This window comes from Haematobia irritans, chromosome 3 (assembly GCF_050003625.1).
Source record: "Haematobia irritans isolate KBUSLIRL chromosome 3, ASM5000362v1, whole genome shotgun sequence".
Lineage (NCBI taxonomy): Eukaryota > Metazoa > Arthropoda > Insecta > Diptera > Muscidae > Haematobia > Haematobia irritans.
Genome location: NC_134399.1, coordinates 232,323,344 through 232,467,522, shown reverse-complemented (window position 1 = coordinate 232,467,522; position 144,179 = coordinate 232,323,344). Strand labels below are relative to the sequence as shown.

General features: G+C 33.0%; 1 protein-coding gene across 2 annotated transcripts; it reads right to left on the bottom strand.

Annotated features, from left to right (window-relative positions):
* Nucleotides 1-22,794: 22,794 nt before the first annotated feature.
* LOC142228175 (uncharacterized) lies at nt 22,795-95,717 on the bottom strand. 2 transcript variants are annotated; one of them, XM_075298521.1, is made up of 5 exons: nt 94,889-95,717; nt 73,912-73,959; nt 27,827-28,102; nt 27,007-27,610; nt 22,795-25,638 (listed from the first exon to the last, which is right to left on the bottom strand). In XM_075298521.1, coding segments are annotated over exons 1-5 (1,212 nt in total). In that variant the 5' UTR covers nt 95,171-95,717; the 3' UTR covers nt 22,795-25,636. The 2 variants fall into 2 exon arrangements, with proteins under 2 accessions (XP_075154636.1, XP_075154635.1); XM_075298520.1 differs by having other exon boundaries at nt 22,795-27,610.
* Nucleotides 95,718-144,179: the final 48,462 nt, after the last annotated feature.

Below are 144,179 nucleotides of genomic sequence, written 5' to 3'. Positions count from 1 at the left end.
CATATGCACTAACTTATAATACACTGTTCCACAGAGTGGCGCAGGGTATAAATATGGGAAACATTTAAATCTGAAGCAATTTTAAGGGAACTTCGCAAAAGTTTATTTATGATTTATCGCTCGATATATATGAATTAGAAGTTTAGAAAAATTAGTGTCATTTTTACAACTTTTCGACTAAGCAGTGGTGATTTTACAAGGAAAATGTTGCTATTTTTACCATTTTTGTCGAAATCAGAAAAACATATATATGGGAGCTATATCTAAATCTGAACCGATTTCAACCAAATTTGGCACGCAATTCTAATTCTACTCCCTGTGCAAAATTTCAACTAAATCGGAGCAAAAGATTGGCCACTGTGGTCATATGAGTGTAAATCGGGCGAATTCTATATATGGGAGCTATATCTAAATCTGAACCGATTTTAACCAAATTTGGCACGTACAGCTACAATGCCAATTCTACTCCCTGTGCAAAATTTCAACTAAATCGGAGCAAATAATTGGCCTCTGTGGTCATATGAGTGGAAATCGGACGAACGATATATATGGGAGCTATATCTAAATCTGAACCGATTTCAATAAAATTTGGCACACCTGACTACACTACTAATTGTACTCCTAGTGCAAAATTTCAACCAAATTGGGGTAAAACTCGGGTATCTGGGACCGTATTAGTCCATATCGGGCGAAAGATATATATGGGAGCTATATCTAATTCTGAACCGATTTCAATAAAATTTGGCACACTTGACTATAATACTAATTGTTCTTATTGTGCAAAATTTTAATCAAATTAGGGTAAAACTCTGGCTTCTGGGGCCATATAAGTCCATATCGGGTGAAATATATATATGGGAGCTATATCTAAATCTGAACCGATTTCTTCCAAAATCAATAGGGTTCTATTCTGAGCCAAAACACATATTTGTGGCAAATTTGAAGTCGATTGGACTAAAACTGCGACCTAGACTTTGATTACAAAAATGTGTTCACGGACAGACGGACATGGCTATATCGACTCAGGAGCCCACCCTGAGCATTTTTGCCAAAGGCACCATGTGTCTATCTCGTTTCCTTCTGGGTGTTGCAAACATATGCACTAACTTATAATACCTTGTTCCACAGTGTGGCGCAGGGTATAAAAAGGAATATATATGGGATCGACTTTCATAAAAGTCAAAGGATATCCACAACAGAATATTCTGCTAGAATAGAATAGTGAATCAGAATTGTTAAATTCTTAAAGAAAAATTGGCTTGCATTATATTATGTCTGTTAAAGTTCAAGATATATTGATCTATCGTAGGCATAATGAGGGACCGTTAACCAATTCATTTTATGCTCACACGGACTATTATGTCTTCTATTTTTTGATAGGCATTTTTACTTCCAGAAATTCAAAATCACAATGCGGTTGAGCTCAGATATATTGATATGATACACAAGTCAGATATTATAGGTTTAGAATAGCGTAGGAGGCAGTTAAATATGCCACTCATATTTATTACACTACTTCGGTCACTGCATGAGCAGTGCTGAGAAGTTGAGTAAGCCAGAGTCATATACGTTATAATACATAGATGATCCACTATTCTCTTTAAAAAATGTGTCAGTTCCAAAAATTAATTTTCTGACATTTCGTTTTGAGTTTTTCGTAAAGAGTCAGTCCCAAACATTAATTTTCGTGCATTTGCTTTTGTGTTGTTCGTAAAGAGCAATGCTGCTCAAAATTAAATTTCGTATTTTCACGGTTTTGGTCACAATTTTTGGTTCAAATATGAACTTTTAATATATTAATTTTTTTATAAATCCTCTGGTGCATCATAAACGTTCTAATTTTGTGTAAAATTGGCAAACTACAAAAAGGAAAACGAAAGAGGATGTAAACGTGCTCTTATTTTTCTCATTTATTCTTAATCTTCGAAACTGTCAAACATAGTTTGACACCCATGACTCATCTATACGTTATAATGTCTATGGCCAGAGTGATGGTTACACTAGTTTACAAAGTAAAATTTTTTTCATGTACATTTGATGAGATGTGACTTTTCTTATGTATTTTGATCTGCTGAATTCGAAAAAAAAATAAAAAAAAAAATATGGAACAGTTTTTGAGATATCCCTTAATTTTTAATTTTTCGGATATACGACCATGTAGAGAATCAATTTTTTTCAATGGTTTGTACTTTTTCGGCGGAAAGGGTCACTGTATAAAATGTTTTTTTTTTTTTTTTTTTTTTTTGGAAATTTGCCTTTTTGCATCGATATTTTTATCACAGATCCATTTATACACGATTATTCATCATCTCAATACATTTCATTTAATTGTCAAAAACAATATAATCTGACATTTCTAACTCGATGTATAATTTATTTTGTGAAAAAAGAGTGTAAACTAGTGTTATTGGACAATCTTAGGAGATCTTGTGACGTAAACACTTAATATCAGAAGCAGACGACGACAATAATATCAGAGGCATAAATTGACTTAAGTATTATCAAGGAAAATTATTTTAATTCCTTCTATTTAAGTAAAATGCCCTATACAGGTCGGAGCATGGCGTAATGTTGTAATTAGGGGGTTTTTCCCGAGATCCCGTTGCGGGGAATTCCCGGGATTTTGCCATATTATTGTTCCCGGGATTTTGCGGAAATTCCCGGTTTTTATTCGTCATCTCAATACCTTTCATTTAATTGCCAACAACAATATAATCTGACATTTCTAACTCGAGATATAATTTATTTAGTGAAAAAAGAGCGAAAAACTAAAAATAACGGGATATCTCAAAAACGTTTTCATATTGTTTTTTTTTCGAATTCAGCAGACTAAAATAGATAAGAAAAGTCGCCTCTCATCAAAAGTACATTTTCAGTGTAAACTAGTGTTTCTGGACAATCTTAGGAGATCTTGTGACGTAAACACTCAATATCAGAAGCAGACAACGACAATAATATCAGAGGCATAAATTGACTTAAGTATTATCAAGGAAAATTATTTTAATTCCTTCTTTTTAAAAAAATACAGGTCGGAGCATGACGTAATGTTGTAATTAGGGTTTTTCCCCGGATCCCGTTGCCGGGAATTCCCGGGATTTTGGCATATTATTTCTCCCGCTTTCCCGGGAATTATGTGCGAGAATTCCCTTTTTTCCACAGTATTTTATATGAAACATTACCAACTATACCATAAAAAATGATTTTAGTACCATTGGAATAATTTAGACATGGTAGAGACGATTAACAAAAAAGAAACTATGGAGTAAAATAGTTTAAGTAAAAGCTTTCAATTTCTTTTGAAATTGTATTTTACTATATCAATATGTCACTATGCAATAATTTGTCCGACATACTTAGAGGTGGGTTCTAGTCCACATTGTAATGAGCTCTGGCTGATTTAAGATTTCAAATGAAATAGATGCTTGGGTTTCTACTATGTTTTACTTTTTAAAATGTCTAAAATTAATATCATATCAAAGGAAGTTTTTCTTTGAGCGGGATCCCGGGAAATTTGAAAAAAATTCCCGCTTCCCAGAAATGGAAAAAGTCCGGGAAAAAGAAAACCCTAGTTGTAATAAAAATCGCACAGTGTTGCAAAAGATGAAAGATTTCGGGGAAAGCACTTAGTTTTTAATCAATTCTACATTAATCTTCCAAATGAACGACAAAAAAAAAATTTGGTTGTGAAAATTGTCATTTTTTTGTGAGGATAGATGGAGGGCCGATATGGTTGTTTGTATTACAAAATACACGAAAACACGTTTGGAAAACGGGTATCACAATTTTTTCTTTTGTTGCAGCGTTTTGAACTCCTTCGAAAAATTCAAATTTTTATCATGATTATTTAAGTTAAATTAATTAAAAAATCTTACTTAGTTTGTTTATATTAAAAACTAAACGATTGTAATGGCGACCAGCTAATCTGCAGTTAAAATTTCATTGCAAAATTCGGACCATGTGTTTCTTTCTATCTACTCCAGCTTAGTTTCGATATTTTCTAAATGTCCATTTAAAGTTCTAAATAGGCTATAAATATTTTGTTCGTTGGTTGGAGGTATCATGCATTTTTACATATCGCTTCTGAAAAATATACCCCTAAACATGCACAACTTCAAGACACCACGAGGTTCCGGGGGGCGCAGCGTCATTTTTGTTGAGCAGGTTTTGTACCATTAGTTCAACAAAACATCAATAATATGTAATAATAATGAATGAATGTAATAATGAACATTCCGATTATTCAACAAAATATCAAGTGTATCAACAAATATTCTGTATTTACTACCAAGAAAACATTTTGCAACTTTCATTCAACACTCATCATAATCATTCGGTTGCACAAACCGAATGTTATTTGAAATACTTTTGATTGTCAATTAATTGTCAAAAAAAACCGAATGTTATTTGAAATACTTTTGATTGTCAATTTAATTATTTATTCCTTTCAAGATTGCTTTCCTTTCCAGAATTGCAAAATTTTGAGTGTGATGCTTCCTCATAGCATATTGACAGAGAGATGCGCTAAACATGGTCGATGTAGATCGCCTTTTTATTGACACACGTAAGAAATTTAAAGCGGAGTCTTACTAAATGTGGGCTATTATTGGTACATCTTCATGGTTTACTACTAAGTGCTCAATTGTAGATGACTACTAAGTGCTCAATTGTAGATGACTTTGTATACATATACTGAAGAATTCAAAGTTGCCAGTTACCGCGTTGCCCATTCATTCTACAATCAATGCTGATTGCTATATGAGCTTCATCTAAAACCGTCTCAGATACATAAATGTTTAAAGGTATATTTTTTTGATTTCTATTAGTTTATTGTATTTAGTTATCATAATTTTATTTACTCTATCAATGTAACATATATAAGCATTTTTAAATAAAATACGATACTTTGAGGAAACGACATTAAGTTGCAATTTGATTGTGGGTGCTGTTTAGGTTGGGTAATACAACCGAATGGAGAAGGGAGTAACGACCAATTTCCATTAGCGTAGCTAGACAATTTTCCTAGGGGGCTATAGCCCCCCTAGCTAAAAATTTATATTTCATTTATTTATATTTCAATTAATGTTTTATTTCATAAAAATGAATATAAAAAAATTAGACATCAAAATAACTCGAAAATTAATTTCTAATAAAGCAAGTAAAAGTAGTTCCACACATTTCCCAGCAAAAAAATTTGGAAGTTCTTTCAAAGACACAACTTTAAAAGCACTTCCAGAAGATGTACTCCCAATGATGTTCTTTATTTTAACTACTCAGGAAGTTCTGTAAATTCAATTTTTTTAATTTGGTTTTTTCATACTTTTAATGGGAAATTTTAATTTTTTTGTTTCAAATAACTTAAAAATGTAGTAAGAATTCATAAAATGTTACAAATAATTAAAATTTTGTCGAAAAAAATTCTAAATCCATTCTGAAAAACTTGTGAATTTTTGAAAATATTTGAGGTCAAACGTTTCCAACAAGCATAAGAATCCATTAAAAATAATTTATTTGACAAAATATAACAGAATTTTTTAATTTACATTCAGAACATTGAATTCGGATCACACCTAAAGAAGTGATGCAAATTCGGTTGTTGAAATGGAGGACTTCCGTCCTATGACAAGCCCATGTTGAATTCAACGCGTCTTCGCCAATTTGCACCACTTCCGGATCCAAAAAGATCATTTTCATTACTTTTTTGGCGACGCTTTTTTGGCTGGGCTTGTTTATTTTTTATAAAAATGGAAAATCGTAAATAGGTTTTCAAATTCTGGGGGGGGGGGCTAAAATTTTTCTGGGGGGTCTAAGCCCCCTCCCCAGAGGCCTTCCTACGCTTATGCCAATTTCATTAGTTGATACAACCATTTACATATGTTGTATTAGTTGCCTCTCCTATAATTCGATTGAGTTGACCGATTCAGTTGGGTGACACAACTGCCAAAATGAGGTTGGCAATAAATTCGGTTATCACAACCAATCTGTATTCTCTGGGTACATTTCGAAATGTTCATTTCGAAATGTTTCATCCATTGTCACATATCGACAGAAAAACTCGGGTGTATTACGAGTTAACAGCTGCAAACACCGCTCAGAATCATCATCACGTTATTGTTTTTGGTCAAATGTGAGCTTGCGCGGCACCCATTTTGCACAGAGCTTCCGCATATCCAAATATTGATGAATGATATGACCAACACGTTCCTTTGATATCTTTAAGGCCTCTGCTTCTCGATCAACTTCATTTTCTAAGAAAAATAAAATTGTCCTCATGTAAAATGGGATTATATTGATAAAAAGAATATAGTTTGAATCAGAATACAATGGTCACAATCTAAAATATTGTGGTATTCGTCAAAAATGTTTTTCTTCCAGTTAAAATAACATGGCCACAACCTAAAATGTTTTGATCTTTATGAAAAAAGTTTTTTTTGACGCGCAAAATGAAAATCGTGTGTACCTGCTCAATGTTTTTATAAAATTCCTCTCGCTGCAAAAAAGTAAAAAAATTAAATGGTCACGAAAACAGTGTACATGGTCTTTATGGCCATGTAATGATTCTAGACATGTCTATACGTAACCTATAAAAATACTTTTTTCCCTGCAAAAATGTAAAAAAAATTAATGGTCATGCACATGATCTTCCCGACTATGTAATGGTCTCAAATTCTATCAATTAAATAATAAAACATGTTTGCGGCATTTGAGAACCATTTAAATGCTTATTGCCAGCATACATTTTTCTCTGCTCGAAAATTATTTTTACAAAGACAAAATACATGGTTTTCGCGACAATTACATGCTCTAGATAAGCATTAAATGGATGCGGCAACCATGTCCAAACATGTTTTTTCTGTGCGTGTATAGTGTTTTTCATACAAAAGCTATAATTAGATTGTTATGAAAGTGGCATTGATCCTGTTTTCAACCAATATTGTTATTTAGGGTATTATTTTGAAAAGTCTTGCGACAAATGCAGAATTTCTGAACTTGATAAATATGTCATTAAAATAGTTTGTATTAAATTGACATAAGTACTCATTATAGAAATAAGAAATAGACTCCCTTCAAATATTAAAATACTAGAGAATATTTCCAAATTTAATGTCGAATGATATATTTTCTCCTCTGAAAAAAAAAAAAAACATTTTGAATTATAACTTTGATCCAGAGATTCGGAGCGGAGGGAACCCTTTTTTGGCCGGAGCGGGGGCGATATTTTTAAAACCGATTTCCAAAAGAAAACCCGCTCCACTCCGAAAAACAAATATTAGATTTAATCAAATGCGGAGATATTTTCTTTTTATTTCGTTTGCTCTGGTATAAGTTTTGCACAAAGTTTTGGTAATGTGGTTAAAATCGGTTCAAATTTAGATATAACCCTCACATATATATCTTTCGCCCGATATCTATTTATATGGCCTCAGAAGCCAGAGTTTTCGATGATTAAATTTTGCACAAGGAGTACAATTGACACTGCCGTAAAGTGTGCCAATTTTGGTTGAAATTCGTTTACATTTACACCCATATGAAAGGCTAAAGTTGTACTCCGATTTACATGAAGTTTTGTGCAGGGAGTAGAACCAATATTAATTTTCATTTCATTTTAAAATCGCCACGGCTAAGTGCAAACATTACTAAAATTTTCCCATACTTCTAATACGTATCTATCGACCGATAAATCATAATTGCACACCTAATTGTTATTCAATTTCATTAATAAGCAAAACCTACAGAATCTAGACCCTAAATCGGAGGGCCGGTTTATATGGGGGCTATATTAAATGTTTGGAAGAAACTTTTTTGAATTTTTTGCTAATTGAATCTTCCTTCATAGCGCTATCATTCTCACAAGTTTTTATTTAGTTCTCAGAGCCTTCTTGCAAATAGTCGCTTCTATAAATTTTTCAATTTCGTCCAGACTGAACCAGATCGAACTGCGGACCATACAGTTTGTACACAAACACGCTATCCACTGGGCCATGTAGGTCATCAAACAATTATCATTATAGCCATCAACACAAACAGTTAAGCAATTCTATTTACACATTTGTTTGGTGCACAAGCCGATGTAAAGGAACTGTATTTAAGGAAAACCGCTTTAGTATGTCCCTTTCTTACGAACAATGAACCAAATACAACTTTTTGAAACAGAAATAATGTAATTATCATTTTCCAAAAACTTTTGCAAAATATCGAAAGGATGGTTGACAATTTATACTACTATGTTAAATTTTTGCTACGAAACTAGAGTGATCAAAACCGGTCGGTGAAAACCGGTGGACTGGTTTTTCACACAGAAAATTTCATTAACATTTTTTACTACTAATGTATGCCCTAAGGTGAAACACAATATGTTTGAACAATACAAACAATATTTTGTCTGGACCAATCCTGAAAATATATATGTTTGAGACAAAATGTGTTTGGGGTATATGTTACAGAAGCGATTTTTTTTAGGGTGTATATTTACAACAAAATCTATGTCATTACTTACGTTATTATTATACTTAATTTGGGGTACTTTTCTGTAAAAAATGAGCTCTGTTTGCGAATATTTTGAAAAACAACAAAATGATTCGTCGAAAGTCAAATGCAGTATGTACAAAAAAATTTTTGATTGTGTTTAACACCGTCGTTAATATAACAGTTCAGAAATATTCACAAAAAGCAAATTGAACCACAAATAAAAAAATCCAACATTTTAATGTTTATCTACGGTATTGTTACCGCAATTACAAACAAGGAATTACATTTTTCATTAAAACATTGAAGTATTTTCCTTCATTTATATTAAATTAAGCCGTTTTGCTACTTTTGGGAAAAATCGGTTGGACCGGTTATGTCGGTTATTTAATTTTTAAAACACCGCCCACCGGTTTTAAAAAAATGGTCCGGTTTTTTAGAACCGAGAAAAACCGACTTAAAAAAACGGCTTTTTGATCACTCTATACGAAACATTAAAATGCGTCGTGTTATCAAAGACATAAAGCAAGAAATATAAACAAAATGGACTGTGATTTTTGAATTATAACTATTTTTTGCTTTATAAGAAATAAAACTAAAAAATATTTTTTGGTGATAAATGTTTGAAATTCTCGAAGAAATTAGAAACAACTGTAACAAACAACGTTTGCGATAACCATTTTCAAAAGGTTTTTTCTTTGCGTGTAGATGTTTTTTTCACTTTTAATTTACAGTTTTATTGGAAAAACCGAACCTAGCAGCCGCCATAAAGAATTTTGAAGGCAAATTCACTTCACTGGGCAATACCACCACCACTTGTCAGTTCGTAGTGTCTCACTTTCTCTTATTGACATCGCAGTGTATGCGTGATTTGGTGGGACTGCCCCCCCATGTCGGTCTGCATTTCAGTTCTGATGGTAATGTCCTCTTTATGTTTCTGATTAAATAGCAAATGTGACTGCCACGGCAGCAACAGGAGGTAAATGATATCACGGTTGCACCCGAAAACCTGATAAAGAAACCAGTTTCGTTCTTGACTTTGCACCGTCGCAGTTTATATGAACGGTTCATTGCATTTGGGACATTGACAGGGGGATCAGGGGATTCATTGGCAAAGGTGTAACCCTGAATGTCTGCAATTCCATTCGAATGCGATTGAGCATATTTTGGTTGTCAACGTCTTTAACGACGTGTTGTCTGCAGCTGCAAGCAGATAGTGTCCAGTGTTCTGCACAATCTTATCTTCAGCGACATTCAATAGCGATTACTGTCCATGTAGCAATTGTGACTGGTGAATAAAGCGTCCTTATGCCAAGATACCTTTGTGGCTCCCAACCACTTTTGTGGCGAAAAGACAAATTAATTATGTCGAGGATTTTGCATCGCAGAGGGAAAATGTCTTCTCAATCATGGGGTTCGAGGGGGTAATTAAAGTCATCAGTGTGTACAAGTGCTGTTTAAATTCGTACAGACTTTGGGAACAAATCGGAAAAACGTCGATCATGTAGCTTCCAAGAAGGGCTGTGTTCGTTGTCGCTGTTATTTCATAAATTTTCAGAACGATCACCTAAAAGCTCCAACAAGTACCTACTAAAGTCCAACAACAGCAAGAACATGACGTACAACTTCAACGAATCCTCGTTGGAGTATATGCATGACCAGTCTGTGGTCTGAAACGTTGTTCATTGCACAGTGCCTCCCATTGAGTTGAGAAGCAGCAAACCACATATTGACAATAAAAAAATGTGCTTTAGTGCTACAGCTCTGACAGGACGGCCAACGCAAGTCAGCATATCGACTAGAACGTCGTTTACCATTCCTGCCATATTTAGAATCGCAGCGGGCAATATTGACAGGTGATCGCGAAAATTTCATTTCATTAAATCCTTACAAATGTTAATCGCTTTCGGTGCATGCAAGCCAGCACTGATCTGACGATCACCTCTCTCCGCAATTGAAAGATTTGGGCAGGCAGGTATACTCGCTGCCCAGTGCCAGCAACGCAAACAACTCAGCTCCAAACACAGAAAGAAGGCGTTGAGGCAGCTCGTAACATTTGTGGTGAGAATTTCAATTTGGCAAAGAAAAAAGCCTCTTGCTTCAGCGTTCCTTCTCGTTGTCCAATGGTGCTTGGCAACGAATATGTATGACTCTAAAGCTCTGTGTTCACTCCCTCTCTGCGGTGAAATTATTAGTGCATAAGTCTGGTTGAGTATTCGTTGGTGGGCACCCGGTTGTGTGCCCAATGTCCGTTGTTCTTGGCCAGAAGAGGAAATTTAAATTATTGCGGCTGGAAAGTTATTGTCATTTAATGAATTTCTGATTTTGTACATTTTCATTTCGTTCCATGAGTTATAATTATTTTCTGTGTGAATGTGGCTATGCCTGACATGGAACTCATAACAAAATTTTAATTTTTTTGTATGATTTGTTGTGGACATTGATAATGGTATGGATGGTGCAGTAGTAATGGAGGTTTCTTAAACTAATGTTAAATCGTACCTTAGAGTCGTGATAGTTAAATATAATTACATTTATGTACCATATGCCACCACCCAGCAAATATTTCCAAAATGAAACTGGAGTAAGGAATTAATTAAAATTAGTAGCACTTCTTGCCATTCTGCTTCTCCAATTGATTATTTTTATAAAGTGACGAGACTTCCAGACTGAATTCTTTTATGCTCAAAAAGCAAGTATGTAATTATTTTAATAGAACTACTTAATCGCGATTCACAATTGAAAAAATAATATATAAAATTAGTAAATTAGTTGAATGGACATTTTGCCTACACCCTCACAAAAAATCGCTTCTGTAACATATACTCCCAAACATATTTTGCTCCAAGCATATACATTTTTGGGTATTGCCCAAACATTTATATGTTTGATCTCTTCCAATATATAATATGTTTGAAAGCATATTGGTCTAAACAATATATGTTTGGGTAGTCTAAGTTCCAAACATTTTGTATTTTTGCATCCAAATTCAATAATGTTGTCTTCCAAAAAACAATATGTTATTATGTGAACATATAATATGTTTGGAAGCATTTTGCACCCAAAAATATTATATGCTTAAAAAAATTCTCCCAAACAATATTGTGCTCAAAATTTTATTTATTTATTTATATATTTACAATCATAATGAATTATGAAAATAAACAGGTAATATACGTGCTAACAACATAGGTTTTCGACCTGAATGCTCAAAATTTTGTTTCTGCCCAATTGTATATTCCCCCACATCTTTCTCACTTCCACGAGATTTTTTAGTTCTTAGCACCTTTTTCTGTAATACAAACATTGTAGAAGAAATTATTCAATTTTATGATTTTTTTTATTTTAATTTTACCTTTTGCCGGACGGGGATTCGAACAGCGGACCACACAGTTTGTAAGGATCAAAGAAGTAGCTGATCAATTGCCCAAGGGAAAATAAAATGGTAAATTTGTAATAACAAGCAACAACCACCAACTTAATTCAATATCGCTCCCTGTTAAATAGCGCTCCAAGCTACTAAACACATATATGTTTATAGGCTATTTCTAAATTAATATATGTTTGCATCCAAGCATATTATATTTACAAACATTTTATGTCCCAAACATGTTATGCTAGTCTATGAACATTATATGCTTGCACTCACAAATATTGTGTTTAAAAATTTGTGTTCCAAACATATAATGTTTATAGCCAAACATATGAAAAACAGTCTTTTTCATCCGTGTACTTTTGCAAGTTGACGAAAAATAAAAAGAATTAATTGCGACGTACACGCAGAGAAGGAATATGATCACCTCAAACATGTTTCAAGAGCAAAATGTTATTTTTGTATGGTGACCATGTAACATGTTTGTCACTAAAATGTTATTTTCTCGTCAAATATAACCTGCTTGCCGAGATCAGATACATGATTTCCGAGAAAATAACATGGTTGCGAAAACCATGTTACATGGTCACCACCCAAAAATAACATTTTGCTCTTAAAACATGTTTGAGGTGATCATATTCCTTCTCTGGGTGTAGTGGTACTCAAGAAAACCTGATGTATGGTAACCGATACAGTTTTGTCATGGTAAGTAGTTATACTGAGGTATATGGTATGTTCACCTCAACTACTTCCCCAGTTATTGTTGGGTAGGCCGATCTGCCCACAGTCAACTCATATATTTAACGATCTTCTTAATATTTGAGACATTCGAACATAATTTTGCTAGCAACGCCAATAGATTGTTGGCATTACTTCGGCTTAAATAAAAGAATAAAAATGAAAAAATGTGATTTTTTCTATATATATTAGAAAACATTTTAATTTTGAAATCTTACCTGTATTTATGCTCATCCCCAGCAAAAAAGCGTCACCAAAAAGAAGTGGATACGTACTTTTTGAATCCGGATTGAAGTGGGGGCAAAATTGGCGCAGAAGTGATGAATTTAACATGGGATTGTCACAATTTCAACAGCATTGCATTACATTGAATTTACATCACTTCTTAGTTGTGATCCGAATTCAATGTTTTGGATGTAAATTAAAAAATTCTGTGATATCTTTCCAAATAAATAATATTTATAATTTTTTATGATTTCTAATACATTCTAACGCTTGTATGAAGCGTTTGAACAAAAATATTTTCAAATATTTGCAATTTTTCTAGAATGGATTTTTATTTTTTTTCTACAATATTTAAATAATTTGAACCATTTTATTGATTCATACTCTGTTTTGAACTTACTTGAAACGAAAAAAGTTAAAATTACCCTTTAAAAATATGAGAAAAAGAGAGATATAAAAATGGAATTAAAAGAACTACCTGCACGGACGAAAAATACTGTTTTCATATGTTTGGGTGTAAAAATTATATGTTTGGAACCCAAATTTTTTAACACAATATTTTTAAGTGCAAGCATACAATGTTCATAAACTAGCATAACATGTTTGGGTCATATATGTTAATATGTTAGAACATATTATGTTAGGGGCATAAAGTGTTTGTAAATATAATATGCTTGGATTCAAACATATATTAATTTAGAAAAAGATGCAAGTAAAAGGATGGAAGTAACCAATTGGCGCCTTAAAAATATCGAAAATTTCATTAAAATTTTATTCTACCAGTGTATACCTAAGTTGAAACAAAATATGTTTAAACAATACAAACAATATTGTTTGGATAAATCCTGAAAATATATATGCTTGAAGCAAAATGTGTTTGGGGTAGATTTTTTTTGGGGGTGTGTGTAGTTAAAATAAAAAACGTCGTTGGGGGAACATTTTTCGAAGTGCTCTTAAAGTTGAGCCTTTAGAATTGCAATATTTTTTTGCAGGTTTGTTATTATTATGAGTCCCAAAATTAAGTATAAACAGTTAATTGTGAAAAAATGTATAAAAATGGATCTTTCTATCTACCAGTATGAGAAATTGTATATAGCATATGGCAGTATCTACTATAAAGTAACATTGCGGGAGTTTAGATTATAAGGTAGTTTTTGAATATTGTATATAGTAGACATAGGCAGTCAAAGGGTTAATGACGAAAGACTCAAGGACTACGGTTTGCAATCGCAATAAATAAAACCCCCACTTTTTAAAAACTAATATTTTAACTGACATTTACTATATTTTAATAATTCAATTCCATAATGGCTGGTCGTTTACGGCAATACCAATTATTTTAATTGAGTCAGTTAAAATGTTTATTGAAATATTTGTAACATTTATGCAATACAGAATTGAATCTTGGAGTGGCTTCGATCAATTCATCTATTTTATATTAAATTTGACACTCGCAATGCAGGAGTTAGTGAGTTGTGGACAACTGTTCTACCGGATGGAACCCAAGTGGCCTACGTACTGCATTAGATAATTATGCGTGTCAGTGGCAATGAGCTTTTGGGTCAGTTTAAATGAAAAGGGTTCACCTACTGAATCTGAGTTCTGGGCATGAATCTAGTAAGCAATTAATCACAGCGAAGGAGTCAATAAAAATGATGTGGAACAACCACAGAAACCTCAATTAACTTAATAAACATTGAGTGGAGCAGAGTCACAGAGAAAGGGTCTCGGCTACGATGACGGGATACAAGTGCCAACGATTTTCTTCCAAGGCAGTGGTTGCAGAGTTGATTGATATACCACATTTTCCTTACTTGGAAAACACCCACTCTGCCACAGCAATTAGACAATGACACCGGATGTAGACAATGGCAGAGTCTGCAACAATGAGACCAAGAACATTTGAAGGAAATGTCCCCAGACTATTACCATCGAATGCTTGGTGTTGAACATGGAAGATGTTTTTTGACAATTAAAGATGATGCTAAAACCTGTCTCCGGCAATTCCTCACAATTGTTGTGAGCACACCTTTCGAAGATGTGAAAACAATACTTAATATGTTAGGGCACGCCGAGAGTGGGTGTGGGCGTATGTGCGTCTGCCTGTCATTCTCTGTTCCGAAGTGTTCGAGTATACGTTTTTCCAGCAGGTGATATCTCAGGGGTGCCATTTTAACAAATGTGTCAAATTTGCCATTTTCCAATAGACGAACGAACGCAACATCAACACCAAGAGCCACGGCGCCGCCCGGTGTGGGAAAGATGACGCGAATATTTAGCCAATATAAATAAGCTGTCTGCCACCTGTGATAATGGCAGTGTTTTCAGTTGTGTACGTCTTCTTCAGATTCTCCTTTAGAACGTTGGGGTTCAAGGTGAACGATTCAATTCGATTTGGGAACCTTGTATTGTTGCTGTGTCACCTTCATAAGGTGGTTTGCTTTCGCATAAGAAAATTATCATTGAAGCGTGTCATAAGATTCAACATCGAAGATTCATCACTCATGCAAACATGCAAACATACAACCATCAGAATATAAGGACATCCGAGGAATATGTCCTTTGGTGTTTGGTTTATATCGGAATAGTAAGCCGGTTCAATAGTAAGTGATTGTTGCTGATACTTATGAGTTACATTCGTTTTAGCTACAAGGACGAAAATTACAGTTTTTCATATGTTTGGGTGTAAAAATTATATGTTTGAAATTCCAATATTTAGCACATTATTATTAAGTGCAAACATGTAGCATATATGTTAATATGTTACAACATATTCTGCTGGGGACATTGCGTTTTCTTAAATATAATACCTCTGGATACAAACATATATTAATTTAGAAATGTCGTATAAAAAAGATAGAGATGGCGACGGGGATAGATAACGAAAGACTACAACATAACACAGTGAGAGAATCAACTGAGAGCAAATAGTGTTCTAGTTGACAGACACATTTTGTTGTTGATAAATGAACACTGACGAAAAAGATTGTTTTTCGTATGTTTCGGAGTAAAAATTATATGTTTGGTAATCACATTTTTAGCACATTATTTTTAAGTGCAAGGATATAATGTTCATAAACTAGCATAACATGTTCGGGACATTTTTTGAAACATTTTTTTTAAAATATAGTATGTGTGGATGCAAACATATACACGCAAAGAAAAAAACGTTTGGAAAACGTGTACCGAAAACGTTTTTCTTTTGTTAGAGTTTTTTGAATTGCTTCGAAAATTTTAAACTTTTATCACCAAAAAAATTCGTTTGTTACAAAATTTTTATTTTTTCAATAAAAAAAGTTATTTTTGAAACAACAACATAGTCCATTTCGTTTATATCAAACACTGTTCTTTTCTGACCTTAGGTCTTTAATAAGACACATTTTACAGTTCAACATTTAATTCAGTACAATGTAATGTTGAACATTTTTTCGGAATCTTCCGAACATATCTGGAATATATGTAAAAAAAAAACGAAAAAAAACTTTGGTCGAAGCAGGGATCAGACCCACGACCCTTGGCATGCAAGTCGGACGTAGCAACCACTGATCCACGGTGCCAAACTAAATGTTTGTTTCTGTTAAATAAACTTTGTTTATTCGGTTCGTGGGCGCCGCAAGCTATGCTATATAAATATTAATGTATATTAGAGGTGTGCGCGTGAGTGAAATTTCACTCACACTCACGCACATTCACGAAGTCAAATATTTATTCACGCACGATAAGTGTCGTAGCCACTCCCAGTCACGCAAATTCACGAAATGAAAATCAGTTATCACGCACGCTCACGCACGAAGTACTTTTACAGACTCACGCTCACGCACGATTCACGACATTTTCCCATCGGGAATGAGCAAGGGTAATAAAATTCATAAATAAAATATAGTTCGACAACTAAATCAATTTCAGTTAACATACGAGTAAGAATTAAATCTTGATTTTTTTCGTGAGCGTGATTTTGCAGAAATTTTATTCACGCACATTCACGAACCGATTTTATTACTCACGCACACTCACGCACGACATATTTGTTTTAGTCCCATTCACGCACATTCACGAGAGTTGCTTCAGATTTTATTCACGACTCACGTGATTCACGCGTGATAATTTCGTGTTACGCGCACACCTCTAATGTATATGGATAATTATCTATTGATGACCATAACAGGTACATAGCTCAGTGGTTAGTGTGTTGGCTTACAAAGTGCATGGTCCGCGGTTCGATTCTCCGTCCAGGCGAAATGTAAAAAAAATTTAAAATTTATAAAATCGTATAATTTCTTCTACCTTGTTGGTATTACAGGAAAAGGTGTTAAGAACTAAAAAACCTCGTGGACGTGAGGGAAAATGCAATTAGACAGAAAACAATGTTTTTTTTTGAGTTAGTCTTTATGAAATTGTTTTTACATCCAGGAAAAGAATAAACGTTTATCACAAAAAGTATATACTTTTCTTCCAAATACACTTCCTTACAGCGAAAAGCAAATGAGAAACGAACTTTCTTTGTCTAAAATTTCGTTTGGGAGGAAAGAATTATTTTTTTTTGCGTGTATTGATTTAAAATTGCCAATAAACATATATGTGTTTAGAAACAGAGACCGAGTGAGTATAAAGAATAACTAAAGATGGCGAATGTGAGAGATAACGGATGACATCAACACAACACAGTGAGAAAACGTAAATGTTCGTGAGTGATTGTTGACTTTTATATTTGGTTTATAAATAAACACTTGGAGTTTAACATTAAAAAAATTGTAAACATATTTTTTTGTTTGTAATCATTTTGCTGCATGAAAAACACGGATGTAACCAATTGATGCCTTAAAACTGTTTGAACAACACAAACAATATTTTGTTTGGACAAATCCTGAAAATATGTATGATTGAAGCAGAATGTGTTTGGGAGAATATGTTACAGAAGCGATTTTTATAAGAGTATACTTAATTTTGGTAGGTGTCTGCCACATGAACAAGGCACCGAGAAAAATCTTAAATGTTTAAGTCTAAAAATCATTTAATATTAACAATTAAATAAATTTGCACTCCAAAAAAATAAATCTTTCCTTCCAAAATTTTCACAAGATTTCGGAAAGGGGTGCTGCTTTGTATGGCACAATATTTTCATAAAGACGACATATTTACACAGTGTATAATGTACACCCTAACAAAGTCGCTTCTGTAACATATGCCTCAAACACATTTTGCTTCAAGCATATATATTTTCGGGATTGGTCCAAACAAATTATTGTTTGTATTGTTCAAACATATTATATTTCAACTTAGGCATAACCTGGTAGGAAAAAATTTTAAAGAAATTTTCTTTGTGTATATATATTTTTAAGGCGCCAATTGGTTACTTCCATTCTTTTACTTGCAGCATACTCTGTAGGTCTCTCTTTCTAAACACATATATGTTTATAGGCTATTTTTAAATTAATATATGTTTGCATCCAAGCATTTTATATCCCAAACATAATATGCTGTAACATAATAACTATATGTCCCAAACATGTTATGCTAGTTTATGGATATTATATAATTGCACTCAAAAATATAGTGTTAAAGATTTGAGTTCCAAACATATAATTTTTACACCCAAACATATGAAAAACAGTCTTTTTCGTCCGTGTAGAAGCAAATAAAGGGTGATTCTTTTGAGGTTAGGATTTTCATGCATTAGTATTTGACAGATCACGTGGGATTTCAGACATGGTGTCAAAGAGAAAGATGCTCAGTATGCTTTGACATTTCATCATGAATAGACTTACTAACGAGCCACAACGTCGAATTTTCAGTGAATGGGCCCTAGAAAAGTTGGCAGAAAATCCGCTTTTTTATCGACAAATTTTGTTCAGCGATGAGGCTCATTTCTGGTTGAATGGCTACGTAAATAAGCAAAATTGCCGCATTTGGAGTGAAGAGCAACCAGAAGCCGTTCAAGAACTGCCCATGCATCCCGAAAAATGCACTGTTTGGTGTGGTTTGTACGCTGGTGGAATCATTGGACCGTATTTTTTCAAAGATGCTGTTGGACGCAACGTTACGGTGAATGGCGATCGCTATCGTTCGATGCTAACAAACTTTTTGTTGCCAAAAATGGAAGAACTGAACTTGGTTGACATGTGGTTTCAACAAGATGGCACTACATGCCACACAGCTCGCGATTCTATGGCCATTTTGATGGAAAACTTCGGAGAACAATTCATCTCAAGAAATGGACCGGTAAGTTGGCCACCAAGATCATGCGATTTGACGCCTTTAGACTATTTTTTGTGGGGCTACGTCAAGTCTAAAGTCTACAGAAATAAGCCAGCAACTATTCCAGCTTTGGAAGACAACATTTCCGAAGAAATTCGGGCTATTCCGGCCGAAATGCTCGAAAAAGTTGCCCAAAATTGGACTTTCCGAATGGACCACCTAAGACGCAGCCGCGGTCAACATTTAAATGAAATTATCTTCAAAAAGTAAATGTCATGGACCAATCTAACGTTTCAAATAAAGAACCGATGAGATTTTGCAAATTTTATGCGTTTTTTTTTAAAAAAAAGTTATCAAGCTCTTAACAAATCACCCTTTATTAGATTTTATAAATTTTTCTACAGTATAGAAAATATTCCGGAATACTATAAGTGCAGAAAATCGGCTTTTCAGTTATAAAAAAAAGCACAAAAATGTCAGCGGTTGAAGGATATTGAAAATATGTAGATAGATAGACATCTATATAAGGCACCCTAATGTTAGCTATAAAATTTTTTGTATGTATGTGTTTGTAGCCATATACAGCATACAAATTTATTACGTTAGCCCATATACATATTCTACGCGGAAGGTAAGTAGTATATTATCGTTTTGTGTGGTGGTGTGAGTAATAACGAACATCCTTCTACGGTTGAACAGCCATCCGTGAGGCAACATTGACTAATAAAGCGAGTAACCCAACAAAGAAGGCAACAATGCCAAAATGCTACTTGTTCCTATTACTCTTAAAGCCTGCTAGATAACCTCGAAGCTGCAAACTACTCAGAAGAAGACATGAATTGGTTTGCAAAGATATCCTGCCGCGTCATAAGGAGCCCCACAAAAAGTTTTTTTTCTTATTCTTCGAAGAGAAGGGAATTGTCTGTTAAATTGACGACGGTGTGAGGTATTATTTTGGACAAAATGGCAAAAAAGTAGGAACCTTTCAACGAAGAAGGCATAATAATGATATTTACGTTGTCTTTGAATTTTACAGGCTATTGGTGACAGGCAATGTTATACAGTGTACCAAAAAATTTTTACGTAAAACCTGTTTTTCTTTAGTAAACAACTATTCATTAACAAGAAAATATTTTGCATTGATGTGTGTGCAGAATCTTCAAATTATTACTTTGTCTAAGATTTAGAATTTAATTATATTTCAAGTCATTAATATTCAATGTATGTAATATTTTGGCTTGATTTCATTACAGATTTATTCATTTATGTTATACACTTGCAATTTTTATGAAAATCTTGTTATGTTCATAAATTAATTTTGTCGAATTTGGTAAGTGGTACTCGTAGGTTAAAATTCAAAAATATCGGTAAATTCTCGTTTTTTTACAGCTCATTATGGAAATCTCAATTTTCGCACTAGGTAGTTCCTTTTTCCCCATTAACTGTATACTTTTCTTTCTATGTAGTTAACCATTTCTCAATTTTAGTACCGTGGGCTATTGCTTAGGTCAGCTACACCGAAAATAATTTCCGTAGTAAACTAGCTACATTTTACTTATTTTTATTGCAAAAACTTATTTGTTTCTAGTTAAATTTTATTTTACTATTCATTAACAAGAAAATATTTTGCATTGATGTGTGTGCAGAATCTTCAAATTATTACTTTGTCTAAGATTACGAATTTAATTATATTTCAAGTCACTAACATTCGATGTATGTAATATTTGGGCCTGATTTCATTATAGATTTATTCATTTATGTTATACACTTGCAATTTTTATGAAAATCTGAATTGTTATGTTCATAAATTAATTTAGTCGAATTTGGTAAGTGGTACTCGTAGGTTAAAATTCAAAAATTTCGGTAAATTCTCGTTATTTTTACTGCTCATTATGGAAATCTCAAAAAATGGAACATTTAAGTAAATCAAATTGTCGCACTAGGTAGTTCCTTTTTCCCCATTAACTGTATACTTTTCTTTCTATGTAGTTAATCATTTCTCAATTTTAGTATCGTAGGCTATTCTTAGGCTAGCTACACCGAAAATAATTTCGGTAGTAAACTAGCTAAATTTAACTTATTTTTATTGCAAAAACTTATTTGTTTCTAGTTAAATTTTATTTTTATACCCTGCGCCACACTTTTGAACAGGGTATTATAAGTTAATGCATATGTTTGCAACACCCAGAAGGAGACGAGATAGATGGTGTCTTTGGCAAAAATGCTCAGGGTGGGCTCTTGAGTCGATATAGCGATGTCCGTCTGTCTGTGAACACATATTTGTAATCAAAGTCTAGGTCGCAGTTTTAGTCCAATCGACTTCAAATTTGGCATAAGTATGTGTTTTGGCTCAGAATAGATCCCTATTGAATATATATATATATATATATATATATATATATATATATATATATATATATATATATATATATATATATATATATATATATATACATATATATATATATATATATATATATATATATATATATATATATATATATATATATATATATATATATATATATATATATATATATATATATATATATATATATATATATATATATATATATATATATATATATATATATATATATATATATATATATATATATATATATATATATATATATATATATATATTTCGCCCGATGTGGTCTTATATGGCCCCAGAAGCCAGAGTTTTACCTTAATTTGCTTAAAATTTTGCACAAGAAGAACAATTAGTACTGTAGTCAAGTGTGCCAAATTTTATTGAAATCGGTTCAGATTTAGATATAGCTCCCATATATATCTTTCGCCCGATATGGACTAAACGGTCCCAGAAGCCAGAGTTTTACCCCAATTTGGTTTTGCACTAGGAGTACAATTAGTAGTGTAGTCAAGTGTGCCAAATTTTATTGACATCGGTTCAGATTTAGATATAGCTCCCATATATATCGTTCGCCCGATTTACACTCATATGACCACAGTGGCCAATTTTGTACTCCGATTTAATTGAAATTTTGCACAGGGAGTAGAATTAGCATTGTAGCTCTGCGTGCCAAATTTGGTTGAAATCGGTTCAGATTTATATATAGCTCCCATATATATGTTTTTCTGATTTCGACAAAAATGGTCAAAATACCAACATGGTCAAAATACTAACATTTTCCTTGTAAAATCGCCACTGCTTAGTCGAAAAGTTGTAAAAATAACTCTAATTTTCCTAAACTTCTAATACATATATATCGAGCGATAAATCATAAATAAACTTTTGCGAAGTTTCTTTTTTTCCTTACTTGTTTTATTCGAAATTTTCCACAGCCCAATGAAATTTTCCTTTTTTAGTATGTCTCAAACATTTTATGAACTAAACGTGGGTATAACGTTCAATGACAGTACGCATAGCGATGAATTTAACATGGGCTTGTCATAGGAAGGATTTCCACGATTTCAGTTACACTGAATTTGCATAAATAGGTAGTTTTTAATTTTTTTTATGATTTGTAAGAACTTCCATGGGAAGACATTTTTGGACGTGCTTTTAAAGTTGTTTTTTCTGGGATAGTCATGATTTGGTGCCTATGGTATTGTTTATTACTTTTAGTTCATATTTTTTCTATAAGAGGGTGTTATTTCGTGAATTGTAGTTAAAAAGGGCATTAAATTTTTCAGGTTTTGTGGAAATCTAAAAATTTGTAGTATAATTTGGTTCACACGACGTAGTTCATTTTTGTTAAAAGTTTACTTTTTTCTATGTACATTTCCCACTGTTTTCTTAGGAATCCTGTGACTAAATGAAACGAATAATTAGGTTTAAGTTTCATATGAATCTTTTATTTTGTAAGACTTGTTTATGTTAAATTAGAGTAGTTGTTCTTAGTTTTACTTAAGCTAATTAAAATAATTACAATCAGAGTTTAATTTGCGGCAAAAACGTACCATTAAATACAGGTTAATTATAGATGAATTAAATACTGCTAAATTGATTTGAAGGCCAGTATAAAGTTGACAATACTAGTCTGAAATTCAAGGGTGGTTCCTATATCTTTAATATTAGACAGGAGACAGACAACTTAGGTACCACGTCTATATGCAAAAACTCGCATATTCAGTTACATTCAGTAGAATTTTTTTTTTTATCAATTTCATTAGTTTCGTTCCTTCTCTTTTATTGTTAAGGCGGAAATAGATAATTTACAAAATATTTTTGGGTGCCCTTCATTTAATCGTTATATTAAATATTACTAGTATATATGGAAACATTGATTATGGATGAAAAAAGGAAGATCGTAAGCTGAATTAAAAGCGAATATGTCTTGGAGTCATTAAGCTGCTGATTAACGATATATTTATGATTAAGGATAATTTAAATGTTTCGCAACCGAAGTTCTACATCGATCATTCAGATGGGAGAGTATTATTGAACAAGTGTATGCATTTGATTTTAGAAAAATATTATTTTTCTCAATAACGAAATTTTGACGTAGGTTTTTTTTCTGGCTTTAAAAATGTTTCTTTCCGAGCAAATAAAAACAAGTAAGAGACAATAGTTAAATCGGTTGTAATTAAATTGTGTTTATTGGCTTTAAACCAAAAATGATAAAAATTGTATGTAATCCCTTTAGTATTTCAGTTTTAGACGTTGATCTGAAACATTTACCTAGTTTTCACAATTCGCTTGCTGAAATTTTAAAAATGTCTTCCTCTTTCTTAATATTTACTTGTTTTGTGACACCATAGTACTACACTTATCTGTTGTTAAGTAATTTCGAAGTAGAACGTCAGTTGTTGTGAATTTATTTTTTATTGGACTTCAGTCGATTATCATCGTAGCACTTAATATCTTATATAGGGAATTGGAGTAATTTATATATGTAAGTATTTTTGAATGTATTTAAATATATGTATTTTTATAAAAAAGCGTTTGTGTAATATGTATATAAATCTAGGAGTATTTATGCATTTAGCAGACTATGTACAATTGGTAATACTTATGTAGGTAGGTTACTAAAAAAATATTCTATATATAATCAATTTTGCCAGCGCGCCATCGCACTCGGTAAACTTATCCAAAATTTACAAATAGTTGTATTTTGTAATAATTTAAATTCTAAGCTTAGGTATTCTATCATAGTTTGTTTTGGGATGCATTGCTTTTCCATTACAAAGTTATTGGGTGACCCAAGGTTGACCATCATATCTCACCTGTAGTCTGCCTAAGATTCGCCAACATTAAATCTTTGTACATGCAAAGTATAACTACATAACAAATTTTGTATTTAGCCAATCTGTCTGGATATCATGAGTAACAATATGGAATGGAGGAGGGAGCAAGAAGTCCACCCAACTTGGAATGGATTTTGTGTCAGTTTTACAAGACATTATTTTCGATCCTTTAACTCTTGAAATCGACACAACAATGACTGTTATTCTACTTTTTTCACGTGGGAGTGTGGCGCATACTTCTTGTAGTCTATCGCACTTTGTCTTCTTGGATTCTATGAGGGATATCATGAGTAACAATATGGAATGGAGGAGGGAGCAAGAAGTCCACCCAACTTGGAACGGATTTTGTGTCAGTTTTACAAGACATTATTTTCGATCCTTTAACTCTTGAAATCGACACAACAATACTTCTTGTATTCTATCGCACTTTGTCTTCTTGGATTCGATGAGGGACAGTGTGAGTGGTTTTCTCTATAGAATTTCTCTGCGACACCAGTCTTTTTAAGTTCCATCAGAAATGGCCAACATGTAAACACAATAGAGAAATCACAAAGCCCAGTAATTTGGGGTTACTTCATGTTGGTGCAGCCTAGGTCGAACTTTTAGTTTAGGAACATCGAATATTGGTAAGTGGTTTCGTCATATATATCCTACAAAATTGCCAAGCACAGACAAGTGTTGAACTGAAAAATGCTTCCGAAACAATAAGACAATTGCTTCTCCTTCAATCCCACGCAATTGTTGGTTTTCTGTTTTTTTTTTGATTTAATAATTCTCGGCTTTGTTTTTCATTTAATATATTTTTTCGTATTTTAAGGAATATCGTCGTGCTCTTTAAATGATTTGGTTGACCATCGTCCCTATGAACAGATCTGTACACAGATGTGTCTACAAACATAAGATCTTGTACGCTTTGTTAGACCACAAACTCTTTTTTTATCCGATAAGATATTTTTTGATGAATTCTCCCAAGGGATTATTCTATTAGATATTTTTGAGGAATTCTCCCAAGGGAAATAAAAAATGGTGCCTACTCAGCAAACTTTTATAATTTTAATTAAATTTTTAACAAATGTAATGACAATAATAACGAAGTCCCTATGAACTCGCGATTGTCCTGTATCGTATAAGTTATGAGCTTTAAATGATGGAATTTCCAATTGATTTTCAAGCATAAAAGGAGTAATCATCAAAGACAATATCTTTATGATGTAAAATTGGTGACATCTTTTTGTGTCGATGGACCAGCTACTAGAAAAATACCTACACCATAAGAATCATTAATTTTTTTATCGAAACGTTGTTCAGGGTTCTTCGTATATTCTTCGTTAAAGCAGGAAAACATTCAGTGGTTTTTGTAAACTTTTAACTAAGTTTTCTTTATCTTTTGAATATGTTTAAACTTTTATCTTCCAAAAGTTTTGACAGCTCTGCAAAAAACAAAAATTATAAAATTTGTGTTAATGGCATAAGAATATCGTTATTAATATTTCATTAACTACAGATATTTTTTCAGTTGTTCAATGTTAATTTACAATACTTATCAAACTGAAATTTACTTTACTTTAATGAACATTGTCTTTAGTTATGAAGTCATGACAAATTTCGTTAGGTTACGTTTCGAATAGGACAAAATTTTCGGTTATTGATTATTTTCTAATCTTTATCATTGTTTCGAGATCTCGAAACATCTTGATAATATTTTTTAATACAACCTTAAAAAGTAGTAAAATTTAAATTAAAAATATTTTATCCCAGCATAACTACTACAAGTTGGAAATTTTCTATATTTCGGTGTGTTTTCTCAGATTCTGGTATCGAACATGCACCGCAGTCTCTCACAAATATGGTTCTAATTACCGGACAAAAAAGGTGTGTGTTCGTTCACGCGTTCAAGTACATTCATAATTTAGAATTTTGATTAATATTAAGATTTATTAATTTAATAATTTAAGACTAGATATGCGATGCCAAAATGTATGTACGTATCAATAAATTTGTTTACATTATGATTCTAAGCCAATGATTGAATTAAATCCATTTAATTTTTATAAAAAATTGCCTAAACGTTTGTTTATCTTTAGTAAATTTTCTGTTAATTTCGTTTTGTCAATAATTTTGATTATGTTTGCTTACAAAGGTCTTTGAATAGTGGACGATCTGTGTCTATACAATGAGAGCATCAATGAAACAAGGAGCTGAAAAATAATTGTGGCATAAAATCGATATTTTGTGCATTGTTATTCCCTCCTGCACGATCAATTTTGCACATTTTGTTGTCTAAATTCCATTGACTTTTGTAGATAGCGGTCATCTATGAAATGGGGGATATTGTTCGGTATTTTTACTTTGCCTATTTCAGATTGAAGCTGTAAATTTTTTGTTTACTTATTTGTGTATTGCATTGTGTTGCTATTATTGTTTATCTGTTGTATAGCAGAATTAATAATTGTTACTGCTTTAGTTCTGGACAAAGACGTTATTAAACATTTATAGGATTTTCGAAAAACACTCGATTTACTCATGGTTCATACTCTTAAACCAGTCATTCACTCATATACAAACACTCACTCACACTACATTCGCACGCAACAATTACACAACTTTAGTTCTTAATTAAAAATAAAAAAAAATCTTTTCGATTAATGGGACTGATTAATTTAAACAAAAGGTCTCAGATGCGTCCTTAGCAAATTCCTTGGGCAAGTTGCATATGTAAATATGTTTTGTTCCATTGAGGGCTTATAGTTAAGCTTACACTCGGGGTGTATGCCTTGAGCAAGTCGCTGGAGACTTACATATGCTATCGGGAGTAAGTGAAGCGAATCCTGAGAGTTTGGATGACAGCATATTAACTGGTGGCACAGTGAGACGATCTACACTAAAATCCTCGGCTATTAGCATAGCCTTATCATTTGAAAGTCTTGGACTTTGCAGGGGACATGCAAAAAATAGTACCAAGAACATTATTAGGACTAGGCCACCAGTCATGCCGAATAGGAGGGGTCTATGGGCATTGGCTAATAGGTCCCACAATTCTCTTTCCGATTGCTGCATTGGTTCCACGGAAGTAATATCCTTATTTGTTCGGACTATATTCCAGTTTAATGTAAAACTGCTGTCATGATCCACATTTTCGGCCGAGTGTGATGGATAATCATATGGCACAACATTGGAATCCAAGGTATTTTCGCTGTTACTCGTTTCTTGGATGGTTTTTAGCTGAATTACTTCTGTTGTCGTTTGGGATTCGGAAGATGGGGTTAGTGGTAATTTAGTGATAAGGGATCCTAATAGATTGGTTTTTCGGATAATTAAAGTATCGGCATGAGTGTCTAAAGCTCGAACAGCTTCTGATGTATCGATGGCTAGTGGTAGAGAACGTGACATTAGTCCCGATAACTGGAATTAGAAAAAGGTAAAAAATGATTGTAATACCAATTCGAGATATACGTGTAGTAGAGAGATAAAAAAGTTTTTAGAAATCATTTAATGCCGATTAACAATGATCATAAAAGGAAAGAATAAGTATACATGAAAACGAATTGATTCCATTTATATTTCTAATTACTTAGAGGGTTAACCGTGATTTTAAATCAATGTGTAGTCATGTCCTACCTTGTTTTTACAAGTAACTTGCACTCGGTATTTTGTATCTGGCCATAGCGATAGCTGAACACTGAAGGACTCCGTAAGCAGATTGCCCATTAAACCACCACCCGACACTTCCCATGTAACCAGACATTGGTAGGGGACACTCATTTGATCCCAAGCAACGTCCACCAATACTAGTGAATCTTGTTGCACCATTGATACTGTATGCAGGGACCAAGTTTCACGTATGGATTTGCTGATTTTGGAAGTAGTGGTCATTTTACTGCAGTCCTCCCAACACTGAAAGTAAAATAGAAAAGAAATTGATTACTAAAGGGTGTATATAGAATGAAAATTATATTTAGAATATTTAATGAGGCTACTAAGGATCTGCAAACGAAATAAATAACAATGTGTTGCTTCACTTATGGTTTGACGCATCGCGTCTAGTCAAAAGTACCTTTTTACTTAGGTTTGAGGCCTGTACATTAATCGCCCTTAGTCCTGTAGTCGCCTTTGCTTTTAGTCTGTCGCCACTGGCAGGTATTCAGCTTGGCGATATCGATTATTATCGACTCAGATCGGCATTTCTAGAGACGTTTTAGTCGTCACTTATTTCGCTTTTTTGTCGCCGTTGAATTTGGCAGCGAAGAGTTTAGTGATAAATTTTTAAAGAACTGCTCTGAAAATTAAAAGATGATGAAACGACTTGGCTGTATGATACAATCAAGCATTAACCAAAGTCTTTATGTAATTTTAAAACAAATCCTTGGATACCCTTACAGTAAAACCCGATTTTCGAGAACAACACATATTTGTTGGAAATTTGTGAAAGATTGTTATATTCAGCATAAATGTTTCATTGTTTGAAACAACAACAACAATTGTATATAGCAACATATAGATACACGTCTTTTGACTATGCCCTAAGATATGGGCCAGATAATCTATAAGTAAATATTTTGTTATTGAACCCTCAAAGAGAACCGAGCAAATGTTACCCTCAAGTACGGTGGCAGAAAGGCTTACATATTAACCATCTACTTCATATCCCAGCAAAAAAAGAAAATCCAAAAAAAAAAAAATTGGATCCTCAATTTGTGATCTGGAAGTAATGCAAACTTGCGCTAGTCATAGGACGCAAGTATTCCATTTTTGGATCTTTTGCATTGCTTTAAAAGTTGTGACTGGGAAGTTCATCTGGGTAAAGAAATTTAAAAAACTAAAAACAAACTTTTTTTTCTCCAATTTCACTTTTTATTTTTATCAGTATTTTGGTTACACCTTTATTTTCCTATTGTCTAATTTTTACAAATTGAAAAACTCCTTTGCTTCCATAGCAGAACGCTGTAGCACACACAGAAAAAAATGAAGCAAAATAAAAATCAATTATTGGCATAATTGAATGAAAAAATTATATCAAATACCATTTTTATTAAGTCAAATACGAAAATAATTGGTTGAATGAAAAACTGTCAAAAATATCCAAATTCCCTGGTAATTGAATTCACAACACATCAATTACTATGTTCAATTGGACTAAGTGTAGAAGTTATTGATTTAAGTATATTGTGTAATTGCCTGATAAAACTGTTTATGACGTTGCTACGTAATGAAAAAATAAATAAATACAAACAATAAAATGGCATTTATTGGTATTATTAAGAAACTTCTGAGGTATATGGTCGAATTTATCAAGCAAAAAAACCGTTTACATTAACAACATTTTTAGCGCATCATATTTTATTTTTACCGCAGGTAAGTACCTTTATCTAAATACCAGTTCTTTGGTCAAGCTCATTTTTTGTGGAAATTACACTGAAAGAATTCTCTTCGTAAAAATGAACATTTTCATTGTGAGTCTAACGTGTCACGTGTTGGAGGAACATATAACTAGAGGTGGGCGCGTGACACGAAATTCTCGTGACACGCGTGAATCACGTGAGTCGTAAACAAAATCCAAAGCAGCTCTCGTGAATATGCGTGAATGGGACTAAAATAAATATGCCGTACGTAAGAAATAAAATCGGTTCGTGAATGTGCGTGAATAAAATTTCGTGCGTGAGTACTGGATTTCATTTCGTGAATGTGCGTGAGTGGGATTGGCTACCACACGTATCGTGCGTAAATAAATGCTTCGTGAATGTGCGTGAATGTGTGTGAAATTTCAGTCACGCGCACATGATCTTTTTACGGAAAGTTAATGTAATATATTTAGTATATATTTCGAATATTCGTAAAAAGTCGTTCGTAAATTTACAAAATTCGCTGAAAACTTTGATAAATATGTAAATGAATTCTCTCGTTGTATAAACTTACACACATCCTGAATTGGACCATTCAAAAACTTGGGAAAAGGCTTTGGAATATACATATAATTACACTCTTTCTATTTTGTTTTTACGATTAGGACGTGTACACGTCACACTGGTCTATAAATGGATATAAGCGGACTGTCAAAAATATGTGGGCTATAGGAAAATGTGTTTACTTCGAAAACGGTGAGTTCGTGCTTCAATTCCTCCCACAAACAAAAGGTAAAATCATATAAATCCTTTTGAAACTTTGAAATGAATAAAGGTTTGTATTACAGAAGTGCAAGATGCCGAGAGAGAGAAGTTCACCACTGTGGTATTACAATGGACTGAATAGTCTAAGTGAGCCTGATACATCGGGCTGCCACATAACCTAATCTAACCTAAGATGCCGAAACAAACCGCATAGAAATGAGGAAGATTTGGTAAGCAATTCCAGCAGGTGGTACAGATAATTTAAAAACAGCTTTTTCTTTGTGAGTGAGTCTGTTAAATATGTCGTTTATAACGAATATTCTGTATTTTTTTCCAAACATGTACTTCGCTGTATTTACAATTATATATATTTTTAATTTTTTTAATAATAAACGCATAAATCCGTTTTTCAGAGTGTATTTGTATACTTTTCTTAAACCAATAATGATTATATAGTACAAAGATTATATTGATTACCATCATAATAAACACAATTACGGTAGTAATTGTACTATAAATATTGTACTCAGTTCAATTCAATTCTATAAATATTGTACTCAGTTCAATTATGGCTGTAATTGGAAAAGCTTATATACTTCAAATACTAATGTATTTGGATTGAGTACTATGTCATTTGGATATTATGACAAATTCCAATTACCTTTATACGCAACACAAATATTCCTTCATTTGAAAATAATTTTATGACAACCTTACAATTTGGGTAATTGGGTTTATGATTTTCGTTATAAGCTGAAAATCAAATACAAAAATAATTGAAATCACAATTTTTGTATTTGATTCAAGTATTCACTTTTTTCTGTGCATTCAGCGACAAATGCGATTGAAGACGATGCATCAAAACTTATATTCAAATGTTTGTGAAATGAACCCAATATTACACCACAGCATGACATTCTAACTACTTCCTGAGATGTTCTTTATTGTTATGAATGAAAAAGTAATGAAGGCTGGTTCAAATCTCATCAGCGGCAATGTTTTATCAAATATTGAAAAAAAAAAACTGTGTACTTTCTAGTACTTGTCCAAAAGGACTGCATCGGAAGTGAACGAAAATCGATAGGGGATTACGGGGTGCGTATTAAAAGGAACGTGTGTGGACTTGTTCAAAAGGACTGCATCGGAAGTGGAAAAATTGATGTGGGACTCTGGGATGTGCTTTAAAGAAATGTTTGTGGAACAACTTCCAATTTTTTTTACTGGGATATCAAGGAGCTCCACTAATTGAGCAACTCCTATGTGTTCTTGTGTATGTTGCTCCAACCTAGTAATCACATAATTACAACCAGGTGGCAAAGTACCCATTATGCACAAGCATCCCATTAACTGGCCCTCTTTCAATAAACGTTTAACGTTAGTTTTTTGTCCAATCTAAATTACTATTTAGCACGAGACTGAGCTTAACACCAACAACACCCGGACAAGAAATGGGACTTGAAGACGAAATAACGACGACATTAGGAAGTGATAGAACGACCACCAACATTGCACCCACAGTAAAATTTTAAATTATAGCACGTTTATTGGCCTGCGCGGGGTAGAAACGCCCAAAACCCACATGAGCAAAGGAGCTTGATAATTTGGAGGTATATTTGGATAAACAAAAGAACAACGGTGTAATTGTTATTAAAAAGGAAATGTGCTCCATGAAGATTATAGGGTAATTCAATCAGGAAGTGGACAATCGTTTTTAATTGGAAAGTTGATACCTTCTCATGAAACAAATGAAAACATTTGAGAATAATTAAAGTCTACTATCAAAGCGTATAAAAACCTTAAATGTATCGGAAAGACCGTACTCGCAACAAAATATGTTAACAAAAATATTCACAATTTTCCACTGTTTTTATCGGATCTACTGTGGTAGATGTATATTATCATGGCGTAAATTATGAAGCATGAAAACTTTTTAAAGCTTCACACAAGATATGATCATCTTTTTAATTGAAAATATTTTGGTAATATTTTTTCTGTGTAATGTCAAAAAGTTGTAAACGTCGAAAGCGTCATATACCTCTATAAAACTTAAAAACACACAGTAAATGTCAAAACACTGTACATGATCCTTCCATATGATTTTAAACTACTCTTTTAATAATCTAAAGCATGAATTCAATGTTGAAGAATTTGTTTAGAATAAAAACACTAGTTTACACTGAAAATGTACACTTGATGAGAGTCGACTTTTCTTATGTATTTTGATCTGCTGAATTCGAAAACAATGTTTAAAGTTTCTTATGGAACAGTTTTTGAGATATCCCGTTATCTTTAGTTGTTCGCTCTTTTTTCACTAAACAAATTATATCCCGAGTAGGAGAGATTTAATTTGTTTAGTGAAAATTTGGAGATTTTTTAATGGTTTATACTTTTCTGGCGGAAAAGGTCCATTGTAAAATACGATTTGTTTTTGAAAATTTGGCATTTTCGCATCGATATTTTTTGAACCATTTAACTTATCACAGATCCAATTATAAACGATTAAGTAATCTTAATACTTAATAATCGTAATGCCTTTCATTTAAGTACCAACATAGATAAAATCGAGATATAATATGTTTAGTGAAAGAAGAGCGAAAAACTAAAAATAACGGGATATCTCGAAAACTGTTCCATAATTTTTTTTTTTAATTTTTTTTCGAATTCAGCAGATCAAAATACATAATATAAAATACATACAAGTTGCCTCTCATCAAGTGTACATGATTTTTTTTTGTAAACTAGTGTAATTTATTGAATATTTTACCCAAAAGTAATTTGCAATGTGGAGAAACATGGATTGAAAACATCGGTTTCAAATTGTTGACAGTGTAAAAATTGTTGTGGAAAAAATCGGATTTAGCTACAACGTGTGGACATACGTAATAACAACCTTTGCCTTTGTTATATTTTAATATTAGAATTTCTTTACTCTTTCCTCTTTCAGAAAAAGACATTCTTAAAAACAAAAATTGTAAAAAAACTTATGAAATAAATGGTTGTAAAAATGGATATAGCTGGCAAACCTGACTGCGTCAATACGTGTTTTTTATAGCTGTGCAATGGCCCTCTAATAAAAATTAAATAATAACCACAAAACTCGTTGTATTCAATAAGTGATATAGCCGATAGAAAAGGAAAGAAAGTTCAACATAAACATTGTGAGAGATGCCGGATAAACAAAGAAAAAGTATTAATAAAAACAAAGTGAGTTGTGCACATTGTAAGACTCAAATTCTTGATACCGAAGATTCTATGCAATGCGATGTTTGCAAAAAAACTCTACACACTCTCTGTACGAAGTTGGATAAAAAGCAAATATACACTTGTGAACAAACTCTCTCTTGAGTATAAATGTTTCTTTTGTTCTCCTAACGAAATATCAGTGAGATTAAAGCTCAGCTTACACAATAGCGTGAAATAAAAGAGACTATGCAGTTTATGTCGTCACAGTATGAAGAGACAATGAAAGGTGTTGTTGTGAACAAAAAGAAAATAGACACATTGCAGAAAGACAATAAAAAATTGAAGGAAGAAGTAAACAATTTAAAGTCATCTGTAACATACCTAAATGAAATGCGTGTCAAAAACGATTGTGTGATTAATGGAATTGAGAAAACTCAAAATGCAAAAGCTATAGATGTTGTACTTGATATTGCAAATAAAGTGGGAGCAAAAATAAAAGAAGAAGATATAGAAGAAGCATATTTTATAAACAGAGCGAACAAAACAAATAATAAAGCATCGTATTGTGAAGTTTTGTAATAAGAAATCTAAAGAAAAGCTTATGGAAGAAAAACCAAAAATGAAACAGATTGATGAACTAAAGGGGATATATGTCAATAATTTTGTGTGTAAAGATTCACTCCAGATTTGTAATTATGCCAAATCCCTTAAAGATGTGGGCTATAAATTCGTAGTTGCTAAACATGGGAGCATATTTGTGAAGAAAGACATTAATACAAAAGCAATAGGCTTAAAAACTATGACTGATGTCGACAATATTTTATGCAAATGTGGAGGAGCAGTATCTAAGCAAAGGAGAATAGCTATAACTCATGACCTGGATTCTGAAGATGAATGCGATGATGGCTCAGAAGCTTAATCAACTTATCTACATTAACTTGAATTGTGTGGAATGTTTAATATTTATAATAATTTTTTATGAATGTAAATTATTTTAAAAGTATACAATTATTTAATGAATATTTTTGCCAATTAAACACAAATGTTTTCAAAATAATGTGATTGAATGTTAGAAGTATTTCGTCGGGTAATAAAGTTAGTAAATTTAAAAGAGATATGTGTGAGTTAACCACACTTCCTTGGCATTTGGAAGTGTGGTTTGGCATTTCCTGAAATAGCTGTAGATGGTAATCCTTTAACATTATACTCTATATACAGATCGCAAAAATGTTCAATAAAGTCACTAATTAATAAACTAAGAAGAATTCTATTCGATATAAAAAATTCCCCGTGTATTTTTATGGGTGATCTTAATATTAACTTGCTAAGATGTGATCATCAAAGTAGTGCTCTTATTGATGTTTTTGCTGAAGCAAATGCTCTGCCTTGCCACAAACTTGTTACAAGATCAGCAAGTTTGTCTTGCTTAGAATTTGTTTGTAAATGAATTAATAGCGGTTCTAATTTGTGTAACAGTCTTATAGATGTATTTTCTTCGGCTTTAGTTCATAGCACAGAGACTTCTTTGGTACGTGTTGATGTAAGACGTCAAATTAATCCTTGGATGACCGTTGGTTTGGAATCTTTAATTAAGTTGAAGAAGAATTTTTTGTCACGAAGAAGAAAGGATAGGAACAATAAAGATTCTGACACGGATTAGTAATGTTATTAAGAAATGTAGTAATTACTTAATGAATAATTACTAGGTGCATAACTTAGGGAAATGTGAAAGAGATATCAGAAAGACATCTCTACCTAATTGTCAACAGACAATTAATTGTCAACAGACAATTAGGTAGAGATAAGACCAGTATTCCAGACATTTCGACTGAGATTAATATTCAATTAACAGTTGATCGGGATAAGGCCACGCATTTTAACCAATATTTCGTGGACACAATAACTCATTTATGTTCCGCGATGGTGAGATATAGATCTGACAATGTGAATATTTTTCAAACATTAGCACCAAAAAATCACAGGTTTGAAGTTATGGGGGTATCTTCTAACACACTTTTATTATTCAGAAGTTATTTAGAAAATAGGAGGCAGTATGTACAAGTTGGGGAAGAAAAAAGCGATATACTTCCTGTTTTATGTGGGGTTTCTCAGGGCAGCGTACTAGGACCTTTGCTATTTAAGATCTATATCGATGTTTTGAAGAATGTTAAATTCTTCGGGAAATTATATATGTTCGCGGATGACATATGCCTTATTTATAACTATGATTTCCCAGAAGTTTTGAAAACTCAGATTGAGTATGATGCATCTGTGTTAGGTGAGTATTTGAGGGTTAACAAATTAATATTAAATTGCACTAAAAAAAAGTTTATTAGATTTCGACCTTATGTTTTGAGAAATGATACAAATCTCAGTGTTTATATAGATGTAAATGAGATTTTTGAATCTGAAAGTGTGAAATACCTCGGTGTAAATCTGAGTTAAAACCTTTCGTGGGAAAGTCATATAAATCAAATAAGGGCGAAGATATCAGCTGGTATAGGAATGTTACACAAATTTAAAAACAAACTTAACGTCGAATCTAAAAGTATGCTCTATAATTCTCTTGTGCACTCACGTTTATCTTATCGTCTTTGTAAACAGCAAATAAAAATGTATATGTTTAAACGTATTCGAGGAGTAGGAGCACCCAATAGAAGCTTTAATAGGGCGAAGATATCAGCTGGTATAGGAAGGTTACACAAATTTAAAAACAAACTTAACGTCGAATCTAAAAGTATGCTCTATAATTCTCTTGTGCACTCACGTTTATCTTATCGTCTTTGTAAACAGCAAATAAAAATGTATATGTTTAAACGTATTCGAGGAGTAGGAGCACCCAATAGAAGCTTTAATAGGAATATATCAATAACACAAAGAATGACCCGTCAAGCTCATGCTCTAAGCACAGTTCGTTCTCGCTTAGAACTAACCAAGCAACGTATAACATGTGCTGGTCCCACCGAATACAATATCCTTCCAGCTTATTTAAAGGAAATATCGGCATTAAATTCCTTCAAGAAGGAACTGAAAACATATTTTATAGACAACCTTGAAATACTTCTAATGTTTTAACACGCATAACTTCAAACTAAAATACCCAATGTAATTAAATTAAATTGAATTTGTACCTATAGCATTTGTCAATAGGATTGTAATTTAAATTGGATTGTTGCAAGTGTTAATTGCCAGCTAGCCTCTACAAAGCCAAATGTGGCGCTGATGCATACTATGAATTGTAATGCAGTAATATATTGAATAAATAATAATAAAATATTGTCAAAAACTTCGTCGTAAATGTATGTCAAATACTATGCAGTTTACGACAGACCGTCTTCGATTCACACTCATATTGGAACATTTTTATTCACGTATACCCACGATCAGAAGACGGCACTAACGCACAGAAAAGTCTTGATATACGAAAATTCGCATCGCTCTAGAAAATTATTACCATTGGTTACATGCTAAGTTTGAAATTTACCTTTTGAGAGTACACAGATGCGAAAAAGTGTCAATCATAGACTTGTTCTTGCTGAACCTGATTGGAAACGTGAGCATGATTGAAACCGTGAGTATTATTGACATCGTAATATCATAGGTGTGACCTTTTCAAATGTCCTTCGCCTAATCTAAGCTAGCGTTATTCAAACAAAAATCTAAAACTTGTTCGAGAATCTGAATTACCGTGTAAATAGTTCACGGGTAAATACCTTTGTGTCACTTTGATTATTACTACGACCACATGACCTCCTGACCTATTAACTGAAATTGACCAGTATCGAAAGACCAACTGATATATATGTATATCATGTTGTGGTGAAGAAGAGCATTAATGGATACTCAAGCCAAGTATCAAACCACAATGAAACGTCATGCCAACATCAACCACAGGACACAACAACATTCATGCCCCCTTTATGAATTCTTCACATCCATAAGGAAGGGCCAACGACCCATGAAATCATGCAACTGCTAAGTGCATTTTGATGTCATTGTACTCCGTAAGCAGAAATTCGTTATAAATCTGGAAACTGAGAGCGTTTATAAGCGTACATGAGTCGCAACACGAAGCTTTTGCAGCACACATTTCAACATGCCATAGCTTCATTTTAGGTTCATAAGGACATTTCGTGGCACTGATATGCCTTCAACCCCAAGGTCTGTCCCTCAGTTCTCACAAAATACTCATAACTTTGACACATGCACTATATAAAATGGGTATGGGTGGGTGAGTTAATGTTTCATGGGATATGACACAGAAAGCATTTCATGCTAAGATTATTAGTAATAAACAACAGGAGCGGTAAAAACAACAACACTTGCATAATAAATAAAAATGTTATAAAAACGGAAGTAAACCCCAACAGCATTGAGAGTACAGACATAAATAGCAACAAAGACAATTTATGGAGTATTTCCTAACTTTTCCATTAGTCATAACTCTATTTAGGGAACAAGCCGAAACCACCAGCTACTTAGGTGCTATACCCTACACTTTTTCAAATTGGGTCTTTTATATCTATGTTCTTAAAAATCTCATTTACATTATGGATGTTGAACAAATTAATTGAACTTAAATTCTCTTGTCTCAATAACATTCGTTATTATTATGGTATTAAATATCACATTGGTGATTTATTTTGGGGATATAAGTTCATTATACTAAAAACAAAATCAAAACAAGCCTAGTTTCAGAAATAAAATTTGATCTTTGCCATAATAGTTTTCTGATAGAAAACAAAATATGGTGGCAATAAGCATTTAAAGGGTCCTCAAATACCAAACACGTTTTCTAAAATTGAGAGAAATGGACACCATTACATATGAATCACGGAGAAATCATGTGACCATTCAAGTTTTTTTTAATTATGTATTTCACATAATTTATGGATATGGAATAACTGTGTTTTACATAATTTATTTTTTTAACATATATGTCGCTTGAACGTGGATTTATGTTCCCATAAGAGAATGGAAGTGTAAAAAAAATTTAATCAGAAATGGAAAAGGAATTTGTTAAGATATAGATATTTTCATAAGGACCATAATATTCCAGATTATGCTTACGTCCTTTTAATAGAGAAAAAAATATCTTAATGATCATAACATTTTAGATAATAACCATTTTATCGTAATTGCACCAGCACCCATTTTATATTAATATTAGATTGTGACAATGTATTTTTCATCAAGATCATAATGTAAGTTGCATTGCAATGCGTTAGAATGCGTTAAAAATCATAGAAAAATATAAAAACTATTTATTTGGCAAAATATTACAACAATTGTTAATTCACATCCAAAACACTAAATTCAAATCAAACCTTAAGAAGTGATGTAAATGCAGTGCAACGGCTGCTGAAATGGTGAACATCCATCCTATGACAAGCCCATGTTAAATTCATCACTTCTGCAAAAAATCCATTTTGAGCAATGTACTTTCCTCTCCCGATAACACAAATGATTTCAAAATTTTTGTTTAAATTTGAAAATGTTGTTTTTTCGTAAATGAAAAAGTTTACATTCACATTTGTCCACATATTGATATTTCTATATTGAATATGTTTTTCTATCCATGGCTCGTAGAAATTTCTCGAAATGTATTGGAAATGCTTGATATACCATTTCTCTTGATTTTTTTACAACAGCTAGATTTACTGTACTGTTATTGACTAGAAATGGTTGCTTCATTCTGACCTCTGCCATATCCAGAGTACTTGTTGCATGGTATTCCATTCAAGATCTAGCACCAGTAATGGCCGAATTGCGATAGTTCTTTTTCCTACGTCCACAGCATCAATCGCCACAATTTAAGCGGGCTTAATCTTCCGCCTTTGCTTAATAGTATATTGTCTTGTCCATTTCCGTTTACAATATTTTAGGAGTTTCCGACCGAAAAAGGAATGAGCTATGAAGGAAAATACCACATTGTTTCAACCAAAAGAGACTTTTTCACTTTTCTTTCATCATAAGACAAAGACAATATAACCCTCGGCATTTGGAGAGTTTTCCCAATTTGGTCCTTGTTCTCCCTTGTCTTTCAGTTTCGTTTTTGCTTTCTTTTTCTATTTGGCACCCACATCCCAATCTATTTATCAAGGCACAATGAAACGGAGGAAGGAAGACATGAATAAGGCATCCAAGGAATACTGCAAGGAATTCGCAAAACAAACTTATCTTTCCTTACATCTGTCGCCATACGGACATACGGCCAGATACCGGGTTGGAGGCGAAAGGGAAATCATTGCTGGCTTTCAAATTGAAATAAGAGCAACGCAAAAAAAAAAAACAGCCATGTAAAAAATGGGGAAAAGTTATAATTTGGCTTTGGGAATTGTTGTAATTTAATTTCGCCTTTTTCTTATGTCCTTTGGCAGGGTTGTGGCGGAGGGTGCAGCATGAATGGGGCTTCGTAGACGTTGTGCTGACTTTTTCGATTGTACTCGGCGAAGTGAAGCACTAACAGCTTATCGACTCGAGAGCACTGCATCCGTTCATTCAGTTTAGTCGGAACGTCAAACCGTACCGTAGTGGAATTTGACGATGGATGATGGTAGGATGGTATATTCATTTTAATTAGAAATGTTTCTTTACTCTTCGTATGTTTGCACATTTTGTGTTTTGTAAGCCTTCATTCTAGTCAGTCACAATATCTGCCTGCGACATTTTGGTTTGTATTAATGAAAACGGACCGAGACTTTATGCGAAGCGCTTTGATGCTTCTCTTTGTTGTTGCGCAGCAATGTTCATCCTTCTGATGTCGTATTGAATATTTATGAATGCCCACTTAATGACATTCATTGTTAGCAAAGAATTCTTTTGTTCCTGGTCCAGTGTTCTTGTAGGTTTGTTTCGGTTGGCATCATATGTATTTGGAGCACCTGCATCTACGTGGATATGTTTACTGGACCAATATGAGCAAATCAAACCAATTTATGTTAGATCCCAAGAAGAACAATTTTACATACTTCTACTAAGTCCTTGGTGATCATTTATAGTACCAATGAGCGTTATTTCCATTAAGTTTTCAAGTACTTCAAATATGTCATCTATCTAAAACGGATGTTTTCATTTTTTCTAATTTCATACTGAGAAGAGACTTACTAAAATCTATTTTTTCAGAAATTACGTAATATACCGAAATCAAGGTAAATTTATACATATGTGTTTGGCGAGAAAACAATTATTTACACGCAGAGAAGGAGTATGATTTTGCTCTTGAAACATGTTTGAGGTGATCATATTCCTTCTCTGTGTGTACGGATTTAAATCTAGGCTATATAAACACAAAAAATTATATTTCAATTATCGATATTTCGTTCTATTTTTGCGAAACCTTTATTGATATTCCTGTAAAATTAAGTCTCTGCTAAAAAATCCAATTTATTATTTCATTAAATCAAAATAGTTTTGTTTGCTTTAAGTGAAGTTTGCGACTTTAAGAGAGAAGCGCAAATTTCAAAGATTCGAGTCCTAAAAGAAAATAATTCTTAAAGCAACAATTAAGAACTTACTTTGAACTGTCCGAGTCTATGTTACCATTGGTAAGAGAACTCCTTTGCATAGTCCGAACGACGTTTCACATTACTTTAAATCCACTTAAGCAGTTTTGAAACACTCAGAAGTGACACCAGCATGGTGATTGGTCGAAACTGATTCAAAATATTCCCAATTAAAAAAATTGTTTGATAAATAAACAACGACAAACAATTATAAACAAATAAATAATAATATAATAAGTCATTGATAACCTCAATTGAATTTTCGACCAAGATCAATTAATTTATTAATTGAAAGTCCCAGAATAAATTTTTTAATCAATTATCAATTAATCAAATTTCTAATTCTGTGATTGATACTATCATTTTCGTGACTGAAGAAATTTCAATTAAAAAATTAATTGTAGCAATCAATTTCCTGATTGAATCAGAAAATTGGGATTTACAACTGCCGTGACAGACTAAATAAAAGGAAACAAAAAAGTTACAAATATTTGCACTAAATATTGAAGGGAAACTTTGATATTGAGGTCGATATTAAGTTCCCATATTTCACGCTACAAGAACCATTTTCACAATTAATTTTCTTTAATAACACTAGTTTACATTGAAAATGTACATTTGATGAGAGGTGACTTTTCTTGTGTATTTTGATCTGCTGGATTTGAAAAAAAACACATTAAAAAATTTGTTATGGAACAGTTTTTGAGATATCTCGTTATTTGTAGTTTTTCGTTCTTTTTTCACTAAACAAATTATATCTCAAGCTATGTCCGATTATATGAGCAACTCACCCACACAAAAACGCCACTCGCCGACACAGAAATGAATGATTTGACATCGGATTTGTTCATTCAATTGCTTATAACTTGGTCACTTCTAGTTGGTCTTATTACTTACGTTAGAGTATCATCTATACGACCATGAAGAGAAACAGATATTTTTTCAACGGTTTGTACTTTATCGGCGGAAAAGGGTCATTGTAAAACACGATTTTTTTGAAAATTTGCCCTTTTTGCATAGATATATTTTGAACCACACAAAAAAAAAGTGTCTCGTAAATTTAAGAAGATTTTTACAATAATTTATTACTATTATTCTTTCGTCATACTATAAAACTACTTATGAAATGTAAAATACTTTCTAAATAATAAGTGTAATTTACTATAAAGAGTTTTTGTATGAGAAAATATTTTTTTACGAAAATTGAACTTGAAAACGGATAGCAATTTCTTACTGGCAATTCCTATAGTTAAGAATAGTTGGTAAAACATTTCTTAATGAAATATATTGTGTTTAAAACTTGTGCCCGAAACACATTTTGTTTATATCAGAACATATTGTTTATATCAGAACATTGGTGCCTTGAACAGTGTAGTAGAGTAAGTATGAGCAACTTTTAATTCGGTTTACGTCGTTTCGATTAACGTCGTCAAATGTATATGAAGAAAAAAAAAAATATTTTGTAAAAAACGATATAAACTTCACCTAATCGGCAATTTGTTTCTTAAGAGTATCTTATGTAAACAATTTATGGACGGAAACTATCGATGTTTGGAAAGAACATTTATGTTAATATCTAGATTAATCAAGGCACCAAGGTTGTTCTGATATTTTCATTTTTCTATATAAAATAATATGCTTGATATGTGGGATAAGATATATTTGCCCGCATAAAAATATTTTTCCAAAATAAAATATTGACGGAATTTATTTTGGTTGAGGAGAGTAACGAGAGAACACTCTTCTTACACGTTCGACGCCAGTAATAGGATTCCTGTGCGCCTCGAATGAAATGGTTTACGAGATATCAAGTATCTAGATTTGTTATATAGATACATATTTACATATTAATATACAGATATATGCACATGGTCTCCTGTAGATGTTAAACAAATACCCAGCGGCGTAAATCGAGAACACTTACGATTTAAAGCATTCACGGAAGCCATATTTTAGAGGCAATACTCATACGGTTAGTTCTTATAACATAATCCCTTTTGTAAGTCCTCTTACTTCTTTACAACAAAAGTTGATACTCATTCGTCAACGATTTCTTAAACAATGTTCTTGGAAAGATACAAAATAAAACAAGTTTTAAAAAAGCAACTCATATTCTCATAGAAAACTTCTTTAATTTACGAGACCTCTAAAAAGCCCTTATGCCGTAAGTCAATTCATAAGTTTTTCGACAACGAGACGAAAAAATGTAACGGCTTAAAAAAAAAACAGCTCATATTCTGTTATACAATCCTTCAATCCAAAAGACCTTATGCCGTAAACTAATTAGTAATCGTAAGTTAAAAAAAAAATTGCAGAACTTGAAGCAACACGTGTTGCTTAAATTAATTTTGTGATTTCGTTCAAGCCAGTTGGGTGTTTTGGTTGGAGTGTTAATAGTGTCTGAAAACGCCATGCGGTAAGTATATATATTTTTTTGCGAATATTTTACTCTTATTGGGTAACATTATTTATTTATTTTTTTATTATTTATTTAGTGAACATTTGTTCGATGAATACTATCTTCTCTCAGTCACTCTATGGACAAGTTAAAGAAAATTCAGTTGTTAAGAAAAAGGCGATTTAATAAAATAGGTTCAAAATGTCATACGAAAAGGTGGTAATTGTATATAGTAGGTTAGGTTAGGTTAGGTGGCAGCCCGATGTATCAGGCTCACTTAGACTATTCAGTCCATTGTGATACCACATTGGTGAACTTCTCTCTTATCACTGAGTGCTGCCCGATTCCATGTTAAGCTCAATGACAAAAGGACCTCCTTTTTATTTTATTACTGAGGTGGGATAATCCACCGCTGAAAAACTTTTTTGGTGTTCGGTCAAAGCAGGAATCGAACCCACGACCTTGTGTATGCAAGGCGGGCATGCTAACCATTGCACCACGGTGGCTCCCAATTGTATATAGTAAAAATAAGTTTTAAGAGTAAATTTAATTTTTTATAATAAAATAAAAAAAAATGCACAAATTGTGAGTTTTTTATTTATATATGAAGTTTAGGATAGGCCTTATATAAGACATGCAAAGAAGGCTTTTATATAGCCTTCATAAAAAAGGCATTGAATTGGCATTATTATAAACACCTATTAAGAGGCCTCTTGTTATATATGCTTCATAAAGGCCTTCGATAATATGTCTTATTATATTATACCTTATAGAGAACGTATTTGAGGCAACTCCTAAAAGTTAAAGTAACGACCTAAGCCCTTATGTCGTAAGTTGAAGTCGGATCCCTTGGTTGGCTATGACACCCTGTGTAAAAATACAATGAATAGTAATGGAAAATCAATGCCTTGTGTCTGCAAATAAATGCCTTTTATAAGACCTTATGAAGAGCGATTTCCGCCGCTGGGTAGTTGGTATGCATGAACACACATGCGAATGTATGCATGTTTGTGTGTTGAATATATTATAGTACGGTATGGTATTCAAGAGTTTGGTGCAGTTGAATTACAGTTGCCCCGCATCTCGCATCTGATTAAACCATTCTCAACCATAATTCTATTTTTTGTTTACCATTTCACCACATATATAGCCAAGGATGCGAGGTGTTTGGGGTTTCTGTTCTGGCATCCGACATTTTACAACCTGCCGTTCGCTATCGACTTGGAAACTTACCCTTGGAAAAGACCATACTGCCTTAGCTTGTATTCCCTGAAGACAACACAAAAGTTAATTTACCTTCAGCTAACGCTCTGCTTTCTAGTCAGGAGTAAAGAGCTATATACATAAGAAGGCACACACACATGTACAAACCCGTGCCTATTTCTGATAACCTTTTCATGTTGTCCAACCACTCCCGCTCGTCATAGACCAAAACATTTGGTGTCGACCGTTGGATTGCGGCACGGCGAGAGATTGTAAGGATATATGTTTGGGTGTAGGATGGACGGATGGATGGATGGTTATTGTGTTTACAATCGTTGTATTGGTTTTCGCTGCTGTCGAGTTTTTAGATAAACGCGAAATGAAAAGCTTTTATTGTCGAGTCCTTGTACGAACAACCTATGTGAGTAAGATTATGTTGTCCATGCCTATTTGATGTTACGACTATGACGATATGCATGTGTGCGTGGTTTGTTTGTTTACTTCACTTTACATGAAGCAATACACAATCGCATATTCGTATTGTATCACATTGTCTGCACTTGAAAGAGAGCCTCTTCTGCTGATTCTGTACGTGCTTGTTTGTTTGTGAGGTTAAGACAAGGGAATAGAGTTGTGCAAGTGAGTAATATTTTACTCATGCACACTCATGACGGAAAAATCTTACTCACGCACACTCACACTATTATTTGGTAGGACTCACGTACACTCACGAAAAGAAAATGTGTACTCACGCATGAAAATGTCGTGACTCACGAATAATTTTATGAGTAATTTATCGTAGCGACGTGTCTGAAAATATGAGCATATTTAAAATCGAGAGGGTTATTAAACTTTCAACATCCCTGGTGTCACTAATTGTAAATGAATTCAACTCGTAAGCATTTTATGCCCGTGGACGGGATTATTTTCATGAACGTATTTTTCGTTACTCACGCAGACTCACGTACACTCACGCCGTTACCATCAGCGTGTTTCACGACAATTTTGTGTCACGTGCACACCTCTACAAGTGCATGTCCCAGCAAATCTTTCTGCATACACTAGGAAAATGTATAAACAAATGAATTTGTTTTGACGATTGCGCATTTGATTGCGGCGATCATGTAACATTTTCACCACGTTCATTCAAATTAAAAGAGCAAAATAATACGAGGTACACTTTTTTGGGCAACAAAGAAATCTTGTCACCACATCCATGTTCACACATTGAACATGTTTAGCATCGGCAATAAAACTAATTTGTCTAAAAACACATTCATAAGAGTGCGAAGCTTGTTCATACAAGTATGAAACTTACTCAAAAAAAAAAAAAAAAAAATACAAAACCATTTCTAGCAATGAAACACGTTACAATTTTATAGAATGTTGATAACGTGTTCATTAAAAGTGCGAAATTTCTTCTAAAACACAATGAAAAAGTTAGATGATCAAATTTCATTAAAAGATAGTAAGATTTCGTACTGTTAGCAAAAATTTCCTTGAGTTGTAAAGCAATTTTGATTTATTAGAACCAATTTCCATATTGATTAAAAATTGTCAAAGCTCTAGCTAGCCATTCGTTGATGAAACAAAGCTTGTATGGACATTATTGACCACGCTCACCCAGAATAGTTTGAAATTGAGAGATGTAAATTTAGTCGAGTTTTCCAAATATACTATGTAACACCATGTTTTTTGTATCCCTTATATCGGGGAGCCAAACTAAATTAAATTAAAAAAAAATGTTTATAATTTCGTTTGTTCAAAATTAGATGTTCTTCCTTAGGTTTACGACTTTTGCGACATACGTAATATCCTGTCGTAAATGTATGTCACAGAAATCTCAGTTTGAGACAGGCAAACCCCGGTCACAACCCTACCTTTACCCTTTTGGAGATACAATCGAAAAGAGCTCAAATTTGTTATAGAGACAAAAAGTGCAAGTCTAAAATGCAGTCGTCCTGCTATGCTTTATTCCACAAGATATTAGGTAAGTAAGATTTTTTAAGCTTCCCATGTATCGAGAGCGATGTTGGGGGAAGATGTAAAAATTGTTTCTGAAACACATCACAGTTTAGACCCTACACTGTTAGAAAAATATGTTTTTCATATGTTCCGATATAAACAAAATGTGTTTCGGGCACAATTTTAAAACACAATATATTTAAGTGCAAACATGTAATGTTCCTAAACTAACACTAAATGTTTGGGACATCTATGTTAATATGTTAGAATATATTATGTTTGGGGCATGAATGTTTCATAAAAATCATATGTGTGAATGCAAACATATATAAATTTACAAATTTCGACTAAACATACGTATGTTGTGATATTTTATTCAAAGCGACAGAGAGAGTATAGAGAAAGAAATAGAGATGGAAACCGGGAGAGTTGACGAAAGATATCAACATAACACAGCGAAAGAATAAAAAGAGAACAATTTCTGTGAAACCGCTTGTATGTTGTTGTTTCGGAAAACTGTTTTATGATAAGGCCAAAAATTTGATATGCTTAAGTCTAAATATTATTTAATTTGAATAATGAGAATAGACATTCGGAACCAAGAGAATAGACATTTGAAAAACAAACAGCATATGTTTTCACCGTGAGAGTAGCATTTTATGTATGTGTGGACATGTGTTTTGTTTATCATTTTTTGGCATTATGGGCACACTTTTTTTCTTGGTTCGTTAAAAGAAATCAGAGGTCTTCATAAAAATAACGAAAGGGCACTATACTCTTTTAGAGTTGGGACAGTAAAATGAAATAAGGAGGAAATAGTGAAAAATTACACAGTAAAATGTATAAAAACAAAGTTTATTTCCTCTTTATTAATAAGTAGTCCACGAGGAGTTGTCGGACACCTTCAAATATAAAAGCGGGCATTAAGTTCGAGTTTTGCAGATAAAACAATTGAAAAAGTTTATTTTCTTTAAAATGAATTATTAAAGAAAAATAAAAGGCATTTTAGAGCGATGGTGTTAAATGCTAGTAAAAAACTGTTCACGCCTAAATAAATGTATGTTTATATTATAAAATTATTTATGTATGTTTATACTCGACTCCACAAAATAATATTTTATCCAAAAATCAGTAAATTTCGTTTATATCAAGCACTGTTACTGACTATAAATCTTTAATAACCCACATTTCGAAGTTTCATTATAAAAATTTAATATAGTATAAATATAAATGTGTAAATTAAAAAAAAGTGTTCGGTCGGAGCAGGGATTGAACCCACGACCCTTTGCATGCAAGGCAGACATGCTAACCACTGCTCCACGTGGCAAACAAATGTATGTTTCTGTTAAATAATGTTATGTTTGCATGGGCTCGTGGGCGCTGCAAACTATGCTATATAAATGTAACTTACAACGATAATTATCTACTGGTAACTATAACAGCTACGTAGTCCAGTGGATAGTGTGTTGCCTTACAAACTGTATGGTCCTCGGTTCGATTTTCCGTGCAGGCGAAAGGTAAAATTTAAAAAATTTATAAAAGTGAATAATTTCTTCAACATTATTTGTATTACAGAAAAAGGTGTCAAGAACTAAAATATTTCGTGGAAGTGAAAATTACGAGTATGTTAGGCAATGAGCATAATCGTCTTTGGGAAAAATTCTTCCAAGCATATAATATTTTGGGCTCAAAATGCTTCCAAACATATAATATGTTCACATAAAACAAACATATTAATGTTTCGACAGTATCCAATAATATATGTGCTTCTTGCAAAATATGTTTGGAACATATGTTAAAGAAGCGATTTTTTTTTGAGGGTGTATTTATCGACAAAATAATAATTCGAATTTTCACAAAATTTGATGAATCTTCTGATGTCAAATGTCCTTTCTCGGTCTATTTTACTAAAAATAAATGAAAATCATGAATCAATTACAAACAAATGTTTGGACAATCAATCAACAAACGTTGCAACAATCAACACCCCATGACGAGAGAAGACTATGATAGGGGATTGCTGTATAGATGTTGATTGCGTGTGACATGCATTCCATATCGCGGTATTCGTGGAAACATGCGTGTTAAGTTGATGTTTCGCTTCGATATGAATTAAATCCTGCATGTTATCATTTGCAATGAAACTTTGGCAGATACTTTGGCAAACCGAGTGGTTTCCGTACATTATGGAACTAAATATGGGTGTACCCTCAATAAGGACAATATAAACAATATCGCCATAAAAATTATCCTGACAGACGAAAGTTTCAGTTTTTATTCCACAAAATCCGTAAACAAGATTTTTAGTTGTAAATGTATACGACGCCAGATTTGTACAAATTTATAAGGGCTTGTTAATGAAAAAAATGTTATTTTTTCTCATATTCAATGTAATATTACATGAAACCGTAAACTTGTTTTTCCTTATGAAATTAGGGGCAAGGAAAAATTGGATGTGTTGAATAAAAAGCGCTTCATATAAAAACAATCTGGAATGTTTACTCTGCAACGTATTTGTTGAAATTTAACTTGCATATTCCCTTCTTCTTGAAACTTTGGAATCCATGAATTTTAAAAAAGCCTGCAAAATTCATTTGAAATGTCATCTGAAATCATATAAACGTTATGTTTGGCGAAAAATTTTGTAATTGCTTTCATTTTCATGTTTTTTTTTACAAAAACAAACGAATTAATTTATTTTGTGAATATTGACGAAATTTGTAATGCTTATAAAGATGGAAATCTGATGCGTAATTTATTTACTTTTATTTAATCATTTGGGTTCTAATCGTTTATTTAATCAATTGAGTTCTAATTAGAAAACGACTCATATATACGGGCACAGCACATAAGTCCAGTTTAAATGTTTAAACGTCCTCCTTTCTTAAAATAACAACACGCTCACAAAAAATCGCTTCTGTAACATATACTCCCAAACATATTTTGCTTCAAGCATATACATTTTTGGGTATTGCCCAAACATTTATATGTTTGATCTCTTCCAATATATAATATGTTTGAAAGCATATTGGTATAAACAATATATGTTTGGGTAGTCTAAGTTCCAAACATTTTGTATTTTTGCATCCAAATTCAATAATGTTGTCTTCCAAAAAAACAATATGTTATTATGTGAACATATAATATGTTTGGAAGCATTTTGCACCCAAAAATATTATATGCTTAAAAAAAATTCTCCCAAACAATATTGTGCTCAAAATTTTATTTATTTATTTATATATTTACAATCACAATGAATTATGAAAATAAACAGGTAATATAGGTGCTAACAACATAGGTTTTCGACCTGAATGCTCAAAATTTTGTTTCTGCTCAATTGTATATTCCCCCACATCTTTCTCACTTCCACGAGATTTTTTAGTTCTTAGCACCTTTTTCTGTAATACAAACATTGTAGAAGAAATTATTCAATTGTATGATTTTTTTTATTTTAATTTTACCTTTTGCCGGACGGGGATTCGAACAGCGGACCACACAGTTTGTAAGGATCAAAGAAGTAGCTGATCAATTGCCCAAGGAAAAATAAAATGTTAATTTTGTAATAACAAGCAACAACCACCAACTTAATTCAATATCGCTCCCTGTTAAATAGCGCTCCAAGCTACTAAACACATATATGTTTATAGGCTATTTCTAAATTAATATATGTTTGCATCCAAGCATATTATATTTACAAACATTTTATGTCCCAAACATAATATGTTCTAACATATTAACATATATGTCCCAAACATGTTATGCTAGTTTATGAACATTATATGCTTGCACTCAAAAATATTGTGTTTAAAAATTTGTGTTCCAAACATATAATGTTTATAGCCAAACATATGAAAAACAGTCTTTTTCATCCGTGAAGACGTTTAATTGTAAATAAAAATAAGAAACTAAATTTAATAATCGTGGACAAAACAATAGCTTTCGCCGTATGTTTCCATGATATATTAATGCACTATATCCTTTTTGGAGCGGAAAAACTTCATTTTAACTTTTATTGCATCATTACGGGATGATGTTGCCTTAATCACATCATTGGAGCAAATGCCAGCCATTCACTTCATTACGATTATGGGTGAGGCGGTGATGAATAAAACGTGTTGGAGCATGCGACCCAACCAAGTGTGTCAGTTACCATTTCATTGTAGTTTATTTTGTAGCAATATTAGCCAAGTACTTTGCATAAAGGCTAAATAACAGGTAGTATGAGATCTCCTACATGAGGACGGAAAAGAGCAACACTGAGACTGCCTTGCCTAGCGTTGCGAAATAGAGCACAATGAATATTGAAAATGGATGTAATACACTCGAAATATTAGTCCATAGTTCTCGAACTGACAAGGAAATGGCGAATTAATTTAGTATTTCCAATTTGTTTTATAAAAATTAGTTTTAGTTTTTCCATATCCCAATAGGGTCTCTACATAGGCAAGTAGTTTATATGCCTGGATTCGATATAAGATCAATGATTCTTAATAGCTTTACGTTACAATATACGAATGTTCGCTTGAGGAATATGTGTACCACCCCGACTAACAATATCTTAGCTGAACATGGAAACTTTTTTGTCACACAAATGTTGTTTTCTTGGCAAACATATACATGGTCGCCGGAATCAGATACATAATTTTGGATAAAATAACGTGGATGCGGCAAACATGCTCCATGTTCACCGTCCAAAAATAACTTTTTGTTCTTCAAACATGTATGGGGTGATCATATTCCTTCTTTGGGTGTAGTAATTATACCCTTCACCACTACTGTGGTACAGGGTATAATAAGTTTGTGCATTTGTATGTAACGCCAAGAAATAATTGTCATAGACCCATCTTTTAGTATACCGATCGGCTTAGAATTAAATTCGGAGTCGATCGATGTCCGTCTGTCTGTCTGTCTGTCCGTCTGTCTGTATATGTAATTTTGTGCACAAAGTACAGGTCGCAGTTTAAGTCCGATTGTCTTCCAATTTGACATAACGTCTTTCTTCGGGTAGAAGACAATCGCTATTGATTTTTGAAAAAATCGGCTCAGATTTAGATATAGCTGCCATATATAGTTATCACCGATTTGATCATAATTCACGTATTTATGAACCGACGTTCTTCAAATTTTGTACATCTGAATGTTTTGTCAGTCCCGTAAAAACTGGCAAATATCAGCTAAATCGGTTCAGATTTAGATATAGCCCCCATATATATCTTTCGTCCGATTTGGACTTATATGGCCCCAAAAGCGAGAGTTTTGCCCTGATTTGCTTCAAATTTTGCACAAAGAGTACGTTTAATAGTATCGTTAATTGTGCAAAATTTAGTGGAAATCAGTTCAGATTTAGATATAGCTCCCATATATATCTTTCGTCCGATTTGGGTTTATAAGGCCTCAAAAGCCAGAGTTTTGCCCTGAGTTGCTTGAAATTTTGCACAAGGAGTACGTGTTATAGTATCGTTTATTGTGCAAAATTTAGTAGAAGTCGGTTCAGATTTAGATATAGCTCCCATATATATCATTCGCCCGATTTGGACTAATATGCCCACAGAGGCAAAAGTGCTACTCTGATTTACGTGAAGTTTTGCAGAGGGAGTAGAATTGAACTTGAAACTTTGAACAGGCAGTATAATTAAGGTTCTGTATATGCGTGTTTATTTTGGTTGAAATCGGTTCAGATTTTAATATAGCTCCCATATATAAAGGGTGATTTGTTAAGAGCTTGATAACTTTTTTTTTTTAAAAAAAACGCATAAAATTTGCAAAATCTCATCGGTTCTTTATTTGAAACGTTAGATTGGTCCATGACATTTACTTTTTGAAGATAATTTCATTTAAATGTTGACCGCGGCTGCGTCTTAGGTGGTCCATTCGGAAAGTCCAATTTTGGGCAACTTTTTCGAGCATTTCGGCCGGAATAGCCCGAATTTCTTCGGAAATGTTGTCTTCCAAAGCTGGAATAGTTGCTGGCTTATTTCTGTAGACTTTAGACTTGACGTAGCCCCACAAAAAATAGTCTAAAGGCGTCAAATCGCATGATCTTGGTGGCCAACTTACCGGTCCATTTCTTGAGATGAATTGTTCTCCGAAGTTTTCCCTCAAAATGGCCATAGAATCGCGAGCTGTGTGGCATGTAGCGCCATCTTGTTGAAACCACATGTCAACCAAGTTCAGTTCTTCCATTTTTGGCAACAAAAAGTTTGTTAGCATCGAACGATAGCGATCGCCATTCACCGTAACGTTGCGTCCAACAGCATCTTTGAAAAAATACGGTCCAATGATTCCACCAGCGTACAAACCACACCAAACAGTGCATTTTTCGGGATGCATGGGCAGTTCTTGAACGGCTTCTGGTTGCTCTTCACTCCAAATGCGGCAATTTTGCTTATTTACGTAGCCATTCAACCAGAAATGAGCCTCATCGCTGAACAAAATTTGTCGATAAAAAAGCGGATTTTCTGCCAACTTTTCTAGGGCCCATTCACTGAAAATTCGACGTTGTGGCAGATCGTAAGTCTATTCATAATGAAATGTCAAAGCATACTGAGCATCTTTCTCTTTGACACCATGTCTTAAATCCCACGTGATCTGTCAAATACTAATGCATGAAAATCCTAACCTCAAAAGAATCACCCTTTATATTTCGCCCGATTTTCCGTCATATGACCACAGAGGTCAAAGTTGTTATCGGATTTACGTGAAATTTTGCACAGGGAGTAAATTCAACATAGTAACTACACGCAAAAAAATAATTCTTTCCTCCCAAATGAAATTTTAGACAAACAAAGTTCGTTTCTCATTTGCTTTTCGTTGAATCCTTTCAACGAAAAGCATTTGGAAGAAAAGTATATACTTTTTGTGATAAACGTTTATTCTTTTCCAGGATGTAAAAACAATTTCATAAAGACTAACTCAAAAAAAAAATATTTCTGGCTAATTGCATTTTCCCTCACATCTTTCTCACTTCCACGAAGATTTTTAGTTCTTAGTACCTTTTTCTGTAATACCAACAATGTAGAAGAAATACGATTTTATAAATTTTTAAATTTTTTTTACCTTTCGCCTGGACGGAGAATCGAACCGCGGACCATGCACTTTGTAAGCCAACACACTAACCACTGAGCTATGTACCTGTTATGGTCATCAATAGATATATTTATGTAGCATAGCTTGCGGCGCCCACGAACCGAATAAACAAAGTTTATTTAACAGAAACAAACATTTAGTTTGGCACCGTGGAGCAGTGGTTGCTACGTCCGACTTGTATGTCAAGGGTCGTGGGTTCGATCCCCGCTTCGGCCAAAGTTTTTTTTTTACATATATTCCAGATATGTTCGGAAGATTCCGAAAAAATGTTCAACATTACATTGTAGTATATTAAATTTTGAACTGTAAACTGTGTCTTATTAAAGACCTAAAGTCGGAAAAGAACAGTGTTTGATATAAACGAAATGGACTGTGTTGTTGTTTCAAAAATAACTTTTTTTATTGAAAAAATAAAAATTTTGTAACAAACGAATTTTTTTGGTGATAAAAGTTTAAAATTTTCGAAGCAATTCAAAAAACTCTAACAAAAGAAAAACGTTTTCGGTACACGTTTTCCAAACGTTTTTTTTTCTTTGCGTGTATGCATGTGAAATTTGATTGCAATCGGTTCAGATTTCGATATAGATTCCATATATATGTTTTCCTATTTAGGCAAAACTGGCCGAAATACCTACATTTTCCTTATCAAATCTCCACTGCCAAGTCGAAAACTTATCAAAATTACTCAAATTTGCCTATTACTCTATTACACATCTATCGACCGATAAATCATAAATACACTTTTGCGAAGTTGCCTCAAAATTGGTTCATATTTAAATGTTTCCTATATTTATAACCTTCACCACTACTGTGGTACAGGGTATAATTTTTTACTAACATTGTGTTCCACCTCAGCGCATTAGCCGACTTAAATGTAAAATCTATAAGTATTGCAGAACTCTGTACAGATCTGCTCAGATTTCATATAGCAACCAACACATTGGACGGATTTGATATGGCATCGAAAATGTGGACTTACAAAGTGGTGAAGGGTATAATATATTCGGCCCCGCCCGACTTTAGACTTTCCTTACTTGTTTTTAAATTAAAGCTCTAAGCTCACATAAACACATCATAAGCCGTGTTAAAGAAGGTAGTAAAAATACTAAAATCTTATACACACGAGTTTATGTTAAAATGAGCAGAAATGTAAGACCGCCAACAAAAGACTGCTTTTCATATGTTTCGGTGTAAAAATTAGATGTTTGGAACTCAAAGTTTTAGCACATTAGTTTTACGTGCAAGCATATAATGTTCATAAACTAGCATAACATGTTTGCGACATATATATTAATATGTTAGAACATATTACGTTTGGGACATTTATTTTTTTAATATAATATGTGTGTATGCAAACATGTAGTAATTTAGAAATTGCCTATAAACATATATGTGTTTAGTAAGAGAAACCGAGAGTGTACAAAGAAAAACTAAAGATTGCGAATGAGAGAGGTCAACACACCACGCACTGAAAAAAAAGCATGGCCGGTTCCAACGATTTTGTCTTTACTTTAAAAATTTTGGTATTGATTCCGAGCCAAAGAAGCGGGAAATACAAGTAAGGATACTTTTAAGATACACTTCTCTTTTAAATTTGGGTTTTGTGTACTTGCTTCTAGGAAGCAAATTTTATTTAGACTTAAGCATAAATAATAAATAATATTTAGAATTAAGCATATCAAATTTTTGGCCTTATCATAAAACATACAAGCGGTTTCACAAAATTGCTCTCTTTTGATTCTCTCGCTGCGTTATGTTGATATCTTTCGTCAACTCTCACGGTTTCCATCTCTATTTCTTTCTCTATGCTCTCTCTAAGTCGCTCTCTGAATAAAATATCACAACATATATATATGTTTACTCGAAATTTGTAAATTTATATATGTTTCCATTCACATATATTATTTTTATGAAACATTCATGACCCAAACATAATATATTCTAACATATTAACACACGAAACACATTTTCTTTATATCGAAACATTTGAAAAACATATTTTTCTAACAGTGTATGCTAAGCAAAATTTGCATTCGTATTCTAATGATATGATATAATATTTTTTTCAGTGCAGTGATGCTAAAAGTCCAACATGAAAGAATATGAATTTGAGGGTGTAGCAAGCAATGCACCGACAATAGCAACTACACAAAGAAAGGTATGAAGAACTTTATATATCCACAAATGAAGAAACAAGAAACCCAAATTCAACCTTTCATGTTATCTACTACTCCCAACTGTAATCTCATTTACCAGTTAGCATTCTTAGAAATATATAATGTTTTAAAAAATGTCCATTCTACAATAAGCCAATTATTTGATATTATAGGTGAAAGTCCTGGTAACCAGTCCTAATGTTATTTTTTATTTTTTGTAAACTAATTTGCACTAAAAAAATAAATAAAAATATTTCCATTTCGTTTTGAAATACATTTGAACATGTATCTCCTGGAAACGGTTGAACCAATGTGAAAAGCGATTTTGTTCAATTGGCTTGTAGTGACAGAATTTCCTGAGTGTGGCCAGGTTTAGTGTGCAAATGGTGTTGGTGGGTGTTTTAACTTACCGCCATTAAGGCAATCAAGTGATTCCTATTAGGCCACAGGGTGACAACAACTTCTGCTCAGCGTGTGCTTCCAACCATCCAACGAGGCCATTTGGCTTCTGCAGCAACATTGTCGTTCATTTGAATTTTCTATAGGACTTTAACAGCTTTAATCTGGCAATAAACGTGGCCATATCCACAGTAGACAAGCACTATGCGATGCCGCAGAAACAAAAGGAAAACTAATCAAAATTTATTACTTTTCCAGAAAAATGTATAACAGGTCATAAATTCAACAGACGAAGGGGCCCAAAAACGGTGGAGGAATACAAATCTTTTTCCACTGCTACCACTTTAGCTGTTTTTAGCCATGTAGCTGACTCTGAAGGGGTTTTAGTTGGCCATGGCATCTATGAATCGTTCGAATTTCCACATCATCCATCCATTGCGAGAGGTAGGCGGAAGGAGGTGGAAATCCTGAGACGTTCATTAATTTCATGTGAAACTGAGGTGTATACCTTACACTTTCTCGTTGCGGCGGCATAGCTGTCCTTCTTCGTGTACGTACACGTGGCAGGCGTTGTTCATCTGGCTGTTCATGGACAGATAAACACACCCGCGTCTCCAAGAAAAATCCACGCTTTGTAATCTTCCTTTGCTCGTTCCGATGCTTGAATATTGTAATTAGTCCATTTCTTTATTTTTACGACTTGTGGACGTAAATTTGCACCCCAAACCTAGCTATGTGCATTGGCCATTACGAGAACTTTATAAACATTGGAAATAAAATTGCACACGAATAATGTGTCCCAGAGTGGAAAATAAATAAAATGGAAATTATTTTCATATTAGCCAACGAACGAACAAGGTTGTTTCATTCTATACTGAAAAAAATATTGTCATGAGGTCAAAGATTTTATGAATGAAATTTTTCTTAGCATAGAAGACGCATTTCTCCAATGTAAAGCTTTTTTCCTTGTCCAAAAGTCGATAAACTTTTCAATGAAGTCGTATTATCTTTTTAATTAAGTGATTTGACTTAAAAATGGGTATCCTAACATGAAAGAAAACATGTTTGGTCTAGTCAACTTGACTTTAAAAAATCAGAAAAATTCTTTAAAATTAATGAAATTGTCTTTAAATTGTTGTCTTTATGCATCTTGACTACAAAGCAAAAAATCATTCAAATATAGGACATGTTTTTCAACACTTTATTTTAAAGACGTGCATTATTTCTACTGGAAATCGAGTCTGAATTTGGAAAATAAAGTTGTCGTTAACTCGTTTTTAAAGCACTTTGGTGGCATATGAAGAAAAAAAAGCTGGAAAAAACGAAAAATTAAAAATTGCAAGTACACAAAAATCAAATTTTAAAGATCAAAATCTTTGGAACCTGGTACGCTTTTTTTCAGTGTATAGTAATTCGTAATGTTTTTGATGATACCCTAGCACTGTAGTACAGGAAAGCGTTTTGCAATTAAATTTTGCAAATTTCACACTTGCATATCGTAGCAAGCCCTATATTTGCAATTTCAATTTAATTTCTATTTGCCAAGTTTTCATCATAAGTTAAAAATGTATTTTAGGTAGTTCCACATCCTGAGAAGGAATATGATCACCTTAAACCTGTATCAAGAGCGAAGTGTGGTTTTTGGACGACAAACATAGAACATGCTGTCATTAAATATTTACATAAAAAAGGTTTATCGGGACAAGAAATTCATAATGATTTGGTGAACGTGTTAGGTGAAAGTGCTCCTTCATATGCAACAGTAAAAAATTGGGTTGCTGAATTTAAACGTGGTCGTACAAGCATTGAAGATGAACCACGTAGTGGACGTCCAAAAACATCAAAAACAACAGAAATTGTAGCCAAAGTGAAAGCATGATGATCGACGAATAAAAGTGCGTTAAATTGCTAATATCATGGGCATCTCAAATGATCTAGTCTATTTAATTTTGCATGAAGAACTACAGATGAAAAAGCTTTTTGCAAAATGGGTGCCACATTTGTTAACAGTCGATCAAAAACGCATAAGAATGAACATTTCTCAAGCTTGTTTGGATCGTTTTGAACGAAATAAAATGGATTGTAAGCGTCGTTTCATAGCTGTTGATGAGACATGGATCCACCACTACACTCCAGAGACAAAAGAACAATCCAAACAATGGGCAGAAGCTGGAGGAAGTGACGCAAAGAAGGCAAAAACAATGCAATCGGCTGGTAAGGTTATGGCAACGGTTTTTTGGACTTCAAAGGTATTTTACTGATTGACTATCTGCAAAAGTATAAAACAATAAATTCAGAGTACTATTGCAACCTTTTGGATCAACTAATGTACAAATTCGAGAAAAACGGCATGGCTTACAACACAAAAAATTTTTCATCAAGACAACGCACCAACGCACTAGAGTGTTTTAACCAGGGATCCGGAGCGGTCCATTTTTTTCGCTCCGCTCCGAGAAAAAAAAAATCGCTCCGCTCCTCTTCGAGAAAATTATAGTACAAACATTGTATTATTTGTTCAATTGAGTTTTATTTTATGGGGGCCCATTTGTCGAAATCGGGCGATACATATATATGGGAGCTATATCTAAATTTGATCCGATTTCTTCCAAATTCAATAGCGTTCGTCATTGTGCCCAAAAAACTCCCTGTACCAAATTTCATCAAAATCGGTTAATAATTGCGACCGGAATCCTGTGAACAACAAATACATGGACAGACGGTCGGACACCAAGCGCTAGATCGACTCAGGAGGTGATTCTGAGTCGATCGGTATATATTTTATGGGGTCTAAAATCAATATTACTGGTAGGCACATTTTTTGGCAGATCAAACTTATTATACCCTAACCACTATGTGGTTTAGGGTATAATCACTTTAAAAAAATGTGTTGAAACATTTTATTAATTTTGAAGATTTTTTCAGATATATTAAATCCATTTTGACTTCATTAAAACGAAATTTTCATTCATGTTAGGATACACATTTTTATATCGAATCACTTAGCTATAAGGACAAACAGACTTCATTGAAAAGTTTAGAGACTTTTAGACAAGGAAAAAACTTTATTTCAGAGAAATACGTCTTCTATTCTAAGCAAAATTCGTATTTTAAGCATGTGAAATATTTGGCCTCCCGACAATATTCTTTGCGGTGCACCATCTACTATTTAATATGTGATAGAAACCAAATTTATGAAAATGGACCAAAATGGACCAAACCTAGCTATGTGCATTGGCCATTACGAGAACTTTATAAACATTGGAAATAAAATTGCACACGAATAATGTGTCCCAGAGTGGAAAATAAATAAAATGGAAATTATTTTCATATTAGCCAACGAACGAACAAGGTTGTTTCATTCTATACTGAAAAAAATATTGTCATGAGGTCAAAGATTTTATGAATGAAATTTTTCTTAGCATAGAAGACGCATTTCTCCAATGTAAAGCTTTTTTCCTTGTCCAAAAGTCGATAAACTTTTCAATGAAGTCGTATTATCTTTTTAATTAAGTGATTTGACTTAAAAATGGGTATCCTAACATGAAAGAAAACATGTTTGGTCTAGTCAACTTGACTTTAAAAAATCAGAAAAATTCTTTAAAATTAATGAAATTGTCTTTAAATTGTTGTCTTTATGCATCTTGACTACAAAGCAAAAAATCATTCAAATATAGGACATGTTTTTCAACACTTTATTTTAAAGACGTGCATTATTTCTACTGGAAATCGAGTCTGAATTTGGAAAATAAAGTTGTCGTTAACTCGTTTTTAAAGCACTTTGGTGGCATATGAAGAAAAAAAAGCTGGAAAAAACGAAAAATTAAAAATTGCAAGTACACAAAAATCAAATTTTAAAGATCAAAATCTTTGGAACCTGGTACGCTTTTTTTCAGTGTATAGTAATTCGTAATGTTTTTGATGATACCCTAGCACTGTAGTACAGGAAAGCGTTTTGCAATTAAATTTTGCAAATTTCACACTTGCATATCGTAGCAAGCCCTATATTTGCAATTTCAATTTAATTTCTATTTGCCAAGTTTTCATCATAAGTTAAAAATGTATTTTAGGTAGTTCCACATCCTGAGAAGGAATATGATCACCTTAAACCTGTATCAAGAGCGAAGTGTGGTTTTTGGACGACAAACATAGAACATGCTGTCATTAAATATTTACATAAAAAAGGTTTATCGGGACAAGAAATTCATAATGATTTGGTGAACGTGTTAGGTGAAAGTGCTCCTTCATATGCAACAGTAAAAAATTGGGTTGCTGAATTTAAACGTGGTCGTACAAGCATTGAAGATGAACCACGTAGTGGACGTCCAAAAACATCAAAAACAACAGAAATTGTAGCCAAAGTGAAAGCATGATGATCGACGAATAAAAGTGCGTTAAATTGCTAATATCATGGGCATCTCAAATGATCTAGTCTATTTAATTTTGCATGAAGAACTACAGATGAAAAAGCTTTTTGCAAAATGGGTGCCACATTTGTTAACAGTCGATCAAAAACGCATAAGAATGAACATTTCTCAAGCTTGTTTGGATCGTTTTGAACGAAATAAAATGGATTGTAAGCGTCGTTTCATAGCTGTTGATGAGACATGGATCCACCACTACACTCCAGAGACAAAAGAACAATCCAAACAATGGGCAGAAGCTGGAGGAAGTGACGCAAAGAAGGCAAAAACAATGCAATCGGCTGGTAAGGTTATGGCAACGGTTTTTTGGACTTCAAAGGTATTTTACTGATTGACTATCTGCAAAAGTATAAAACAATAAATTCAGAGTACTATTGCAACCTTTTGGATCAACTAATGTACAAATTCGAGAAAAACGGCATGGCTTACAACACAAAAAATTTTTCATCAAGACAACGCACCAACGCACTAGAGTGTTTTAACCAGGGATCCGGAGCGGTCCATTTTTTTCGCTCCGCTCCGAGAAAAAAAAAATCGCTCCGCTCCTCTTCGAGAAAATTATAGTACAAACATTGTATTATTTGTTCAATTGAGTTTTATTTTATGGGGGCCCATTTGTCGAAATCGGGCGATACATATATATGGGAGCTATATCTAAATTTGATCCGATTTCTTCCAAATTCAATAGCGTTCGTCATTGTGCCCAAAAAACTCCCTGTACCAAATTTCATCAAAATCGGTTAATAATTGCGACCGGAATCCTGTGAACAACAAATACATGGACAGACGGTCGGACACCAAGCGCTAGATCGACTCAGGAGGTGATTCTGAGTCGATCGGTATATATTTTATGGGGTCTAAAATCAATATTACTGGTAGGCACATTTTTTGGCAGATCAAACTTATTATACCCTAACCACTATGTGGTTTAGGGTATAATCACTTTAAAAAAATGTGTTGAAACATTTTATTAATTTTGAAGATTTTTTCAGATATATTAAATCCATTTTGACTTCATTAAAACGAAATTTTCATTCATGTTAGGATACACATTTTTATATCGAATCACTTAGCTATAAGGACAAACAGACTTCATTGAAAAGTTTAGAGACTTTTAGACAAGGAAAAAACTTTATTTCAGAGAAATACGTCTTCTATTCTAAGCAAAATTCGTATTTTAAGCATGTGAAATATTTGGCCTCCCGACAATATTCTTTGCGGTGCACCATCTACTATTTAATATGTGATAGAAACCAAATTTATGAAAATGGACCAAAATGGACCAAATTCTGTTTGGTCCGACCATCGGACCAAATTTAAAAATTAGAAATCTTTTGGACCAATTTTGGTCCGATCGGACCAAAACGGCAACGCTGATTGGAATTGAAAGTCTATACACAGAGTAGAAGTAACTACTCTCCTAAAGTTTTTTTATACCCTGCGCCACACTATGGAACAGGGTATTATAAGTTAGTGCATATGTTTGTAACACCCAGAAGGAGACGAGATAGACACATGGTGTCTTTGGCAATAATCAGGGTGGTTCCATGAGTCGATATAACCATGTCCGTCTGTCCGTCTGTCTGTGAACACATTTTTGTTATCAAAGTCTAGGTCGCAATTTAAGTCCAATCGCCTTCAAATTTGGCACATGTTCCTAATTTGGGTCAGAATAGAACCCTATTGGTTTTGGAAGAAATCGGTTCAGATTTAGATATAGCAGACATATATATCTTTCGCCCGATATGGACTAATATGGTACTAAAAGCCAGAGTTTTGGCCCAATTTGGTTGAAATTTTGCACTAGGAGTACAATTAGTAATATAGTCATGTGTGCCAAATTTGATTGAAATCGGTTGAGATTTAGATATAGCTCCCATATATATGTTTTTCTGATTTCGACAAAAATGGTTAAAATACCAACATTTTCCTTTTTAAATCGCCCTGCTTAGTCGAAAAGTTGTAAAAATGACTCTAATTTTTCTAAACTTCTAATACATAAATCATAAATAAACTTTTGCGAAGTTTCCTTAAAATTGCTTCAGATTTAAATGTTTCCCATATTTATACCCTGCGCCACACTGTGGAACAAGGTATTATTTTTTACTAAAATTGAGTTCCACCCTAGTGCATTGGCCAACTTAAATTTTGAGTCTATTGATTTTGTAAAAGTCTATCAAATTCTGTCCAAATCGAGTGATATTTAAATGTATGTATTTGGACAAACCTTTATATATAGCCCCCAACACATTTGACGGATGTGATATGGTATCGAAAATTTAGATCTACAAAGTGGTGCAGGGTATAATATAGTCGGTCCCGCCCGACATTAGACTTTCCTTACTTGTTTTGTTTTGCAACAGACGTAGAAAAGAGGTTTTGTTATATTTGTAATGTGTGTGTGTATGTTTGCAACAATCTCCATCGAAATCAGTCCGTGGTATACCTACGAATATTCTTACTCAGATCTAGAGTTACCTAATTTCGCTTTTTTCTCAAAAAAAGTAGATAACATGCAATAATACAAATCAAGTCATTAGTTTTCAATGTGAGAAAAAATTAAAATAAATGTATATGCACAGAAAAAAAAGTGTCTCGTAAATTTAAGAAGAGTTTTACAATAATTTATTACAAGAATTTTCCAGAATTTTAGTTCATTTTTCGTATCTTCAACGAAAATTAACTACTCGTTCATAAACTCGTGTGCCTTTACGAATATTATTCTTAGAGTAAATTGTCAGCAGATGCGATGAACTAATGCATAGTACAGAGATCTTTATCGGCATAGTGGAATGTGATTAATAAAGGGTGATTCTTTTGAGGTTAGGATTTTCATGCATTAGTATTTGACAGATCACGTGGGATTTCAGACATGGTGTCAAAGAGAAAGATGCTCAGTATGCTTTGACATTTCATCATGAATAGACTTACTAACGAGCAACGCTTGCAAATCATTGAATTTTATTACCAAAATCAGTGTTCGGTTCGAAATGTGTTTCGCGCTTTACGTCCGATTTATGGTCTACATAATCGACCAAGTGAGCAAACAATTAATGCGATTGTGACCAAGTTTCGCACTCAGTTTACTTTATTGGACATTAAACCAACCACACGAATGCGTACAGTGCGTACAGAAGAGAATATTGCGTCTGTTTCTGAGAGTGTTGCTGAAGACCGTGAAATGTCGATTCGTCGCCGTTCGCAGCAATTGGGTTTGTGTTATTCGACCACATGGAAGATTTTACGCAAAGATCTTGGTGTAAAACCGTATAAAATACAGCTCGTGCAAGAACTGAAGCCGAACGATCTGCCACAACGTCGAATTTTTAGTGAATGGGCCCTAGAAAAGTTGGCAGAAAATCCGCTTTTTTATCGACAAATTTTGTTCAGCGATGAGGCTCATTTCTGGTTGAATGGCTACGTAAATAAGCAAAATTGCCGCATTTGGAGTGAAGAGCAACCAGAAGCCGTTCAAGAACTGCCCATGCATCCCGAAAAATGCACTGTTTGGTGTGGTTTGTACGCTGGTGGAATCATTGGACCGTATTTTTTCAAAGATGCTGTTGGACGCAACGTTACGGTGAATGGCGATCGCTATCGTTCGATGCTAACAAACTTTTTGTTGCCAAAAATGGAAGAACTGAACTTGGTTGACATGTGGTTTCAACAAGATGGCGCTACATGCCACACAGCTCGCGATTCTATGGCCATTTTGAGGGAAAACTTCGGAGAACAATTCATCTCAAGAAATGGACCGGTAAGTTGGCCACCAAGATCATGCGATTTGACGCCTTTAGACTATTTTTTGTGGGGCTACGTCAAGTCTAAAGTCTACAGAAATAAGCCAGCAACTATTCCAGCTTTGGAAGACAACATTTCCGAAGAAATTCGGGCTATTCCGGCCGAAATGCTCGAAAAAGTTGCCCAAAATTGGACTTTCCGAATGGACCACCTAAGACGCAGCCGCGGTCAACATTTAAATGAAATTATCTTCAAAAAGTAAATGTCATGGACCAATCTAACGTTTCAAATAAAGAACCGATGAGATTTTGAAAATTTTATGCGTTTTTTTTTTTAAAAAAGTTATCAAGCTCTTAACAAATCACCCTTTAGAATACTTCATTATTTCTCTAATTGTTTCAGGTGCAAATTTTATGAGATACGTTTTCCAAAGAAAAGTTGAATTCCTTACACCATTTGATAAAATGCCCCCAAATATGGTAAGTTACAAGCTAAAATGAAGAATTAAAAATTATTCATTACATGGTGTTAATTTTTAACAATTTTCATTATTGTTTCCATTTTTTTCCAGCAAGATATGTGAAAAATTACCTACGATGAATAAAAAAAGGATAAGTCAAACCGTCCAAACAGCGAGTTCAAATGAACTACTCTCTGTTCCACGTGGTCATAATTTTTATTCACAAAAAAACATTGTATTAAGAACTTTCATCATAAGTTTTTATAATAAAGTACTTTTGCTTAAAGATAGTTTAATTTTAATGTATGAAAATTATCATAATAGTAAAACGGTTTGTTGTTCCTTTAATTGTTTAATTTCTCTGTACTGTGGAATGATTGATTTAAAAATAGTTTAGTCGTCGATATTTTAAAGAGACTGTAAACCAATTTTCATTATCGGGTTTCCCACAAAATAAGCAAGTAAACCAAAATAATACTGACTTTTTAACTTGGTAGGGGTATATGCATCTTATGGTGTTGTAAAAATGAACTAAAATACAATGTTATAGATGAACTAAAATTTAAGAGAATTATAAACTAGACAAGTTGAAAAAAATCTTAAGGGCTAAATCATGGTCAATATTACTACAGTTTAGTTCATTTTGCAATGGAAAAGGGTTCACTGTTTTTTCAGTGTGCGCACATTTTTCAACCAAAATTGAAACTATCCATAATTTTAATTAAATTTTCGAGAACTAATATCAGAAATAAGAGAATGCTAGGATATAGTAAAATAGTAAAGCAAATATGAATGTCCTTACACTGAAAAAAGCATGCCCGGTTCCAAAGATTTTGTCTTTACTTTAACAGTTTGGGTATTAATTCCGAGCCAAAGAAGCGGAGAATACAAGTAAGGATACTTTAAAGACGCAATTCTCTTTTAAATTTCGGAGTTATGTACTTGCTTCTAGGAAGCAAATGTTAATTTTTAATTTTTTAGATTTTTTTCGTCAGTTGTTATCAAAATCCTTTAAAAACGAGTTAACGACAATTTTATTTTCCGTATTAAGACTCTACTTCCAGTTGAAATTATGCTATGTTTAGAGTAAACAGTGTCTTTAAAATAAAATGTTGAGAAACATGTCTTATTTTTTAACGATTTTTTGCTTTGTAGGCAAGATGCAAAAAGGAAACAAATTTAAAGACAATTTTATTAATTTTAAAGAATTTTTCTTAATTATTAAGGTCACGTTGACCTTACCTCAAAAATTGTATCTTTCATGTTATGATACACATTTTAAGTAAAATCACTTAATTATAAGGATATTACAACTTCATTCAAAAGTTTATTGACTTTTGGACAAGGAAAAAAACTTTATTTTAGAGAAATGCGTCTTCCATGTTAAGCAAAATTTGCATTCTTATTCTAAGGACATGAAATCTTTGACTTCACGACAATATTTTTTTCAATGCAGAAAACTAAAAAATTAAATATAAATAAGATCGTGTAATTGCATTTATTTGACCTTCATTACAAACATCTTTGTAGTAATACGGGATGAAATTGATCGAAACTACTATTGTTACTTGTACAACACATACTAGAGATATATTTTGACATTTGCCGTTTTTGAAAACAATTACTAAAAAAACACGTTGTATTTTCCCCAATGTATGTACGTACAAAAATACATATCGTACATTTTAAACGTTTACTCACACTACGCTAAGTACTAGCTATATTTTAAATTACCTACATAGTGTAATTTCAAAGTTACACATTTCATTCAAGTAATATTTTATTCGGAGCGGAGCGGTTTTTCGTTTGGAAACCGCTCCGCTCCGGATTTTAGAAATGCCGCTCCCGCTCCGGCAAAAAAAAGGGCTTGCTCCGCTCTGCTCCACGCTCCGGATCCCTGGTTTTAACAATGGCTAAAATCAACTAAAGTACGAGTTGCTTGACCACCCACCTTATTCTCCTGATTTAGCTGCCAGTGACTTTTACTTGTTCCCAAATCTAAAAAAAATCCTAACTGGCAAGCGTTTTACCTCAACTAAAGATGCAATTAAAGTTGTAAACCACTATTTTGAAGACCTTGAGGAAAGCTATTTTAATAAATGGATAGAATTGCTAGAAAAGCGTTGGACTAAGTGTATCACAGTTTCAGGAGATTATATTGAAAAATAAAAATATTTTTGAAAAACTAACTATTCTCTTTCATTGATAGGCTAAGAAGTTTCCGAACCGCCTCGTACTAAGTGGACCAAAATAATGTCTCATACAATGTGATTACTGATACGACGATGTGGTATCACAATGGACTGAATAGCCAAAGTGAGCCTGATACATCGGGCTGCCACCTAACCTAACCTAACCTAACCTAATTTCACGATTTTTGTTTACTTGCTTCCACATTCATTTTGTTTATTTGCTTCCACATTCTTTGGAGTAGAGACAAAAATTGTGAGAGCTAACAAATTATGTCGTAGTGAGGAAGATGTAAAAAAAATACTAATGAGCAGTACAATTAATATTTTATTGAGCTAGTCTTTACTAAATTGTTTCTACATTATGTAAAGGACGTTTTTTTTATCAAAAAAAAAAAAAAAACACGCACACACACGAGAAGTTCGATGGTGTAAAATTTCGTTGGCGGGGAAAGAGTAGTGTTGCGTGCACATTACTTTTCTTTATAAACAAGTTAATCAATACAGATTATGAAATAGATTTACTTCATGACTGTATGTATCCCATCATCACTTATTTGACCCTAAAGCCCGCGAGCAAATAAACCCGAATCTGTGACAAACGATGCAACAATTGCCTCTAATCTTTTTATTTGCTTTCAACAAAAATTTGTTAGTTCCAAAAGAAAACTTTTTTGTCAAAAATTTCGTTCCTCAGAAAATAAAGCTCTTCTTGCATACGATGGTAAAATGTTCTCAAGAGATACATACCCGACATAAATAAATATTTTTCAAAATAAGAGGGAACTACATTTTCCGTTTCAGATGACAGTAGTATTTGTTTGTGTATACAAATCATAGAACTACAAATGTTCACTATTTAATGTAAGAAGCATTTGATGAGCTTCATCAAATTCCTCAAATTTAACGTTCCCAGTTCGAAAGGTTAAGGGTTTCTTTTTATACACTGTTTCCTTCAGGAGATTTTAAACAGATTCTCTGTTCACAGAGGAATCGTTTTTGGAGTTAATGTTTTTTCTCGTCTACATATATAATTGCACAAAATTGCTACCCACAAAAAAGTAAACGTAATTACCTTTTCCCTAGTACATTCCCTTCGAAATTGGGTTGCCAGCTTCGTCGAATTGTTGAAACTGTGCGATGTGCGCTTGTATAATTGTCCAAAATGTTCGAATTTTTGACAGAAAACTTTTTTAAATATGTTTGCGGAATATGTGTTTTTATGTATTTAATGATGACAAGGCTGTGCGTTCTTATTTGATTGGAAGTACAGTGGGACGTATTATATTTTTTGGATCTTATAATATTATAAATTTGGATCTTATAATATTTGAAATATTAAGCAAAAGTACTTTTCTTGTTACAAAATATAGTAAAATCTGAAAATTGGAAATTTTCCCTGCATTTGTATAAAAAATGAAAAATCTGTCCTTTTTCCCTATAGTTGTAATTTTAGGAAAATATCCCAACAAAAAAGGATTTTTCCCTACGCACTGATACCAAACAAATATGGCCCCATTTAAACTCGAACCGCACACTAGATATGCTAGTGTTCTCAAGACGTCACATATCACTCCTGATATCTGCTATAACGGGCCTGACAGGCGAATTTGCAAAAACTCTTGGTGCGAAGTATAATGACTACTATATGAGCTGTCATGATGCGGAGGAAAAGGAATCAATTAAACACCTCTTGTGTGCGTGTCCTGCATTTTGTGCAAGGCGTAAGCGAATCTCAGGGGCATATAGCTTTAGATTACTGGCGGACCTGGAAAACGTTATCTTAAGCAGTCTGTTAACGTTTTTGGAAAAATCTGGTTGGTCAAAAAAAGAAAATAATAGAGAAGGTTCAGTGGTTAAAACTAAAAGTGTCCATATGTAATAGGTACTTTTACTTAAATGTGGTATCACAATGGACTGAATAGTCTAAGTGCGCCTGAAACTTAATCGGACTTTAACCTAACCTAACCATACCTGTATAAAACATAGTAAATGTCAAAAACACCTACAGGATCCTTAGATTTGATTGCACAAACTATTTTTAAGTCATGAAAAAGTCATATTGAGGTAAGTTTTATAATAATATCTTGAAATTTTTACTTAAAAGCAATTTACTCGATTTGCTGGCATAACAGATTGGCTGATAAGTCCCCGGTCTGACACATAGATGGCGTCGCTAGTATTAAATGCATATTATTTTTATATAGTACCAACCTTCAAATGATTCGTGACGTCTCTAAGTCAATTATTTTGTGAGATAGAGCGTCTTTTGTGAAGCAACTTTTGTTATTGTGAAAAAATTACAAAAAAAGAATTTCGTGTTTTGATAAAATACTGTTTTCTGAATGAAAAAAAAATTGATTGGTATGCAAAATTCAAGCGTGGTGAAATGAGCACGGAGGATGGTGAACGCAGCGGACGCCCGAAGGAGGTGGTTACCGACGAAAACATCAAAAAAAATCCACAAAATGATTTTGAATGACCGTAAAATGAAGTTGATCTTTAAGGCCTCTGCTATGGCCTTAAAGATATCAAAGGAACGTTTGGATATGCGGAAGCTCTGTGCAAAATGGGTGCCGCGCGAGCTCACATTCGACCAAATGATTCTGAGCGGTGTTTGCAGCTGTTAACTCGTAATACACCCGAGTTTTTCCGTCGATGTGTGACAATGTATGAAACATGGCTCCATCACTACACTCCTGAGTCCAATCGACAGTCGGCTGAGTGGATAGCGACCGGTGAACCGTCTCCGAAGCGTGGAAAGACTCAAAAGTCCGCTGGCAAAGTAGTAGCCTCTGTTTTTTGGGATGCGCATGGAATAATTTTTATCGATTATCTTGAGAAGGGAAAAACCATCAACAGTGACTATTATATGGCGTTATTGGAGCGTTTGAAGGTCGAAATCGCGGCAAAACGGCCCCATTTGAAGAAGAAAAAAGTGTTGTTTCACCAAGACAACGCACCGTGCCACAAGTCATTGAGAACGATGGCAAAAATTCATGAATTGGGCTTCGAATTGCTGCCCCACCCACCGTATTCTTCAGATCTGGCCCCCAGCGTCTTTTTCTTGTTCTCAAACCTCAAAAGGATGCTCGCAGGGAAAAAAATGAAGAGGTGATCGCCGAAACTGAGGTCTATTTTGAGGCAAAACCGAAGGAGTACTACCAAAATGGTATCAAAAAATTGGAAGTTCGTTATAATCATTGTATCGCTCTTGAGGGGAACTATGTTGAATAATAAAAACGAATTTTGACAAAAAATGTGTTTTTCTTTGTTAGACCGGGGACTTATCAGCCAACCTGTTACACGTTTGAATGCAACTCGTTTGCTTAAACTATAAAAACTGTTGTGGCAAAAATCGGATTTAGGTACAACGTGTGGGAATGCAAAATACCAACCACGCAGATTTAAGTTTATTAATAACTCCGATTATAATACATCTATGTGAATTCCAACTGGCAGTAGTACGCCTATATTTACTATTTTTTGTTATAAGGAAAAGACATTCTCAAATCAAGTAAGGCATTAATGCTTTTAAAAAACGTATACTGTACAAAAAACGCTTGTATTGCTAAAAACTAAGTATTTAATGAAGGTTAGCATTTTCTTTTAAGGAAAGAAGTTTTTTTTTATAATGAAATAAATACAAAAATTATAAAAAGTAAGAAATAAACGGTTCTAAAAAAAGTATACTGTACAAATTCGTATATTGTCAAAAACTAAGGTTTACGACGTGGTTACATACGTCGTAAATGTATGTCAAATACCTTACAGTTCACGACAGGCCATCTCTGGTTATAGCATTACATTGTCGGAATCATCGTGTACCTCTTCTTAGTGACCATTATGTTTTCTTTAATTTTTGCAGCGAAAAAGAGTATTTTTATTGCTAGGACCATTGCTTTGAATGGACGCATAATACGGAATTAAAGCATTTGTAAAAATTTTGGATTGAAGGTGGGGCTGTCTGAACATAAAAAATGGGTAGAATAATCAGTGTTGCCTGGTTGGGGGTTTCCCCCCAAATTTAGGGGGTTTTCTTACATTTGGGGAGATTTTTAGCGGTAACATTTATTTGGGTTTTTTTAGGGGTAAATAATATTTAACAACTAATCAAGTAAAACAATTCTCAACCAATTTCGGAACAGTTCTTGCATGAATTTAGAGAAAAAGATACGTGGGAGCAAGAATGTGTTAGTTATCGCTACCCTTTCTGAAAGGTCATTTGTGATATTCGACTTCAACATCTGAAGGCAGTTAAGAGTTAAATATTTCTTATAACATATTATTGCTTAAATTCCTTACACCTGCAAGTGAAACAATTAAATTAGTTACTTCCAACAAATCGTACACTGCAACTGGAGAACATTTAAACATTTTGAATGTACACTGAAAGAAGAGTTATATTTTCTGAAAATTATAATAGTATGTAGAAGAATTAATTTGGACGAATCCCCAGCCTGCATTAATATCAACAACATACAATGATATACTTTTATCCCAACATTTTACGGTTGTGGGTTCAATGGTTCAATAGACAAAACTACGTACACCCCCTCAAAAAAAAAAAAAAAAAAATCGCTTCTGTAACAAATGCCCCAAACACATTTTGCCTCAAATGTTTCACCTTAGAGCATACACTGGTATTTTTAAGGCGCCAATTAGTTACTTCCATTATTTTACTTGTAACATACTCTCTAGGTCTCTCTTTCTAAACACATATTCAGCATATTATATTTACAAACATTTTATGTCCCAAACATAATATGTTCTAACAGATTAGCATATTTATATGTCACCAACATGTTATGCTAGTTTATGAAAATTATATGCTTGCACTTAAGAATATTGTGTTAAAAAAAATTTAGTTCCAAACATATAATTTTTACACCCAAACATATGAAAAACAGTCTCTTTCGTCCGTGCAATCACCAATATTTGATTTTAACTTAATGTTTAGTTGAACGGTGAGGTTTCTGAAAAACAATTAATACAATTATAGATGAATGTATGCGAGAAACGTATTCACATAAAAATGGTCCACTGTGCAATGTTGCAATGGCATGCGAAACAATGTGCATTTCTGAGGGCAGGTTTTTGTGGCTTATGAATCCAAAGGACTTCGTGTGTGAAATGGAGCTCAACTTGCCTTCAACATTCAAGTATTCGTTTCACATTGTGAAGCATGAATTCCGAAATGTTGTGATGACAACAATTATGATGTATGCCTCCCCTCCCCCTTTTTTCCCTCACCGTAGTTTAGGGATCATAGGGACTAACATGCGACGATATGCACATAAATTGAATGTCTGCATCGATGACATGAATCGAGTCGGTCATTGATATGTGTGATGGATGCCATGGCCGAATGTCCCTCTGATAGGGACTTTACTTCCAAAGAAAAAGGATAAATTCTTGAAGAAATTTCCGTCCGTCCGCAAAGGGTTGAAGAAGTATCACTAGCAGCAACATTGTCGTTTCGAATGCCAGGTTGATGTTTATATTATGAAATTATGAAAATATGGCCGATGAGTTTTTGTACTGACATTATTCGCATTTTTGATGCAAAAACGGCAATCACAACGCACTTCTGATGCCAAGTCACCGCTTTGCTCTTCAGCTCGCCTGCCTCCAGTCGGGTGAATGTAAGAAATTGCCCTCAACAATGGCACTGGAAAGCCATAAGAAAGATGTGGTGTTTAATTGCTTCATTCAGGGGGTAAAATCTTCTCAGGCCTTCACATGGCGAAAGGATGAATAAAGGGGGATGAGTTTGTTGTATGCAAGGTTGAGCTTCATAATTTTCTTCTTTATTCTGCCTTCTTTCGCACTTGAGCCATTGTTAACCTTAATTTGTTTAAACGTTAACCTGGCAAACATGGCATTATGCGTAACTTGTTGCGACGGCCTCATAACCAGGGGGGTCGGCTTTACAAAGCTCACCGCACAAATGCTGCTCTCCTTAAGTGTAACGTCAAAAGCAACTCTAGAGCAAATGTCGGAATGTTTCAATGTTGCACTCTTTTGTTGTCGGGCGCCACGTCTTTGCACATACTACTCCCGTATGAATGTGGGTTGGTGAATGCATGCATATACTTGCGCACTTTTGTATGCTATCCCACATGTCGCACACATTTATGTTTCATGCAGAAAATGCCACTCCAGCTGCACTCCTCGGGAGTTAAACGTATTCATCAGGTGTTTGGCATTGCGAGGGAGGACAATAGAGCAAGATAATGAACTTCTGCAGTTATAAAGTGCAATGGAAACATGAGATGTAGGAGCGACGAATGTGATTGATTCGAGGGATAATGAGGAATCGCAAAGATGGTTGGCATGCAAGTATATTGGCGATTATTAAAAGTAATTTAAACTTAATTATTATTAGTAGTACATGTTATACACGCAGAGAAGGCTAGAAGCTAGAGCAAAAGTTTATTTTTGGAATATTTTCGGCGCAAAAATGGTGTTTTATCAAAAGGTTAGGTTAGTTATTGAGGCTTCCCGACGATTCAGTCTAAGTTTGGCTCAATAACAAAGTACCTTCTTTTTATAGCCGAGTCTGAACGTAATTGCTCATTACGATGAAACCACTTAAAAAAGTTTTGAAACACTCAGAATTCCCATCACAAAAAATTCATTCAGCAAAGGAAATCTTCGCACCAGAATATGGATAATATATGGATAACTTTCATTTACACTAACGCAAAATTTTTCTTATTTTTATTGCAAATTTTATTATTTTTTCGAAATTTTCCATAGCTCAATGAAATTTTCTTTTGGTAAGTATGTCTCAAACATTTTATGAACTAAAGTTCAATAGCCTTATACATAAGATAAATATGAACGAATTTCTTGAAATTTAGGAAAATTCTATTTCATATTTTACTCACCGTTGAACATTCCGAGGACTTTTGGCACAAAGGACTTTCTCCAACAAACTAGAAAAGAAAGTAAGGACACGATTAATTTGTTTTTATAATTATTTATTTTTCAAAATTCAGGTATAGGTATGTCTACAATACTTTTTATCTGAAACGTTTAATCTGAACTATCCACAAAGCACACATACAGTGACTCACACGTCTAACCGGATACTTGCAACTTCAAATTAAAATTTATGATATAACTATGTATATGTGAAAAAATAGAGATAAAATATTAAAAGTATTTGTATCTGGAAATGCAAACCTTTATATGTTATAGCTCCCAGCAAATTTGAAGTAGTTGAGATGATAACACAAATTTTGTCTACATAGTGGTGAAGGGTATAATATAGTCGGCTCCGCCCGACTTTAGACTTTACATACTTGTTTATATTTATATAGATTAAGAGTGACCGTTTTGTGCCTTTTTGCTTTATAATAGAATAATTAACAAAAGTTCGTTTATTTTGGTGTATCATTTTACCCATAAATATATATTTGTCACAGAGATTTGATAAAATTAAACCTAACGTTAGTAGCATCCGGTTAGATGTGTGAGTCACTGTACTTGATTCCTTAGTACTGCTCATTTTTTCTCTAGTAGCTCCGTGGTGCAATGGTTAGCATGCCCGCCTTGCATACACAAGGTCGTCAGTTCGATTCTTGCTTCGACCGAACACCAACAAGTTTTTCATCGGTGGATTATCCCACCTCAGTAATGCTGGTAACATTTCTGAGTGTTTCAAAGCTTCTCGAAATGGTTTCACTACAATGTGGAACGCTGTTCGGACTCGGCTATAAAAAGGAAGTCCTTCATCATTGAGCTTAACATAGAATTGGGCAGCACTCAGTGATAAGAGAGAAGTTCACCACGGTGGTATCACAATGTACTGAATAATCTAAATGAGCCTGAAATCTCGGGCTGCCACTATACCTAACCTAACCTAGGCTCTAAACATTTTCAATTATGTTTCAATAAACTTGTTTACTATATTTTACTTTAATTAGTTCATTATAACTTGAATAACTTGAGAATAACTAATAAATGGGCCTAATATAAGAAATTGTTGCATGGTTGTTAAGACAAATACAAATACGCCCAGCAAAAAAAGCGTCGCCAAAAAAGTAATGAAAATGTTCTTTTTGGATCCGGAAGTGGTGCAAAATTGACGCAGAAGCGATGAATTTAACATGGGCTTGTCATAGAACGGAAGTCCTCCATATCAACAGCCGTTGCACTGAATTTGTATCACTTCTTTAGGTGTGATCCGAATTCAATGCTTTTGGATGTAAATTAAAAAATTCTGTGATATTTTGTCAAATAAATAATTTTTTATATTTTTTAATGGATTATAACGCTTGTTGGAAACGTCTGACCTCAAATATTTTCAAAAATGCACAATTTTTTCAGATTTGATTTAGCAAATTTTTCGACAAAATTTAAATGATTTGTAAGATTTTATGAATTCTTACTCTGTTTTTAACCTATTTGAAACAAAAAAAGGTAAAATTACCCATTAAAAGTATGAAAAAACCAAGTTATAAAAAGTTGAATTTAAAGAACTTCCTGGGTAGTTAAAATAAAGAACATCATTGGGTGTGCATCTTCTGGAAGTGCTTTTAAAGTTGTGCCTTTGGAAGTACTTCCAAATTTTTTTGCTGGGCGTATATTAAAATTTTCTTTTATACAAAGTTACCGTTTTCGAAATGGAATTACATAATTAAATCATATTTACGGCCATTTTCACTGCCAATCAAGAGAAAGTAATTTGCTAATATCTTCTCTCCGCTTAACTTTAACTGAAAATTTTCCTAAATGACATATGAAATATAGAGGCAAGATGGCCATAGTATCCCAGCAAAAAATTCGTCGCCAAAAAAGTAATGAAAATGTTTTTCTTGGATCCGGAAATGGTGCAAAATTGACACAGAATTGGTGAATTTAACATGGAAGTCCTCCATTTCAACAGCCGGTGCACTGAATTTACATTACTTCTTTAGCTGTAATCCGAATTCAATGTTTTGGATGTAGATTAAACAATTCTGTGATATTTTGTCAAATAAATAATTTTTATAATTTTTTTTATAATTTTTAATGGATTCTAACGCCTGTCTAAAACGTTTGACTTCAAATATTTTCAAAAATTCACAATATTTTTGGATTTAGCATTATTTTTCGACAAAATTTAAATAATTCGTACCATTTTATGAATTCTTACTCTGTTTTTAACCAATTTGAAACAAAAAAATTAAAATTACCCATTAAAAATATGAAAAAAAACATGTTATAAAAAATTGAATGAAAAGAACTTCCTGTGAGAAGTTCACCACTATGGTATCACAATGGACTGAATAGTCTAAGTGAGCCTGATACATCGGGCTGCCACAAAACCTAACCTAACCTAACTTCCTGTGTAGTTAAAATAGAGATTCACATTGGGAGTACATCTTCTGGAAGTGCTTTTAAAGTTGTGCCTTTGGAAGAACTTCCAAATTTTTTTGCTGGGATGGTTTAGCTAACGTAGCACTAACGTACATTCATGAAAATGAGGGTTATAATAATAAATTGACATTTTATTTTTTTATATATAATTTAAGAATATTTAACAGCAGTGATTTCGTAGGTGCAGCTATAGTTCAGTGAAGTTATTTCCCTTTCATATTGTTTGGAAAGCAATTGGATTTTTTTTTTAAATTGTAATGAAAGAGGTTTCGCAAAATAATGACTTTACCAAAGCCCATCAACCGTAATTAACTTCAATGCATTTTTGGAGGAGAACAAACATGCCGACTTTATTTATGGCACTTCTAGAATATGACAGTCAGTTATTTAATTGACTCAAATCGGACAAAAGTATGTACCGTCCAGAGTTTATGATGATAGCCCTTGAAGGTTCTAAGGCGAAGGGGAAGAAAGAAGAAAGAACAGCTTTTCGGTTTGTTTCTTTTCACAGCACACACACATAAGACAGACGGACATATTCATCCACAAAAATGCCGGTATGACGGACGACCAAGTGGAAGATGGCAATGTGTGCCACAAGATGACGTTGCCAATGACGAAGACCCACTTCGAAAATCAACGTTGTCGTCGTCATCGCCATCATCATCGTAAGCTACGTGTAATCATTATAATTTTCCACGGTTACTTTCATTGCGGCAATAAATCCAAATCAAAAACCAATAAAAAACAACTCCGCTGTACTTCGGAGATTGGCCGCATAGAAGTGACCAGGCCAACCAAGAGATCATAGCATTAGTGAGTTTTATTCTTCTCATCCATTTTCTACCAAGTCTATGTGTTATTCTATTCTTCTGTCCGTCTTAGAGGGTAGTGCAACACGCATTCTTTGTTAGATGAAACAAAAGCTCTTCGAATGTTGAGTTTGTGGGATACAATGGAAATAACGACAATAGCCACACTGTGCAACATGGAGATCATTCCTAAATCATCATTTGGCTTTGAAGCATTTGAAATGGTCTACCGTGACAGAAGGCTACGTCGGATCGCTATGCCCACTGGTAAAAAGCAAACAAAAGCCGCTTTGAATTCGCTTGACCAAACGACTACTCGAGAACTCTCATTAGGTATAAAATTGTCCGCTGGTAGATGGCCAAACTCATCACGTCCACTCGTCATCCTAATCACCATTATCGTCTGCTGAATCGAAGAGCATCAGAGTCCATTTCGGACGATGGAATTCGTGGCAAGTGCTTCCACGAAAGATGATAGCTGGTTGGCCATTTTCCGGTTGTTGCTTGCTCCACTTTTATTGACTCAAATTATTATTTGTTTCATTTTAATTTCAAGTTTCTATCTGCATTGTACATCCACATCAAGAAGACCACTGTTAAAGTTATCTTATGGGAGTTCAACATGGACACATGGCTTCTGGAAAAAATGAAGGCGGAACCCAATGCCCCAAAGAGAATTTAATGGATTATACTTCGACCAGCACTGGGATAATGATGTCAAAATCTTTTAGTAATTGCAAATGTTGATTTCATATTTTTTCAGATATCCTTTTGGTCGCAGGAACCGTCTGCCACATCATTGAGCACGATAAGAAATACGCTACTGTTATGGTTATCTCGTTATGTTCACAGTAAAAGAACTATTTGGTAAATCACTGAATTATAAGAATCAGAGTGGCCTTTTGTCATTACCAATGGATAACCTTCAGTTTATTATGGAATTTCAACAGAGAATACATTAATCGCCTTACAATAATAAATATTTTCCGATTTTCATATTCTATTCATCCTATTTTCATGAGTTTTGTCAAAAGCTATTTTGTCTATAATGCACAGGTATTGCATTAATCAAAATTTCAAACACGGTTACCATAAATAAGAAATAATTTTAACAACGAAAGAAAACTCCATAAGCCAACAGGAAAGAGAAAACGTTTATTTTAATGTAAATGGAATCTGGATGTGAGTCAGAATCAATCATTAAATTCATTGGTAGTAATTCTGGTGTACGCGAAAGCCAGGGTTAACTTAGACCGACCTGATAGATTTAATATGCAGTAACGGGTAAGCACATCGATTTTAAAAGAAGAATATTTCAATATTTCCTATATGTTTTCTCCATTATAAGTTATCAATAGGTCTCTAATTGAGTTATCTACGTCACCCAGATCTATACTAAAGACTATGATTCATTCGCTCGAACGGAAACATGTATAGCCAGGCGTGTATAGATTTGTATATGGGGATAATTTCCTATCGAACAGCTGTATATCGAGAGATTCTTGTTTTTGAGATGTAATTGATTTATTTTGAAGAGAATCAAACGAATTGGCACCATTGAGATGCCATGAACTTGAGTCTACCAAATTCTTAGTGGCTTCCGTATATTCCTTAAATAAAATTCTTGTACGAGTACATGATACAAATAAACAATATATATATATATATGGAGAAAGAACTCATTTCATTTAACTTTCTGTACGTAACACATGGTACCTCCACACAGAGAAGAAACATGATTGTCACAATCATATTCGAGGAGCAAAATAATATGATAGGATCTGTTTTTGTGGTTACCATGTAACATGTTCACCTGCAACCATGCTGGCTCAGTGGATATTGTTCTAAGAAAAATATAATTGTACTCATCTAAAATGGTATGATATTGATAAAAAGAATATTGTTTCAATTGAAAGAAATGTTAAATATTATGATATTCACCAAACATGTTTTTCTCCCAGATAAAAGGACATGATAACCACCTAATATATTATGATCTACAAGAAATTTGTTTTGTCGCAATTAAAAGAACATGGTAACAGTTTTCACAAAGATAAAATACATGGTTTTCGCGACAATTACATGCTCTAAATAAACATTAAATGGATGCGGTAAACATGACCAAACATGTTTTTCTGTGCGTGTATATTGGTTGCTTCAACAAATCAACTGACTGCTATATAAGACAACTTTTGGTTGTACTAGCTAACAAAACAACTTGTATGGTTGTGATTCCCAATTGTCTGACAGTTGGCAAATTTGATTATTCTGTGCACTTAGAAAAGGTTTGAAACACTAAGAAATGTCACCTTGCGGGTCAAATTCCCACTGATAGACTTATCACCGGACTGCTCCAGTTTGTCACAATTTTCATAAAATCAGTAATGCTGGTGACATTTCTGAAGCTTCTCTAAGTGGTTTCACTGGAATGTGGAACGCCGTTCGGACTCGGCTATAAAAAGGAGGTCCCTTGTCATAGAGCTTAACATGGAATCGGGCAGCACTCAGTGATAAGAGAGAAGTTCACCACTGCGGTATCACAATGGACTGAATAGTCTAAGTGAGCCTGATACATCGGGCTGCCACATAACCTAACCTAATCTTCATAAAATTTATTGATTGCTCTACTCTTTTGATATTGAAATCATATTGGAAAGTGTAATATTATACATTTATTTAGTCGACCTGGATTAGTGAATTATGAACGAGTGCTCCTTGATGCATTGGCCAGTATTTCAATATATATATACACCCTGAAAAAAATCGCTTCTTTAACATATGTTCCAAACATATTTTGCAGGAAGCACATATATTATTGCATACTGCCGAAACATTAATATGTTTGTTTTATGTGAACATATTATATGTTTGGAAGCATTTTGAGCCAAAAATATTATATGCTTGGAAGAATTTTTCCCAAACACGATTGTGCTCATTCCCTAACATACTCGTAATTTTCACTTCCACGAAATTTTTTAGTTATTGGAACCTTTCTCTGTAATACAAATAATGTTAAAGAAATTATTCACTTTTATAAATTTTTAAAATTTTACCTTTCGCCTGCACGGAGAATCGAACCGAGGACCATATAGTTTGTAAGCCAACACACTATCCACTGGGCTACGTAGCTGTTATAGTCACCAGTAGATAATTATCGTTTTAAGTTACATTTATATAGCATAGTTTGCAGCGCCCACGAGCCCATGCAAACATAACATTATTTAACAGAAACATATATTTGTTTGCCACGTGGAGCAGTGGTTAGCATGTCTGCCTTGCATGCAAAGGGTCGTGGGTTCAATCCCTGCTCCGACCGAACATTTTTTTTTGTTTTTTGTTTTTTTTTTTTTTTTTAATTTACACATTTATATTTATACTATATTAATTTTTTTAAATGAAACTTCGAAATGTGTGTTATTAAAGATTTATAGTCAGTAACAGTGCTTGATATAAACGAAATTGACTGATTTTTGGATAAAATATTATTTTTTATTGCAAAAATAACAATCTTGTAATAAAAAACTGTTTTTGTACAAAACTTTAAAATTTGGAAGGAATTCAAAAACTAACAAAAGAAGAACCTGGAGTCGAGTATAAACATACATACATAATTTTATAATATTAACATAAATTTATTTAGGAGTGAACAGTTTTTTACTAGCATTTAACACCATCGCTCTAAAATTCCTTTTATTTTTCTTTAATAATTCATTTTAAAGAAAATAAACTTTTTAAATTGTTTTAGCTGTAAAACTCGAACTTAATGCCCGCTTTTATATTTGATGGTGTCCGTCAACTCCTCGTGGACTACTTTTTAATAAAGAGGAACTAAAGTTTGTTTTTTTACATTTTACTGTGTAATTTTTCACTATTTCCTCCTTATTTCATTTTACTGTCCCAGCTCTAAAAAGAGTATAGTGCCCTTTCGTTATTTTTATGAAGACCCCTGATTTCTTTTAACGAACCAAGAAAAAAATTGTGCCCATAATGCCAAAATGATAAACAAAACACATGTCCACACATACATAAAATGCTGCTCTCAAGGCGAAAACATAAGCTGTTTGTTTTTGAAATGTCTATTCTCTTGGTTCAGAATGTATATTCTCTTTATTCAAATTAAATAATATTTAGACTTAAACATATCAAATTTTTGGCCTTATCATAAAACAGTTTTCCGAAACAACATACAAGCGGTTTCACAGAAATTATTCTCTTTTGACTCTTTTGCTGTGTTATGTTGATATCTTTTGTCAACTCTCCCGGTTTCCATCTCTATTTCTCTCTATACTCTCTCTGTCGCTTTGAATAAAATATCACAACATATGTATGTTTAGTCGAAATTTGTAAATTTATATATGTTTGTATTCACACATCTGATTTTTAAGAAACATTGATGCCCCAAACATAATATATTCTAACATATTAACATAGATGTCCCAAACATTTAGTGTTAGTTTAAAATCGTGCCCGAAATACATTTTGTTTATATCGGAACATATGAAAAACATATTTTTCTAACAGTGTATATATTTTTTTTTTGGATTGATATATGAAGATGTCATCGGCATTAATGCAATAATTCTACAAAATGGTCGCCAGACATCGATGCATTGGCTAAAGCAAAACCTTATGCCCATAGTAAGCCCCATCAGTTTCATAAGAACGTCATCCAGATAATTCGGGTGGTGGTAAATGTCTACACCTTCTTACTGACCCTCTTCATAGAACTGCGGCAAGCATTCTATTCGGACTGGCCGACAAGCCCAGACATCACACATTTCCAATGCAATACAGCAGTTACATACATTAGCCGAAGTATATTCAGCGTGGGGTGAGGCGACGGTGAGCCTACCACTGTGGTTCAACTGTTTACCTTCTTCTTTAAATGTTTTTCACGAAGTGCCATTAAAAATGACCAGAACTGCAATTACATTTATTTTTTGCGTGCCAGAGACATCAAGTGCTTCCTCATACCATTAAGGCATGCTGAAGGAGGAGATGGGGGCATATGCGCACAAGTACATCCATCCAGGTGCACGGAGTAGAAGACTTGTGGTGTCTCTATGACCGATGCCATGTGCCCTGTTTGGCTGGAGGATCTGGTGACCTGCTATCAACATTGATAGGCAGATTTACTTGCCTCACCGGCATTGCAAGCAGTGGCAAATGCAAATACACGAATTTTATTGAGTTGTTCATATTTACTGACCATCATCTCTTGTTATTCCTCCCCATTCCTGTGGATATTTGGGTATTTGCAGAGTTCTGCTGTCTGCTGCTTGTTCAATGGTTGAGTTCATTAAGCGTTATTTATATTGGTGGCATTTAAACATTGTTCCATTCCCTTCTTATTCTTAAAGATACTCGATATAGGACCAATTTAAATTCGTATAGGATGAATTCAATTTAAGAAAAACAATAATTACACGAATTCCCATTTTGACATTTTATAGTTTTGAAACTCTATGGTATTCTGGGCAGAAATTCTTGTAGAAATTGCTTGTACCTACTTCGATTTACGTGAACTCGATCTGTAGAAATACCGCAAATGTGGCAGTAAAACTTTCGTTCCTCTAACAATTTCTTATTTATGTATGCCAATAGAAATTCTATATTTCCAGATAGCTCCCAGTGGTGTCAACCAACATTATTACTCTCCACGAAATTATTTCGCTAAGGTCATCGGAAGTGGCATGGAGTAGTTCAATAGCAATATTCGGTAAAGGATGGATATGAAAAATAGTGGAAGTAGTATGTACGTATGAAACGAAACAGAGCAGTTTATATCAGCTAAAAAAAAAACTAACATACTTGGATATATTTCAGATAAAACTCTACGCGTATAAGCGTAGGAAGGCCTAGTTTTATATCTTAACATTATCTTCTAAATTGTGAGTTAGTTTCTTTATTATAAGTGAATGTTTGAAGTCTGGTATTTATGAAATAAAGCTGTGGTTTAATTTATGATTTAAGTTCCTAAATTTAAGTCTAGTTTAATAACTAAAGCTCCTTTATTATTTTGTTTAGTCTGGTTTAATCAATTTAATTAAAAACAAAAAAATAAAAGTATTATTTCATAAATGAATATCTTAATAATGCTGCAAAAAAGCGTCGCCAAAAAAGAAGTGCAAATGTTCTTTTTGGGTCCGGAAGTGGTGCAAAATTGGCGGAGAAGCGATGAATGTAATATGAACTTATCTTAGGACAAATGTCCACCGTTTCAACAGCCGTTGCAATGAATTTGCATCAATTCTTAAGGTGCGATCCGAATTCAGTGTATTGAATGCGAATTGAAACATTTTATGATATTTTCCCAAATAAATATTTTTATATTTTTTATGATTTTTAATGCATTCTAACACTTATTTGAAACGTTTTCCCTCGAATATTTTCAAAAATTATCGATTTTTCTATAATGGATTTAGCATTTTTGTGGCAAAATTTGAATGATTTTTACCATTTTATTTATTCTTACCCTTTTCTTAAACTATTTGAAAAAAGAAAATGAAAAATTACACATTAAAATATGAAAAAATTAAAGTAAAAAAACTTCCTGTGTAGTTAAATAATTAACTTCTTTTTGAGGATATTTTTGGAAATGCTTTTTAGGTTGTGCCTTTAGAACAACTCCCAATTTTTTGCTGGGAAAAGTGTTGAATTACTTTTAGTTGCTTTATTATAAATTTATTGTTTAGTTATTTTATAGAATCCACCATTATTGACGGTGTAACGCAGCGCTTCCCAAATGGGGGGGGGGGGGGGCGCCCCCTTATGGGTGCACCACGAGGTTCCAGGGGGCGCAGCGTCATTTTTGGTTGATCAGCTTTTGTATCATAGAATTTGTTAAAAGAACACACATTTATAAGCTCAACAAAACATAAATAATATACTACAAAAGAACGTACATTTCGATATGTTAATTTATAAACACAGTGAGAAAAGAGTAGAATTTACATGCAATACCATCATTTGGTGTAGGTTTTCATTATTAGTCGTTCACTACCTTTAATTGCACCTGCTAAATTTCTTGGTAAAATATCAGAAATAGTATCCACTTTTTTTTAATGTGTGAAGACAAAATACATTTTAAAAATTTTGATACAATTTTCGTCACTTTTAAACATATAGTCAAAATATAAAATACCGTCATGTTAAAATTGATTTGAGATGTACTTTATCAGTAATAGTACCAAATATAAAAAAAAAAACTAACTAATGAACAGAACAATTGTCAAATGCGCAAAGGAAATTGGGTTGGGAAGCTCTGGTGTAACGACAAAAGGTCATCACATTAATACGAAAAAACAAATTGAGCCAGTTATCAATGCAAGACTTTGGAGATAGTCGCCGTTGCAAACCTAAACGACTTGTTAACAACTGGCCTCAAAACAAACAACAAACCGGGACACAAGCAGAACAAAAGCAATTCTCCTACGAAATCCGAAACGTAAGCAACCAACTTGAAACTCTTCTTGACATTGTTCAGTCACTCAATGTCCAAACGCAAAAAGGAAACGTAAATAATCTTGAAATGCGGTCGATTTTCTGTTGGACATTATAGCTTGGACGATTGGCTCAAGTACAACCGGCGCACAGTGGCTCAATTTCCAAATGTTTTATTTCATTCTATTTTTTATAATTATAATTGTTTCTATGTTGCATTGTTTGTTTCTTTGATATTCTTTGTAAATAGGATATTGCCAACACATTCAAAAATAAAACTTTACTTGGATATAGCGTTGCCAGAATTGTTTCACCAAAAACCGCTAGATTTGCAAAAAAAAAAAAATTGCAAAAGCTAAAAAATAGCTAGAAAAAAAACTAAAATTTTTTGTATCAAAAGTCAAAATTTTCTTTGAAATTTAACAAACTTAAAAGCTATATTTCACTTATAATCCATATTAATTTAATTGTATTCATCTTAATTCTACATCTATGAGACTGCAACAATATCTAAGTCATATCATTAGAAAATATCAATATGTTTCGGCTTAAATACGCTGAATTAATGATAAATTCGTGAACGTGTACATTTTTGCTAATTTACCCAAGAGAGTAAAACCCATTCTTACTGTCTTGCAAATTTATACTGAATAACTTTTATTGGAAAATTATCAAAACAAACCTATTGTTGTCCAATTTTCGTAAATGTAATTCCATTAATAAATGTAATTCCATTAATAAATAGCAGATTTATTTTTATCACGCGTTTAATACGCGTTTTTTCAGCTTTTTCTTCATGAGCTATCAAAGTGCTTTAAAAACGTGCTAACGACAATTTAAATATCCAAATTCAGACTCGACTTCAAGTAGAAATTATTCTATGTATCAAGTAAAATACGTCTTTAAAATAAACGCTTCACAAATTTTTGAACGCTTCACAAATTTAAAGACTATTTCATTAATTTTAAGAATTTTTCAGAATTGACACTAACAAAATTTTCTTTCATGTAACAAAATTTTCTTTCATGTAAAGATACCCATTTTTAAGTTGAATCACCTAACTATAAGGACAAAACGACTTCACTGACAAAAAGACTTTGTCGACTTTTGGACAAGGAAACCAGTTTATATAAGAGAAATTCACAAATGCTATTATAAGCAAAATTCGCGTTCGTATTTTTAGACAATATTTAAATACGTATTTAATAAGACACATTTTCCAAGTTTTATAGTAAAAATTCTGTTAAAGTTTCTATACATCGGCACGTGGGCGCCCAAAACTATGCTCTATAAATATAACTGCTTGACTAATTGGGTTGATTGTGCGTTGATGGCTGTAGCGATAATTGTCTGTTGATGACAACAACAGCCCAGTGGATAGTGTGTTGGCTTACAAATTGTGCGAACTCTTTTATTGAACGTATATCGTAGTATTAATCAGTGCAAGTTTTTGTAGTTCATAAGTTGAAATGTATTTCTTTTCTACACACAAAGAACATTTCATTAAAGTTGAGCAAACGATTTTTTTCATTGATATAACGAAACATTTTCAGTAATACATTCAAAATATTCGTTAATAGTACGAAACTTTACGTTTATTAACAGAAAATTCGTCATAATAACAAAAAAATTTCGTTGTGTTAACGAATTGGCTCACTTTTAATGACACATTTCGTTAATATAACGAAATTTTTTCTATTAGTGTATTCAATAAAGTCTTATGTTATATTATATCGATAGTATTGACGTACAATTTCGTTGCAATATGATTACAAATTGATAATGCATTTTCTCCATCGTAAAGATCGCGACTGTTGTGATCGGCCAAGTTAAAAACTCTTTGGGATAATTATGAATCGTAAGTGTTTTCCCAACTATAGCAATACAATTGTAGAAAAATGCTTCGTATTAAATATCAACAAGTGGGCTTTTTGATTATTTTTCGTTAATGTATCAAAACTTTTCATTGATCGTTTTCGTGATCGTTAACACAATGAAATCGATCGTTAAAGGACAGTTTTGTGTTTTAGGTTTTCGTTTTATTAATGAAACACGTTTCGTTAATATTACGAATATTAACTTTGTAATTTTTCGTGAAATAGAAAAACAAATTTTACAAATATGAAATTTTTATAATCATTTGCACATAGAGAGTAACTTTTGGAAATTTCAAATTCTGACTGAAATAATATTTGATTGCTTAATTTATCAATAAATATTATTTCCTGCTGTATTTAAATTATACTTCAAAGATCTTAAAAAAAAGGTATGCACACAGAAAAAAATAATATTGTCGCGAGGCCAAAGATTTCACGTCTTTAAAATAAGATGACAAATTTGGCTTAGCTTAGTTTTTTCCCTTGTCCAAAAGTCGATAAACTTAGCAATGAAATCGATTTGTCCTTAGAATTAAGTGATTCTACTTAAAAATGTGTATCTTTACATGAGAGAACATTTTGTTTGACCAAGGTCAACTTGACTTTAATAATACTGAAAAATTCTCGAAAATTAGTGAAATTCTCATGAAGAAAAAAAGGTGAAAATCAAAAAAAAAAAAAAAAAAAAAAAAACAAAATTTGTTTCCAAAAATGGGTGTCTTTACATGAGAGATGGGTATCTTTACATGAGAGAACATTTTGTTTGACCAAGGTCAACTTGACTTTAATAATACTAAAAAATTCTCGAAAATTTGTGAAATTCTCATGAAGAAAAAAAGGTGAAAACCCGAAAAAAAATCAAAATTTGTTTCCAAATGTAAAAGAGAATTTTGTCTTAAAGGTGTCTTCACTTCAAATCTCGCTTCTTTGGCTCGGAATCAATACCAAAATCATTAGTGCAAAGACAAAATCTTTCGAACCGGGCTTGTTCTTTTTCAGTGCACTACACTGGTAGAAAAATTGTTCGTACTATTAACGAACGGGCTTCGTTGATTATTTTTCGTTAATATTACGAAATTTTTCGTTATAAAAACGAAAGTGATCGTTAATACAATGAAATCAATCGTTAAAAGACAATTTTGTGTTTTGGTTTGCCGTTATATTAATGAACCACGTTTCGTTAATATTACGAATATTAACTTTGTATTTTTTTTTTCAAGAATTAGAATAAAAAAAATCCAAGATGAAATTATTATAGTCATTTGCACATAGAGAGTAACTTTTGGAAACTTTTAGCCCTTAAAACAGTCGTTTTATATACTCCGAAACTGGAATTGAAAATTTCATTTATAAAAATCTTAAAAAAAAATAATACACTACCAATGACTATACTCAAATGCAATAATTGGTTGGGTTTCATTAATATAACGTTTGTGTTCATTTATACAACATTCGCTTTTCATTCATACAATGAAAAACTGGGTTCATACAATGAATGATTTTCATTCACACGACGTATAAGCTGCATCCATACAATGAATAAATTTCATTCATACAACGAATAATATTCGTTAATACAACGAAAAGGATACGTAACAGCAACGTGATTATTCGTTCATACTACGAAATGTATTCCATAAAGGGTTTCGTAAATATAACGTAAAATTACGTTGTTATAACGAAATGCTACGTTGGCTAACTTTTAATGAAGAATTTCGTTAATACAACGTAGAAATTCATCGTATTAACGAAACTTTTTCTACCAGTGTAGCAATGACTAAACACAAATGCAATAATTTGTTAGGTTTCATTAATATAACGTTTGTTTTCATTGATACAACCCACGTCTTTCATTCAGACAATGAAAAACTGGGTTCATACGCCGTTGTATGTGCACGTGACACTAAATTGTCGTGACTCACGCTGATTTACGCTCACGAAATAATCCCACCCACGGACATAAAACGATTACTAGTTGAATTCATTTACAATTTTAGTGACATCTGTGGATGTTAAGGCTTAATAATGTTCTCGATTTTCATACTCATATTTTTAAGGTAAATTATTCGTGAGTCACAACATTTTTCTTTAGTCACGATATTTTTCGTGAGCAACGGTGTTTTTCGTAAGTCACGACTTATTCGTTCGTGAGTTTGCGTGAGTAAGATTTCTCCGTCGTGAGTATGCGTGAGTAAAATATTACTCACGAGCACACCTCCAATTTATACAATGAATAAATTTCATTCATATACGAAATGTATTTCGTAAGTGGTTTCGTAAATATAACGTAAAATTAGTTTTGTTTTGTTTAAGGTAGTGAGGTTACGTAGTGTGACAAATTTAAACAAAATTATTTTTTAGCTTAAATGCCTTGTTTGTAAAAATGTATCCTGATAACTTCTCTATTGAATTCGTATGTTCTTATTAGTCAAAGAGAATACTCAAATATTCTTAGAAATTTACTTCATACAGATAAATCTGTTTTGCGACACCATCACAACTGTGCTATTTGAGACTTCTGGATTCACACTTGCTGCGGAAGCTGGAAAACTTTGAAATCATAACTTAATTCGAGTGAATCGAAATTTGTGTTGTGGTAGATTGGATTACATATTTCCCTAAGCCACACCATTGTGGGGAGTGGTGATGTCTTTACCCCGGAGACCAGATGTGCCACAACCCCCGTAGAAGAGAGCCAGGAGATGCGAATGAAACATGAACGCTCAAATCAATCAACGGCAATCACTATCGGTATTGATTTAAGGACAGCAACAGATTCACAAAAAGGAAAATGCTTTAAATCGTAACCAACGGCGACGTGGTGTAAAAAGAGCAGTTTCCCATCGTTTGTGGTCTGTAACGGGAGCATATTACCCCAGTGGCCTCTACCGAAAGCCAACACAAAGGAACATCCGACTACCCAATTTAAAGGAATGCTGACATTAGTATTGATTGGAAATGAAAGTTTCCTAGTCACTGCACTCAAAATCAATTATTTTCCCTGGCACATGTTCGAGTGTCGCCACAAACAGAGAACTCAATCCAGTCCATCAATTTCATTTTTCATTTGCTATTCCGAGTATATCAGTGTATGTTTACGTGTTACTAGATGTATCTTTGTGAGTTTATAAGCGTACTTTGTGTGTTTGTGTTAGCCAAGCGCACATACACACATACGCGCTATCTCAGGTTTCTCCAGATGACATTGGATGACGGTAGTAGAATCGCTTTAGCATTATTTCATATACCGTCTAAGCAGGAAGGACCCATGCATCACAACCAACATACAGCAGAGTATGTGTGTATACACGGAAAGAAAATTATTGTGGAAATCAAACAATTTGCAGACTTGAAATTCATCCACAAATCAAGAATGTTTATATTTACACAATTATAACATTTATTTGGAATTTTATAACTTTTATATATACGGTCTTATGAAAAATGTATTGATCCAATTAATTTTGTATTGAAATTGCTGCAATCGCAAAAATGATGATAATGAATTTAATTGACTGTTTCGATTAATAATTTAATTGATTCCATTAAACCATTAATTACTTTAATACCCCATCAAATCCACTTTTAGTAGAATTCGAGCCCAATGTGAATGAGTTATTAACAAGTTAGTTTGGCGTTTTCCCCATTTAACACAAAGGCAAGTGAACTTGAGAGAACATGGTCGATTGAAAGGGTACGGGAGATACCTAAACCGATGTGGAGCAGTGCAGTGATCGGGTGGGCGCCGAAAATACTATAAGGTGGTGCCAAGCAGAGGGATGTATGTATTTACAATTCCATTTGTATATGCACAGAAAAAAAATCACAAAAATTTTTCCAATTAAAATCTTAATTGAGTTTTAAAAAATATTCAATTAAAAATTTAATTGAATCAACAAATTTTTTAATTGAAATAAAAATCAATCACACAAATTAATAGTATCAATTAATTTTTTAATTGGATCAATTAATTTTCTAATTGATACCAATGCGAAAAACTAGCGAATTCTTTCCATTTGTGGTACTTTGTTTTTTTCGAGTTGAAAAACTGACGTTTATAGCATGGTGCCATTTGCAATGTGAATTATGAAATTATTTATTAAAACTATTTGTGTGGGTTTATAACACAAACTCGGATTATATTTTTGTTCGGAAACTATACAAAGGATCAAAGGAGTAGCCGATCAATTGCCCAAGGAAAATAGAATGTTAATTTTGTAATAGCAAGCAGCAACCACCAACTTAATTCAATATCGCTCCCTGTAAAATAGCGCTCCAAGTTACCTAAATAAACACCGCTTTCTATGTGCGAAATAATGGTTTCTATAAAAATTTTTCGCAAGAATGAACATAGTACCGGCCTTAAGAGAGAAGTTATTTTTGGTATCACAATGGACTGAATAGTCTATGTGAGCCTGATACATAGGGCTGCCACCTATGTATCACCTGAAGTATATGTTAGACTTCATCGTAGACCATCTGTACATGCTATATATATTTCAATCATATATACACCCACAGAATAAAACAAGTTTGAGTGTATAACAATAGTTGGTGCTTCAAATTATAAATACAAATAAACAAAGAATTACTTCTGAAATACATTTTCTAAATTATTCTTAATTCTTTTCTTAAATGGCGTCCTTTTTTAGTGTTTGAAAAAGGGTTATTAATAAAGATCAATTATCATTATAAACAACCCAACAAAAAAAGCGTCGCCAAAAAAGTAGTGAAAATGTTCTTTTTGGATCCGGAAGTGGTGCCAAATTGACGCAGAAGCGATGAGTTTAACATGGACGGATGTCCACCATTTCAACAGCCACCGCACTGAATTTGCATCACTTCTTAAGATGCAAATTCAGAATGTTTGTGATATTTTGACAAATTAATAATTTTTAAAATTTTTTATAATTGTTAATACATTAAAACGCTTGTCTGGAACGTTTGTCATCAAATATTTTCAAAAATTCGCAATTTTTCTAGAAAAGTTTTAACATTTTTTTGCCAAATTTAAAGAATTTGTACCATTTTATTAATTCTTAATATGTTTTTAACCTATTTGAAACAAATAAAAATAAATTTCCCATTAAAAATTTGAAAAAGGGGGTTATTAAAAATTGACTCAAATGAACTTCCTGTGCAGTTAAAATAAAGAACATTCTTAGGAGAGCATTTTTGGAAGTTCTTTTCAAGTTGTGCCTTGAGATGAACTTCCAAATTTTTTGGTGGGAATGTGCATGTTCTTTTGACATTTCCTTAACATAATATATTTCACGGCAACTGTGAATGTGCGAACTGAAATACGTTCTATTATGATGGGAAATTATCGACTCTTAATAAAGTTCGAGAAAACTGTTTGGCCATAGAAATTTGACTGTTTCGCAAAACATGATACTGCCCAAAATAATAAATTTTTTTGAGTGTATGTTTTGCTTGTGAACGTTCGTTGAGTCGCCTCCTTGCCTGGACTGACAGTGGATACAATTTATACGCATATCAAAAGAAGGGCCTGTTCATCGTAAATCAATCAATCTCGCAATTAAGAGAGTTCCTCGGACACATTTAGTGTCCAATTTGAATACTTTTTATTGTTGTAGTTCCTTTTTGTTGTTCCTTCTCTTCACGTGGTAAACAGAATAGCGTGTAGTGACCGCACACACACACAGCACTGCTTCATGGAAAAGGATTCTGCATCGGACCCCAATATCATGTTAACTTCCCAGAAGCACTGACTAAATTAGCGTTTAGATATACTATCAAAAAAAAGTATATTTCTAATATGCGACCACAATCGGTAGTAACGGAAAAGAGAAACTTAGGAGTTGTATCAAGCAGTGGATTATGTTGTGCTTAGCTATAAGTTATATTGATTTGATAGCGAATTTACGGAGGAAATAAAACCTTACGAATTACAATTGTTATGTTACACATTTTTTTTGTCAAATTTAAAGAAAACTTAGCTCCCCTTTATTCGCCGGCATATAATAGGGTGCGAATGGAGCATTTGGGCAAGACATTTTTATACAATTGTGAAATCATTTCTTGGCGACTCGGACCTAAATGTGCCCTATTATGAGTGTTGTCCTGATCTGGACAATATAACCCCCGGTACAGAAATGATGAAGATGGTTCATTTACAACCCAATGTTATTGCTTGAGTAGTTAGAAGTAAATTATTGCTCATAAATTCATGGTGATTGAAGTCTCATTACCATTTCAGGAGCATTTGGAGGAGGATCAAATTGCATCCCGCAAGTTGGTATAACAAACATTTTATAATCTGTTCAATTATTAACCAATTTCAACAGCAAAGCCTATTATTATATTTATTTAATAAAAACTTGTAAACAAAATAAAGAGGATTTTTGTGAAGAACAGGACAAGAGCCAGAGAAATACTGGCAACACTGCTTATACTCATAGAAAAAAATCATGCACGGCGTGTTCATTTCAAAACGATTCGTGAAAGAGAATCAACACACATGTGGTGTCAAACTGTGAACAGGCGGTGTCAATCTGACAACGATAAAATGACACCATGCGTTGTCAAAACAACAACCAGTGTTCATGACCTGAAAACGTTATGGTTATGATTTTATAAACTAAATTTAAAAAATTTCCGCTATTGTGACTCGAACCTGTGTTTTCTGCACCATACGCGTTAACAGTCGCCTTAGCATATTGTACCACCGAAGGAGTTGCCATAATAACGTCTAACGATTATTTTAAGACTTTTCATGGCTAAAGAAAAACGAATGCCGTTCATGATATCGTGAACGCCCGTTGACGAAATTGTGAACATTCCGTTTTGATTTTTTGTGAATGTTTCCGTTTCATTTTGTCACCGTCCGTTCACGACTATGGAACGTAATTTTTTCTATTAGTCTACGAACATCAAGGCGGGTAACAAACTGAGCGCTCGAAAGTATCGAGATATGTACAACATTTTTGCAAATGTACAGCGTTTCAAAATGTTTCCGGAATACTGTCTCACTAATCCGATCAACCCTATTTGAAGTAATTTTGTATGCAAAAATGTGTTTGTATGTGTGATTAGTTACTTCTAATTTGGGATTCGTAACAAACTCTTAATTGCCATTCATTTTATCCATGTCGAATAGACGACGCCCTGTACCAGACCAAATCCACTCTTCCATTTTGTGTCTAGGAGACCCTCCTCGAAACTTTTTATTTTCCACATTGCACTTGAGGCTCCATACGATCGGGTCTGAGTTCAGGATGGTGAAAAGAGCAATCCTTCGTCATTGTTGACGATTCCTGGAAGGCTGTCAACAGAGCTTTAGATTACAGCTGTTCAGTCATTTCCTCGAGAAACGGAAAAAGTTTTGTAACTTTTAGAGAAAATTAAAGATGCAAATTGACAGCAGTTTTAGTTGGGCGTTTTGTTGTTTCTGTGTGTTGTTTTTTTTGTGTACTATGATGCCACTGCTGTTGTTTTTGTAGTTGTTGGTGTGAGTGTTGCCAAATACGTGTAGATTGGCCGAGATGAAATGTTGAATGTTTGGTGTAAATCTGCCGCATTCACATCACCATCAAGTTTGGCAAAAGTTGAAAGTTTGCGACTTTGGGTGTAGTTGTTGTTTGTTCGAAGGACGAGTGAAGTTCGAGGGGTGGAGGGTGTACTACAAAAGGGTTGTTGATTATTTACCATTGTAGTAGTATTTGCCACTTTGAATAATTCATCTGTGAGAAGAGGGGCGAGAGACAACTACAGGAAATATCCCCAGAATCAAAGGGACTACCATGCATTGTCGAAGGATGCGGCAAGGGTATTGGTGGTCACCAATGGACAGAATAACCAAACTTTTCCCATAACAAACGACCGCAAATTGGAAATTCTGAAAACGTCTTTCGACAACTAAGGAATATTAAGAAGATTTTTTTCTTTGCAAAGTCCTTTGTTGTTTTATCCTGGCATGTGAAAGATGATTAGAGTATTCAATACAAGATTACAAAAATTCCAGCGTCTCATTAGAGCGATAAAGGGTTTCGGATTGGTAAGGAGACATGACCGCCATCGGTACTCGATTAGGTTTGAAAGTGCATATGCGTTAGTCCATATGTTAAAAGCTATGGAGGAATGGCTGTTAGTGTGAGTGCGGACACACACAGAAAATGAATCTATTTCCTTGCATGCAGCATAGAAGCCACCCTATGGACGAGACTAAAGCAAAGCTGGAGGAAATGCGAGCGTAAGTACTCCATATGGATGCTACGCACACATATGTGAGTGTGTGTGTGTGTTCTTTTTTGCGGATGAGGTACATACGAGTTTTTCCAGTGCATGAATATGCAAAACGTATGAGGGAATGATGGTTGGAACATTTCAATTTCAATTTGGATAAATACCTTCTCTAAGCATCCCTCGCGGCATTGCTGGACACGTATCGTTGTGGTTTGATGATTCTGCTGCTCGTCTTGTAGTTGTAGTTGCTGCTGCGCATCCGACTGCGATTGTTTATGCTGTAGATGCTGCTGCTTCGGTTGTTGTTGTGTGGGACTGCTGCCTGTTCTGGATGCACACAATGCAATGACCATTAGAAGAAGGGTTAACATTTGTTGCAATTGTGCACACATGCTGGACGATGAACCGATGGTTTTTGTGGCCAAGCGTTTGGAGGAGAGCTTCATTATCCTATTTAATTTGGAAGGGGGCAAAAGCACTTGAGGGTTCCGAAATTCTATATATGTTTGCTTCGGTTGCAGGAAACTGGATGTCCAGCCGGTGATGGTAATGGTTATTGGGTTTGGAGTTATAAAAGTGCAATTCTAGAATTTTGCCAGGGCTTCTGGAGGACTTTGAAATTCAAACATCATACAACGCGGATGGAAAGCAATGTCATATCATCTCTCTTCACCTATTCCAAGTGGTATGTACACACATATGACCTTTGCTTGAGCAACTCCTTTCTTGGCAATACTTCACGCGCGGTCTTGCAGCACTTTGGTATTGTGGAACATATTGTTTTTTTGGTGGAACTTCTGCCTTTCTATCACTTCACCAAGCCTCTGTGCCTCATCTAATTTCTAAATCAATTTAATGTGCTTTGCTTTCATGTTTATTTTTGAAAAAGGCAATCTTCTTTTGCAATTTTCCACTAATATTTGAATACCGACGGGTTTTTCAGTATTTTCGCACACGCACCGTACTTGCTAAGAGCAACCGAAACCTCGGGGAGTCTACACTAAACTGTGTTTTGCAGAAATTTTCTACACCAACCGATGAGAGAGGCTGCACAATGGGGCAACCAGCGATTGCGGCAGAAGGAAAATATTTCTCTCATATGTTCACACACACACACGCGCGCATTCATTCGTTCTGTACAATAGAGATATAGATTCAAAGTGAACATAGTCACATACATCCACCCACCTACACTCATTTTTCCATAACACTTTACGAGAGCAACCAAATGAATGGTTTGTTGCTTGACTTGTATGAGTGCAGAGAATACAAAGTAGAAAGAAGCAAAGACACACTCTTCCCCAACGCACCCAAATCCACCATAATGTACAATGCTGATTTTTGTGCAAAGCACGACATCAGCTCTAATTGGATTTGGGTGGAAGAGCAACCCCAGTGGAGACTTTTGAAAACAAAGAGTGTGAGGTAATCGCAGAGAGTGAACTTAGGCCTCACTTCACAATACCACTATGCAGAAAGAGAGAGAGTGCCTTTTGTCAAAGTAAACATTTGAGCAGAATAACCTTCGTTGAGGTTAAGTGAACTGAAATTGTTTATTGGACTCTTTTGCGAAATAGGCCATTTGCAGTATGGGCAAAACAAAACAGATACAGATACCGACAGATTGACTGCTTGTTCGATGTGTGTCTGCAGACTTCGAATCTTTACGCAGCCTTCTTCAAGAGCGCACAATCCAATCGAACATGGTCAAGTTGCAGGAGAAGTAGACGCAACAAATGTTGTTGCACTATTTGAATCGTAACCTCGATTTGCCCCTGCAACCTGCAATGGTTCGATATGTTCAAATATTTTGCATTATAGCTACAATTCGTGCACCGGTGCTACTACAAGCCCTCATGATGCACTTAAGTTCTTAACCAGCTCCGGAAAACCATTTCTTATCAACTTAACCCTCTAATGCCCAATCCCGCCTTTAGGCGGGCTTCATTAAATAAGGAAGATTTTAGTAAAACACACCTTAAGATAACAAAAATGAATAAGATAAAAAGAAAACTTAGTTGAACCTGTTCCAGAGCCTTTGCAGCATATTCCGAACTTTACCGTATACATTTTTCTTGATTAGTTTTTTTGCTGTTTTTTGTCGTTAACATTGAATATTTAATCAGCTGACAAAAAAAAATTGGGGCATTAGAGGGTTAATATACTTGAGTAATCGAAGAACTAAAATCCTAGCGTAAAATGTGCAGCCAGTTATGGTGTGGGAATTAAGAGTGCAACCTAGTAGTATATTTGTCCGTTTGAAATACAGAGAACTGAACTAATCCCAAAGAAACAGATTTTTCTATAGTCCTAAAAGATTAGGCAATATTCCGATATTCATTTGATAGGGACATAGGGAACCATTTGCCTTATTTGGAATCGCAAGATATTCGTTTGATGACATTTTCTGAACCCTAAAAAGAAGTTAAAACAGAAATTGGATTTAAATCAGACGCTGCGACATACATAAGTTCATATTCTCGTGGAAAAATAGTTTTTCAAGTTTATTTTTATGGAACAATTTATTTTAAAGAAAATTTAAGTTATAGCAAATTTTTATTGGAGTTTAGCAGAAAAGTAGGCACTAGCCTTTGAAGCTACAACTCTTCCATTGAGAACACACATACTACCATACTACCGTTCACATAAAACAAATATTGTAACGTTTCGGAAATATTCAAAAATATGTTTGCTTCCTTCAAAATATGTTTGAAACATAAGTTAGAGAAGTGATTTTGTTAGGGTGGACATAAATAGGATATATACAGCCATGTTCTCCAAGTACAATGCCAGACATATCTTCGTTTAAATCACAGTTGTATCGCCTGATTCTTGCCACACATGTAATATCTCATTTTTTCCGATGTTCAATTCTACATACATAGGTTTGTGATCAGAATGATGATATATGTAGATGTGTGTCTGCCTGATGATTTTGTTTCTAATTTTTGCTATATGGCCAACATGGAGACATCCTCCCAGTTTTATTTCTTGGTGATCTTCTATATCCGTAGGTTAGGTTAATGACAACCCGATGTTAGGCTCACTTATGGTGATTTCGTTTGGGAAAAAGTGTTGCATACAAATGGTACAACATTTTATGGTGTTACCACAGTGTTGCCGAAACCCCTTGCAATGACAACATCGTTTATGTGTGAAATCGAACAAAAAGAGTTGCAACACTGATGTAAAATCAAAACAAAAGAAATTTGGCGGAAATATTTTGATTATTATTAACAACTATTATTGGAATCTTGACTAACACGCAAATTTTTCTTGAACTAAGGGAAATTGTTAAAACGTTTGATTTTATATATTTTTAATGATCTTACTTCTACTTCAGAGTACAAGTTAATTACATCACAAACAAAGTTTTTAACTCGCCGTTGGTCATTTCGTCCAAGCAATGATGTTGTAACTTCTTCATCGCCGTCAGAAGAACTACTCTCCAATAGCGCATCTACAATGGTGTTGGCAAAAAAACGCATTTGATTTTTGTATTTTGCTATCATATTGAAAATATTTAATATCGAATTTTGTTGTCGCGGCACTAAACAATTGAAATGCTTCTTCTTGGTAAATTAATCAGGTGTGTTGAAGAAATTGAAAAGCAACCACAATACACGCGTCACGCACTTTCTTTTGTATTTGCAACAACGCTATTATTTAGGTCGAAGAATAAAAGCGTCTTCAACATCTGATTGAAAGAGTAACCATCTGCACCGTAGCCCAGCTACGGTGTAAAATGGTTTGCATTTTTGCTCTTGCGATGGGTACCACCTCGTCAATCGAACGTGCACATTTAGGGTAGGCTGCACTGAATTTTCCAATCGAACAAAAATTTTTGATTTATGGGGGTAAGGTGTAAAATATGCAACATATTTTTTACCAATCGAAATCACCATTAGACTATTTGTATGCAAGTAAAACATTTTTAGAAACGGTAAGTAAATACATGGACACATTAAGAATGAAATACTTCGGGTGCAATATAATATGCTGGTAAGATAAACAATATTTTGTTGGAATAAATTCTGAGTAGATTCTCTTATACACCATAAAAAATCGCTTATGTAACATATACTCCCAAACACATTCTGCTTCAATCATATATATTTTCAGGATTTGCCCAAACAAAATATTGTTTGTATTGTTCAAACATATTAAGTACTCGAATACACACGCAGAGAAGAAACATGATTGTCACAATCATATTCGAAGAGCAAAATAATATGATAGGAGCTATTTTTGCGGCAACCATGTAACATTTTCACCTGCAACTATGGTGGCCCGGTGAACATGGTTCTAAGAAAAATTAAATTGTCCTCATCTAAAATGTTATTATATTGATAAAAATAATTTAGTTTCCATTAAAAGACAATGGTCACGATCTAAAATGTTATGGTATTCATCACAAATGTTTTTCTTCCAGTTAAAAGAACATGGTCACAACCTAAAATGTTTTGATCTTTACGAAAAAAATTTTTTCGTCGTCGAAAAAGGACGCCACTTGAGAAAAGAAAACACAAAATTAACTTTATTTGCTTATAAACTAATTCCGTGTTTATTTGTATTGATAATGTCGTGCAAGCAAACATAACATATTTTACACACTCTATTTTATTTCAATTTCAACAATAAGTAATCATTCCATATATACTTCGTGCCCATCAAATGTACCAATGCAGTCATCATGTAACTGGAAACATAACTGCAAAAAAAGCAGAACAAAAAACAGGTACATTTTTTCAATTACACTTTCCTTCTTTGTGTTCACATAAAACCACGTGCCACTTCTGAATAAATAAATTAACACAAAACACAGTAATTCCGTATTCTCCGACCATTCCAAAAAACAATCAACATACGACTGACGCGCAAAATGAAAATCGTGTGTACCTGCTCAATATTTTTATAAAATTCTATTCGCTGCAAAAAAATTAAAAAATTAAATGGTCACGAAAACAATGTACATGGTCTTTATGGTCATCTAAATTAATATATATTTGCATCCACACATAATATAAAAAAATGTTCTAACATATTAACATATGTGTCGCAAACATATTATGTCATGTTTATAAACATAGTATGCTTGCACTTAAAAATTATGCGCTAAAAGTCGGCAAAAATATCATTTTATTTCTGCCGTTTTTGTTATTCTTGATTTAGCAAACAACACTTCATTTTCGCATATTTCAGCACTCTAATATTCTTAAGATATTGCTATGTGCGTTCGCAATTTTGTTTGTTTGTTGTCATCTCTTAACTTTTTTGGATTATATGCTAGACAAATGCTTTTTTATGTTACGACACCCTTTAGATTATGTTTTGTTTGATTCAACCAAAGTAAATCATGCTCTAATGAAATCGAGTTTAAAACAAGTATATACGGCCATGGATTGCGTAGAAACTTCTACTGAAGACTGTCATCCACAATCGAATTACTTGGGTTGCGGTAACATTTGCCGATGGCAAGGTATCTTAAAACTTCCTAACACCGTAATATATGCCACATAGTCCATACGTGGTATATATTAAACTAAAAAAAGGCCAATTAAATACGTATATAATTAAGTTTAAAGTTTCTATAGAAATAAAATTTTGAAAAAATAAAATTTTGACAACATTTTCTATAGAAGTAAAATTTGGAAAAAAATTTTCTATAGAAATAAAATTTGGATAAAATTTTCTATAGAAATAAAATTTTTACAACATTTTCTATACAAAAATAAAATTTTGACAAAATGTTCTATAGAAATAAAATTTTGACAAAATTTTCTATAGAAATAAAATTTTTACAAAATTTTCTATAGAAATAACATTTTGACAATGTTTTCTATAAAAATAAAATTTTTGTAGATTATTTTTGGCTCGAGTGGCAACCATGATTATGAACCGATAAGGACCAATTTTTGTGTGATTGGGGATCGCCTATATATAACTATAGACCGATATGGACCAATTTTGGCATGGTTATTAGCGGCCTTATACTAACACCACGTTGCAAATTTCAACCGAATCGGATGAATTTTGCTCCTCTAAGAGGCTCCGGAGATCAAATCTGGGGAACGGTTTATATGGGGCTATATATAATTATGGACCGATATGGACCAATTCTTGCGTGTTTGTTGGAGACCACATTCTAACATCACGTTCCAAATTTCAACCGGATCGGATGAATTTTGCTCCTATAAGAGGCTCCGGAGGTCAAATCTGGGGATCGGTTTATATGGGGGCTATATATAATTATGGGCCGATGTGGACCAATTTTTGCATGGTCATTAGAGAACATATACCAACACCATGTACCAAATTTCAGCCGGATCGGAGGAAATTTGGTTCTCTTAGAGGCTCCGCAAGCCAAATCGGGGGATCGGTTTATATGGGGGCTATATGTAATTATGGACCGATATGGACCAATTTTGCATGGTTGTTAGAGACCATATACTAACACCACGTACCAAATTTCAGCCGGATCGGATGAAATTTTCTTCTCTTACAGCAATCGCAAGCCAAATTTAGGGGTCCGTTTGTATGGGGGCTATACGTAAAAGTGGACCGATATGGCCCATTTTCAATACCATCCGACCTACATCAATAACAACTACTTGTGCCAAGTTTCAAGTCGATAGCTTGTTTCGTTCGGAAGTTATCCTATGGTGGAGGGTATACAAATAACAGAAAAAGTTTCCTACATTAGAAAGCTGAAGCTTTTTCTTCGGACTTTCTGTCCGAAACAGATTTTTTTTGGAATGTATGTTACAGAAGCGCTGTTTGGATATAGAGACATGAAGTTAAACTAAACTTATCGGAACATTAGGTACGGAATTAATTAAAGGCTAAAACAGGCTACAATAGGCTATGAATATATCTTGAAGTTGAGGTGCGACACATAAGATTAGGGAATTTGCAATACATAATAATAATAATAATAATAATAATAATAATAATAATAATAATAATAATAATAATAATAATAATAATAATAATAATAATAATAATAATAATAATAATAATAATAATAATAATAATAATAATAATAATAATAATAATAATAATAATAATAATAATAATAATAATAATAATAATAATAATAATAATAATAATAATAATAATAATAATAATAATAATAATAATAATAATAATAATAATAATAATAATAATAATAATAATAATAATAATAATAATAATAATAATAATAATAATAATAATAATAATAATAATAATAATAATAATAATAATAATAATAATAATAATAATAATAATAATAATAATAATAATAATAATAATAATAATAATAATAATAATAATAATAATAATAATAATAATAATAATAATAATAATAATAATAATAATAATAATAATAATAATAATAATAATAATAATAATAATAATAATAATAATAATAATAATAATAATAATAATAATAATAATAATAATAATAATAATAATAATAATAATAATAATAATAATAATAATAATAATAATAATAATAATAATAATAATAATAATAATAATAATAATAATAATAATAATAATAATAATAATAATAATAATAATAATAATAATAATAATAATAATAATAATAATAATAATAATAATAATAATAATAATAATAATAATAATAATAATAATAATAATAATAATAATAATAATAATAATAATAATAATAATAATAATAATAATAATAATAATAATAATAATAATAATAATAATAATAATAATAATAATAATAATAATAATAATAATAATAATAATAATAATAATAATAATAATAATAATAATAATAATAATAATAATAATAATAATAATAATAATAATAATAATAATAATAATAATAATAATAATAATAATAATAATAATAATAATAATAATAATAATAATAATAATAATAATAATAATAATAATAATAATAATAATAATAATAATAATAATAATAATAATAATAATAATAATAATAATAATAATAATAATAATAATAATAATAATAATAATAATAATAATAATAATAATAATAATAATAATAATAATAATAATAATAATAATAATAATAATAATAATAATAATAATAATAATAATAATAATAATAATAATAATAATAATAATAATAATAATAATAATAATAATAATAATAATAATAATAATAATAATAATAATAATAATAATAATAATAATAATAATAATAATAATAATAATAATAATAATAATAATAATAATAATAATAATAATAATAATAATAATAATAATAATAATAATAATAATAATAATAATAATAATAATAATAATAATAATAATAATAATAATAATAATAATAATAATAATAATAATAATAATAATAATAATAATAATAATAATAATAATAATAATAATAATAATAATAATAATAATAATAATAATAATAATAATAATAATAATAATAATAATAATAATAATAATAATAATAATAATAATAATAATAATAATAATAATAATAATAATAATAATAATAATAATAATAATAATAATAATAATAATAATAATAATAATAATAATATAATAATAATAATAATAATAATAATAATAATAATAATAATAATAATAATAATAATAATAATAATAATAATAATAATAATAATAATAATAATAATAATAATAATAATAATAATAATAATAATAATAATAATAATAATAATAATAATAATAATAATAATAATAATAATAATAATAATAATAATAATAATAATAATAATAATAATAATAATAATAATAATAATAATAATAATAATAATAATAATAATAATAATAATAATAATAATAATAATAATAATAATAATAATAATAATAATAATAATAATAATAATAATAATAATAATAATAATAATAATAATAATAATAATAATAATAATAATAATAATAATAATAATAATAATAATAATAATAATAATAATAATATGATACAATTGCAGGAATAAACATAGTTTTTGTTAATTTTTGTAATATTTTTGTAGTTGTTCTTACTTTTGGTCCTCCATAACAACAATTTTCGCCCATTCGTGACTAAAGAGCATTTAGGCAAGAAGATATGAACGTTGTCGTTTGAATTCATTGAGTGTTGTCTATTGTGGTTGCTTTTGGTTTTTTTTGCATGGTGTTGGCTGAGATTGTAAGCCTCAACTGTGATGCTGATACAGCCATCGTGTCTTTGGTTTACAAGGTCTTCTCTGGTTTGCTCAAGAGGATTAGGGTTTGGAAGGTTCGAAGCTAGGCGCTAAACCACGGAAGGTGTTCAAGTGCTTTGGTATCCAATTGATGTGCTGTGCTGTTGTTGTACACGTATTTTACTCGCTAATGTTGCGATCGCCTTGTGAATGGTACAGGCAGCAGGATGGACCGACGGACGGATGACATGTTGTTATTGTATGTAGTACTTGCTCATTATCTACCACTTGACTTTCTTTATCTAGCGGAGAAAATGGAGAAATAAATTTATGACCTATGCTACAATTCCAACCGGTTAAGATGTAAATTGTTCTAACCGAGTTTACACGTGTGCAAGAATTTTAATGTTCCCAATCTTCAAAATTTGCATATTATCTGGAGGAGAACAATAAAAAGAACAACAATTTAATACATTCAAGTTTTATCTGCAAATATAATGCTCATGTTTTTTCTCTATCCTCATAGAAAAATAAAATGCGGTAGCAGCGATGTTGGTTGTTCAACCAATGAGAATAGGGTTAGGTTAGGTTAGGTTATGTGGCAGCCCGATGTATCAGGCTCACTTAGACTATTCAGTCCATTGTGATACCACAGTGGTGAACTTCTCTCTTATCACTGAGTGCTGCCCGATTCCATGTTAAGCTCAATGACAAGGGACCTCCTTTTTATAGCCGAGTCCGAACGGCGTTCCACATTCGAGTGAAACCACTTAGAGAAGCTTTGAAACCCTCAGAAATGTCACCAGCATTACTGAGGTGGGATAATCCACCGCTGAAAAACTTTTTGGTGTTCGGTCGTAGCAGGAATCGAACCCACGACCTTGTGTATGCAAGGCGGGCATGCTAACCATTGCACCACGGTGGCTCCCTCAATATGTCAGCTGGGAGTGTTACGTTAGGTATTGTGGGATCCCAATATTTTACGTTCACTTAGAATGTTCAGTCCATATAACACCAAAAATCGATCACAAAATTAATTGTATAAATTATTTTTTTAATTGCATTTTAATTGACGTTGGTAATTGATATTATAATTTTTGAGACTGAAGAATTAAACATTATTTGGTTTGATAAATTTCGTGATTAAAAATTATTTTCTTTTCTGTCAACCGAGCAACCGGACATTAAAAGAAAAATATATATAGTTCACAATCACGACAGAATCGGGTTTAAGAATACACTTTTAGAGGACTTCCATTTTTATAATTCGGTATAGTAGTTATTTAGTAAAGTGACCTGAAAACTAAAAACGGTGGCAGGTAATTTCTTGGACAATATTTTAAAGACCTCACTCAAATAAAAGTGAACCCTATATTTTACTTATGCCAATTTAACATTATTTTAGTTCATGGAATTATAATGTTTGGAGAAAGTTTATTTCACTCTAGTGATTGTTTGCGCAAGTTGGTTAAATTAACTAAAAAACCGGAAAATTCATTCGTACTTCTCACAAAATAATTCATTATTTCTTTCAATTGTAAATTTTACTAAAAATGATCCCATCTATGGCACTAAAGACATTCTTGCAATATTTTACAAAATGTTCTTTAACAAGTGACAAAAAAATAATTATTTATAGTAATTTTTCTTGAATTTGTAGAAATAAATTCCGGCTGTCATGCAAAACCTTTTTTCGAATGGTTCAAGTGTGGTTCATTGTTGAGTTTAATGAACTGCCTGAATTTATTCTGATAATTGGTTGATAGTTTTGCTGCAAGTAGAGGATGCTGATGAGGAATGTGGTAATTCCGAAACGTGCGTCCATCCAACCATCTTGCAGTCTATAGGGCTTTGCCCAAATAAATTTGACAAACATTCGTTTCCTCGAATTAACCAAAAATTTTATTCATTGTGGGTTCACTGTTTTTTCAGGTGCTGTTTCATCTTGAGCATATATTAATGAACAATAGGTTATTCTTATAATTGTATTTTAGTAAATATGTACATCCAATCAGATTTCAGTATTATGAAAGTAGAGAAATTAATAAATGATATGAACATTTTAAAAATTGCGATGTACTTTTGTGATAGGTCCGTCAGCGGCAATTTGCACCAATTTCTCGTAGGAGTCATACACATTCATTGCATATACATGTTGGGATCATATGGCAACTCTGAAGTTCGCTCCACAACCTTCATTTGCTTTCAGTTCAAATAATCTAACCATTTTTTGCCTTGTAAAGATTTATGATCAATAGTTTTGCATATTTAATGTTTAATCCGAATTGTGGCACTTTTGTGATCGTATATTTTAGTGCATATATTTATGGATGTATGTGTGTATGTCTCCTTTCGAAATTATATGGGCAGTCATCTCCATATTTTGGCATTGGATTCAACATTTGTATGCTCTTCGGTTAGCCTATGTCAATAATTCAGTGATGCAAAATAATTGATGCATGCTAATAGGTTCATTTTTTAAACCAAAATATTTTGGCTTTAGTTTTATTTGTTTATACATATGAGCAAAAAAAAAATTAATAGAATTTCGTTGGTTTTCGGTTAGATATGGGTCCGACAGCAATTGGGGTCACCATCCGTATTAGCAATACAATTGGTCCACTAATAATATAATGCGTTTGTCGTAGTGCAATAAAATAAATTTGGCATTCTGATCAGGGTGGTATCACAATAGGCTTGTCAGTCGAAGCTAGGACTGTGGAGTGGAGTAAAATTTCCCCCATGTCGACTACAGATTTGTGGTTGTGTGAAACCAATAAAATGGATATCAAATCAGGCTTAAAAGCCAATATGGACGTTATATTGTATAAAAAATAGTTTACTTTTTTCTGTGATATTATGACTAATTGCATCTCCCCTCACATCTTTCTCACTTCCAAGTTGTTTAGTATTAGCAATGTAGACGAAAATATTCGATTTTATATATTTTTTAAATGTTGAACGATTTATAAGAAAATACACTATCCACTAGACTACGTAGCAACCAATGCAGTCAAGCAATTATATTTATAGAACATAATTGTGGGCGCCCACAAGTCGATCTAAAGAAACTTAATTTAAAAGAAATATATCCTTTAATCGTTCCCCTTCATACAAACTATGAACCAGCAAACAATGCAGTCAAGCAATTATATTTATAGAACATAATTGTGGGCCCCCACAAGTCGATCTAAAGAAACTTGATTTAAAAGAAATATATCCTTTAATCGTTCCCCTTCATACAAACTATGAACCAAATAAATACAACTCACCATCAAAATGTTTTATTTAAGACATAAAGGCAGAAAAGAACATTGCTTGATATAAACAAAATGGTTTATGATTTTGCAACAAAAAGTATTCGATTTATAAGAAAACACACTATCCACTAGACTACGTAGCAACCCATGCAGTCAAGCAATTATATTTATAGAACACAATTGTGGGCGCCTACAAGTCGATCTAAAGAAACTTAATTTAAAAGAAATATATCCTTTAATCGTTCCCCTTCATACAAACTATGAACCAAATACAACTCACCCTCAAAATGTTTTATTTAAGACATAAAGGCAGAAAAGAACATTGCTTGATATAAACAAAATGGTTTATGATTTTGCAACATAAAGTATTCGATTATTGCAGAAATAAAAATTTTGTAGCAATTTTGTTTTGTGATAAAGGTTTAAATTTTTCGAAAGAATTAAAAAACAAAAAGAACAACGGTTGCGATACCGTTTTCCAAACCTTTATTTTTTCCTTGCGGAAATGGATCTAAATTGAATTCTATTCCTTGAGATTTCATGGAATGGAATTAACGAACATTTCCAATCCAACCGCGATGTATTTCATTCATACTATTTTTGAGTACAAAAATGTTCTTCTGCATTACATGTGCATACAATTTTAGTACGAGCTTATTGGACATGAAGATTAAGGATTTGGTATTATTAAGTTATTGAAAAGAAAATGCCATGGAACATTCTTCATTAACTATTCTTTCTATATTCTGCAATAAATTAAGGAAATTATCAAAAGTATGAACGCTTTTCTGTGAAAACGTTCGTTAAAAGAACGTAACATTTCGTAGTTTTAATGAAAAGTTTCTTGGGTGTAAAGTTGGGTATTAACTTCGAGTTTAGCCGCTAAAATTGCTAAAGTGAAAACTAAATCTGTAAAAAAAGGCATAAAATTATACATATTTGTTGCAAATTTTATTATAACTTATTGGGGAAAAGCTCAAAGCAAGTTTGTAGTCCTTAAAGTGGATTAATTAAGAAAAGTAATCGTGAAGCGATTTTAGCGGCTAAACTCGAACTTAATACCCACCATAACACAATAACATCTTTAGCTCTTTTTACGAAGAGAATTCGTCGGTGCATTGAAATTTATTCCCACGTTTATTTCATAAAATGTTTTAGACACCGTGAATACAGAATATTTTCTTGCAATAAACGTAAGTTAATTTTAGCATCAGTCTTCTCTAAGTGGTTTCACTGCAAGGTGGAACGCCGTTCGGACTCGGCTATAAAAAGGAGGTCCCTTGTCATTGAGCTTAACATGGAATCGGACATCACTCAGTGATAAGAGAGAAGTTCACCAATGTGGTATCACAATGGACTGAATAGTCTTCTTCTTTGTTGTGGAGTTAATACAAAATTCATTGAAGTAAAGACACAGTCTATGGAAATGTTTACCCTTTATTTCATTGTAGGGATTCGTATGTTGTTCCCATACTCCATAGTCCTTCACATACACCCTCAAAAAAATCGCTTCTCTAACATATGTTCCAAACATATTTTGCAGGAAGCACATATATTATTGGATACCGCCGAAACATTGATATGTTTGTTTTATGTGACTATATTATTGTTTGGAAGCATTTTGAGTCCAAGAATAGTATATGCTTGGAAGAATTCCCCAAAGAAGATTATGTTCATTCCCTCACATAATATTCACTTCCACGAAATTTTTGAGTTCTTCGCATCTTTTTCTGTAATACAAATATGCTGTTTTTTTTCAAATGTCTATTCTCTTGGTTCCGAATATCTATTCTCTTTATTCCGAATACTCATTCTACTATGCAAATTAAATAATATTTAGACTTAAGCATACCAAATTTTTGGCCTTATTATAAAACAGTTTTCCGAAACAACATACATTCACAGAAATTGCTCTCATTTCATTCTCTCGCTGTGTTATGTTGATATTTTTTATTCAACCCTCCCGGTTTCCATATCTATTTCTTTCTCTATACTAACTCTCTCTCTCTCTCTCTGTCGCTCTCTGAATAAAGTATCATAACATATATATGTTTACTCGAAATTTGTAAATTTATATATGTTTACATTCACACATACTATTTTTATGAAACATTCATGCCCCAAACATAATATATTCTAACATAGTAACATATGTGTCCCAAACATTTTGTGTTAGTTTAGGAACATTACATGTTTGCACTTAAATATATTGTGTTTAAAAATTGTGCCCGAAACACATTTTGTTTATATCGGAACATATGAAAAACATATTTTTCTAACAGTGTAGACACGGGTGGTTGTGGCCATTCAATTTCATAAGTTTTTGGTTTTGGGCCATGTCGTACAGATAACGATGATTACTGTGCTGTCGTCGGAATAGAGCCTTTGAGGATTATGCAATTTCTTGATGATGATTTTTCCTAAAAATAATCCTCAACTCAAATCAGGGTGTGTGATACAGGACAAGAAAGAATGGATCAATCGTTAGCTTTCACAACTACCGACAATCGGCAAACAAACATCAGTTGATGCATATTGGCTATTGGTGTTCGAAAGTGGAATTTTCCCATTACCAAACTCTTACTTTATTGGCATTTATTTAAAATTTTCCATTTTACATTTTTCTTCCTTCCCGAATCGTAATCTACTTTTGTTAAATATGAATTAAGTGGGACGGTATTTTTGAAACCAGTTAATATGATGCTCTTAGTACAGTGTGAAGTGTCCTTTTTCAGTTACTCCAAATAAGTATCACAAGTCGATAGAAGGACTCTCAAGGAATTGGAGAAATGGATGCTTATATCGCCTGCTACGACAAATGTTGTTATTTGGCAAACGACAGTTACAGGAGCTCTCAGACAGTCCTATAGACAATAGTCAATGGTATATTGGAATTTTGTCAACTGTTGTTGTTGACGTTGGTGTTGTTATTAAAATAACAAAAACGATAGCGTGAAAAGGACGAAGTTAGCAGTTAACCTCACAGCTAGTGAGAAATATTTGAACAGTTATTTTGCCTTTAACGAATATGGACGAGAATGGAAATACGAATTGGCTTATTTACATTGATATGACAGAAAGAAGCTCGTTTTTACTTGTCAAAGTCGACTTTGTGATCGTAAACTCTATCGATGGACAGATAACATAAATGAATATAATCAAACCATTAAGGTTTCATTCCGATGGGTAATACAATACGTATTGGAAGAATTAAAAGGGAATATCAAATTTGGACATGTTCTGGATAAACGAGTACTACACATTTTAAGATATCTAATTTACACAGAATTAAGGACAATTTTCCTTAAAATAAGAAATTAAAAATATTTCTTTATTTTAAAGAAGCAGCGTTCGGGATCAATAACAAAATCCTTAGGGAAGGTAAAATCTTTGAATTCAATTTAATTTTCTTAAGTGTATGTTTCGTAGTAGTCCTTCAGAGCTTTTTGATTAATTCTTTGAAATATTATTATTCCTAAGTATTTTTTTTTTTCAAAGTAGCTAAAGAATAATTTACTACACTGAAAATAGCTGCGCTAATCTTTACGCTAATGATTTTGGTATTGATTCCGATCCAAGATTAGGTTAGGTGGCAGCCCGATGTATCTGGCCCACTTTGACTATTCACTTCATTGTGATACCACAGTGGTGAACTACTCTCTTATTAGTCTTGTGTCGTTCCGGAACGAACTAGATCCAATGAACGGTTCACTAAAAGGAACGATTTTCATTAGTTCCATTTCTTTCGTTCTCATCGTTTATTTTGTCATTTATTTTAATTTTCAATTTGCGCTCCATCGTTCCGCGGATCGCAGTTTTATTTTTTGACTTTTGTTTGACAGTAGCTATTTGCCAATTCATTCATTTTGGCGGGTATGTATATTAAATTATTGATTGATATGCTCCTGTTTAATAGAACCATTGGTTCCATCTCAGGCTCTTCACAAAAAAAAATCTTTTATGATTAGTCTTGGCCAAAATCGTTTACCGGAACTAGTTCGTTCCGGCACGAATTAATCCACATATTAATTGAAATTTTTATATAACTTGTCAGGTATTTGGAATTTGGTTTTATTGCACTCTATTTCACTAAAGCCAATTTAGTCTTGTGTCGTTCCGGAACGAACTAGATCCAATGAACGGTTCACTAAAAGGAACGATTTTCATTAGTTCCAATTCTTTCGTTCTCATCGTTTATTTTGTCATTTATTTTAATTTTCAATTTGCGCTCCATCGTTCCGCGGATCGCAGTTTTATTTTTTGACTTTTGTTTGACAGTAGCTATTTGCCAATTCATTCATTTTGGCGGGTATGTATATTAAATTATTGATTGATATGCTCCTGTTTAATAGAACCATTGGTTCCATCTCAGGCTCTTCACAAAAAAAAAAATCTTTTATGATTAGTCTTGGCCAAAATCGTTTACCGGAACTAGTTCGTTCCGGCACGAATTAATCCACATATTAATCGAAATTTTTATATAACTTGTCAGGTATTTGGAATTTGTTTTTATTGCACTCTATTTCACTAAAGCCAATTTAGTCTTGTGTCGTTCCGGAACGAACTAGATCCAATGAACGGTTCACTAAAAGGAACGATTTTCATTAGTTCCATTTCTTTCGTTCTCATCGTTTATTTTGTCATTTATTTTAATTTTCAATTTGCGCTCCATCGTTCCGCGGATCGCAGTTTTATTTTTTGACTTTTGTTTGACAGTAGCTATTTGCCAATTCATTCATTTTGGCGGGTATGTATATTAAATTATTGATTGATATGCTCCTGTTTAATAGAACCATTGGTTCCATCTCAGGCTCTTCACAAAAAAAAAATCTTTTATGATTAGTCTTGGCCAAAATCGTTTACCGGAACTAGTTCGTTCCGGCACGAATTAATCCACATATTAATCGAAATTTTTATATAACTTGTCTGGTATTTGGAATTTGTTTTTATTGCACTCTATTTCACTAAAGCCAATTTAACTTCATTTTAGTCCATGGAATTATTATATATGGAGAAAGTTTCCTTTACTCTAATATTTTTTGGCGCACGTTTGTTAAATGAACTAAAAAACGGGAAAAAATTATACACAAACGAAGTAAAAAGTTTTACTAAATTCGTATTTCTCACAAAATAGTTCATTATTTGTTTAAATTTGCAAATTTTACTACATATGCGTCCATCATGAACTTCGTATATCACTAGAGACATTCTTGCAATTTTGAACTCCAATTATTTCTTTCAAACTACAAAATTTTCTTTTACAAGTGAAAAAAATTAATTATGTCTAATAAATTTTCTTGAATTTGTCGAAAAATATTTGCTTATTTTTGTGATATCGGCGTAATGTCAGCGATTGTAATATTGTTTAGTTAAGATTTTCTAAAAATATTAGAAATGTTCTAAAATTCACTAAATGTTTTCTTCCTGGGTTCACTGTTTTTTCAGTGTGGGAACCCTTATTTTAGGATGTAGCTTTCATACCAATCGATGTTGTGTTTTTATTTGTTGAACTTATGAAGACTACATTTTCTTTCGATTAGCTTTAAATTCGGAGTTGTTTTTTTTTGGTTCAATGAAGGAGTTTTACCTGCACCTAGAGAAGGAATATGATCACCTCAAATATGTTTCAAGAGCAAAATGTTATTTTTGGATGGTGACCCTGTGACATTTTTAGCACAACCATGTTATTTTCTCTGAAATTATGTATCTGTTTTCTGAAAACATGTTATGTTTGGCGAGACCATCCAAAAATAACATTTTGCTCTTGAAACATGTTTGAGGTGATCATATTCCTTCTCTGGGTGTGCACACAGATCACCTCAAACATGTGTCAAGAACGCATTGTTATTTTTGGAGGGGACCATAGAACTTTTTCGTTGTGGCCGGTTTATTTACGCCAAAATCCGGCCGCTCCTGATCACTCCATTCCCAATTTTTTTAGTTTCGTTAATAATTTTATGAACATTCCTGACAATTGAAACTTCTTCACACATATCAAGGGACTGAACTATTTTGAGTTTGCGACGTTTGCTACTTTTTTTACATTTACGACGTTAACTTTGCGACAGTCGCAAACCTAAAAACTTTGATACAGACCATCTCTGATATTCGCCCGTTTGGTAAAGAGTGAATGTTTTTGAAAGTAAGGCCCAGAAGGAACAGTTTGAAACCAATCGTATAATATAATAATATAATACGAGGGCGGTTCGAAAACTTCTTAGCCTATTAATGAAAGAGAATAGTTAGTTTTTCAAAAATATTTTTATTTTTCAATATAATCTCCTGAAACTTTGATACACTTAGTCCAACGCTTTTCTAGCAATTCTATCCCTCGATTAAAATAGTTTTCCTCAAGGTTTCCAAAATGGTGGTTTACAACTGTAATTGCAACTTCGTTTGAGGTAAAACACTTGCCAGCAAGGAATTTTTTTAGATTTGGGAACAAGTAAAAGTCACTGGGAGCTAAATCAGGAGAATAAGGTGGGTGGTCAAGCAACTCGTACCTTAATTCGTTGATTTTAGCCATTGTTAAAACACTCTTGTGCGCTGGTGCGTTGTCTTGATGAACATTTTTTTTTGTGTTGTAAGCCAGGACGTTTTTCTCGAATTTGTACATTTAATTGATTCAAAAGGTTGCAATAGTACTCTGAATTTATCGTTTTACCCTTTTGCAGATAGTCAATCAATAAAATACCTTTGAAGTCCCAAAAAACCGTTGCCATAACCTCATTTCATTCTTATGCGTTTTTGATCCACTGTTAATAAATGCGGCAGCCATCTTGCAGAAAGCTTTTTCATGTAGTTCTTCATGCAAAATGCGTCTTTTTTGAACAAAATTTAACATGTGTTCATAACAGAGATGGAAGTTTCCAAAACATTTAACTTTTTTCTGTTTATACCGCTTTTTGTGCTAGGCTAAGAAGTTTCCGAACTGCCCTCGTAATCGTCTCAGAATAAAAATGTCATTCCTTTGGGAAAGGCCCGTCTGTCTGTCCATATATTTTTGTGTTCAGACTACAACCTCACCATTTAAATTCAATCGTGTTCTAATTTGACATAGGCTTATCGATCCCTACCATATATTAGAGTACCTCCATAGATATATATCGCTGCTGATACCAATCATTAGTGGCTCATATCATTATGAGGTTTATATTTGAATGACATGAAATATACACATGCAATAATATTTTGCAATTTAGTTTTTGTCCCATTCGAACTATACTGAATAAACATTCCGACTTTTACTATGCCATTGTTTCCCCGGAAGCTTCTCCCCAGAGCTTATTTGTTCATATATAAGCATCCATGTACATTGTCGGACTTATGTATGGTACAAGTTTCGAAATTGAATTTGGTTTTTCTGTGTCGTTTTCATTTTTCATTGGAACACAACAAACTGAGCCTAAGGATATTTCAACTAAATTGTTTTTGATTTTTTGTGTTGGCAAACATTTTAGCAATTAAAGTAAAATAAATTGTTTGGAATGTGATGAGAGGGGAAACGAAGGGCATTGCTTCAGCCACAACATTAAAATCCAATGATGCCACAAATTGAATCCAATAACAATAAAGCTTATCGGGCCATAACCAACCATTTGTGAACTTACAGTGCCTATTACTTTTAAACATCAGATCGGGTATTATGAGTTTTCTTAAAGTCGACATTAGTAAAATTTCAATTCAAAATTTCTTTATTTTCACATTTGTTACATACAGATACAGAAGTTATACATTTACAATAAAATGTGGTCAAGATTGCATATACGATTCGGGAGAGTTTCGGAGTACTCTTTCAGAGTATCTAAGACGTACGTCTTATTTTCATGGTTATTCTCTACCATTTATTTCTTCTGCCATATCAGATAAATCAATCAAGCAATTTCCATTTATTGGTAAAGGTGAATTTGACGCATATAACAACTTTCTTGCACTTTTATAGCGCTCTACTGCAGCCTTGGAACATCAAAAATCTTTATTCCAATTTGAACCGCCTAATGGACGTAGTTTTCTCTTTGATAACTGCCTACAACTGACCAACTACATCACTATTGCTTTTCCTGTAGTCTGGTTTCCAATAAATTGTGAATAGCATAGTATGTATTTAAAAAGTACTAATTTTTTTTTAATGCAAACAAAAAACAGTGTACTGGAGACTCTTGATAACTCTTAAGTTTAATTTCCGAAGCCATGTAAAAAAGTTTTTAGACTCTCTGGAAAAATCTATAGATAAAGTGTTAGAGCTCGACCGAAGCGGTTTTTTGGCCGAAGCCGACGTTCGGCAAAGAATTTTTTTGTGTTTTCGTTCAATATTAGCATATTTTATTCAATAAAGGCATAAAAACAACAATATAAGGTAATTTAGTTCACGTCTTGTAATATTCTAACAGACTTCTTTTAAAACTAACAGACTTTTTAGTACTAAAAATTCTGTGGTTTTATATTATAATGACAAACACGGATTTTTTATATTTTTTTATAATATCGATATGAAATAAATTATTCAAAAAGCTTCGGATTCGGTTAATCGGACTCTTGACGCCGAAAGCCGATTATCGATTTTTGGCCGAATTTTAGCTTCGGTTGAGCTCTATAAAGTGCATATGGCTGGAAATCGATATTTCTATTGTATGTTAGACGTTAAATACAAAAGGGTCATATTGTATTTAAAAGTCTTTCGATACTTCACTTTAATTGAAAGAAGTTGTTTAGCAGTAATGCCATATATTATGTTATCTATGAGCTCATCTTCGGCAATGTCTAAATGAGAAGCCAGCTCAATTTTGTCATTATAATAATCTACGAAAGATTCATTATATTTCCACATAAGTGCCTCAAACTTTCGTCTCATTACGAGTTTTGACTCCTTCATAGAAAAAACTGCTTCCATTTCCTCTAACAATTCACTTACATTTTGGGCAGCGAAATTGGGTTTGGAGTGCAACCAAGCCTGCACTTTTACTTAATAAAAGCGCTTTAGCAGACGTCACATCGAAAACTTTGACTATGCTAAGGAATTGATTTATCCATATTTCTGGGTACACTTTTCCATTATAATCAGGAACAATATCCTTAATAACGACAAAAGACGAATCTATTTTGCCACGGTTGCTGTCATCCATTTTTTGATCTAAACAATATTTTGGTTTCGGCATACTTTCAAAGCCATGACAGACATTTTTTCCCACCACTGCACTCTTCAGGAGCTCGTTCTCTCGGCGAAGCAATTCTTTTTCACGTTTTACAATATTCAGCTCCTTTTTTATCAAATTGTACTGCACCAATTTGTTTTTCTCATACAAAGCTTCAAAATTTTGAGTTATATTATTTTCTGGCATACTTTTTCTTCTGATGCAACTATTTCATCATCGCTTTTTCTTGGAAAGTTAGATGTTGCTCCGATTTCAGCATTCTCACAATTTTCCACAATTTTGCCGCTTGCCTTCTCATCATCGTGAGCACCATCCATGTCATCTTCCACATTAACCAACATTTCAGGACATTCTCCTCGTTCTAGGGGATCAATCTCATTGAGTCTTAATACCAATGTATTTTTTGTACCCGATGATGATTTTCCAAGTCGTTGCAACCAAAACCGCAATTGAGGCGCGGTATAATCTTTAGCACAAATATTCTCCATTATTGCAAAAACACAAAAAGCACTGGGAAAAAAATTGTATCCCACTTCTGAAAATTGTAGTATTGTCCGAATAAAACACAATACGCCTGCTTCGTTCTTCAAATATTTTCAAACTAAACTCATTTTTATTCATATGACAATTAAAGTTGATCCAAAGTCTAATCGAAAAAAACTTAGCATCGATTCTGTATATTCATTTTTTATTAAAGTTTTTCAATTTGAGTAATAGAGTTCTACAAATAGCGTCCAATGCAAGACAGAAAACAAGCACTAAAGATAAATAATTACTTTAATTGGTCACTAACCACCTTGATTAACTTGGCCTCGGATACGAGATGTTTGAAATAAAAAAAAGGAAAAACATAACAGAAGAATCGTCGGGAAGTACACGTTGTTGGCAACGGTCATGATTAAGATGCTCAGAGGTAAATTAAAAAATATTTTAGATATTCGTCTTGATATCAATCGTGCATCAATGAGATAGCATTTTATTTCAGGAGCTGTATGGTCTTACCTGCCCCTTGTCACACCATTGTGTGTCAGACACTAGCAGTATTTGTGTGTTGGAGAGAACTCGGATGTGAAGAAAATTGCAATTCATGGCCATAAATAATGCTTTTACGCTCGAGACCACCAACATGATGGAATGGATATTTGTAGTGGCTTGGTAAGCAATGCCCATGTTACCGCTGCAATACTGACCGCTCTCCAATACACCAGAGGATGTAAGGAAGCAATGTAAACCCGTATTGGCCAACACCTTGGAGTGCGTCTTATATTCATTTTTACAAATTCACTTGACACCTTTCCATGTGTGACAATCGATGTTTTCCCGTCCGTCTGCTGGTCGATTCTCGCTTAAATGCACTCTCCATAGCTCCGAAGGAAAAATTTGAAAAAAACGCCAGTAACCCAACGCCAAGACATGACAAACATTTCTCCTTTCAAGAAATTTAAGGAGGAAAATGCATGTCATCCCATAGCAAATGATAAACTTAACAATTCCACAAATAAACTCCTTATGATGATGGTAATGATGACTCTTGTACGACAATGGTCACAAAGCACAGTAAGAATGTCTGTCCTTGAATATTCCCAAAGTGTAGATATCAGTGTGCACTGGTTGCATGAGTGTGTGTGTGTGTGCGCGTGCATTTTATGCGAGTGATACTGGCGAGGTCTGTTGCAACAGTTCTTGCACCCAACCACAGTCAGATCTGTAAGGTATTTGACATATATTTCCGACGTATTTTAACATCCGTCAAAAACGTCGTAAACCTCCGTAAAATACTTAGTTTTTGACAATATTGGAATTTGTGTAGAATAAGTTTTTTAGAATATTTATGTCATACTTTTTTAATTTTTGTATTTATGTACACTAAAAAAAAGATTTAAGTGATATTAAAGATTACGCAACCTAAATTTTAGGATACGAAATTTATAAACTATTAAAGACACATTTCTTTAAAATAATGAAATGTTAATTAAAATAAAGTTTATAATCTTTGATTCAAAAATTAATTTCATTAAATTTAGGACACAAATTTTGTAAATTTGCGTCCGTCCGTTAAAGTCTCATGTCTTTCAACTAATACTAATTTTCCTTAAAGTAAAGAAACACATTTTTGATTTAAAGAAATCGTCCTTAAATTAACTGAAATATTGAATCCTTAGATTTAAGATAAAAACGCTTCAAATATAGGCTAAGACTTATTTTGATTTAAAGTTTTTTTTTTTTTGATTTAAGAAAACATTTTTTACTTTGAAGTATCAGTTATAATTTGGATTTTAAACTGGCATTTGTTTGTACATGAGCACCTTTATTAATAAACCGCGAAAAGAGAATGAAAATTTAATAAATGAGATCTGTATCCTAATTTTAATTTTATTGGTCCTAGATTTAAAGCCAGATAGGTCGCTAAAATTTTTTTATTTTAAAGAAGCCGCATCTTTGTTTCTGTTTCTCTGGAAAAAATTGCAATTACTTTTGAATACATTTGTCAAATTATTATTTTCAAAAGTTCTAATATTATTCAATAGAGCGTTTGAATGCCTTAGGATATTTAAAAAAGTAGTTTGAAATCAAATCTAAGTATCCTGTATCCATATGAGTTTTTGGAATATTCCAGTCAAATGTCAAAAAATGCAAACAAAAACATTACAATTAAAAAAGTGTAGTGAAATGGGAAATTTTGAAAATGAAGATATCGGATAAAATATATATGTAATGTCGCTCTAATTAGAGCAATTTTTAGATTAGCACACCAGCGAATATTCGCATTGTATCAGATGATTATAGAAATAGAGCCTCGGCTCCATGAAATAAGCCCCCAAGAAATAAAGCCCAAAAACGGAAATGAAACAAAGCCCCAAACCTTTATATTGAAAACAAAAACAACGTAATTTTGGATATTGTTTCGTTTTTTGGGGTGTTGTTTCATTATTATGTTTGGGGTGTTGTTTGATTATGATATGTGGGGCATTATTTCATTTTCTTAAAACTAACAACTTTACTAAATGCGTAGACTGGTACCGTTACAACTACCGTGTATTTAAATGAATGCTTGCAATTCATTGTAAACATTGATTGACTATTCAGTTTCATTCTAAACGTCGCGTAGTAAACAAATACTCAATATGAATGGCGAAATATTTCCGGGAAAGAGAAGTGGAAGTGAACCTCTAGCGAAATTTTCGGTAGCAAAAATTTATTTAAGTCTACAACAAAAAAACAGGGCTGTGTACACAAATTTTAAACCAGCTAATCGCTTTTAAAAATTGTTAATACACGGACGAAAAAGACTGTTTTTCATATGTTTGGGTATAAACATTATATGTTTGGAACTCAAATTTTTAAACACAATATTTTTGAGTGCAAACATATAATGTTCATAAACTAGCATATGTTTGGGACATATATGTTAATATGTTAGAACATATTATGTTTGGGACATAAAATGTTTGTAAATATAATATGCTTGGATGCAAACATATATTAATTTAGAAATAGCCCATAAACATATATGTGTTTACAAAGAGAGACAAAGTGTATGCTGGAAGTAAAATAATGAAAGTAACCAATTGGCGCATTACAAATATATATACACAAAGAAAATTTCATTAAATATAGGAAAATACTATGTGTGAATATAAACAAGTATAAATTTACATATTATGAGTAAACATATATATGTTGTGATATAAGACTTCGCCAAAAATTATATATGCTTAAGTAAAATATTAAAATGAGTATTCGGAGAGAAAATTCATTCGAAACCAAGATAAAATATATTTGAAAAAAAGAGCATGAGTGTTTATCATTTTGGCATTACGAGCACAATTTTTTTGTTTCGTCAAAACAAACCGGAACGTAGGACGAGTAAGTCAAAATATTCAAACAAAGGTAATTAAAGGGATCTTCATAAAAACTAACGAAAGGGCACTATACACTGAACAAAAAGCATGTCCGGTTCCAAAGATTGTGTCTCCACTTTAACAATTTTGATATTGATTCCGAACCAAAGAAGCGGAGAATACAAGTAAGGATGCTTTTAAGACATAATTCTCTTTTAAATGGGGTTTTGTGTACTTGACTCTACGAAGCACATTTCAATTTTTCGCTTTTTCAGTTTTTTTCATATGCTATAAAATGTCCGTTAAAAACAAGACTTCCAGTAGAAATTATGCTATGTTTCAAGTAAAAAATGTCTTTAAAATAAAGTATTGAAAAACATATCCTATTTTTGAATGATTTTTGCCTTGTAGTCAAGATGCAAAAATGAAACAAATTTAAAGATAGTTTCATTAATTTTAAAGAATTTTTCTGAATTATTAAAGTCAAGTTGACCTTAGTCCAAAATTTGTTCTTTCATGTTATGATACCCAAATCACTTAATTATAACGACAAGACGACTTCATTGAAAGTATCGACCTTTGAAGATCTATAAAAACAAAGATTAGTTCCTCTTTATTAATGAGTAGTCCAAGAGGAGTTGACGGATTTTTTCGAAAATAAAAGCGGGCATTGAGTTCGAGTTTTGCCGCTAAAATTATTTCTCATTTATTCGGCAGAACCAGAATAACATTACAACTTTTTCCGGTAAATTGTATTATAACATGGTGGGCAAAGATCCAAAGCAACAATTGAATAAGTTTATTTTCTTTAAAAGAAATTATTAAAGAAAAGTAAAAGGGTAAACATGGCCATTTTAACGTGATAATGCCAATTTATACCGAATTAAATTAAGTACAAAATTATGCGTTAATAAAAATTCATATTTATTTGTATTTCTAAATTAATGGTGTTACATGCTAGCAAACAATTGTTCACACCAAAATAAATGTATGTGCTGTTTTAAAATTACTGTTTATAATTTAAATATAATGTGCTTTTGAATGGTTATCGTTAACCTGAGGATTCGATGGAAAAATATTTATATATACTCGACTTCACGTTCTTCTTTGTAAGAGTTTTTGAATTTCTTCGAAAATTTTAAACTTGTATACAAAAACCTTTATTTGTTACACAATTTTTATTGTTGCAATAAAAAAATAATATTTGATTTGAACTCAGTCCATTTCGTTTATATCAAGCACTTTTCTTTTCAGAATTTAAGTCTTTTATAAAACACACTTTACAATTTCGTAGTAAAAAATTAATATAATAGTATGTAATGCTGAACACCTTTTCAGGAACTTCCGAACGTATCTGGAATATATGTTAAAAAATATATTTAAAAAAAAAAATAAAAAAATGGTGTTGGTCGAAGCAGGGATCGAACCAAGGTCCCCTGTAACGCAAGGCGGACGACCAACCACTGCTCCACGCTGCCAACAAATGTATGTTTAACAATGTTGTGTTGTTAAACAATGTTATGTTTGCATCGGCTCGTGGGCGCCGCAAGCTATGCTATATAAATATCACTTATAACGATAATTATCTCTTGATAACCATAACAGCTACGTAGGCCAGTGGTTAGTGTGCTGGCTTACAAACTGTGTGGTCCGCTGTTCGAATCCCCGTCCGGCAAAAGGTAAAATTAAAAAAAAATATAAAATATAATAATTTCTTCTAAAATGTTTGTATTACAGAAAAAGGTGCTAAAAACTCGTGGAAGTGAGAAAAATGTGAGGGAATATACAATTAGGCAGAAAAAAAAATTTGAGCACAATATTCTTTGGGAGAAAATTCTTCTAAGCATATAATATTTTTGGGTTCAAAATGTTTCCAAACATATTATATGTTCACATAAGAACATATAGTTTTTTGGAAGACAACATTATTGAATTTGGATGGAAAAATAAAAAATGTTTGGAACTTAGACTACCCAAACATATTATATTGTTAAGACCAATATGCTTTCAAACATATTATATATTGGAAGAAATCAAACATATAAATGTTTGGGCAATACCCAAAAATGTATATGCTTGAAGCAAAATATGTTTGGGAGTATATGTTACAGAAGCGATTTTTTTGAGGGTGTATATGTTCCAAATATTCCTCAAATAAATTGTTTATTATTTATGTTCGTGATACAATAATTACCATTCACGAAAATTCTTGTGGTTCACGACAAATCCCATGACTCGCTGCAGTTAGTGATGAGTAATTAACATTCATAACACAATTAACAATTAGCACAATTAATTTTATTGTGTCTCTGTTTTTTCGTGAGTGTGAATTTTATCGTGAACGTGTACTTTATCGTGAACACGAATTTTATCGTAAGCGTGCGTTGGGTCGTGCACGTAAATTTTTACCGTGAGCGTGATTTCACAATTACGAACACAATTTGATTTTTACTCACACACGGCACATTTTTGTTTAGCCTCGTTCACGCAAATTCAAGAGATTTAATTTAAATTTTATTCACGGCTTCGAGTGAATCACGCGTGATTCACGGAAAAGGTTTTTTCAGCTTTGTTTTGAACCCATGCCATTTTAACCAAAACCAAAGTATAATAAAGCGCCAATATTCGTGCTTATCCACCAGTATGTTACCATGAAGACCGATATCTATGGCTTTTTATGATTCCTTCCAAAATTCCTCCACAGCACTGCAAATATGTCTTCCACATCATCGCCGCATTCCTCGTCACTGGGACATCCCAATCGAAGTTCAAAATTTGTTCAATATCATTGTTTTTCAAACCTTTTTTCTCAAGGTCTCATGCCCAAAAATATGTAATTTTACTACTATAATTACCCAAAGTTGCCCACAGGCAACTTTACAACTTTAAAAATTTCTCACATGTTGGTTTTTGGTAATTCTAAGATTTGACTTCCACAAATATTTTATTTGATATGTATGTTACTACAACCGATTTAATAAAAACTTTCAACATTTTTGTTATAGTTTTTGAAAAAAGTCACATGTACAAAAATCTTTTTTCCAAATTCGCAAATATATTTTTCATGAGACACGTGCGTATTAATGAAAGAAAAAATTGCTAATTGACAACCAAATTAGCTTTTTTTATTCAACTTGAAGAAAACACTTGTAGCTTTTGATACCGTTACAGTTTTATGAACAAAAACAACGCTGACAGTGAGTCTCGCAACACAAAAAGTTGCAACACAGGCAACTTTAGGGTCGAAAGGGTTAAGGGGATATTGACGCAATTGGTCTTCAACGTCATACCCACTTTTTTGGATCGATTAATGAAAATTTAGAATTTAAGGCAGCCTCGGGAAAAAGTATAATCATGCAATGACAATGTTTAAAGGTAGCCAATATGCAATGAAGAACATTTCGAAAATTATCCAAAACTTTGCAAGTTGCCCTCGCAACTGCATTAGCAATCGAAACATAGAATCAGTTGATGTAGCATTGTAATAATGGTGTCATTGTTGCTAGGAGTTATTGTACTGATGACGGCGGTATTTGTCAGGTTTACTTTTTGACTTCTTCCCTACTAAGCCACAATGAATTATGATTATGCTGTTTTTGCCTTCACGTCCAAAGGTCTCCAATATTGACAGACGGTCTGTCAATACACAGCATCAGGAAAACTTGTTGCTTTTTGTCGTTATCTAGCAGTGCTCATTACCACCGCTTAAACGATGTCTAAACTGCCGCTATTGCTACTGCCGCTGACATATTGACAGTTGGGAGTCGGGGCCACCATCAATGTTTCTCATGCTTTAAATCAAAGAAAAGACATCCGTTTTTTATCCACTTGTGTGGCGAATGACGACATATCGGCAAACGAATCTCAAATGTGACCAAACGCATGCGCAGACTGGGAACTGTCATCGACCATAATTCTAGAAGCCATCTTCTTATCCGCCACTGTTGTTACTCGTCATTGCCATCGTTGTCATCCAAACTCATCTGCTCTCGTACAATTATTGTTTAAACATTTGGTATGCGTTGCATGTTCCCCAACAGAAGTGTCGTACATTACTTGTTTTATTAATTATCAATTTATTAACAACAACACAAACAAAATCAAAATCAGAAGTACCAACAACAGAAATGGCAAAGAAAAAATAAATGAGCCCGAGGCGATTATGTAGCGTTGTTGAGTTCTGGCCTTCAATGCGATTGTTTCTATGGACCCGGGAGATTGTTGAGGAGTTTTTTTCCAATCTGCTGTTGTTTGTCCTCTTCGCAAACAAAGTGGACATAAACAAACATCCATCACAGTCTTTTTAGTGGCTGTGTTTTGACTTTGTTCTTCTGAGACGAAGATTCTACAAAAAAGGGGTGACTGTTGAGTGACAACCTTTAATGGGAACCAATGTCAAATAAAAGAATTGATCTTTAATTCCTATGCGCCATTTGTTATAAACAAAAAAAAATTCTGTTAATAAATACTTAAGTCGTATAAGGATCACAACGTGTTGCTATCGCTATGATAAGGTAAATCTTAATTTTTTAACTTCCGAAATCCTTATATAGTTATCACTGCCTAAATTTTATAATATTTAGATTTAACCATGATAAATATTTGGTGGTATCTCTGTAGCACAACAAATGTGTAGCGAAACACGGCGTTAACAAAGGAGAGAAATGCACAGCTTTGGCACAATATGTTAAAGATATAAGCGTAGAGAACTAGAAAAGTACCTCATTGTAAGATGTCTGGTGTGGACAGCCGATTTATAAATTAAGTTGTCCCACGACAAAAGATCAGTAGATATTAAAATTTACCTCACTTTTAAAAATTTTTAAATTTGCTTGAAATTTGCGGGAAAGTTAAGTTGTTGGTGACGGTGGCGCCAATCAAAGAGTTGACAAAATATTCCTCTGAATTGGCTCTCGTCCGACATTTTAGTTCAATATAATAAAAAATATCACCAAAATATTTTCAATTAAAAAGTTGATTGAGGCTGAAATCATAGTCAATTAAAAAATAAGTTCAGTTAAAAAAATTATTTTATTTTATTTTATTTTTATATATATTATTTTATTTTAATGAAATAATGTTAAATTTTAGGCAACAACAAAACAATTAGATTTTACCGTTTAAGGAAATTTATTTCGTGCACTTAATTTCTTTTTATTTGCATTTTAATGCCATGTCATTACTTATCCTATACGCGTTTGGTTCGAGTATGAAATTAACACGGTGAGTGGTTTGATCTCCTCAGTAGCCAATATCCTATCTTCCTACACGCAAAGAAAAAAAAAAAACGTTTGGAAAACGTGTACCGAAAACGTTTTTCTTTTGTTAGAGTTTTTTGAATTGCTTCGAAAATTTTAAACTTTTATCACCAAACAAATTCGTTTGTTACAAAAATTTTATTTTTTCAATAAAAAAAGTTATTTTTGAAACAACAACACAGTCCATTTCGTTTATATCAAACACTTTTCTTTTCTGACTTTAGGTCTTTAATAAGACACATTTTACAGGTCAAAATTAATATACTACAATGTAATGTTGAACATTTTTTCGGAATCTTCCGAACATATCTGGAATTTATGTTAAAAAAAAAAACAAAAATAAAAAAAACTTTGGTCGAAGCAGGGATCGAACCCACGACCCTTGGCATGCAAGTCGGACGTAGCTACCACCGCTCCACGGTGCCAAACTAAATGTTTGTTTATGTTAAATAAACTTTGTTTATTTGGTTCGTGGGCGCCGCAAGCTATGCTATATAAATATAACTTATATGGATATTTATCTATTGATGACCATAACAGGTACATAGCTCAGTGGTTAGTGTGTTGGCTTACAAAGTGCATGGTCCGCGGATCGATTCTCCGTCTAGGCGAAAGGTAAAAAAAAATTAAAAAATTTATAAATTTCGTATAATTTCTTCTACATTGTTGGTATTACAGGAAAAGGTGTTAAGAACTAAAAAACCTCGTGGATGTGAGAAAGATGTAAGGGAAAAATGCAATTAGCAAGAAAACAATGTTTTTTTAGTTTGTCTTTATGAAATCCTGTAACAGAATAAACGTTTATCACAAAAAGTATATACTTTTCTTCCAAATACACTCCCATACAGCGAAAAGCAAATGAGGAACGAACTTTGTTTGTCTAAAATTTCGTTTGGGAGGAAAGAATTATTTTTTTGCGTGTAGAGTTTATTGTCTTTGGAGTGAAACACTGTTAGATTATACCAAAATGTAATAGACTGGACCGTATATAGTGTATAAAGAAGAATCAATCGCCACAGCCAAACCAGAAAAGATATTTAGCTCATATTGGATATATAACATCATGGTATTATTATTTTCCAAAAACCGTATCAAGATATTTGGAAAATGGTTCTGGAAAAATGTTTGACACTCATTTTGGTCAAATATTTGCCTAGTGTGACCATTCAGTCCATTGTGATACCACAGTGGTGAACATTATTATGTTCGTTTTAAGTGAACATATGAATTATATGTTTGGAAGCATTTTGAGCCAACACTAAAAAAAAGCATGTCCGGTTACAAAGATTTTGTCTTTACTTTAACAATTTTGGTATTGATTCCGAGCCAAAGAAGTAAGGATATTTTTAAGACACAATTCTCTTTTAAGTTTGGGTTTTGTGTACTTGCTTCTAGGAAGCAAATTTAAATTTTTCGCTTTTTCAGCTTTTTTTCTTCATATGCTATTAAAGGCCTTTAAAAACGAGTTAACGACAACTTTATTTTCCAAATTATGTCGTGCGTGAGCGCGCGTGAGAAGTAAAATCGGTTCGTGAATGTGCGTGAATAAAATGTCTGCAAAGTCACGCTCTCGAAGAAAAAACAAGATTTAATTCATACTTAAATTAATTTAGCTCTCGAACTATATCCTCTTTTTGAAGATTGTTACCTTTGCTGATTTCCGTTTGGAAAATGTCGTGAGGCTCGTGAATTTGTCGTGAATCGTGCGTGAACGTGTGTCTTTAAAAGTAGTTCGTGCGTGAGCGTGCGTGAGCGTGCGTTAGTACTGGTTTTCATTTCGTGAATGTGCGTGAGTGGGATTGGCACGTATCGTGCGTGAGCGTGCGTGAATAAACATTTTGCTTCGCGAATGTGCGTGAATGTGAGTGGAATTTCAGTCACGCGCACACCTCTAATGCGTATACTGTATATCATAGTTTCGGGCGCCCACGAGTCGATGCAAACAAAACATTATTTAAAAGAAACATACGTTTGTTGGCCACGTGGTGCAATGGTTACCATGCCCGCATTGCATACAATGGGTCGCGGGTTCAATCCCTGATTCGACGGAACACCAAAATGTTTTTCGTCACTGTAGTATCACAATGGAGTGAATAGTCTAAGTGAGTCTGAAACATCGGGCTGCCCCTTGTACCTAACCTAAATCTTCTTCCAATTTTTTCACCGTTGGTAAATGATAAGATAATTTTCAACCGAAAAGTATCAAATTAGTTTTTTTGAACAAATTCCTTTCGTTGCTACGAAATGGCAAAGTGGTACGCTTGCTAGAAAAATGATCAGAATAAAAATTTTAGATAAATAAAATTCCCACTGGTCATAAAGTGTAATCGTGAATTTAGTCGAACCGTTCTAACGAATGTTTCTTAGTGGAAATTCTTAAAATATGGAAACATAATTGTTTGGCCACAATTACGTTTTCAAGTAAGAAAAAAATGTTTGCCTGTAATAATCGATGGGGTCATTGTGTTAACTAAGGAGTTACTAATATTGCAATTGCATTTGTTTTCCAACTTTTATCAGCGAGCAATGTCATTGAATCCCATGCTGCAAATGTCCACAGTAGCTGCTCATTCTTGTCGAAAGAACTGCCAGAGAGCATTAAGTTGCGTGACGTTGGTCCATTAGTTTTGTCCATGGCTTTTGAAAACCGTAGAGGCATTTGCTCCTTGTCTCTCAAGCCAGACCTTGTTCGCCTCGTCTAGACTATGGGGGAAATTATAAAAATACATGATTTGACTTGATCCCAGCTGTATCTTTTGAATTACACAGCTCTTAAAACCAAATTTATTTGTATGTTTGCAACAACTGAAATGAACAAAATTGGACATTGTCAGTGCACAGTCGTCAAGCGGCAAGAAAAGAAAAATGGGTTCGATACATAACTCTTGCCATTTGTTAAAGTTATTGATTTTATTTTCATATCCCATCAACTTACATCACTCAATTTTAGGAAATTCTCTTTGATTACTAATAAATTTGTAGAGCTTCGGATCATGTTCCAGTAATCGTAATCGGAAATCGCAAGATTTTAGTTTTGCCTTAATTATAAATAAAAAGACAGATGAAAATTTTGCAATTGCGATTTTTCGAATATGGATGAATATTTTTTCTCCAAAAGAATTAGCTATAATTAAAATTCCTTTTTTTGTACTGTTTGTAAGTGTATCAAACACGGAGGAGCAAGTCCATAGTCGCGCTGGAAAAATGATAAAACATATCACTCGTTTACCATAATATTCATTGAAGTTTTTATCCCTCCGAGAAATTAGGGGACTTAGCTCCTGTCTGTGAATTACTCTTGCTCACAAAACCTCCTTGACACTTGCAATTGGGGGCCACTAGAATGCATCAATAGATTTTTAGACCACTGTACCTGGCAATCAGAATGCCACTGATGAACGAATGTACTGGCCGTGTTCAAAGCTCTCCTCGCTTGTTATGTATGGCAAGAGATTTGTATCAGGTGTGCAATTCCTTTAGGTGGCGATTCGTTAATGTACTTTAAAGAACATGTTAAATTCGTAGCACCATAAGACAATGGCTCAAGGAAATCAACTCACACCACGATCTCGAAAATGGCCATCTCCTCGTGGATACATTCAGTGCCGAGCTTTGCGATTAGTCTTTCATTTGATACAAAGTAATAGTCTACCCATTTGCTGTAGCGCTTGGACCAAAGATGCGGTTGGCAGGAGTAGGAGCTGCAGCAGCTACAGTAGGCAAACGCGATTGCAACTCAATGTGGTAAATTAAGTTTGGATTTCATTGAATTGCCTGTTTGTATGAACGTCCGTCTGACAATGGAAACTGCATGAATTGGATGGTTGGAGTGTCAACAACATTGAGTTACTTTCATGCTTTTAATTCACTTCCACCGGCAATGGCGGCCAGCCCCATCCAATATCGAAATGTTCTGAGATGTTTGTTCTTCCAATTCCTTTGCCAGCCACAGTTACAACCTCCTGCTCACCGAAAGCAATCACCGTCGCTTCATCATTGCAAATCTTTGTGTTGTGCAACATTTTGTTTGTCTTGCATCCATCCGTCCGTCCGTCCGCCTGTTTGTTTTGTTAAAACAGCGACCATCATTACCGAAGTGATAAACAATTGATTGTTGGAACTAGTCAACCACCCAACCAATCGTCCAACCGTCCCACCGAGCGGGAGACAGACAGCCAGATACTGGGGCTGGCGAACTGAATAGGACAACAGAACACACATGTTCTTTGTGGCGGATTTGTTATCCGTTCCGTTTGCTTAGCCCGTATCATTGGTATCCCCATCCATTCAACCTTTCCATATACAGCATGTCACGCAGTACCGATTCCCCCAAAAAAGGGGACATGCAATGCTACACTCGATTAGGTCTATACATATATGTTCGCGTGTATGTGTGAGTGTGTGCAATATTGTTAATTAAAACAAATGCAATCAATGAGCTTGTGTGTCTGTGCATGTGTCCTTTGAATTATAGCAATGGCATTAGGAGAGGTGGGTCGCACCGATTTCACCCAAGCTGATGTACAAGGATACTGTTTTAGGTGTGTACGTGGTGTGTCTCTTCCCTCGAGTCCAATGCGGGATTGCATTATTTTAAATGGTGTTCATTTTAATCAGAATTTGTGCACATTTAATTGCTGAGTGCGTTCCCCGATTTCGTACCAGTCATAGCCATGTGCAAATCCATTCGAATTTGGTTCAATAATTTGTGGTCCGCAGGGTCCTTGGTTGCTAGATTCGAGCACAGTTATCCCGGTCTCGCATGACCAAACGGATGCTGGCCGACAGTGATCGAGTTAATGGAACACAATAAATGTGGACAGTCAATTTAATCGAATATTTGAATAGTTTCTATATAAATTAGTCCATATGCCACAATTGAAGCAATTTTTGTGTTTAATTTGGTGATTTAATGTGCAACAATTGCCACCATCAGTTGGCCAATTATCTGTTTATGCGTTTAAGGTTTACGGTACAGCAAGCCACAATGATGACTGATTGACAAATCCAATTAAATGATGGACAGCAGCGACTACAAAAAGACAATTGGAAAAGTGTTCTCATTTAGAGGCAACACAATACGTAGAGAAGTTTAAAAGGTGTAACTTGATTTTGTGGGCAGCATAGGCAGTCCAGTGGGCGTCCAAAATTAGTTGTATACATATATCGTTTGACAGTTCGTGATCGTTTGTTCGAAGGTTTAGCCGATTCGGCTTTGTTCATCGGTTGGATTGCGTTGATTCAGTGGAATCGATTTGGACGGCGGTTCAGGCAGATGTTAGCATGGTACAAGTACTGGTCGGGGAAAAGGAAGCAAGCTACGTCCCGCAGATACTAGTGTGGAAAGAAGCTACTTGCGTTAAAAATTAGCGCGGAACCAAACTAAATGCTGAAACATTTAGTGCAAACTGGGAAAACAATTAGTGCGAAAGTAAGCCAATTGCTGAAGCGCAAAAATTGCTTCTGTAACATATAGTCCCAAACACATTATGACAGCCCGATATATCAGGCTCACTTTGACTATTCAGTCCATTGTGATACCACATTGGTGAACTTCTCTCTTATCACCAATATATAGCCGAGTCCGAACGGCGTTTCACATTGCAGTGAAACCACTTAGAGAAGCTTTGAAACCCTCGGAAAAGTCACCAGCATTAACATACTGTGGTGGGATAATCCATCGCTGAAAAACTTTTTGGTGTTCGGTCAAAGCATGAATCGAACCCACGACCTTGTGTATGCAAGGCGGGCATGCTAACCATTGCACCGCGGTGACGTGGTTGATACTATAACATATGAGCAGACTATGAGTTAGCTCCTAACTGATTAGTTTATGGTGAGGTCTTTGTGGATAATAAATATTTTGTTTTTGTTTTATTATTTTTGATTCATTTTACTTTGAATTAATCAAAAAATAATAACAATTCAGATTTTTTTAAATTATTTTACAATAAATAAAATATAACGTAAATAAAAATTCGGGTAATATTAGTTTAGTTCATCTTGTCTTGAGTTTGAGTGTTGTCTTAATGTATTCGTTTAACTCAGAGGGAGTTGTACCTACTTTTGTAATGACGCGCAGGGAAGTCCAAAAGGCTTAAGTGTATTTCCCAATATCTTCGTCCTCTAACACCCATTTAATACTTTTATTCGAAGTTTCCATTTATGACGTCACTGATAATTAATTATGCATTTATATGTTACTTACCGCTATCCGTGAAAAACAATTACAAAAGTTTTCTGAAATTACAAGCTAAATTGAAACAAATATAAAAAGCCAAATCCAAATTGACAAGTTATAGAAGTCAATACATATTTTTTGCTTGTTTATTTGAATTGTTTCCATGACTTTACTTCACTTAAATATGCATCAGCTTAGAGTGAGCGAAAATGTAACTCATTGCTGATCGAGAAAAAGTGAGTTTGGGAAAAATCCATCTGACTGCATCAATATTGAGTTAGCTAAAATCGCCTCAAATTAGTTAGTAAAAAGTTACTTTGATTTTGAGTGAGTTCGAGAAATTCCTACAGGGATATGTCCCAAATATAATATGTTCACCCTCAAAAAAAAAAATCGCTTCTCTAACATATGTTCCAAACATATTTTGCAGGAAGCACATATATTATTGGATACCGCCGAAACATTAATATGTTTGTTTTATGTGAGCATATTATATGTTTGGAAGCATTTTGAGTCCAAAAATAGTATATGCTTGGAAGAATTCCCCAAAGAAGATTGTGTTCATTCCATCACATAATTTTCACTTCCACGAAATTTTTGAGTTCTTCGCATCTTTTTCTGTAATGCAAATATGCTGTTTTTTTTTCAAATGTCTATTCTCTTGGTTCCGAATGTCTATTCTCTTTATTCGGAATACTTATTCTACTATTCAAATTAAATAATATTTAGACTTAAGCATACCAAATTTTTGGCCTTATTATAAAACAGTTTTCCGAAACAACATACACACACAAAAATTTCACGAAAATTTTTCCAATTAAAATTTTAATAGAGTTTTAAAAAATATTCAATTAAAAATTTAATTGATTCAACAAATTTTTTAATTGAAACCAAAATCAATCATAAAAATAATAGTATCAATTAATTTTTTAATTGGATCAATTAACTCTTTAATTGACCTTCAATTAATTTTTTAATTGATACTATCATTTCTGTGATTGAAGATATTTCAATTAAAAATTAATTGGATCAATTAACTTCGTGATTGAATCAGAAAAAAAATTTTTGTGTGTACAAGCGGTTTCACAGAAATTGCTCTCATTTCATTCTCTCGCTGTGTTATGTTGATATCTTTTTATTCAACCCTCCTGGTTTCCATCTCTATTTCTTTCTCTATACTAACTCTCTCTCTCTCTCTCTGTCGCTCTCTGAATAAAGTATCACAACATATATATGTTTACTCGAAATTTGTAAATTTATATATGTTTACATTCACACATGTTATTTTTATGAAACATTCATGCCCCAAACATAATATATTCTAACATATTAACATATGTGTCCCAAACATTTTGTGTTAGTTTAGGAACATTACATGTTTGCACTAAAATATATTGTGTTTAAAAATTGTGCCCGAAACACATTTTGTTTATATCGGAGCATATGAAAAACATATTTTTCTAACAGTGTTCTAACATATACTCGTATGTATGTGTGTGAGAACAAGTAGCGTAGAAGCAAACAAAGTGAATCCACCAGAAAATAATTTTTAACTAAACGATATGAAAAAAATAAGCAAATATTTTTATTTTACACAAACAATTATTAAAGTGGAGCAAACACTCGAATTGGGGTAATTTTATGAACTAAACTAAATTAACTTAGCTTTAGTGCCCATGTAAGTTCCTTGATTTTTGATTGAGTGAAGGAACTACCATTCATTTCGTTTTTTGTCGAATTGGTCAAGGTGACCTATATTGGTCCAGGTCACCAAGGCGTCCACCCCATTAGATTTCGTGATTCTCCCGGCGTCGCAATTTCCATTTTCCCGTTGAAAAATGAAAAACCGAATCGGTCCATACATAATTATATACATACACTAGTAGAAAAAAGGCGGTACGTGGCCATTACCGTTTGGTATTAATAGTTTAGTTCACGTTACCTTTCAATTTTTATACCACATTATATCAAATCATGTACATCCGGTATTATTATGGTATTAACTATCACATATGTCGCCGTTGCTAAAAACTAATTGGTCGCCTTGGTAGTTTATTTTCTTCATTAGATTTCGTGATTCTCCCGGCGTCGCAATTTCCATTTAATCGCGTTGAAAAATGAAAAACCGAATCGGTCCATACATAATTATATACATACACTAGTAGAAAAAAGGCGGTACGTGGCCATTACCGTTTGGTATTAATAGTTTAGTTCACGTTACCTTTCAATTTTGATACCACATTATATCAAATCATGTACATCCGGTATTATTATGGTATTAACTATCACATATGTCGCCGTTGCTAAAAACTAATTGGTCGCCTTGGTAGTTTATTTTCTTCATTAGATTTCGTGATTCTCCCGGCGTCGCAATTTCCATTTAATGCCGTTGAAAAATGAAAAACCGAATCGGTCCATACATAATTATATATATATATACACTGGTAGAAAATAGGCAGTACGTGGCCATTACCGTTTGGTATTAATAGTTTAGTTCACGTTACCTTTCAATTTTGATACCACATTATATCAAATCATGTACATCCGGTATTATTATGGTATTAACTATCACATCCCCATAACATATGATATGTCGCCGTTGCTAAAAACTAATTGGTCGCCTTGGTAGTTTATTTTCTTCACATAAAGTAAGTAGGCGAGTAAATTACAATATTTCTTGGAAAACGTGACGACCAAAAAATTAAATTTGTGAAGCATTGGTAATTATAATATGTTTTAGCATTATTAATTTTTGTTAATTCGTCATTCTTCTCTCATTAGATGCGTAAGAGACATACAAAAGCTTTCCAAATCTCACAGCAAACAACTTGAGGCTTGAGATGAAAAAAATGAGGTATATGTATGTATTTTATATATTAAAGGGTGATTCTTTTGAGGTTAGGATTTTCATGCATTAGAATTTGACAGATCACGTGGGATTTCAGACATGGTGTCAAAGAGAAAGATGCTCAGTATGCTTTGACATTTCATCATGAATAGACTTACTAACGAGCCACAACGTCGAATTTTCAGTGAATGGGCCCTAGAAAAGTTGGCAGAAAATCCGCTTTTTTATCGACAAATTTTGTTCAGCGATGAGGCTCATTTCTGGTTGAATGGCTACGTAAATAAGCAAAATTGCCGCATTTGGAGTGAAGAGCAACCAGAAGCCGTTCAAGAACTGCCCATGCATCCCGAAAAATGCACTGTTTGGTGTGGTTTGTACGCTGGTGGAATCATTGGACCGTATTTTTTCAAAGATGCTGTTGGACGCAACGTTACGGTGAATGGCGATCGCTATCGTTCGATGCTAACAAACTTTTTGTTGCCAAAAATGGAAGAACTGAACTTGGTTGACATGTGGTTTCAACAAGATGGCGCTACATGCCACACAGCTCGCGATTCTATGGCCATTTTGAGGGGAAACTTCGGAGAACAATTCATCTCAAGAAATGGACCGGTAAGTTGGCCACCAAGATCATGCGATTTGACGCCTTTAGACTATTTTTTGTGGGGCTACGTCAAGTCTAAAGTCTACAGAAATAAGCCAGCAACTATTCCAGCTTTGGAAGACAACATTTCCGAAGAAATTCGGGCTATTCCGGCCGAAATGCTCGAAAAAGTTGCCCAAAATTGGACTTTCCGAATGGACCACCTAAGACGCAGCCGCGGTCAACATTTAAATGAAATTATCTTCAAAAAGTAAATGTCATGGACCAATCTAACATTTCAAATAAAGAACCGATGAGATTTTGCAAATTTTATGCGTTTTTTTTTAAAAAAAAAGTTATCAAGCTCTTAACAAATCACCCTTTAGATACATTAACCCTCTAATGCCCCAATTTTTTGCCAGCTGATTAAATATTCAATGTTAACGACACAAAAGCCAGAAAACGAAACTAGAAAAATGTAAGGTAAAATTCCGCATATGCTGCACAGCCTCTTGAACAGATTTTACTAAGTTTTCTCTTTATTTTACCTATTTTTGTTGTCTTAAGGTGGGTTGTACTAAAATCTTACTGATTTTATGAAGCCCGCCTAAAGGCGGAATTGGGCATTAGAGGGTTAAAGAAAAAAGTCTTTGTTGCATGTGTTTTATTAAACTAATGTATTAATAAATACCGGGTTTGCATTAAACCCAATACCGTTTTGGTATTATTTGGTAATACCGCACTGTTTACACTTAAAAACTTTTATAGTATAAATATTAATACCGCTTTGGTATTATTTTGAATACCATATTGGTATTTCCATAATACCATATGGTACTTTCATGCATTGCGTACCGCTTGTACCGTTCGGTATCGATATTGTACCATACGGGGTTGGCTAACTATCAATAACGTACGGTGTCGATTTGAGCACGTATGGTAATAATTTTTCTATGGATCGCTAGATTTCAATTCTCTCCACCATAAGCAAGTTTTTCATAGCTTAGAAAATATAACGACTGCGCATTTAAGATTTTGTTTATTGTTAGAAGCTCCCTAGTCGGTGTAGGAAAAAGTCTATACTTTTTTGTATTGCGAACGCAATTTGGCAAAGTATTTTAAATTTACAAGTCAATTCCACACTGCGATAGTTCAAGGAGTCAGTCAAGAGCTGCCTTCAAAAAATTAGCACTTAAAATTCCACCAATCCAAAATGATGTATGGCGTTTTCGAACTTTGGCTGGCAGACGAGGTGATACTTAAGCAAATTTCTGGCAAAGGGAGAATTCTGATTATTTGTCTATACCGCTGGCAGACTTATTTTTGGCCCCTGCAAGGTTCTCTTTTTTTCTATTTCCATATAGAGTTAAGAAATTTTTTCATAGAAGCGATGCGAATCGCAGTTCTGCCATCCCCTTTTTTGTGTTATATATGTGAACATGGACGGGGAGTAAGCAACCATCTGAATGGATGGATCCATTCGAAAGCCAAGGCGAAAAGCAGACATCGACAAAAAATCTGCTGCGACATCAGTATTTTGCGATCCATTTGCCTCTGCAGCAGCCAGGCAACATATGTCCACTTTTTACCCTGTTTGCGATTTCTTTCGTGAGATTAAGACATTGCGGATTTTAATGAATGAAAACATTTCGTATTTGATGTAGTTTTTGCTATTGCCGTTGTTGCTGTTGTTTATTTTGGGCTCTGCTCCCATTTCTACGTAGTTGGCATTTTATCATAAAAGAAATATTGAGCTTCTGTTGCTTCGCAAGAAGACATTTGGCAACATCATCTCCACCATCATCTGAGACGATGGGGAGGCGATGAGGCGCGGGATGGAGTTCAGTTCGTGGGTCTAAATGTGAGATTTTTTAATTGTGCAGAAGTCTCATTATGCCTGATTTTAGATGAGAATTTTTTGAACTTCTTGTTCAAGGCGTACACACATATGAACATTAATCCGCCTCACAATACCTACACAAAACGAAAAACTAATATTTCCGTACGCTCAAAAAAAGTGAACTCTCTACTTCACTAAAGCCAATTTAACTTTATTTTATTTCATGGAGAAAGTTTTCTTTATTCATTTTCTTTTGCGTATGTTAGTTAAATGAAATAGAAAACGGGGGAAAATATACAGATGAATCAAAAAGTTTTGCTATATTCGTACTTCTCACAAAATTTTTCATTATTTCTTTAAATTTGTAAATTTTACTACAAATGCACCCATCTTGAACTTCGTATGGCACTAAAGACATTCCTGCAATTTTGAAGTCCAATTGTTTCCTTTAACAAATGAAAAAAAACTTATTTACTTATTAATATTTATATTGACTTATTATGCAATACCATTTAGTTAAAATTTTCAAAAAAAAATTTAACTTTCTAAAATTAACCAAAATTGTTCTTCATGGTGGAAGTGGAGTGAAGATGCAATTAGCCAAAAAATTTGAAAATATATACTCTTTTTCCAAATAAACTTCCTTACAACGAAAAGCAAATGGGAAACGATATTTATTTGACTAAAATTTCGTTTGGGAGGAAAGAAATATATTTTTGCGTGTAGTAACCTAAACTAGTGTTTGAGGCCATATCTAATTGAGATGAGGTGGATTATTGTAAATATATCCAACGATTCTCTGTTATAGTAGCGGAACAAAGGGAGACGTTCCATTCGCATCCAAATGTCCCTCCAGTGTTTTCGGATACGTATCTTCTTTTGTCGAACGAAAGCTCCCTGTTAAATTTGTGTGAATTTTGGTTGGCATGAATTCCTTACTTCATTTGCCGTTGGCAGGCAATTGTACCTAATTTGTATGAAATGGAATTCGTTTATTGTGGATTTTTTTAAACTGTTGAGTAATGGGAGCACATGTGTGCATCTCCCAAAGTGGAATCGTTTCTTGTTTATTTGCTTGTTTTCGTATCCCATTTTTGGCGTCTGAAATTTTGCAATATTTTTCTTCTTAATGATTGCACAAGACGACAGATAGACTGAGGCTGAATTATTCTTTTGATGCGATTTCTAATCCAGTGCTAACTATGCTGTGGAACGAAAAGCGACAAAAATACATGCATGTTAAATGGTAATTCTTGGCAGGAAAAATCCATTTTATAAAAATAAGCTAAGCATTTTCTGCAGGGGTTGCAGAAATTATGTTTTAACTTGCAAGGGTGACATTTGGACAAAAATCCCAATTTGAAAAGGAACTCCTCAATAAATTTAGTTGGAATTGATTACCATACTCTAATAAAATCTAACTTTTGGTGTTGATTTGGAGCCAAGATAGAGACATTTTGTACCAAGTTAAACTTAGGCTACATCCATTTCAGCAGGATTGTAAAGGAGAGAGACAGTAACAAATGCTTACCAAACAACCGAGTCAGCGCTGGTTTTTAGTGGGATATGTCCCGATTTAGAGCAGCTTCTACATAGCGCTGATGAAGCACGGATTTTAAAACATCTATTACGCGCTAGAAGTGGCGCGAATTATTCCTTTTATTCTATAAATAATAACCCCTGCAATTTCTAATTTATTTTAAAATCTATTTTTTTATTTCAAAGTAAAAAAAAAAATTAAATACAAAAATAATTACATGTGACAATTACTTTTTTTACAGGATGTAAAAACAATTTCATAAGGCTAACTCAAAAAAAACAATCCTTTCTGGCTAATTTCATCTTCCCTCACTTTATTTGACAGAAGCATACATTTTGTGGAGCACCATTTAGCATGCCCGCCGTGGGTTCAATCCCTGCTTCGACCGAATACCAAAAAGTTTTTTTTTTACATATCGATGAATTTTGCAGGAATCAAGTTCAAAGTTTTGTTTTTTGAAATTTCTCAAAACTCATATAAGATTTTTTATAATTTTTTTTAAGTATGTACGAACTCAAAATAGTGATAATAGAACATGGCTAAAAATGACTTAGACCACTTTATACCGAACAAAGCTTTTTGTCCTTTTTGGATTGGACATTTTTTAAAACTTTAGTCACAGGTTAAGTGCAATATTAACCATAACTTTTGATAGAAATGTCCAATAAATTCGAACTTTTGACAGGATGCAATTCACAACAATCCGAATAAAAAACAAAGAACTTCATCAAAACATCCTAAGTCGACCTAGCGTACTCTGCAATGAAGGCATCGATATATTCCATATATGTTTGGAAATACCGAAAAGATGTTCGATATTACATACTAGTATATTAAAATCTTACTATGAATCTTCAAAATGTGTTTTATTAAAGATTTAAAACAGTGCTTGATATAGACGAAATGGACTGTATTTTTGGATCAAAAAATATTTTTTTTTTTTGCAAATATTTTTTTTTGTTTGGTGATAGAAGTTTGAAATTTTCGAAGTAATTCAAAAAACTCTAACGAAAGAAAAATGTTTTCGATACACGTTTTCTAAACGTTTTTTTGTGCGTGTATAAATCAAAAATGTTTTTTTTTATTTATTTAACATGTTACTTTTTTCAGTCGTTTTTAAGGACAGAGTTGTTCTGTGATTTTGGAAAACATATCTTTATTTACGCCAAAAATAACAATTTTGTAACAAACACTTTATTGGTGCTAAAAATTTGAACGCGTTTACTAAGATTAAATTTTCGAAAATCTTTCATTTATTATTTATTTACCATTTATCTGGAATTTGCGAAGGTATATTTTTAGAGATTCCTTCAAAAGTCTCGAATAGATAGTTTTTTTCGAATATGTCATATTTGCGGCATAAATCCACACGTTTTTAAGGAAAGAGTTGTTCTTAATATAGATGAACTGGACTGTGATTTTGGAAAATAGCAATTTTGTAACAAACACTGTTTTGGTGCTAAAAGTTTGAAGGTTTCACCCGTTTTCCTAAGATTAAATTTTCGAACACCATATGAAGGATACATCTCTTTTTGAAATAAAGAATAAAATAATGTTTATAATATTTTTTTCTGGAAAATCTTTTATTTATTCCGTTGAGTGGTGTATCTTTGAAGTAAGGCGAATTATTTATAACGCACTGTTAGAAAAATATGTTTTTCATATGTTCCGATATAAACAAAATGTGTTTCGGGCACGATTTTAAACCACAATATATTTAAGTGCGAACATGTAATTTTCCTAAACTAACACTAAATGTTTGGGACATCTATGTTAATATGTTAGAATATATTATGTTTGGGGCTTGAATGTTTCATAAAAATCATATGTGTGAATACAAACATATATAAATTTACAAATTTCAACTAAACATACATATGTTGTGATATTTTATTCAAAGCGACAGAGAGAGTATAGAGAGAAATAGAGATGGAAACCGGGAGAGTTGACGAAAGATATCAATATAACACAGCAAAAGAGTCAAAAGAGAACAATTTCTGTGAAATCGCTTGTATGTTGTTTCGGAAAACTGTTTTATGATAAGGCCAAAAATTTGATATGTTTAAGTCTAAATATTATTTAATTTGAATAAAGAGAATATACATTCTGAACCAAGAGAATAGACATTGAAAAACAAACAGCTTATGTTTTCACCTTGAGAGCAGCATTTTATGTATGTGTGGACATGTGTTTTGTTTATCATTTTGGCATTATTTTTTTCTTGGTTCGTTAAAAGGAATCAGGGGTCTTCATTAAAATAACGAAAGGGCACTATACTCTTTTTACAGTTGGAACAGTAAAATGAAATAAGGAGGAAATAGTGAAAAATTACACAGTAAAATGTATAAAAACAAAGTTTAGTTCCTCTTTATTAATAAGTAGTCCACGAGGAGTTGACGGACACCATCAAATTTAAAAGCGGACATTAAGTTCGACTTTTACAGCTAAAACAATTTAAAAAGTTTATTTTCTTTAAAATGAATTATTAAAGAAAAATAAAAGGAATTTTAGAGCGATGGTGTTAAATGCTAGTAAAAAACTGTTCACTCCTAAATAAATTTATGTTTATATTATAAAATTATGTATGTATGTTTATACTCGACTCCACGTTCTTCTTTTGTTAGTTTTTGAATTCCTTCCAAATTTTAAAGTTTTGTACAAAAACAGTTTTTTATTACAAGATTGTTATTTTTGTAATAAAAAATAATATTTTATCCAAAAATCATTCAATTTCGTTTATAACAAGCACTGTTACTGACTATAAATCTTTAATAACGCACATTTCGATGTTTCATTTAAAAAAATTAATATAGTATAAATATAAATGTGTAAATTAAAAAAAAAAAAAACAAAAAAAAAAAAATGCTCGGTCGTAGCAGGGATTGAACCCACGACCCTTTGCATGCAAGGCAGACATGCTAACCACGGCTCCACGTGGCAAACAAATGTATGTTTCTGTTAAATAATGTTATGTTTGCATGGGCTTGGGGGCGCTGCAAACTATGCTATATAAATATAACTTAAAACGATAATTATCTACTGGTGACTATAACAGCTACGTAGCCCAGTGGATAGTGTGTTGGCTTACAAACTGTATGGTCCTCGGTTCGATTCTCCGTGCAGGCGAAAGGTAAAATTTAAAAAAATCATAAAAGTTAATAATTTCTTCAACATTATTTGTATTACAGAGAAAGGTGCCAATAACTAAAAAATTTCGTGGAAGTGAAATTTACGAGTATGTTAGGGAATGAGCACAATCGTGTTTGGGAAAAATTCTTCCAAGCATATAATATTTTTGGCTCAAAATGCTTCCAAACATATAATATGTTCACATAAAACAAACATATTAATGTTTCGGCAGTATGCAATAATATATGTGCTTCCTGCAAAATATGTTTGGAACATATGTTAAAGAAGCGATTTTTTTGAGGGTGCGTTAAGTAAAACATTTGTGTGAAATTTGTGAAAGTATATTTTTAGAGATTCCCTCAATGTACGTCTATTAATTGACCTAATCGAGTTAAAACCAAGAAAACCTGTTTCTGTGGTACAGTGTCCCTATACAGCGTCTATGTAGGTAATGACTTTTCCCTACAACCACCTTCCTTCCTTGCTGATATCCTTTAGTGGTGTTCACCTCAACTGGTTGCTTCTGTTTGTTTGCCTTTTAAATGGAGCAGCATTCCATTGAATAATTTATGCGCATGGAAAACTACAAAGTCCTCATAGAGGTGCTCGCTCACCTCACAAATGCTCCGGTGAAATTAGAATTGGTTGATGGAGATTTATTTGTTTATGACAAATAGCGACTGGGGGACTGGGGTACCCTGCCATCCGTACATACTCGCTTGCAAACAAACACACAGAACAAGGCCACACACCAGCAGACACAGCAAACAATAATTAAAATTTTGCAAGAGATGATGTTGCTGAAGTTGTAACAATGTTTTCCAGAATTTCTAAGCTGTTGAAATGTTGTGGCATTCCTTACTGGTGGGGCTCAGCATGTAAACGTCGTTTACATCTTCATTAATATCTAATGACGTGAATTCATTATAAATTAATTAAGGTTTCCAGAAGTACAAGCAACATTTCCACAAAATTAAAACTCCGCCAACACAAGTTCCATCAATTGTTAACATTTTCTTAGTAAAAGGGCTGAATTGCTGCTCCGCGTTCTATTCCACTGAGAGAGGAGAGGATTTGTCCTTGCTTCTCAAAATGCAATGCAATCAAATATTATAAAATGGTACTTAAGAACTAGAAACCTTCAAAGGAAATTAAGTTGACATGTTTCAAAATATTGTTTTTCGTTTTCAATGTGAACGTACATGTCAAGGCATATGTAGTAAGGTGCATGGTACAATTATTTGTAAGGTAGCCTCACTAGCCAAAAAAAAAAAAAAAAATAACAATATAAAAACAGTTCATTGCAATCAAAGACAATAAACTTTAGGAAGATATGAAATTGGCTTGCGTCATACCAAATGTTGCATTTACCATGTTAGTTCCATACATGTTTGTAATTTTTTTATTTGTTTTTCGTTTTTATTTTTGAAATGAAAAACTTAATTTTCTTAATGAAACAATGTTAAATTTTAGGCAAAAACAAAAAAATTACATTTTCTCCTTTATGGAAATTTATTTCGTGTACTTATTTTCTTTTTATTTGCATTTACGCGTTTGGTTCGATAAACGAAAAGTATGAAACTAACACCGTAAATGGTTTGATCTCCAATTTCCTATCTTCCTTTGTGTATTGTCTTTGATTGCAATGCCAGGAAAAAGTAAATAAACAAATATTTTTCTGTTAGCCTGATATCAATGCAGGCTGGTTCAATGTCCAAATCATTTAAACTAGAAGTTATTACAATATTTATTCGAGCTTATTGGACAGGAAGATTAAGGGAATTGACATCATTAAGTTACTGAAAAGAAAATGCAAGATACCCAACCCGCACTGTGCATCATCTTTTCGTATAACTTTACAATCCCTTAATCTTATTTTTAGATTTCGATTTGTTACTACACTAATGTACCAACAAATCGAAATCTATTTTTAAAGACATTGCTGAATTCACCTGATTGGCGAACGATCACACAATGTCTCGTTTCTAGTCAACAACAATTACTGTGATAACTATATGAAACTGGTTTCTAAGGACACAACAACAATTCTAACGACAATATTAGTAATGTTTTTTTCCTTATTTACGACGGGCTCCTCGTAGCTTACTATTTTTCTGTTAGCCTGATATCAATGCAGGCTGGTTCAATGTCCAAATCATTTAAACTAGAAGTTATTACAATATTTATTCGAGCTTATTGGACATAAGAAATTAACATAAAAGAACCAAATTGAATCATCTCACCCGGCCAGATCTCGCTAAAGACTATGGAAATGTGTAGTGGCCAACACTGAAACATATATGTATAGTCAGGCTTGCGAGATGGGTATCTGGCATTTTCTTTTCAGTAACTTAATGATGTCAATTCCCTTAATCTTCCTGTCCAATAAGCTCGAATAAATATTGTAATAACTTCTAGTAAATAAACAAATACAAAAATATTTGTTTGAATTCTGTACACCCTCAAAAAAAAAATCGCTTCTGTAACATATACTCCCAAACACATTTTGCTTCAAGCATATACATTTTTGGGTATTGCCCAAACATTTATATATTTGATTTCTTCCAATATATAATATGTTTGAAAGCATATTGGTCTAAATAATATAATATGTTTGGGTGCTCTAAGTTCCAAACATTATGTATTTTTCCATTCAAATTCAATAATGTTGTCTTCCAACAA

Coding starts and splice junctions, on each gene's coding strand:
- LOC142228175 (XM_075298520.1), bottom strand. CDS start 95,170: ATGAAGCTCTCCTCCAAACGCTTGGCCACAAAAACCATCGGTTCATCG. Junction 73,960..94,888: donor GCGAGGGATGCTTAGAGAAG/GTATTTATCCAA, acceptor TTTCTTTTCTAG/TTTGTTGGAGAAAGTCCTTT. Junction 27,611..27,826: donor AAGTTACTTGTAAAAACAAG/GTAGGACATGAC, acceptor TTCTAATTCCAG/TTATCGGGACTAATGTCACG.